The sequence below is a fragment of the Pyrus communis genome, chromosome 7, assembly GCF_041283825.1.
Source record: "Pyrus communis isolate YQ-2024b chromosome 7, ASM4128382v1, whole genome shotgun sequence".
NCBI lineage: Eukaryota > Viridiplantae > Streptophyta > Magnoliopsida > Rosales > Rosaceae > Pyrus > Pyrus communis.
In genome coordinates, this window is record NC_142571.1 from 20222552 (window position 1) to 20366730 (window position 144179).

Consider the following 144179-nt stretch of genomic DNA (forward strand, 5'->3'; position numbering starts at 1 on the left):
ACTTTCAGTTCCCCCTTTGATGAAGATTAGTGTTTTCTAATCTTTAGAGCCTCCACAAACCATGAGTGACACTTAGCAGTATGTCATGGCTACCCAAGTTAAGTAGGATTGGTTGGAGAACCTATCTAGTGACAACTACAATGTAATACGATCATTCTCTAATTAAATACTCTTAATCACATTGTTTAACCGATAGTTTTTTTTCGTGTCTATTATCCAATGTAATACCTCTTTGTATGATTTTATTGAATATGATTTGGAACATTCTTCCTAAGTCATATTCATATGCTTTGACCAAACACTACCGAATCATATCTTAGAGTATTCTCTTTTTACCATAGAAGGTTAGAGATCATTTATTGTGCATTCACTATTCACATGCATACATAATTAGGTAGCTTAATCCCAACAATGTCGTAGACACTGACAATGTAATGTCTTTATCACAGTCGAGGATTAAGTACCTAACCACTAGACAATTATGATGCCTTAGGTTAAAAGACTACTTTGCATTATTGCAATTTATGAATTCTTACATGACATGTATGTTAGAACTCTCTCTTGATCATTGTTCAGCGTACTTGATACCTTTAAGTACCTATGTGTTTGTCTTAGAGTCTAACAATTAAGGCTAGTTTGGTATTGTTGTGCTTTTTATAAAATCTGCTTCTGTTGTAATGTGAGAGTTAACAATTGTAAAATAGAGCAGTTGAGTGTTTGGTAACTCCTTTTGTAAAAGTGCTTTTAACAAAAAAAAAGCAATGCTCGAGTGTTTAGTAACTTTTGTATAAAACTACTGTGATTATATTAAATGACTAAAAAATGTATGATGTTAGATAAAATATAAATATCTCTTTTTTTATTTATAATATATTTAATTATAATATCTCTCTAGAAATCTCTTGTTCCATCATCTTTATTTAATTATAGTATCTCTTTGAACTCTCTTCTCCTTGTGTTTTTCCATCTTCTTCGTTTCTTTATTTTCTCCGTCTTCTTCATCTAGCCAAGGTTAGTCAAATTCACAGTTTCTCCAATCCGATCAAGATGAAGATGTTGACGACGACGACATGGATGGGTTTAGGTGGTTTGGGCGTTGCGTGTTTAGGGGAGGTGGGTGGGATCTGGGTTAGCAAGTGAAGGTTAGTTTCCTCGGAGATGACAAGGTTGAAGGATGTGAAGAACAAGAAGACCATGAAGATGAGAAACAAGAGGAACAGGAAAGCGAAATAGATCGGTGTTTTCACTAGATGCAGAGGAGAAGTCTGAAATCCAAGGCTTCGACGGAGTCTTTGATCTAGGTGCAGGATCATTGGCTGGCGGAGTTTCTGATGAAGAGAAGAAATCTGAAATCCAATTGCTCAGACTGGGGAATGGCGGTGGAAAGCAGAGCTGGGAGGAAAGAAGGAGAGAGATGGTAAGATTGACATTTTAGAAAAATTTACTTAATGATACTGTTCATCCGCCTTTTGGGATTAATAGTTGGCTTTACAAACTGGGTTTTGCAGCTTTGAATTTTTGGATTTTTTTTATTTTTTTATTTTTTATTTTTTTCACCTAGAATTATGAAAAAAAAACTTTGAAATTGAATGTTTACCGCACACAAAAAAAGCTCCGCAGCAATTTTTGATATCCGTTTTGTATATAATTAAGTAGTACCAAACTAGTACTCAATAACTTGAGATTAGTCGAACTCTTGCTTGTGTTCACATAACACATACTTTAGTAGATGGTCAATGCCTAATTGATAGTTCTATGGCAAGGAATATTTTAGAAATGAACAAAAGAGAAATGTATCGTTAATCTAACTTGCTTAGATCACTTCTCTCTTATGTTGAATACATTCCTTGGATTCTGTTATTCCTTAAACATATGATACAATAAATAGTGATTAGCAGTAAGCTTTACCTTTCCATTAAACAAGTAAGAGTTTAACGTTATAACTAGTCCAAAAGCTATTACATCAAATAAGTGACTTTAGGGCATACTTCCAACAATTGATCTGTTAAAAGAGTCAAGGTTTACAACTGAAATTTTATTCCAATTCTATTGTCAGCGCGCATGGACGGTTTTGTTTTAGTTGATCATATGCAATGCGCTTTTCGGTTGGAAATACATCCCACACAGGCACAAAGCAGTATCTCAAGTAATGGGTATTGCCTATTCACTCCCAAAGGTGTATTTTTTGAACTGAGTGACATGAATCAAATAATTGAAAACTGAGTGAATATTTATGAGTAGAAAATGGGGGTAGGAACCCAAAAAATGAAAAAAAAAAAAAAAGAAAAAGAAAAAAGAACAATTCAAAGTATTTACATACCCCATGAACTACTTCGGAATATATGTGAAGAAACAAACTATCAGACCGAATTAGATAAATAAGAGGGACAATGTTCAAACTTTTTGAACTCTCATGTTTGCACAAGAAAAACATATCTCCGGACCAAAATGTGATCAAATCAAAACTTCAGTAATTATGGTACATATATTTCTCTCTCTGGTCTTCAACTCGTTCTCAAAGTTTGATTCATAAATGTCTCATGCCTCGACCCATATTCTTATTTTGGAGTCGGAATCTTGATATAGAGGATTGTATGCATAGAGAAATGGTGAAAATTTCTTACTAGTTCGTCCAAGACTTCTACCGAAGAAAATAGGCAACGTCAATATCATTATGTAAATCATGTATTAAGTAGATGATAATGCTTAATTTGTCTATTGAATTCTTTCTTAATTTTTTTTTATCAATGAAAAATGTGTATTTTTTTACCAAGTTCGGTAATTCTAAAGTAATGAGCACAATTTAAACCAAACCAAATCAAAACGAGGCAATATACCTCACATCAATCCTTGCTGATCTTCATTCATTTGGTCGGAGAGATTTTTCTCATGATGTGGTTTCTATGCAAGGATTTCGACCATAGGAAACCAAGGTTGCAGGATAATGGGCGACATCAATATGAGAAGCTAAGAAAATGGTGCGAGGATTGCGATGGTGTGATCCCTCATATGTATAGGGTTGCATATGAGGAACCAAAAGTTTAGGAGATAGAAGAATAAAGGATTGCAATGGTGTGGCCCTCCTAGATAAAAAAAAAAAAAAAAAAAAAAAAAAAAAAGAGGGTGAAGCAATAAAGGACAAAAGAATAAAGAAGTGAGATAGGGATTGTGAAAGACAAAAGATTAAAGGTATATAAAACGTGAAGGAAGAAACAGGAAAGAAGTTGGTTGGTTTTTTATGGTTTGTGTGAGTGACTGTGATGCAGACAAGAAAAGTGGGAAACAAAGGGGATCAAAAGGACGGAGGTCCGACCGCGAAGAAAGACCTAAAAATGGAAAGGGTGGACGAGAGGAACTTGTATCTGTATGGGACATGAAGAGAAGAAGAAAATCCTAGGACCGAAGAGAGAAACTTAAATAAATGATATCATATAGAATTATTACTTCCTTTTGTTGATGTGTGGAACATATTACATAATATATATGGATATATTAATCCCTATTTAGGTAATAATCCTACACTAATTATAATAAGAGATTATATTCATATATTAGATGCTACAATCATGGAGAGTCGGAGTTGCTCGCGAGTTTTGTTGCATTTGATCGGGAAGAGATATTTGGGCAGCAAACCATTCAAGGTCAGTGTCAATTTCCATGTTTTTGTAGAGAAGTAGAGTTATCTACAAATATCTAACTTGATAATTTTTATGTACTTTTTCAGATCTATTGCCGATACTAAGTACCAGCCAAAAATTTGTATCCATTTTTTATCTGACTATATCCTATGCACTTAAATTAGTTTACGCCAACACCTCAAATCAAAATATAATAAAACTATAAGCTATGATAGGAAACATCATTTTACTTCGAAGAAAAATATCATCGAAGCAAAATATCAAGCCCCTATGCACTTAAATTGGTTTACTCCAACACCTCAAATCAAAATATAATAAAACTATAAGCTATGATAGGAAACATCACACTTCGAAGCAAAATATCAGGCCATTTCATTATATAGCCACATTTCATACCTTTTTTTGTTTTAGGAAAGATTGAGAGCTGAGTGTTGTGACTTCTTTCTCATGTAATTCACATGAGTGATATTTTTATGTGAAAATAAGAACTGGTAATTCTAACTAATTACACTAACACCACATGAGGTTGTTATGTTTGAGAAATTATCATAACATTCATTGAAGTTTTACGGGTATATTCAATTAAGATTTTGAGGGATTTGAATTCTTTTAATGAATTTAGGGGTATTCAATTAGGATTTTAAGTAATTCTCTGAAATTCAAAATGTTTCAATTAGTATTTTAAGATACTTTATTAAAATTCTTAAAAATTCAGGTATATTCAATTAGGAAATTAAACAAGTTTATACCATTCCTGGTGTATTCAATTAGAAATTGATTTTAAAGAATTTGAAAAAGCTAAGGAATTAGAGGGAATTAGAGAGATTTCGTAGTTTATTTTAAGTATCCACAAATCTCACCTCCACTCTAGAGATTTCGAGAGAATTGAACCAAGCCTAGTTCCCACATATTGCGTCTTAGCTTAGACCTCCCATTTATAAGTGACAATAATTACACCAATTTAATTGCTTTATATTATGGTTTAGAATTTAGAGTTTAGGTAGAAACGCCCAATATTGCCTTTCTAATGTTGACGTTTTCTCATGCGTAATGTGAATCAGGCCATAACACTAGTTAGATGTGATAAAAAAGTAGACCATATGGCCAAAATAATACCAATGTGAAAATAAGATCTCACTTAGGTCATATGACAAAATAATATATAATTATAATATGAGAGTTTTCACCCCTATTATTGAAACTTTTTATCATAAAGCTCAACACCTAATAATATGTGGTTAAGTTGAGACAATATTGGTGATATTGGTGGTCAAAATATGTTGGTTTATAAAGTTTATTAAAAAAAATGTTAATTAAAAAGGGTACTGCCAAACTGATGAAAAACCGCTCAAAACTGTTGTGGCCTATATTTAGTAGAGAGGTGCGGCAAAGGGAAGAGTAAGAAATTGGATAATAGACTTGAGGAATTGTATGTTAATTCCCTAGTCCTTGTGCCTTTATAGTAATAAGGAGGAGAAAAACTTGCTCTCCAAGTAATACGAAGTATATTAGGAAAGATCTTCTAGATCCCAAAGGATTCCTACTTTGTCTCTACTTAGGATTTACACAATCACATGTTGATAAGAACATATGTCACAACACTCCCCCTTGAGTGTGCAAATACTCAAGTAGACGGTGCATCAGATCTTCAGGCAAATGTAGAAGCAGTTGATGAAGTCGTCTAGTCTAGTCGGCACAAGTAGCGAATGCGAGTCTCAAAACGAATGGAAGAATGCATGGGTGGTAAAACTCACAAAACCTCGCTATGGAAAAACCCAAGGTGGGAGAAAAGCTCATAGTCAAAGGAGAAAAGTGAGAAGTTGCATTAACACAAGTAGAAGAGCTCACAAATGTATGACCAGCCCAGGATGGGTGCCTCGTTAAAACCTAGTTAGGTAGCAAAAACCTAGTGGAAAAAATGCTCCCAATCGTAGGGAAAAATAGTATATTAAGATCAAGTGAGTATACTTCTGGATACTCCCCTTAAGTTTGACAAAAATTCCAAATGAAACTACAAGCATCGCAAGTGAGAAAGTTATGCATACCAATTCCTTGGACAAGCTTCTAAAAAAGGTAGATTTCAGCAATGATGTTGTAAAGGTCGGCAAGGTTGTCTGGGATTGGACTGCTTCACTTCAATCTTCTGATGCTCATGCTGATGTAGGCGCAATATGCTTGGGGTTGACTTGTTAGATGTATCATGATCTGGTCGATACATACGGCGTTGTGTTCATGGATCGTTGTTGGGATTCAACGATGGATGAAAATCCCAGGGATTTTGAATATGCTCAACAAGAGTTCTCGACCATATCTCTCACGTGATGAGACATAGTGAGTCTTGGAACGATTCAAAGGTTTCGCAACAAAAGGTTTATCTGGTTAACCTTCAAGATATTGCTGTGTTCCTTAATGGTAAAGACATAACCATTCGGGAACGTACCTTGTGCGGTCAGATAGATGGTCTGATTCAGCGTATCCCACAAGGTAGGCATCATTCCGAAGATCAATGGGGTGTGATCTATTCTGAGATACATAGGGATAGATAAGCTCAAATCCGTAGTCACGGAAAAACGTCTTTAACACCAAATTGGGTGGTGGCGTGTTAGGCGCAGTGCTGCTTTATGCCAAAAGATTATCAGCACATAAGATGTCCGATCTAATGTATTTGAGCTAAGTACAACAAACGCCAATGGTACTTAGATATGGCTGCCTCACGTTCCAATATGGAACCTTATGCTTCATACCCTCCGTAAAGGTCTCATTTGCATTTAGCATACAGACGATTAGGGTATACTTGGACGTAACACCTTCTGCGTCTAGTTCGAGTGGTGGACCAGAATACCATTAGAGCTAGCTCGAAACTACAGGTTGAGGTAATGTCGAGTTTTCTCAAGATCATTCATCTTAAAGTCTGATTTAGGTATGAGTTAGTTTTCTTAATTCTAGCAATTTTGGATTTTGTACACGCAAGGGCATATATCCCTAACTAATCAAATATTCACTTAGACGGGTATACCACATCCGTCCGGATAGTTCTGCATCCGCAAAGTGAAAGCCTTTTAAGAATCGAGAGGATGCTCTTGTGGTCTAGAACTATTTGAATCAGTACATGTAAGTTCTTTGGAAACTCCATGTAGGTTCGTATCACGATCCCAGAGATACTACAATCGCGTTTATAATGCTACAATCAATCACATGGCGTATGAAAGAAACCTTGCGCCACAAGGCGTCATTTACACTATTTCATCCATCTCATTCGTCATCAATTGATTCTTCTAGTTGACCAATCAGTTCTACGTTGACACTAATCAACGGAACGCGGTTCGTTATCGTCGTTTTTCATTTACGTCGGTAGTTACCATATAAATGAAACATCATATATGATAATCTCATTCCAATTCCATATCTCATCCAAACTAGTATACAGGACCAAGAACTTCAGGTCTTGGGAGTAATCCGGATTTAATCTCATGAGATGAAAAGGTTTGAGATAGCGATCGAGGGGCGGATTTGTTCATGCCATATTCCTCCATTTTTTGGGAGGTGAATCCTCGAACCGAGTGATCTACCATGCTTCTGGCGTAGGATAGATTGATTAGCTAGCCACCATTGTACGAGGGTCGGCCACAATTGTGGCGTTCCTATTTTCGGGGTGAAAGTTCGTTGTACATTTGGTACATTCTTCTTTGCAGGCACATTTGCAGCTGGTATATGTGATCTCGTCACTTTTGCTAGATTAGAAGAAGTGTTTGGTTATACTCTGACGATTTAGATTGGGGTTGATATGAGACATAATGGGGACGTTCACGATAATTCGCGTCGTTCTTTAGGAACGTTGACGTTCTTATCTCCTCCTAACGACGGGAAGTCTGTCTCATAAAAGTGACAATCCGCAAAACGAGCGGTAAAGAGATCATCTGTCAAAGGTTCTTAGTAACGAATATTAGAAGGAGAATCGACATAGATTTCCATCCTTCCCTGAGGACCCCTTTGTTCTTTTGTATGTAAGGGCGGTGCACAATGGCATGTATAACACACAACCAAAGACGCGCAAATGTGATATGTCGGGTTCGTATCTGGTAACCAACTAACACGCGCTTTATAAGGTTGGGTCATAATGGGCCTCGGGCAGACCAACATGGTTGCTTGCAATATTGCATGGCCCCAAGCAGAGATCGGAAAGACTAATCGATCGCGCAATCATTTGAAGGCGTTTAATGAATGCTTCTGTTGGGTCGTTCTAGGTATGAACATGGGACTGGATGTTCAACTTCAAAACCCAACCAACATGCAATATCCATCGAAAGTTAAAGTTTTCGATGTAAATTCTCCAACTTATCCAATCAAATAAATTTGACCAGATAATTAGGGTGGTGAGCCCTGAACTTGTTAATCTGAGCTACCATTGTGGAGAATGCAACTTATGGACAACAGCCACATGTGTGACAAACGTGTAGAAACATCAACCAATACAATAAAGTATCTAAATGGTCCGCATGGTGGTTGAATCAGTCGACAAATGTCCCATTTGAATCCTTTGTAGAAAGATGGATGGTCCTAAAAGATGATACATGTCCAGGTATGATTTCTTCACTTCTGGTGAAAGGATGCCCAAAACGGTGCATCACGAATCATCCTAGATATCCCAAACGTACATCCATAGTGAAAATTCCTTTAGAATCGCGGGGCTTTTGGCCGACCACTTAGTGGGCCTGAATAGGTGTAATACACTCATTAAGCGTTCCATCTTCTCTAGAATATGCATTTGGCTATATTCGTAGGAAGTGCAATATGGTAATATGCTAAGGAATTTTACTCCATTTTACTCCATTGGTTTCAATATGGTAATAGTGCTCTCTAATATCCTTAAAACTCAAAAAGGGCATTCTTCCAGAATGAATGAGTATAAGGCTTCCCTTTATGGTAAAATTAGTACCATTTGACAATATAGGACATTGCCATGCCCCATAAACAGGTTGGATAAGCCTGAAAGGTTGTCTGGGGATGATTAGGTATGAAGCTAGCATAGAGCCAGACAAGCTAACTTCCCCGCAAAACATACCTAATCATGAGTTAATTGTAGTCACATGTGGTAATTTCATTAATTAAGTCTTATTCGAGAATAATAGTGACATCCAAACACCAATCTTAAATCTGAGAATAAAATAAATTATTCACAAAGGAAACCAAAAAACAAGGGGGTTCGCCCAATAGGCATTCCATGTCAAATTTCGCTCTTCCAAATATATTAGGTGGAGCTAAATTAGTCTCACAGATTGACTATGAGAATGGTACTCCTCAACAACATTGGTAAAAGCAAGGAAAATTGCATAACCAATAATCTATTCCGTCAAAATGGAGTTAGATTCTGCAGGGTTGAGGTTCGGGAATACTATATCTTATTTTTGAAGTTTTAGATGCCAAAGATCATGCTTCAGGCATGATATCACCTTTTGGCAGGTTTGATCCTACCATATGTTGTAAAACAAACTCGAAATAGGATTGTGAGAGAGAGAGAGAGAGAGAGAGAGAGAGAGAGAGACCTAGAGTTGGGTTCGGTAGGCTCCAGCTGAAACTAGAAGGGCCTGTTCAATAGTCTCTGCTGAAGCAGAGCAATACCATTCGGTACACCTCTACTGAAGCAGAGCATGCCCTTCAGTGCATCTCTGTCGAAGCAGAGCATGCATTTTTGGTGTATCCCTGCCGAATCAGGGCACCACCATTCGATAGACTCCAACTGAAACTGCTAGGGTACCATTTTCTCACAAGTGTGGTAGTAATCAGATTCGAGAATTTGGTGACTTCCACTCTCTATACTGCTGCTTCAGGAGCAATTTAGATATAGAATGATGAGAAAAGATTTTCTTCCAGTCAAAATTGATCGGATATAAACTTCAAAATTATACCTATTCATGGACGTAAAGGTTTCGATCATGTTTTGTTTCGGGCAAGAATTCATCTTTGCATGATTTGAAACAATCTACAATGAGTCAAAGAACCATGAAGTCCTTGGCAGTGAGATACTTCCATTTGATATGCTTCAGGCATAAATCTTCGAATAAAGATCATGGCGGAGGCTTATTCGGCTCTTATACACCATAACTGGCTACAATGATTTCGCTACTAGTCGTAGTCAAGTGGGGTGTCACGTCTTGTAACCACGTAAAGTAGTTTCTTGTTCGAAACTTCCAAATTAGTGAAATCGAACATGTTACGGTTTGACAATACGTTGAATGGCGGAAACAAGAATGTGATTGGTGTTTTAGGAAATAAAATTTCCATAAACATCAAAGTTAGAACATTCAGGTTCTAAGACATGGTTTAGTTTAAACGGATTTAAGCATAGAGAACTTCAGGTCTCAGTATGAGTGTTGTGTGTGAAGAAACTTCAGGTTTATATGGCACGTTTCCTAAACTTCGGATTTGGAAGTATGAACTTCAAGTTCATAATACTTGCAAACAAACGCAATATATACAAGGAAAAAAATATAGCAATTGAAAAATGCATGTAGGCAACAATATATAGTGATTTAATTAATTAGTGGTCTTCATGTCAATGGGAAGAATTGGGCGAAAAAATATAAACCCAATAAAGCTTTAGACAAGTAAAATTGGTCGCTCAAAAATGGACTAAAGAAGGGTAGCGATCGTGTGCTTCGCAGTGCACTGAAGCACCGTAGCCTCACGGGCTGATGTCAGGCAGGCCACGCCTAGAAAATGGGCCGCTGCACGTGAGCCCAAAGGAACAGAAAAAATTTGTTTGTTTTTCAGGCTGAGAAGAAAACAAGGCCCAACTGGCCTGAGCACCGAGAGGAAGCCTAAGGACTCGGGTCGGGTTACAAACACCCCAACAAAACCTGGGTGTGCTTGCCGTCGATGAAACCAGGCTGCAGCGCCGGCAAGTTCCGAGCAGAGTCGGACGGGTTTCCATGGGGAAGGGTTCCAAGCATCTGAGGAGTGAGAAATCTCGAACTCCATGGAGATTTCGAAGGAAAAGTCGAAGGGCTTCGTCGGGAACGACGATGTGGACGACTTCCAGTCGTCGGAATGAGCCACGGGACGACTGCAGGTCACCTAGACGACGGCCATGTCGATTTTTCAGATTAGGGTTTGGAACAGCCAACGGCTTAGCGCGATGGCTAATCGATGCGATGGCTCGGAGGTTTGTGGTCAACGGAGGGCTGCAGGCCCTTTTAGCTCACGGCTTGCGGCTCGTCCTAGGGGAGCTCAGCGGCTTGGTGCCGCGGCTCGGTGGATTTCCACCAAAACCCTAGCATATATTTTTTTCAATTCTAGTAAATTCACATAATTCAATGGGATTATGATTATAATGCATACACAATTTATGTAAAATCTAAAATTCAAAAAACGTAAAGTTGAGTCATGCATTATAGTGAATGTTCATGCTAACAGGACTGTAAAAATATCGAGTTAAAAACCGTTGTTTTGGAAGAACCTGATTGCGTGATGATATTGATAAACTGGTTTGATGCAGAAAACTATTTCTTCAATTTCGGCTTTCTATTTCCAAAGCTTGTATCACGTTCAACATAAGAAAAATAAATAAATTGAATCAATAGAAGTATATGAATTCAATAAAATCAAAATTTAATCAATTAAAAATATTTGAAACGTAATATTCCCTTGATTAAAGACGAATAAATTCTCTTTAGCACAGCGTGAAGAGCGTGCTGATAACGTGTTGTGACCCATATTTAGTAGAGAGGTGCGGCAAAGGGAAGAGTAAGAAATTGGATAATAGACTTGAGGAATTGTGCGTTAATTCCCTAGTACTTGTGCCTTTATTTATAGGAATAAGGAGGATAGAAACTTGCTCTCCAAGTAATACAAAGTATATTAGGAAAGATCTTCTAGATCCCAAAAGATTCCTACTTTATCTCTACATAGGTTTTACACAATCCCATATTGATAAGAACATATGTCACAACAAAAACATCTAATTTGCAAAATAAAAGAATTAAAAACGATTTACAATGTGGAGGCAGCGGTAGGAATTCGTTCGTGACATCCAAAATGTTAGGTTTGGACAAGAGGAACACAAATCCATCTATGCAATCAACTATTAAAGCATTCACCTTACAGAGCAGGATCATCACCTTTCATGCCGCAAAGTTTGAGATGCTATATTGCTATGCACTCTAATCATATAAATCTCATCCTGTTTCACACCATACATGAATAATTTAAATATGGATGTTAGTAAATTCGCACATATTACACATATACGTAATGTTGAAAAACACTTCCGACTTTCCCTTAGCTTTTTCTATGCACTTCTCAATTTTACGTACATATTATTTATGCTTTCTGTCATTCATATATGTCAAAAAATACATGTAGCTATTTCATACCAATTTTTTTCTCATTCTGTATTTTACCTCACTATGATATCTTGCATAACAAAAGACGAAGAAAAGAAAAGGAAGAAAAAAGAGAGAGAAACCTCTTTAGAAACTTGAATATTTCTTGCTGCCTATTGAATTGGATTCATTTGGAAGTTTGGAGTAATATCATCCTTCTCTGTTCTTCTCATCCTTGCCAATACTTCTAATACAATTACTGAGACAAGAATTACGCCTACAAGAAATCCGTAACCAACCTTCCAGTCATTTCCTTCACCTCCAATTTTGATCGCCAGAACTATGTTCACAGCTGCAAAGAAGACTGCAGACCTTCCAAGCCAGTGGTGGTACCAATTCCAGTACTTTCTAATATTATTGGCTTCCTTGTTGGGTCTTAGAAAAAATGCCAATATCTGAAAACTACCTCTAGTAAAAAACTCAGAGATATGAAATTACAATTCCTTTGCGGAACACAAACGTGATAGATTCTCTAATACATAAGGGTCTCACATGTAATGATAGGACCCACCGCTTTAGGAGAATGTGTCAACAAGTGTGCCAATTTTATGCGTCTAAATAGAATTATTGTAATAAATTCAGATGTGAGGGACAAACCTGAAGGATGCTAAGTACGAGAACAAAAATTCATATGCCTCTATGCGTTGGAAAGTTGGCTCCTATTTTAGTATAGAGTTGCTGGCCAAGTACCACAGCTGCAAGCCCAATTACAAAGCCAACAAATTGAATAATTGAATGGAGATAGTACCACAAAGGTTCCTTGTGCTTCAAGTATCTAGGAACAATTGCCCCAATAGGAATTATTAGACCCCATCCAAATATAGCCAATATTCCATGGTTCTTCTTCATTTGTCCAAGATCACTAGGTGCCTCTCCCACAGATGCTGAGCCTGAAGAGAAATCGAACAAGACGGTTGTTTTATCATTGTGTATGGTTAGGTGGTTGTGCTTGGGGGGACGGTGATAGTATTTTTACCACCTGCATAAAAGGGTTAAAAACACCTAAAATACTTGCAAGAGAAATAAAGTTATTGTAGTATAATTGGCTCAAGCAAGGTCGTTCTCCACAAGGATTAATTTAAAGAGATCAAAGCAAAATCAATTCTCAACTAATTAATTAAAACAAAGTTTTTCTTTTGAAAGAGGTGATTTAATGACCTAAACTAAGAAAAACGAATTTAATTAAAAAGATTACTTAAAAACCACAACTTTAAAGAAAGATAAGGGGAACAATTTTTAGGATTCAAAGAGAGAAAGTACTAGGGTTCCGCCGTCACCCTAACAATCCTATGTAGCTTTTCTAAATTACTTATGAACCATACATGTATGTTTTGAAAGTTAGGTTTTCCTAGAGTATATCCTACTTGGAACCTCCAACATAGAACGTATATCTAACATGCAACCCGTCCGTGGTGTTCAGATCGAATGTGACCATGCAAGACTCATTAAGTTTTATGAAAACCTTTTTTAAAAAACCATATAACCCTTAAAACGTGTCGTCCATCCTAAGAGGTTACACATATTAACCACAAGAAGCTTTAGTCAATTTTAGGGACAATCCTCCGCCAAAATTGCATCAAATAACTTTTCCAAATATCCTGATGGTCGCGAATCACTAAGACAAATAGATAGTTTAAAGCACAGTGATTAACATTCCAAAACCTGCATGCATGAATTCATAAGCAAAGTAAAAAGAGACTACATATTCTTGCTAAGGATCATGGCCTCGCCCTAGCAAAAAGAATTAGTTACGCATATTCATACTGAAAATCATAGTCTTTATTGAAAAATAGAAAAAGAATGAAAACACCTTGTAGAATAAAATCTGAAAATCTCTAAACTTTGCCCAAAATCTTCTCTCCAAAAGTTGCATAAAAGAAAAACCCCACTAATGAGAACGGCCAAGCCTTTTAATATCTCCCAAAACCTACACACAAACCCTAACCCTAAAGTATTTTATTCCCACTAAGAAACTAAATAATAATAAAATAAAATAGAAAATAAATTCCTAATTAACCTAGGAAAAACTGCACAGAAACTGTTCAGCCACGTTTTAGCCTCAAAACTCCTCCAAATCCGGCCCAAGATAGCTTGTTTTAAAGATAAGAACATTCTGAACACATCTCCAGAAGGCCACAAACTCATCCGAGGTCATCTTGGGCTCCAAAAACGCAATTCAAGCCCAACACGTCACTATTCCAGCACTGCGCATGGCTTCTTTATTTTATTACCAGAAAATCATCGCTTGGTAGAAAAAACTGATATTTTGATACGATCAAGCTAAGTGACTCACGAAAGTCCTCCAATTGGAATTACTCCAAAATTCGTCCATTTGGCCATGTTTTGCTCCAGAGGAAGTCGAAAATCCTATATTGGAAATATAATTCAAAGTATCAAAATTCTTCCAAATTATTAACCAAAATATACTAAGAATAGGGTTAAATATATAATATAAAATATACTCATCAGACGGCTTCCAATAGCCAAGATGATTGGCTGACGAGCAAGATGAGTTTTGAATTTCATCTGAAAAGCCAAGTAAATTCTAGGTCCATGAAGCACAACAGAAGCAGGAATGCCAGTGAGTGGCAATTCACCTTTGTCTGGTATGACTTGTGACACCTTGGAGCCTTGCAAATAGTATTGCTTAATTCTTACTTGGCCTTTTTTGTTAATCCATCCCACTATTGCACTTGAACCAACCATCATTCCATTTCTGGAAAATCCCATTCCCACCCATCCTGTGGTGTATACAGCAGATAATATAATGTTCACGACATGATCTTCTGTCTGAGAGTACTGCAACAACCAAGAAAATGAAAGAAATAGCTAGTTTGATTTAATTATATGTTGAATATATATAGTTTTGAACCGTATAATGACTTCCGCACACGTCTTTTCGTCCTTACACACCTTTGTTTATTATGACATTTGGATTGAATAAATTAAATAAGAATTGAAGGACAAAAATAAACATGAGTGTCCAGAAAGAGGGAGTGTGCATAAATTATTTCTCAACAGAACCAACTTAACAATGAAATAAAAATTGAGGACAAACTTATTCTCAGAACAAAAGTGTTCCAAATAGGCCTGCAGACTAGATCAGATGATGAATTACTATATGGTGGTAGCATAAAATTGCTCAGATCATTGTCACAAAGCTCCGATTCAACATTGCCCCTGCTGATGCTATTAACCCCCGGAACATAACTGTCATCATCAGCCATAAAAAAAAACTTGGCCTCCAAGACGAGGGTCAGAATACATAGCCTGAAAGCAAACCTCAGAGCAAAAATCAGCCAAGACCCAGGGCTCGCCATTGGAAAGACCAAAACTTAGGAATGAGATTCAAGGCTTGAACAGGCAGTGACAAGACCATGGAAAATGTAAGTTGTGAAAGAGAAAGCACATTCAGGAGGTTGGGAGGTTTTAGTCTCTTGGGTTTGAAGGAAAATGGAATGTGGAATGTGGTTGGTGGTGGTGGGAATGCTGGTTGGTGTTGGCATATGTCGAGTGTTACAGTGGTTTAATTATTATCATATTAATGACTAAAAGTTAACCAAATCAATATTTTCGAGACATAATATCTTTACTAATAATCTTCCAATTCTTGCAAACTAAAACAACCACCACCCACACCACCCCCCCAAAAAAATTTAAGCCACTGGGTTAGTTCAGTAGCGAGGCTGGGGAGAGTGATAGATACAAGTAAACTAAGTTCAAGACTATCGACACCCTCTAATATAACAAAACAAAAAAAAGTACTATTTTGTTTTGGCTAGAAGTTATAGTAAGAGGTGAGGGACGGCGGAATACTGGATTAAAAGTATAATTAAAAAATAAAAATAGTACAATTTTATTGCTTGGATATGTATTAGACAAAAATATAAGTGATGATTGGATATGAATGATGAAGCACTTTGAAGTCGACTTCTTGTGTATTACAAGATAACATAAATATTCCATAATGAAGGGCTTATAATTGCATTCAAAAGCATCTCATGCCCTAAACCGAATCTAACAGCAACAATTTACACCATAAGTGAAAACGGGTAAAGAAGTTGACTTGATGTACAATAATTATTGATGAGGTTTTCAGCAATACATAGAATTAGAGACTTCATACAAAAAGTACTGTCAACAAATTAATCACTAGACATCTGGGCTTTTCTTTGCTACATAATGACAAAAAATAGTGGCATTTTTCGTAGTCAGACAGCATCCTTGTAACAAGGTTGTATATCTTCTATTATTTGTCTCAAAACATGAAATAGAACCGGGATGGCTAAGATTCTTCCATAAATTTCATGCAGCATTCAAAGTACTGAGGCAACAATTGGAGGGGAGGGGAGGGGAGGCATCCACAATCACCACTCACCGCTGGACATGGGATGCTGTCCTTTATGGATGCTTTCTCTTGATATAACCAGATCAAGATGGCTGAGGAAGACAGAGCGTTTATCACCATAAAGATATCCTCATCATTTCTCTCCCCTTTGCAAGTTTGATAGCGAAAGAAAACATGAAAAGTGATTTAGCCAGGCACCCTAAAGATATGCTCCTCACCACTCTGCTCATCAACCTTAACAACCCATTTACTCTTACCACTCTCCTCTTACTTCCTCCACGCCAATTTCCCTTGCCAACCTCAGTGTTCTTCCCGATCATGGTGACCTCCATTCCTTTCCCTATGGAATTCTTCGTAGACCTCACAGGAACCCTCTTTCCCTTCACTCCCAAATGCCCTTCCAACTCTTTTCTTTCACCAACCAAGTTATTAGCCACAACCACTGATTTTCTAGCGTTAACATCTAGCAACTTCAGCAGCCTTGTGTACTCATCATTCTTGCAATCAACCAGAGAGAAATCAATGTTCTCATAATTCGACAACAGCTCAGAAGGGTTACCGGTCTTGAACTCGACTGAGTCTTTAAGGCCTGAGTCTCTGATTACTTTCTTTGATTCATCAAGGACTGGCTGGGAAAGAATGCAAACCAGCTTTCCTCCTGTCTGTTTTGCAGCAGCTCCTAAGGCTATTGTAGATGGCGAAACAGTTGAGGTCACCTCCACTATGAGTTTGGCATTCATGCCGGCAGCCAAGGCTGAGACAAATTCATTGCTGCCTGGCTCTTGTGTTTTCCATGAGCCACATTGTCTCCCACAGTCATTGCACAGCAGAAATGAGTATGAATTTGGAGTTAGCACATTGGAAACATTGGCTTACATTCTTCATTAAACCTTTGAACAACACAAGGAAAAAGGTTCAAAATCGAAAAGAGGGCTGTATATATGAAAATGTCGTTTCATTTGACTTCGCCACTTGTTGTCAAACTATCAATGTAGGCAATTGATGAAGTAACCTTTCAACCGTCTGAGAATTTAACATTTAAAATAGATTGTTTTACCAAAAGAAGTCAAACTGTCAGTCTAGACAATTAATGAAGTAGCCTTTTAGTAGAGAATTTAACATGTAAAATATATCCCTATACTAAAAGAAAAAAATGTCAAACGTCTGACATGATTTTAAGTCCCATTTATGTAGTGATATTTAAAGGCAACAAAACCCTAAGAAACACAAATGTTTTTTTCATAGTTACACCTATTTCCAAAAACAATTATGAACTAATTAGAAACCCAAAGGACCAACGACCTTACTTGAACAGGATCTATTCTATAGGTTGTACCTTTTGTTAGTGAAACTCGATTTGATGGATCTTATACAAAGAGGAAGAACTGAAAAGAAAATGGAAAAAACAGAGATGGAGGAAGCTGAAACGAAATTCTTCTTTCTTTTGTGTTTTCTCTCTTGCACAGAATGTTGCAGAGGAATATTTTGTACTACAGAAAAAAGTGAGCACTAACACTCCTTTACATTAACTGATGGCCTTAGCTTTAGGACCACACAAAACTCTACTTTTAATCTTAGTCACTCATCTAACTAATTACATGGATCACACACCACATGGCACTCATGGCCTTACAACTTGTAACTTTACACTTGACAAATATGCTCAAGTGAATACACACATTAAACTCATCTTATTTCTAATAGTCAATCAGCTAGAGACTTATAATTCAACACTCCCCTTTAAGTCTTGAGCTGATTTAACTCCAAGCATGCTCCTGAGATAATTGAACCGATCTTTAGCCAAAGGTTTTGTGAAAATATCTGCCATCTGTTCTTCTGTGGGACAATAGATCAAATCAATGATTCCTTCTTGCAGTGCATCTTTAATGAAGTGATACCTTCTGTCTATATGTTTGGTCTTCTGATGAAAGACAGAATTCTTGGTGATTGCAATTGCTGAGGTGCTGTCACAGTGCAATGGAGTTGCTTCAGTTTGAAGTTCCCCAAAATCCTCTAGAACAAATCTAAGCCAGATTGCTTGTGCAGTAGCATTTGATGCACTTATGTACTCTGCTTCTGCAGTGGATAATGCCACGCAACTTTGCTTAACTGAAGCCCAAGAAAAAACTCCACTTCCAAATGAAAATGCATATCCAGATGTGCTTTTGCTATCATCTGGTGATCCACTCCAGTCACTGTCGCAATAGCCAATCAACATTGCCTCCTTGCCTTTTGTATACTCCAAACCATAATCTAGAGTCCCTTTGATGTACCTGAGCACACGTTTGGCAGTTCCAAAATGCTTGCTGGTAGGACAGTGCATAAATCTGGCAAGCAAACTGGATGCATACATGATGTCAGGCCTAGTAGCTGTGAGATATAGAAGACTTCCCACAATGCTTCTGTACAGCTCTTCACTTACTGCACCACTTCCATCATCTTTAGTTAATTTCTCAGTTGCCACAAGTGGTGTGATCACAGATTTGCACTCATTCAGACCAAACTTGCTTAGTAAAGAACTTGCATATTTTTTCTGATGAATGAAAATGCTAGAATTGGTCTGAATTACCCCCATTCCAAGAAAATGATGGAGAAGACCCAAGTCTGTCATTTCATATTTTCTCTTCATGTCTTCTTTGAATTCATCAAGCATCAGTCTATCACTTCCAGTATAAACTATGTCATCCACGTAAATAGAGACAATCAGAATGTCTTGCCCCCTTGCTTTGATGTACAGTGTTGGTTCACTCAAACTTTTCTCAAAACCACACTGTGAGAAGTATGTATCGATTTCTCCATACCAAGCCCTTGGAGCCTGCTTTAATCCGTACAAGGCTTTATGCAATTGATAGACTTTATCTTCCTTTCCCTTGACTACATATCCTTCAGGCTGATCCACATAAACCTCTTCTTCCAATACACCATTCAGAAAAGCTGATTTTACATCAAGTTGATATAATTTCCAGTTCTTATGTGCTGCCAAGGCTACAAGGGTCCTGATAATATCCAATCTTGCCACTGGAGCATACGTTTCATTGTAGTCTAGACCTGGCTTTTGAGCATAACCCTTTGCCACTAATCTAGCTTTGTTTTTTAAAACTGATCCATCAAGATTCAACTTGGTCTTATAGACCCATTTAACTCCAATAACAGGCTGTTCAGTTGGTCTATCCACAAGCTTCCAGGTACCATTCTTCTCAATCATAGCTAATTCATCTTCCATTGCTTTTAACCATGATTCATCCTGAGCTGCATCTGCATATCTTTCTGGTTCCAGAATGCATGAGTTGCATTGAGCAAGGACATCATTCAAATTTCTCCATTTTAGAGGTGAGTGATCATAAGTTTCTGGAATCTGTGCAGACTCAGGAGTGCAACTTTCTTGTTCTTGTGCATGATAAGAAGAACTAGGACTGAGTGAACTTCCTTCAATCACACTCATCTCATATGGACTCCCACAAACTACATTCTCAGGTTGATCCTGAATGTAAGTTGCAGCAGCTGAACTTTGTGAACTTTCTTTCCAATTCCAGGTCATAAATTCATCAAAAACCACATCTCTTGACAAGATTAACTTGTTGGTACATGGATCAAATATTCTGTACCCCTTCTCACATGTAGCATAACCCACAAATACACCTTTAACACTCTTAGCATCTAGCTTCTGTCTTGTCTCAGTAGGTATATGAACATAGCACAAGGAACCAAAAATCTTGAGATGTGCAAGACCTGGTTTTCTGCCACTATAGGCTTCAAAGGGGGTTGTATTTCCTAGTGCCTTTGTAGGACACCTATTTAGAATATATACAGCTGTGTGTACAGCTTCAGCCCAAAGAACATATGGCATACCTCTATCATGAAGCATAGTATTTGCCATTTCAACCACAGTTCGATTTTTTCTCTCCACTACTCCATTCTGTTGAGGAGTATAAGCCATGGTGAGTTGCCTTTGAATGCCCTCAGTTTCACAGAATTTAGTGAACTCAGAAGATAGAAATTCTCCACCCCTGTCACTCCTTAGACTTTTAATTTTGAAACCACTCTGCAGCTCCACCATTGACTTGAATTTTTTGAAGTAATTGAATGCATCAGATTTGTATCTGAGAAAATACACCCAGATCATCCTTGTACAGTCATCAATGAATAGCATGAAAAATTTGTTTCTAGCCAATGATGCATTCTGCATAGGACCACAGAGATCAACATGTATAAGTTCCAGAGGACATCTTGCTCTCCAGGCTTGATCTTTTGGAAACCATTCTCTGTGCTGTTTTCCAAATTGACATCCTTGACATACATCTTTGGTTGCTTCTAGATATGGAAGACCATGCACCATATTCTTTTCACTGAGTTGTAGAAGCCCTCTGAAATTCAAGTGGCCTAGTCTTCTGTGCCAAAACTGAGTAGAATGCTCCAAACTAGCCTTCAAAACCAACTGATTATTTTTCACCAGAGAAAGAGGATAACATCGATTTTCCTTCTTCTTAACCTTGATGATAAGGTTTTCAAGTGAAGGTCCATCATATATGCTGCACAAACCTCCTCCAAACACTAGATAGTATCCATGCTCATCCATTTGCCCGACACTCAATAAGTTCTCTTTTAAACCTGGCAGATGCATGACTTCCCTGATATACCTTTTACCTCTGTTAGTGTCAATCTGCAATGAACCCATTCCAGCCACATTCACTAGCACACCAGTAGGCATTTGCACCTTTCCAGCAACATTTGTATTTATGTCAACAAGGAGATCAGCATTCCCTGTCATGTGGTTACTACAACCACTGTCAACATACCAATTTCCATTGATATTTGATTCTGAAATTGCACTATTAGCATAAAACAGGTTTCCTGACACTTCCACCTGATTTGCAGAGTTTGCCTTTTGCACAATCTTCCCTACAGTGCATTCTCTAGCCCAATGACCAAACTTATCACAATTATAACACTTAGGCTTCCCCTTATATCGACATTCACCAAAATGATACTTAGAACACACTCTACACTGTGGTTTGACAGTCTCTTGACTCATTGACTGTGACTGATATGAATTTGGTGCAGGACTAGTGAAAGGTTTCTGTTGGAATCGAGGTTTCGAATCCCATTTCTTTCCCTTAGCATTCCAATTCTTCTGGAATTTTGATGAGCCAGATTGAACTCCACTTCTATTTTGCCCCTTTGGACTTACTGAGAATGATGCAAAAGCCTTCTCAGTGGTATCAACATTATGCAAGTCAAAACGTTGTTCTTGACTCTTCAAAATCGCAACAACTTCTTGCAACTCAACAGACTCTAGACACTTTGTGTTTTCTATAACTAAACAGATGGAATCATAAGGTTTACTTAGACTAATAAGAACCTTCTGCACAAGTCTCTCATTAGAAAGGGATTCACCAAATGTTCTCATCTGATTAATTAAATCATTCAATCTTGTAAGATAACTAGACAGAGATTCATCATCTCGCATTCTAGCATACTCAAATTCTCTTCTAAGATTCTGAAGTTTCACGGATCTAACCTGATCACCACCATGATATTCTCCATACAGTAGATCCCATGCCACCTTAGCTGAGTCGGCGTTGGCAATCCTAGGAAAAATCTGATCAGAAACCGCATTCTGTATAATACCTAGAGCCTTTGCATCTTGGATATATGCTGCGACCATTTTCTCATCGTCTTCTTCTCCCTCTGAGCTTCCTTCAGCCTTCTTCTTCTTTGACTCTGAGATCGTAACCCCTTTTTCAACCAATCTCCATAACCCATGAGATTTGAAAATCGTCATCATCTTAATCCTCCAGAACTCGTAGTTCTCACCGGAGAAGATCGGAGTTCTCACCTCAGAACTTCCAGACCCAGCCATCTCTTAGCTTAGACAAGACGAACACAAATCGAAATCGGAATCTATGGAGTTTCGGCAACTTCGCTTGAGCCGGAACGAGCTTAAATGTAGCTCAAAATGCTTCACAGTTTACGCCCAGATCTCAAATGATCGAACTAGGCTCTGAGGCCATGTTAGTGAAACTCGATTTGATGGATCTTATACGAAGAGGAAGAACTGAACAGAAAATGGAAAAAACAGAGATGGAGGAAGCTGAAACGAAATTCTTCTTTCTTTTGTGTTTTCTCTCTTGCACAGAATGTTGCAGAGGAATATTTTGTACTACAGAAAAAAGTGAGCACTAACACTCCTTTACATTAACTGATGGCCTTAGCTTTAGGACCACACAAAACTCTACTTTTAATCTTAGTCACTCATCTAACTAATTACATGGATCACACACCACATGGCACTCATGGCCTTACAACTTGTAACTTTACACTTGACAAATATGCTCAAGTGAATACACACATTAAACTCATCTTATTTCTAATACTCAATCAGCTAGAGACTTATAATTCAACACCTTTGTATCTTTGATTTCTAAGAAGCCTAAGGGACCAGTTGAATCAACCATTGGTTCTAATGCTCTTAAACAAATTGGAAGAAAACACAAAACAGAGAAATTGACAAAGAAAGAAACATCAACGGAAGATAGAAAGAGGGAACAAGAAAAGTACATACCAGTTTTAGGGTATCAAAATAAGCGTTTGTAGCAGATGCTGCAGACCATTCCATCATCCTCATAGCCCCTATGATCTGATTCTTTTAACTTGTTTCAATTCCAACTTCAATCCAACCACAGAAGAAAAAAAAAATATGCAGAAAAAAACAATTAGAATCGAAGAATTAGGACGTGTTTCTTGTTCAGGTTCAGGACAAGAATTAAATCGTTTATCGTCGCCTGGATTTGTTTCTGTTCTACAGTTGATATGTATTTGTCTTTTCTTGTGTTTGTTCGGTTTTTTAGTTTTGTTGGTGACGATATATATATACAAAGAGGATAAGCTCAGAAGCAACGAAGCATGATTAGAGCTGGTTATTGACGCGATGGTCATACGGACGTAGTCAAAACGTGTTAATGCCGGAAAACCCTAGAGCAAAATATGCGGGAAAATTAGCTGCTATAACTCGCTTCATTTGTCTATAATTGGGAAACTCATAGTTTGACCAGATGCTTCTTTTTTGGGTAAACACTTGAGTCTCATTTTCGTTTTTGTACTAATCAACAAATGTCGTTTATAAGATTTGGATTGAGGACACAAAGCACATTTTTATGGTTTATTTTGGGAAAATAATTATATAATATCATTGAAATGATACAATAACTATATAACTTGTAAATGTTATAAATCAAATTATAAAAGCAATAAAAGGGTTCAGGTGTATGAGAATTGTATGTTCACCTCTTGTACCTTTATTTATACTAATTCTAACAGATTTTCTTGCCTTACAAGTAATACAAAGTCTATGAGGATTTGATCTCAAAATCCTATTGGGATTCTATTTTAAGTTTACACAATCACATTCCTAATTAATAATATTATTTACAACACTTCCCTTAAATGTGTACAACTTAAAAAATAGTTGCATCAAGTCTTCATGATTAAGAGTTGGCAGTTGTTGTCATCAATTCTTGACAGGTCTGTCAACAACCAGACGTGCAATCTAGGCCTTCAACTACTTAATATTTAAATTAAATGGGCTATAAATTTTGGATAGGCCTATCGCAATATTTTTCAAGCTACTATTTAGGTTCTCCAAAGTGGCAATGGTACGAAGTATATATGCTAATCCATTTCCTATTCTCTGTCATGAGTTGGCTATTCAACAACACTACTCTCGCGCTCATACTCCTCAACAAAATGGACTTGCCCAACGTAATCATCGCCATATAGCCACCTTAATACAGGCCTTACTCCACATTTCGGGGCTCCTTTATGCATTATGGGATGAAGTTGCCCCCACAACCGTCCATCTCATTATTCTTTTTTCTTGCCTCACTCTTAATTGGAATTCTCCTTATTTTGTTCATTTTGGTTTTCCTCCCACCTATTCTCACCTTCGTGTCTTTGAGTGTTTGTGTTTTCCTCATCTTGAATCTTATGTCTCTCACAAATTAGAGAGTCAATTTAAGCCATGTGTCTTTATAGGTTATAGTCCTCATCATAAAAGCATTGTTCTAAAAATCCCCACCTAGAGCCGCCTAGGCGGCTAGGCAGCTGGCCACCGCCCTGATTAATGCCTAGGCGTTTGAGAATTAAGAAAGAGCACCTAGACTTGCTGAGGCACCTGCCTAGACCGCCTAGGTACCCACCTAGGTCGCGACTCACTTAGACAGAAAATAGATAACTTTCATTTTGCATTTTATTTTTTACAATAAATTGTAAGAGACTTGTTGCATACGTATATGAACACACATTATATCCTTGTTCCCTATGTTTTCAATATGTTCTAATACTTCATAATATATATGTCATTCTATTTTGTAATTTATGATGAAATTATATATATATTTTAAGTATAAGCAGATACTTATTTACACGAAATATAATAGATTTACTTAAATTCGCCTAGTCCTAGGCACCCGCCTAGGCCCCATCTAGCTGCCTAGGAGTTAGGCCCCAGCCTGTCATTCGATTAGCGCCTAACATCTTTTAAAATCTTGCATAAAAAGTATAGGTGTCTTGATCCCCAAACAGGTCGTGTTGACGTGTCACATCATGTAATTTGTAATCAAATTTATTTTTCCTATAATGAGTTGCAAGTACAACACACTCTAGAGTAATTGAGCTTCCTATCCAAGATACCATGAAGAAAGTTGAATTTTCACCATAAAACCAAATGGCTATATGAGGAGTGGCTAATTACTTATAGGTTATATATAGTCCTCATCATAAAAGTTATAGGTGTCTTGATCCTTAAACAGGTCGTGATGATGTGTCGCGCCATATATTTTTAATGAAATTTATTTTTCATGTAAGTACTTGTAGGTATAACGCTCACCGAAGTACATTGAGTTGTTGAGATGAATCCCACATTGGTGAGAGAAGAGACCTTGCATGTGCTTATAAGTAGTTAGGTTACTCTATATTTCCAATTGGTTTTATGGTGGAACCTTAGCTTCCTTATGGTATCAGAGCATGTTGTCCTACATGTGAAGCCCAAGTGACCTTGCATGTGTTTATAAATAGTTGGGCTACTCCCCATATTGCTAATTGGTTTTATGGTGGAACCTCAACTTCCTTAATTATGAGCTTCCTATCCAACCTCTCGCTACCTCAAATTGTTGTTCTGATACCATGAAGAAAGTTGAATTTTCACAATAAAACCAAATAGCTATATGAGGAGTAGTTAGTTACTTATAATGACATATAAGGTCACTTATTTTCTTGATGTGAGATTCACTCTCAACATACAATATTAAGCCAAGAGATCTATTTAATTGCATGTCACATTAGGTTTTATCTCTTAGGTTTGATGGTATTGCTAATAGATAGAAGGGCAAAGAATTGAATAACTTGTGCACCAAAGAACTACTAATTAAACGAAAGGATGGTTACCTTCACACTCTCATTTACTCTTTTTATGTCCTCATTTTGTGTTCATCCCTTCTCCTTTGATTTATTAGTGCACATAGGGCTAGAAAAATTAGAAATGAGTGCATGGGAGAAAAAGTGGAGCGCCAAAATCACAACATAAAGAAGGAAATCAAACAGCCAGAATTACAAACTAAGTGAATATGTAAAGTGGATCAAATTTGAAATATTTTACAGATTATATACGGTTCTTACACTTGATTTATATATATACTCACTTATCACTGATGAGTTTTTAAGAAACGCATAGAAATTATGAGATTTTCATACATAAAGAGTACAGTGATCAATCCACTAGTTCTCTAACTCTCTCTGGCTATGATGACATACCAACCTCTTCCATAGCCAGGCAGGGTTGAAGTTCATTCAACATTAAGATGCGAAACCAGCATTGCCTGCAGGAACCTGCAGATTGAGGAGGCAACAAATACGAGGTTGCAGACTCGAGATCACTTCAGAGATTTGTTTGGAGAGTTCACATATAGAAGACATCCGGATCCTTTCTTATTCCCTTTGCAAGTTGAGACCAAAAGATAACATGAAAACTGATTTAGCCTGGAACCCTAAAGATATGTTCCTCACCACTCTTCTCATCAACCTTGACAACCCATTTGCTCTTACCACTCGTCTTCTTTCTTCCTCTACCCCAATTTTCATTTCCTCTCTGATCACTATTCTTACCAATCATTGTGACCTCCATTCCTTTTCCTATCGGATGCTTCGTAGACCTTACTGGAACCCTCTTCTCTTTCACTCCTAAATTCCCTTCCAATCCTTTTCTTTCACCAACCAAGTTATTAGCCACAACCACTGATTTTCTAGGGTTAACATCAAGCAACTTCAACAGCCTTGTGTACTCATCGTTCTTGCAATCAACCAGAGAAAAATCAATGTTCTCGTAATTTGACAAGAGCTCAAAAGGGTCACCGGTCTTGAACTCTACCAAGTCTTTAAGGCCTGAGTCTCTGATTAATTTCTTTGATTCATCAAGGACTGGCTCCGGAATAATGCAAACCAATTTTCCACCTGTGTGTTTTGCAGCAGCTGCTAGGGCTATCGTTGACGGGGAAACACTTGAGGTGACCTCCACTATAAGTTTGGCTTTCATGCCAGCAGCCAAGGCCGATACAAATTCATTGCTGCCTGGCTCTTGTGTTTTCCATGAGCCACATTGTCTTCTGCGGTCATTACACTGCAGAAATGAATATAAATTTGGGGTTAGCACATTTAAACAACACAAGAACCAAGATACACAGCTGAAAAACTAGGGTTTATATGAAATTGTTCTTTTATTTGACTGCTACGACATGTTTTCAAACTGTCAATCTGTACAATTGAAAAGGTAAACTTTAATTTGGTGTAATTTGTAATATTCTGACAATATAACGTGTTAACTATCTGGCAAGATTTTTCAAGTCCCGTTTCGGTAACGACCTCTAAGGGAAACAAACCCATGTGAATTCTTGAATCAATCATAAGTTCTTCTCCACAAGAGAGAAATTAAACGTGAAAATAAAAAATTCAAGGAAGAAAAGTACCAGTTTTAGGGTGTCAAAATAAGCGTTTGTAGCAGATGCTGCGGACCATTCCATCATCCTCATAGTCCCAATGATCTGATTCGTATAAATTGTTCCAATTCCTAAGTTTGCACTAACCACAAATGATAGAAGATGCAATAAAACTTGAGCAATAACAATCAAGGACAAGGGATTAGAACGTGTTTTTCTCTCGCGACGTTCAGGACTAGAATTAAAACGCTTAGTGCAGTCCTGGTTTAATGTTTGTGATCTACTGTTCATATATAAACTCTCTTTTCTTCTTGTTTGTTTGGTTTGATATGGCTTTTTTTTTTTTTTTTTTTGTTGGTATTGTTGGTACTTGGTAGCATATATAAGAGGGAGAAGCTCAGAAGATCGAGTCCGTTCTGTATGATTGGAGCTGATTAATGACGCGGTGATCGATCGTATCTAGTCAAACCGTGTTATAGTTTCTAGACCGTAGAGCAAAATACGCGGGCGGTATTGACTCAGCTCTCATTTGTCTAAAAATGGGAAACTCTGGTAGTTCTGCTAGAAGCTTATTTCTGGTTGTTAGTACAGGCTTAAAAGCTTCCACTATACCAGTTAGATTTTGCAACATTCTAGTTTAGGGCCTCTAACATTTGCACTTCATTGAGGAAATATTCGTGATCCAAAATACGGTCATGTGATGTTATATTTCCAATTAAATTTTAACATAGGATAATGTTCAAAATCTGACATATCAACATTGTTGTTTACCCATATGAAATATACACATAATTTGTGTTGTCAGTACTTTTAAAAGTTTCTCCACAAAAACGCAATAGACTGGTACACAATATGTTCGAATCATATCGTAGGATTGAAGTGTAATTGATTCTTTTTAAATATGTCCTTCCTTTCTTTTCATATGAAGTTGAATTTTTTATATTTTTTTTCTTATAAAAAAATGAAATAAGTTTTATAGAAAAACATGCCCTCATGTATAATGTAAGTCATCATTAAGACTAGTAACCTGACCTTAGTCGATAAAGAGGTTAAGTAATTTTGATAAGGTTTAACACTTTAAAAGCACGGTAAATTACATTTTACATCTTTAAGTTTGTGTTCAACTACAACTTCATACAAAATCTTTAAAAAATATTTCAATCTTGCCACTTAGTATTACAGTCTAGTGGTATTCTTCTTCATTTGTAAGTGAGAGGTCTTAGATTCAATTCTCGCTAAATGCGAATTTGAACTACATTATTGTCAGCCTATTGTGAGACTAAGCTCACTTTCTTTTTTTAATATAGATAATATCGTTTGTTCAAAAAATAAAAAAACATATTCCAATCTTATACATTTACTTATTATTTCATTTTAATCCCATACATCTGTTAGCCAAGCCTGCCTACCTCCCCTTAGTAATAAATAATACGTTTGTAAAAAAAAAAAAAAAAAAAAAAAAAAAAAAAAAAAAAAAACAAAAAAAGAAAAAAGAAGACCAAACCATCTGCTTCGAATATTTAAGTTTTCAAAAACGAAGACACGATACGGTAGGGATACAACAATTATAAATATATCTAAAACATTATAGAATAAGCATTCAATTATTATACTACTCATGATCAAATTTATTTCAATAAACTTCAGATATTTAAAAAGATAATCCACCAAACAACCAAACTTGTTTCCAAGCTTGAAAAACTAGAAAGAACATCCAAATGAAATTTTTTAAAAAAAAAAAAGAAAAAAAAAAGAAAGAGTATCATTTAACTTCCATGATGTTTCCCACATTAATCTAAGTGATCTCCAATGACGGTTCATCAAGTGAAAGGTTATCAATTTCAAGCATCCCAACACTTTCTTCACCCAAGTTATCAAAGCCATCTCCTCCAACATCCCACAATTGAGTAATACCATTGTTGTAGGTTGAGCTATTGTTATTGGGCAAAAAAACTTACGTACGTAGGTGTAGAACGCTTCAACTTGTATTCACACTCTCGAACTATCTTTTTCATTTATGCAAGAGTTTCATCAGTAACCTTGTTCCAAGACACGATCCCATTCCCAAACATTTTTAATAAACGAAACTTGACCCTAGAGTGGACCCTAAAATTTTTGTGACAATAGTTGCATTCAAACACAATACTTCGTATTGGTTTGGTACTGTTGGGATTAAAGAAAAAGTCAGGCAATTCCTATCAAAATATTATTAAGAGCATCTCCACCCTAAATGAAACATAGCCCACTCTCGTACCCTTTTAGTACAAATAATATCGTTTGTTAAAAATAAAAAATAAAAAAACTTGTTAATTCAATGCTCATGAAACTTCCCGACTCCTGAGTGTATCTTTAATTATCTTTTATCGCGAAGTTAATATGACCGCAGACAAATTTGCAAATTTAGGACATAATTAAAATTATTCTTGTATCTAATTTAATAATTTTTCGCATGTTAAACTTTGATATGTAATGTTTTTTTTCTGTTCTCACAACAACAAAAACAAAAACAAAAAAAAAAAAAAAAAAAACAAAAAAAAAAAGGGAAAGGTGGAAGAAAATTTTAATTGCAGAAAAATGTCTAAACTAAATCCCTGAACAGAAAATGATAACAAAACTTTAACAAGCTCTTTCTTAACAAGAAAGTTAACCCAAAAGAATAGAATGGGCGTCATTAAGATGATGACAAAATTCCCTAACACACGAAGCCAAGGTAATTAATGAAAAAAGAACTAGTAACTAATCATGAATCAAACCAATTACTGCCAGCCTAATTACTATATTCTAACTCCTAACAAAGCAATTATTCACCTCCATCTCTCTCTCTCTCTCTCTCTCTCTCTCTCTCTCTCTCTCTCTCTCTCTACTTGGACCAAGCAACAGCTTCAATCTCAGACTGGGCACTTCTGTACAACTCTAGCCTCTTTGCAAGCAATGTACGCCTCTGCATGACTGCCGGATCCTCGTCCAGCAACTTAGCCAACTGCCTTGCCTGCAACGAAAAGAAAATAGTTTCGAAAATCTTATTGGTATAACTCTAATTCGACTAGGCTTAGTTTCTTCGTTCTTTTCAAATGTTTTCGTAAATTTCACTCTTCTAGGGAACAATCCTCACCTCCTTTGCACCCAACTCTGCAAAGAAATGATCGAGCAAGATGCGTTTGGCCTCCCGTACTTGACAGTAGACGATGGACTTTGGGATAGCAATCCTTAAACTCGAGCAAACCATGTTGACATAGTTTAACACATTGTGTCCTGTTTGTTTCAAACACAAAAGAACCATGATCATCAACGCAACCACATAAACTGATAAACCTAATGATGATGGTAAAATGAAATGGTTATCAAACAGGCCATTAATATGTATCGTTTTAAGATTTTACCTCCCAGTTCTTAAGTGATTCAAATCTTGGATATGATTATAGAGGTATTTAGAGCTAGAGAGCAACTCACCAACCCGCCGGAGGTATGAATCATTGTATCTGTCGAAGAGTGAGTGTGTCGGATTTCCACCCTTGTCAATATCTTGAGGAAGCTTGCGGAAAAAGTCAACTGTTAGGTAGCCACATTCCATATCTACTAGCTGTAGAGTTGCTCTATTGCTTTCTTCTTTCATCCTTTCCAGGGACTCAAATGCTGCATTCGCAACTTCTACCCTTAAAGTGGGATACTGCTTTAGTTCCTACATGCCAAAGAAGAACCATCCATTAAGAGAAAAGATTAATCATGTTTAGGGACAAATAATGAATGATAAGCAATGTTGACAAGCTGTCCTAAATTCCTAATTTATGGACAGAATTCAGGAATACGAGGTAATGAACTTACCGTAGTCTCGTTGATAGATTTCTGAGCCAGATCCTTCAATATGCCATGAACCTGATATCGTGACAAAAGAAAATCAAGCAAAATGATTTGAAGCACTTACACATTATACATGTTTGCAATGAAAAAAAATTATGCTAGCACCAGCAGCAGCACTGGCAATAACAGTTGGAGAATTAAAACAAACAAAAGATTGTGCGGAATGAAAATACAAAAATCAACATCTCATTATTAACACATTCGTGTGCGCATCCCATGCTGCAAAGAAAGCATTTGTCCCTCAGGTATGAAAATCTTTTGGCTACATGGAAACTAAGACACTAGCTTACTCGTGCAATATCAGTCTAATAATATGAAGAAAAAAAATTCCCATGGTTTAATTGCCTATGGAGATTACATGCAAAGATATGTATGCATACCGCATCAACAGCCGCCTCTGCAGGACCTCTGATGCAGAGCAATGAAGATTCGATAAGGCGACGGTAACCTTGTTCAGGAGCAATTAGATGAGGTTGGTATCCATCTGCTTCAGTAATTAGCTTTCGGATGTTTTCCATTGAAAGATGCTTGTCAAACTGCAACCGCTTCAAAGCAGCTGGAAATTGATTGTCAAACACTCCATAAACTTTCTCACCACCAGAGCGCCTGGAGAAAATGGAAATTATCATAAATCCCAAGGTTGAATAAGGAAACCAGAATGAAATGAAAACAAACTTTCCAATTAACTTCAAATCGGACAATGATAGCACAATACATACACGCCATCTAGATGTTCTTTAAATATCTGATCAAAAGTACGAGAGATCTCCATGATCACATATAATTTTCCCTGCATGTGAAAAAAAAAACGATGAAACTGAAATTAGCAATGCTTATTGTACTACATACAATACAACAATACAGACTGCCCAAGAAAATTTTTGCTAGGTCTACATTACTTGTCATGGTGAAATGTACAGGATAAGCCAAATGGAACCATTTATATGTATATTCTTACCCCAGTATCAGCAGCAATAGGCTTACCGAGTCGGCTTAGTTCTGCCTCTAGTTCACCAATAGTTTTGCTGACAAGAGACTGAAGGCCTGGAATTCGAGACTTTATGACAACTTCTAGATGCTGAAAGTTTGATGACATATAGTGATAGGTACGAAGCTCATCAGTACAACAAAACAAAACTGACCATTGCAAATATATCATTAAAAGGAAGCAGACAGGATTTCTTAAGTATGTTCTCTAACTTTATAATCTATAAGAGCATAATTGTGCGGGAAAGCTCAACAACTGAACATATAAAATGCATTTAGGATAATAAACCTGCATACCTTAGAAAGCACCCTACCCAAATGCTCAGAGCCCATCCTGTTTGCAAGATGCCTGTACTCTGGGCTACTAGAAAAATATTCACGCTCTCTACGCCTAGCAGCAATCATATCAACACTCTTGTTTATATCAGCTTGGGAGCGATTGACAACACCAATCCAGGGGAACTGTAGCTTATATGATCTTCCTTCCAAAATCTGAAAAGTAAAAGTACAGTAAACCCTTGAAACTGGAAACTCTCAATGCAGGCAGCCATAATGATACTGTAATGAGACTTTTGAGTACAAAACATATCATGAAAACATGCTTGCAGCATTGATGATCTCAGAGCACCGCCCTTACAATTTACTCAGAACATTAGGTTTCACAGAACTAGAACAAGGGATCCGAAAAGAAGACAATAAAATGTCACCGAGCAGGTAAACTGCTTGATTCCACATCTTAAAAGCGTTTGCTTTCTTATTTTTCTTTTCCTTTTTCCTCTTTTGTCTATGAATGCAGAAGTGACTTACATCAACTGCATTTGTACCCTGGTCCATAAGATCAATCTTCGTCAGAACTCCAAATGTCCTCTCCCCTGAGAAATGGGAAACCAAATTTAAAATCAAAGTGTGTAAATAGAAAATACTCCTAATTAGTGAAATCTGCCACTTTTGAAATGACATATGTTTTGATCAACCAAAGACGAGAGCATTTCTCAAAACCAGAGGAAACAGAACTTAAAAGTTGAACATAGGAAATCTTGATATCCTTTCACCTCACTGCTGCAAATTAAAACCATCTTGTCTTTTTTGTTCCTTTTCACATCTTCCACCCTTCCTGTTTACAACTTGTCAAATTTGTTCACCTGCTCAATCGTATTACTCTTTTTTTATTTTATTTTATTTATTTAAATCGTTGGAATTAAGTAGGCTTATTAATCATCCCCACCATGGCTAGAAGGTGAAAAATTCATGGCAAGTCCATAAGGAAACATTTTATAATCTTACCCTTAGGGTCGACTTCACGAGAGATCTTAATTGCATCAGAAGTAGCGAGATCTTGGTTGGCAGGGGAAATTGCCAAAATAATACAGTTGGGCTGGCAAGAAAAGGCATATTATTCCAGTAAATTAAGCATATTTCATCTCGTGAAACATAAACTCACCCAATACCTCATAGAAACACAAAAACGCAAGTCTCATAATCTAATAGCTCATAAATGTTCTCAACAACACAGTAAGAAGATTACCTTCTCGATGAAGGACCTAACCATATTGTCAATGTCCTTCACGGTGCTCTCTGGTTGACCATCTACAAGACCACAAAATTGACACAATGTCAACTTAACTAAGGTGCCAACTTCCAAGGGAATTTATCCAACGCTACTTGAAAATGCTTAAAGGAATTTAACTCACCAACAGCGACTTTCGTGAGCCCAGGAAGATCGATCAATGTCAAGTTCACAACTGCCAAGATAAACAAATCATAAAGATAAATAGAACAGATTTGATAAAATACTAGTGAAGATTACCGTGAAAAATTTAGTGAAAGAGAACTAAAGCGATTAAAAAAACTTTGTGAGCTCCAAAGTAAGTAACCTCCCTTTCTTTCCTTTTTTTCTTAACCTTTATCTCTAAATTTATTATGAGCAATCAAACCAGTTAGCTGCATTCTAATTTTTGTGAATGTCAAATCCAACGATTCAAGGTTTTCGACAATTCTGTCTCACCGTTAGGGGAGAAGATACTAAGATGGATAGGAACGGTAGAAATTGCCTTCGAGTGGCCGGTCTCTCTGTCGGTTTCATCAGATATCTCCTGCCTCACAGCAGCTACAACATACACAACGAAACAAGATCAGCATTTGCAACGCAAGTCAAGAAACCAAAACAATTTGCAGAAACAACGAAGAAGAAGAGAGGGAAATTACCAAAATCAGTGAACCGCTTCCTCGGGAGGTGCATAAACTCAGCGTATTCTCTTCCTTCGTCGATCTTATGCAGCTGCAAAACCAGAGGACGCCTCGTAACAATTCCTGCACACAACGTGTACGAATCAAAAGCCAAACCGGAAAACCAACGCGTCCGCGTAAAAAGGAGAAAACGACGGCGTTTCATGCATTACCTGAACCGCGAGGAAGAAAGTCCTTGCCGACGACGCTCTCCAACACCGAAGACTTGCCGGAGCTCTGTCGAAGCAGGAAAGAAAACAAGAGACCAGAAACGAGAAATTCAATGAGATTGAATTCAAGAAAGCGTGAAATTTGAGAGGGAGAGTGAGAAATGAGAGACCTGGCCGCCGACGACGGCGATGGCGGGCAAGGAGTCCCAGAGAGTGGGCATGGCGCCCTCCTCGCCGTGGTCGCCGAGGGCCGTGCACGCCCGCTGTATTTTGTTCACCAGCGATATCAGATTCTCCATCGTACGGACGATTTGGATCGCTGAATCGAGTCGTTTTCGAGGATCAGTAGGAGGTGGGAGCGTCGAGAGAGAGAAATAACCGGATTTTGGAGGTTGGAGAAGGAAACGACGGGAAATGGAATTTTGGGTCGTTGGTGCGAAAATTTCCAAAGATTTGAAAATTGGGCCAGTTTTGGATTAAAAGCCCAAAAAGATGCTTGACCGATTCTACCGGAGCTGAAGCTTAATATGGACTTTAAACGAATTCAATTTTTGGCCCAACTCCTAACCCATCCAAAACTGCCTTGGAATATTTTGGTTTTCCCATATTCGTGTATTCAAATTTCACAGTCTGGTGATATTTTTTTTACTTGTAAATGATAAGTTTTAAAATTTCAATACTAATTTATTTTGCATCTCATACCTTGGTGTAAAATTTAGCGTATTTTTTATTGTATCAATGTCACAATTATAAGCATTTATGTTTAATTGTCATCTAAATCTTTGCAAGAAAAATCAACAAAGTTTAAGATCGTTTAGTTGTTTACATATATTAAATAAATGAATGGTTCATCCTCAAAATTTAGTAGCTGCAAAAACTATCAAATATGTACAAAAGACTATATGATATCCAGTTTGATTTAAGTTTTGTTTGCTAAAGCAATCATTTAATAATAATAATAATAATAATAAACTATCTTTATTAGGCCATCTCCAATGGAGTACCATATCGCCCAAAATGGCTTCACCCAAAACCATCTCCAATGAAGGGCCAAAAACAATCTCCAAAAAATTTACATTCCAATTCCTAAGGGTTAAAACCAACTCATGCACTGCCACTTAGTACAACAGTCTAGTGGTATTCATCTTCACTTGTAAGTGAGAGGTATTGGATTCGATTCTTGTTAAAAGCAAATCTAAACTACATTATTGTTAGCCCATTGTGAGGCTTAGCCCAGTCCCAACAAAAAGTAACTCATGCACTACAAGAGATTGAAAATTATAATCCTACACTATGACAAAATAGTCAAACCATTGGAGCTGTTCCTACAATTGAGTGCACAGATGAACGCATATATTGCCCATTCTGCTTTTACTTCACACACACTCCTTGTTAATTTGTGTCCTTTGATCTTTTTCAATTCATTCAATCCAATAGCCAAAAATTGAGAGAATGTGTAGAAAATAAAAAAGAAATGAGTAGATAGCACAACCTTTTTGCAATTTCAAATTATGGTTCCAATACCATTCAAGTATCAGTGACAGTGGACAAGAATGAAGTGCGGGAACATTCATGTATCAATTTCCAAAAAAAGTCCAAAAACTAGAAGATCTCTAGCATATTCCTTCCTCATTTGGATGTTGAACGACAATACCATAAAATCTACCCAACCGACTTCTTCTCCGCCACAAATTCCCATCCTATATAAATTCACCAGTCCTTCACGACTCTGCTTCCACTTTCTTTCACCTTTTCACATCCTCTCGCTCTCTCTGAAATGCTGATTGCAACCCAAATCCTCTCATGGGCACATCTGTAATGAAACACAAACCCATTTTCTTTAATCTCAGCCTCTTTCCCACCACCATCGCCGCAGCAACCTCCTCATCCTCCTTCATACTCTCTCCATCCAGAAAACTCAAAACTTCAATGCCTTCAATCTCCTGCTCTTACAGACCGCCTTCCAACCCAAGCTTTCCAACCCAAGATACCTAAAACCCAAATGGGATTCTCATAATTTCCCATCTAGGTTTTGGTCCCAATCCTCCAAAGCATCAAAGTCTTGGCCTCCTCACGGACCTAGAAGTGGGTTTCTTGCCTACAGGCTTACAGGGGGCCAAAGAGTTTCTTGGAAGCAAAAAGCAATAATTTTTTACACAGCAGCGGGATTGGGGTGGCACTGCTAAGCATGACGACCAATGCCAAGGTAAAAATTAGTCCTTTCGTGGCACAATTGGCTGCCAATCCGACCTTCATTTCGGGGTTTTCGCGTAGTTTTTGGTACAATATATGAGGGTTTTGCTGAATTTCTTTGTGGAGAGGAAGTGGGTGTAAGAGTTTTTCATATGTGAGTAAATCAAACTATTTATTTTTGTATGTCGCACAACAAGTAAATAAGGGATTATGATATACTGAGACTTAATACATGGTTTAATCAAGTGAATTAATATAATTAATTCTTAGAATTAGAGTTAGTTACAAACTCTTAAAAACTAATGGTAATTGTCTCTACGATAGGAAGAGCAGTTGTCATATAAGTGGCTTGATCCTATTCTCAAATCAACATCGCTCTCTTATGATTGCTAGTCTTATTGAGAGCAAGGAACACTAAAGGATTTCAAAGAAGGGAAGATCGAACACTTGTCAAAATTGTGATGTCTTCCATTGCAAGTAAGTCCCATAATAGCTTCTCCAGTTAGGGTTTACTGCTATATACACGAAGTTGTGAAAACGTAGATTAATTGCTTGATTGTTATGATCTCTGAATAATGATTAATAAAGGTTTACATGTGGTATCACAACCACCAATTCAAGTATTAATCTCATTTGAAATTTATTGGTTTTTACCTACATATCTCCACTACAATATGCTTAATTATGTATGAATTCAGTTTCTGCACTATGCATTCCACTGCCTTCAATTTTTTACTATGGTTCTGTACTGGGGGTTCATGATTCATAAATAATACAATATGCTTCCTTCTGTATGAGATTCCACACTAGTTTCCTTGGTTAAAATGCTCTTGCCTATATAACATGCATGACATAATTGTAGAATCGGTAAGGCCAAAACCAAGCTATATTGACCTAAATACTAGATATACGAAGAATTTGATCATTTCCTTCAACAATATAATATTGGGACCCTAAATATTCAAAACCATCAAAAGTATCATGGGCCTAAATCGGAGCACAGACGAACAATTTGGAAAATTAGCACTGGGTCCTTTTACAAAAAAAATTGTAATTTTGTGAAATCATTTGATGTTTAAAAGAATCATCAAAGTGTTTTATTTGTTCTTTTGCTCATATGATTTCAATAATGACGATCAGTTTGTTGTTTATTTACATTAAACAAGTAGAATATTTCCAAAGAATAACTCTACTGGGTCACTTATAAACCATTGTATTGTGAGTTATAAAAACATGTAGTGCATGTAAATCTTCTTGCCTAAAGGTGTGGTATTCACGTAGTGTTACATAATTTTGGGTGCCTGGCTATACAAGATTTGAAACCTAATGTTGCTATATAGACAATTTCTTGCCTAAAGGTGTAACTGGTTCTATAGACTTTGGGTGACACCATATCATTAACTAATGAATCAATAATGTAGATTTCAATATGCTGAATCTTATCAACATAGAGAAACTGAATGGAAACAATTTCAAAGCTTGGAAGCAAAAGATTGAAATGCATTTAGGGGTGTTGGAGTTTGACATAGCTTTCAAGTTGCCTTAACTAACTGCAATCACTGAAGAAAGCACACCACTGGAAAAGGGATAGTTTTGCTAAGTGGGAAAGGGCTAATCAAATGTCCATTCTCATAGTGCAAAATGCCATAGAAAATCACATTAGAGGAGGAATTTCAGCTTGTGATTTGGTTAAGGATTAAATGGCAAAGATCGAGTAGAAATTCAAGAGGTCTGACAAGGCTAAAACTGGAGTGTATCTTTTAGAAATCATCAATGCCAAGTATGATGGAGTTGGAAGCGTTAGGGAGCACCTGCTCAAGCTTGTTAAATCTTTCCAACAAGCTTGATGTCATGGACATAAGAATAACAGATCAATTATTAGTTCACATGGCATTGTTCTCACTGTTGAATGATTATGAGCATATCAAAGTGAGTTACAACACTCAAAAGGAAACCTAAGATATAAATGAATTGATTGCCATTTGCTGCCAAGAGAAGGAAATGATGAAGAAGGCTAAGCATGATACTATCCATCTTGTGCATGCTGGGAAAGGGAAAGGAAAGATGCCTACAAGCTACCACAGTTCCAACTAAAAAGGCTCCAAGCCATTTGCACAAAAGCTAGGTTCTTCTTTTTCTCCAAAAAAAATTGTTAAACCTTTCAATGTTTCTATCAAAAATGAAGGAAACTCCAATTCTGGTCTCAAAACAAATAAGTTTCACTTTAAGAAATGTCATCATTGTCAATCCACTAAGCACTTAAGAGAGCATTGTGTAGCTTTTAAGGCGTGGCTCATCAGGAAAGGTAACAAAATCATTAATGTTTTTGTCACCGTCAAGTCTAATATGGTTTTTGTTCCTCACAATTCTTGGTGTTTTAACACTGGATGTTCTGTCCATATTACAAATTATTTGCAAGGATTTCAAAGCCTGAAGGAAACAAGTAAGGAAGTCTACAATGTTTATGTTGGAAATGGGAATAAAGTGGTGGTTGAATCAAGTAAGGAAGTCTACAATGTTCATGTTATGTTGAGATTGTCGATTGGCTATGTTTTAGTTTTAAACAATGTTCTTTATGTACCTTCCATGAGAAGGAATTTATTTTCAGTAACTCAGTTTGTAAAAGATGGTTTTTTTTTATGTTGGTAATGACAATCAAATTCAATTTTTCTTTAAAAATCAATTTGACAATCTCCCTAGATATGCATTTCTCAATGGTGATCTTTGGCAAATTCAGTGCACTTATTTTCATGAATGTCTTAATATTGAACATCATGCATCGAAAAGATTGCTCACTAATGAAACTTCTTCTATGCTTTGGCACATAAGACTTGGGCACATTTCGAAAGAGAGAATGATAAGATTAATGAAAGAATGTGTTTTGCCAAAACTTGAACTTAATGAACTTGAGAATTGCATAAACTATTATAAAGAAAAAATGACCAATTCAACCAAGAAGTCGAAAGCTAATAGAAGTAATGATCTCTTAGAGATCATCCACACTGATGTGTGTGGACAATTTCCAACAAGAACATATGTGAAAATTCTTACTTTGTTCTTTTCATTGATGATTTTTCAAGATATACATATCTATATTTAATTTCAGAAAAATCCCAAGTTCTTAACTATTTTAAAATTTTCAAACTTGAAGTTGAAAAACAATTGAATAAAAACATAAAGATTGTGAGATCAGATCGTGGAGGGGAATTTTTTGGCGATGTAATACCCCGTAATTAAAAAGAAAAAAAAAAAGGTTATGTGTGTGTGTGTGTGTGGGGGGGGGGGGGGTAATTATTTTTACGTAAGGATCTTATTAGATTTATTTTATGCAAGAACCTACTTTCAATATGTAAAATACTTTCAATGTAAAATCCTTTTTGCTACAATTTATTTCAAAAACTAGCTAGTAGTATTTCATGTTCATATGTAATTAAAGATATTTTTAGTTGAATTGGAGAAGGGGATTATGATGAGTTTGGCTTGATATTTTTACCAAATAAGAGTGAGTTGGCAAGTTTGTAATCATTAGTAATCTAAGAGTTAAATGTTTGGTGATGATTCATCCCCTCCAAAATTGGAGAGGTGGGATTCATATTCCTTAGACTTTGAACGTGGCTTTTGAGTATTTGTCCACTTGCATGGGAATGATTGCTTCTAATTACAAGATGTCCAAGTGTTGCAAAACAAAGTGAAACATGTCCTTAAAGCTTAATGGAAGATTCCATTTCTTCATCCATAAAAGCAGAGGGAGGAGAGAAACAGGGGAAGAACAACACCACACCAGCAACAATAACATTTTGAAAGAAGAAGAAGAGCCATTCACCCCTTTAAGATTACTTTTTATCTATCATTTACATATTGTTAAATCCTTAAGCCATCTTTCATTGTATTTGTAAGTCTCTCATATATAGTGAAATACAATGAAAGCAAACCCCAGTGGATGTAGTCGATTTGGTGAACCACTTAAATCTTGTGTTGTTTATGCATTTACATTTTGAGATCATTGTTATGAGAGCACTCCCACCAAATAATAAAAAATATCAATTTCCTTCCCTTGAGAATGTTGTAAAATAAGAAAGACAAATCCCATAAAATGTATTAGAGCTTACCCAACAGAATTGCTCTATGGAACTCAAATGGGTTTATGCATCAATATCACCTAGAGAGAGATGGAGTAAAATGGTAAAGTAATATTCCTCAATTAGATTGTTGTGTGTTATCCATATTATATATTAGATAATATAATACGATTTTTGGCTACTAACCGTTTGATTAGTGTTGCAAATGTTATAGGGCATGTGATTATTGATATCCTTGTTTGGTTACTAGTTAGTTTAATCTATGTTCATATTTATATATGGTGAGTAAGTAATTACTACTCCTTATGTGAACATGACACATACATATGCATTGCAAAGCAAGAAAGAGAGTTCAATTGTGTTGAGTTAAAGAAGTGTTTGAGTTGTGAGGATATACAAAGGCTGGAGTTTGCCTTGAATAAAATAAGGAACCTTGTATATGTCAAGCGTAGCCTTATTAACAATAACATTTGTCAATTGTAGCATATGAAAATAAGGGTCTTTCCCACAAAAGATTGTTTTATCTAACTACTTAAAATGTCACAAAACTGGGCTGTTGTCCCTACTGACCAGCCACCGAAAAATAATTATTAGACCAACTTACACTTGTCTAAAGTCAACAAAATTTTATGTGCAAATACTAGAGACACAGAGCTACACTCACACAAATTTTTGGGATTTTTGGAGTTGATTTTCTATTTAAATTAAATCGAACAAAAACAGGACAGAAACAAATTTTAAATAGTTCACAAATTGAGAAAAACGAGTTAGGGAATTGCTATCCATCACCAAATAATCATGCAAACATGTTTTGTTTCATTCAAATTTCTTTTATTTCCGGATGAAGATGCTCAAGTTAGCTCAATGTTAGAACTCAACTTATTACTCTTTCTTATGTAGTATGTTAAGAGAATGGCGTTCTCAACTTAACTTAGTCCCTAGCATGCAATCTAGAATGGCATGTTCACAGATTTAATAAGTAGAAATCATTAAGAACGGAAAGAGTTTGAGTCATCACAAGGCATCGTAAGTACTGACGTTGTCTTACTTATCCTAGAAATTGGTTCACATGTTAATCGCAATTAACAAGTACTACTCTAAAACATATGTAGGTCCTCATTCGACAAGGGCAGGCACACACATATTCATAGCATTAGAATCCTAGATATGCTTACTAAGTATGCATCCATAGAAAACACAAAAAAGAATTCATCAATGAGACAAGTAGTGAACCAATTTTTATCCATTCATAGAAGTAATTCAAATGAAATGTCATAAGAAACTTGCAATCATATTCAGGGCTTCAAAACAGCCCCTAACTACTAAAAATTAAGTTACACATAATTCTTAAATTAAACACAAAGAAAGACATGAGTTTGAGAAGATAAAACTGAAAGAAGAGAATGTCAAGATTTCCTCCTTCCTTTCCTTCCTTCCCCACCGCTGTTGCCTTGTCTTTTTTCCTTCCTTTCCGCTGCAACCTGTAGCCTTCTTTTTTTTCTTTCTTTTCTTTTCTTTTTTTTTTTCACTTTACCGCTGCAACCTGCAGCCTTTTTGTTCTTGCTTGCTGCCCTAGTTTCTTCTCCAAAACTCACCCCACTAACAGTCATTTAGTGATGACAATAAGTGAGAGGAAATGCTAAAACAATTGTAACTCTTTAGGTAGCCTTTATGCCCATTACTCCCACTTAATCCTCATCTTTAATTCCATTTCCTCTAATATTTGAATAGATGTCAGCTAGCTTGTTCTTGGCTGCATCAGTTTTGGCTGCTAGATTTATTGGGTTTATTGCTTTCATTGTAGTTACAAACTGCTCAGTCTCTTGTGAACCTTTCAGTATTAAAACGGCCATAACTTCTTTTAGAAAAATGATATTAACAATCCGTGAAATGCTCCAGAAATTAAACATTTGTAGTTTACCAAGCATATAAGGCTCATTCTCTAATTCATTTTGAGCTGTCCGCAACTTGCTTCCAAAATCAGCTGATCTGCACAGGCAGTTTTGACAAATTTGATACTTAAATTCCCACTTGTGCTATTTTTCTTTTCTTTGCTTAACAAATCCCACAAAACACAAAAACAAAGTAAATAGCTCAAAAATATAAGGAACTAACTAAAAAAAGACAAGTGAATTTGATGTAAAAAAAATATATATATATATATATATATGTGTGTGTGTGTGTGTGTGTGTGTGTGTGTGTGTGTGTGTGTGTGTGTGTATATATATCAGCTTATCAATATGTCAGACGTCGGGGGAAGGGCTTGAATATACAATTGGGCGTTGGGGGAAGTACTTGTATAATAAAGTGGAAACTGAGAGTTTAATTACAAAAATTGGGATTAAGGGATGAACGGGAGTTAACTCATATTCTAAGGTATTCGAAGCCAAGTGGTATAAGCATGGTATAGGACGTGCAGGCTTGGGTGACTTAGGTAGGTGTTGACGGGATTAGAAAGGAGTGAGTACATTCATCCATTTCATTTGCATATATTTCATGCATTTGAAAGAATTGTTACAATTTAATTATTATCTTGTTAGTACTTTTTGTTGTGAATTAATTTGTGCACTACAATTATTTCGTTGCGTATTCAATAAATTTTAATTATTTTATTTTATTTTTCACCATATCTTGGTTGTAAAATTTATTTCTATAGCTAAGATATGGCTCACACCCTAGCTCGTGAATAATCTTTATCCGCGGGTCGGGGCATGACAGGCAGATATACTGAAAGTGGACAGCATAAAGGTCTCTTTGCACTGTTTTTACAACAATAAGGGATAGTAGCACAATACACCACACCTGGAACCCCATCTCAAAACGAAATTGTAGAAATGAGGAATCGGACCTTGAAAGACATGGTTTGAAATATGTTGTCACATTCTCAGTTGCTTGAAATTTTTTGGGGGCAAGCTATCAAAACAGCTAACTACATATTGAATAGAGTACCAACTAAGGCACTGAAAGCCACTCCATTTGAGGCTTGGACAGGGAGGAAACCGAGTTTCAATCATTTTTACACTTGGGGATGCACTTGTGAGTGTTATACAATCATAATGACAAGCAGCTAAACTTGAAGACTACAAGTTTCTTTGTTGGATACTCTGAAAAGTCGAAAGGCTTTAAGTTCTATTGCCTTCATTCACATACAAGGTTGGCTGAAAGCAACAATGCAAAATTTATAGAAGATTTTGGTTTGCCTCATTCACAATCGAGGCAATCATATATATTTAAGGAGAATGAAGAGTCACTAACTCAGCCATTACTTAATTTAGTCACTATTCCAGTGTCAATGTATAATGATGCAATTCGAATTTCATCTTGTGATCTCCTTAATGAATCTGAAACAGTGGCTTCTACATCTCAAAATAATGGTGAGTTCGAACCTTTGACAGTTTCACATCCACCATTAATAATGACAGAAGCACCAGCCACTTCTTCCCATGACCCTCCACCTATGTTGAAGAAATCCACAAGAAACAAGAAATTTGCCATCCCTAGTGATTATTTAAGTTATCTGCAAGAAGTTAAATATGACATAGGTGACATGACGATCCAGTGACTTATAGACAAGCAATTGAGAGTTCACAAAGTGCTTTTTGGAAAGCTGCAATGGTAGGCGAATTGGATTCAATGACAAAGAATTGATGAGCACAAATTATACTACTTATTTTGCCCGAAAAATTACATTTTTCCTATGATATGTTGGATTTAAATGAAATAATTTACAGGTCTTTGTACCATGATGGCTAGGGAAAAGAGATGATTGAATTGCAATAAAACTAGCTTGCTTTCTTTTATCTTTTGTTTAAAAAAGTAACCATTGTATAATTGGCTCAACAAAAGACTTGTTAGGCTCCATTTTAATCTTGGGAATTATTTGTCATCTTATTAAGCTCCAGTATTAAAAAGCTAAACTTGTTCTCACTTAAACCTTATCCAGGTTTGCCCTTTTGTCCAACAAGGAGCAGCTTTACTATCCTTTTGAAAGCAAAGGAGGTTGAATTGTCAACATATTAGTGCAACAAATTTGTGCACGTGACTACCAGGCTGGTTTTTCTTGAACTCGAACCGACAAAAGAAAGAAGAATTTGCATTGTTTTATCTCATTTTCTTAGACTCGCAACCGACACACTATTACAGTAGAGGAAGAGAGAATGAAATGAGTAGATCACAACCGACACACTAAATTTTTGTTTCAATCTCTTGTTTGTGGGTTATCGGTGGACGAATGGTATAGGCATATTCTGTTTTCATATTTTGGCTGCCCGTTTCGTTCAATTGCAATGGGCAGTTTAGCTACTTCAAGATTTGTTAGAAGTGAAACTTAAATTTGGCTGCCCGTTCCGTTCATCAAAACAACCTATATATTTTGACTCCATTGTTGAAACTGCTCTAATGGTTTGTTTTCGACTTCTCCATGAAACTGCACCACCAAATAATATGAATACATACCCACTAGTTGACATTCTGTCATCTACGCAACCACCCAAATCAGCATCACTGTAACATATCACTTCCAAATTATCAACTCCATGAAAACCCAGAACATAGGCTTTTGTCTTCAACTACCTCAATACCTTTTTTCTGCATTCCAATGAGCTATACCAATATTTGATTGAAATCTCCCCAACACACTTAGTGCAAAAGCCAAATCAGGCCTAGTGCAAACTTGTGTATACATCACACTACCAACTACATAGGCAGAAGACTTGTTTTTCATAGCTTGAAAGTCATGATTAGTCACGGGACTTTGTGAAAGAGAAAACTTGTCACCTTTGAACATCACCACCACTGCAATTCTCCATATTAAACCTTTCAAGAACTCGATCAATGTAATTCTTTTGAGACAACCTCAACATTCTCTTCATCCTATCCTTCATAATCTTAATGCCTAAAACATAGTAGACCTTACCCAAATCTTTTATATCAAAACTATTGGACAACATTTTCTTAGCCTCATTTAACAACTACTTATTTGAACTTGCCAATAGTATATCATGAACATAAAGAACCATAAATATGAAATGGGACTTATGTTGCTTCATGTAAATACAATTATCAATCTTGTGTTCCACAAAACCAAATGATTGCACAACTTGATCAAACCTTTTATAACATTGCCTAGAAGCCTGTTTTATTCCATAAATAGACTTGTTGAGTTTACATACCTGATTCTCCTTCCCCATTTCAACAAATCCTGATGGCTGCTTCATGTAGATGTCCTCATCAAGACTGCCATTGAGAAATGCAGTTTTAACATCCATTTGGTGCAACTCTAAGTCAAAATGAGCCGTGAGGGACATGATAACTTGAAATGAATCCTTGGTAGACACAGGGGAAAAAAGTTTCAGTATAATCACACATTCCCTTTGTGTAAAACCTTTAGTCATAAGTTGGGCCTTAAACCTTTCTACTCTTCCTTGTGCATCACGTTTTGTTTTAAACACCCATTTGCAGCCAATTGGTTTAAGGTCAGGAAAACCTTCAACCAAATACCAAACACCATTCTTGTTGTTAAAATTAGATTAATCGAATCAACCCAATTAAGTCCAAATTTTAATACTCGCAAGTGTACGAATCGTAGTATAATATAGTAGGCAAGCACAAGATCATTCCAACTAAGATTATGACATGAAAATAGTGAGAAGTGTTGAAAGACCAATCAAGATTTTCTGTGACAATACTTCGACAGTGTTCTTTGCCAAAAATAATAGAAGATCCTCAACACTCATGGACATTAAGTATTTGAAGCTACAAGATGAAATTAGACCAAAAAAAAAAAAAAAAGTCGATTTGAATCATACTGTATCACATGATTGCGGATCCACTGACAAAAGCATTACATGTAATAGCATTTCAAACGTATTTTCCAAATATGGGTTTACATGCAATCATGGATAACACTACTACAAAATTGGCGTAATGTGTTGGAGAGTGGTGGTGGTTTTATACTATTACTGTCGAATAAAATATTTCCGACAACATCTTTAAAAAGTGTCAGATAACAACGTACTATTGTCGCTTATATCCTACATTAGTGCACTATTTATAGACAAGAATAATGAAGTGGGCCCTTAACTCCACCAGATTTATTTTTTATTTAACCAATTCTGGCGGATATAACCGACATGAGTAAGTAATGTGTCAAATTATATTATATTATTTTTAAATTTTTAATACTAACTCTGGCGGTTATATCCGACACAAATAGTTTTAAATTTTTTATACTAACGCTAACTGTTAAATCTAACACAATTATTATTTTATTTTTTAAAGTTTTGGCAAATTTTGGGAGCGAATTTTGGGCAAGATATTTCCCACCATTCTTTACGATGAAAAGTGTGTTGTCGGTTTTATCTGATGACAATAGGAAAGTGTTTCCGACAAATTTTAACATTTTTTTTTTTCAGTTTTAACCAACAGTACTACCAATTCTACATAATAAAACCCCACTCCATCTTCCTTGCACCGCTGCCTTCTCCCTTCCCTAGTTTCTTCTCCTTCCCACTGCATTCATTCTCCTCTCCTCCTTCTTTCCTTCTCCTTCTCTTCTCCCCTTCTCCTCTCTCCTTTTCCCTTTCTTCTTTTCTCCCCTTCTCTTTCATTTTCCTTTCATTTCCCCCTTCTTCTTTCCGGCATCTCTTTCTTCTTTTCTCCCCTTTCTTCTTTTCATTTCATCTTCTTACCATGCTTTTTTATCCACTTCATCCAGTTCCTCCATCACTCTCTTCATGACAGTCACCGATCTCATCTCCCCGTCTTCTCTCTCTAGTATGACAACACATGATTTATGCCAAACACCATAAATGTCTCTATTGTGTGTAAGTGATTTTGCTTATATGAGGTAATTAGTAATTTAGTGAGGGATTTTGTTTCAACTTTTTCAAGTTAACTAAAAATTTGTCGTTCCCTAATTTTATTATGGTTTTGTAGTTTTTGTTCAATTCGATCTATTTTTATGACTAATTTGCTAATTATCAAATTTCTCATACATTGTTCTATTTAAACCACATTTATTTTATCTAATTTGTTAATATTTAATGAAGTTTTTGGCATCAATTGCTGTTGAAATTTTGTTAATTCATGTTTTCTCATGTGATGGACTGTTGTTCTGTAGTGAAGAGCACCAAAAGAAGAAGAGGAAAAGAGAAGGGGGAAAGGGGGAAAGGGGGAAAGGAGAAAGGTAGTACGGACAAAAGAAGGGGAAGAAAAGAAGATAGGAAAAAGGAAAAGTCTTCAGTATGTTTTCTTTATTTTGTTGTATAAAGACTTTGTATAATGAGATATATTGCTGAAGAATATTACCAACGGAAGCATTAATGTCATATATGAATGGGTGTCGGATAAAGGAGTATTTTTGTTTATTTTTTATTTTTATTCAAAACATAAATTTGGTTTATATACTTTTATATTTTTATATTATTTTATTATGTCGATTATATGTGACAACATTGTCTTTATATCCGACGGGATTTCTAAACAACTAATGTTGTTGGTTCTTTTATCCGCCACTACATGAATTTCTGTCGGATTTTTTTCTAATATCCAAAATAAATAGGCTTTTCTTGTCGTTTTTTAGAATAACACTACTGGGTACTTTTGTAGTAGTGTAACTTTTGAATGTGGGAGTAAGGTAATTTCCACCATCTTATGTATATATTTTGATCAGAAATTGTGCTTATTAAGTTTGCAAGTTGATTTGCATGACAATGTAATTCATTTGTAAGAGCTCAAGTCTAATCAGGTTCATATTTATGTTTTGCAATTTTGTGCAGAAAATATGGAATAAAGAATGACATCTGCAATATCATGAGGTCAAACAATTTGGGAGTATATGATTGGACTTTCATTTGAAGTTTATTACGTTCAATTCTTCTTGGGTTTGATTAGATTATAATTTTAGAATACTAATACTATATAACTTTATATTAAGTTGTCTAAAGTTCAACTAATAAACCTTTGCATTCAATTGGAAGGTCATTATGTTCATCATGATTCAGTGATCACCATTTACTTTTAGATATAATATTGGTTGATAGTTTGATTACACTCATGTAGGAGAATGTAAGAGTCTTTCATATGTGAGTTGATCAAACTATTTATTTTGGTATGTCACACAACAAGTAAATAAGGGATTATGATATATTGAGACTTAACACATGGTTTAATCAAGTGAATTAATATAATTAATTCTTAGAATTAGAGTTGGTTACAAACTCTTAAAAACTAATGGTAACTGTCTCTACAATAGGAAGAGCAGTTGTCTTATAAGTGGCTTGATCCCTCTTCTCAAATCAACGTTGTAACATCCCACATCGTCCAGGGGAGTGATCCTTAAATGTATATTCCTATCCCTACCTAACACGAGGCCTTTTGGGAGCTCACTGGCTTCGGGTTCCGTAGGAACTCCGAAGTTAAGCGAGAATGGGGCTAGAGCAATCCCATGATGGGTGACCCACTGGGAAGTTGCTCGTGAGTTCCCAAAAACAAAACCGTGAGGGAATGGTAAGCCCAAAGCGGACAATATCGTGCTACGGTGGTGGAGCGGACCCGGGAAGTGATCCGCCTCGGGCCGGGATGTGACAATTTGGTATCAGAGCCAATCCCTGGGCGGAAATGTGCCGACGAGGATGTCGGGCCCTTAAGGGGGGTGGATTGTGACATCCCACATCGCCCAGGGGAGTGATCCTTAAATGTATATTCACATCTCTACCTAGCACGAGGCCTTTTGGGAGCTCACTGGTTTCGGGTTCCGTAGGAACTTCGAAGTTAAGCGAGAAGGGGGCTAGAGCAATCCCATGATGGGTGACCCACTGGGAAGTTGCTCGTGAGTTCCCAAAACAAAACCGTGAGGGAATGGTAAGCCCAAAGCGGACAATATCGTGCTACGGTGGTGGAGCGGGCCCGGGAAGTGATCCGCCCCGCGTCGGGATGTGACAATTTGGTATCAGAGCCTAACCCTGGTCGCATGTGTGCCGACGAGGACGTCGGGCCCCTAAGGGGGGTGGATTGTAACATCCCACATCGTCTAGGGGAGTGATCCTTAAATGTATATTCCTATCCCTACCTAACACGAGGCCTTTTGGGAGCTCACTGGCTTCGGGTTCCGTTGGAACTCCGAAGTTAAGCGAGAATGGGGCTAGAGCAATCCCATGATGGGTGACCCACTGGGAAGTTGCTCGTGAGTTCCCAAAAACAAAATCGTGAGGGAATGGTAAGCCCAAAGCGGACAATATCATGCTACGGTGGTGGAGCGGACCCAGGAAGTGATCCGCCTCGGGCCGGGATGTGACAAACGTCGTTCTCTTATGATTGCTAGTCCTATTTAGAGTAAGGAACACTAAAGGATTTCAGAGAAGGGAAGATCAAACACTCGTCAAAATCGTGATATCTTCCACTACAAGTAAGTCCCATAATAGCTTCTCCAGTTAGGGTTTACTGCTATATACACGAAGTTGTGCAAACGTGGATTAATTGCTTGATTGTTATGATCTCTGGATGATGATTAATAAAGGTCTACAGTGGGATTTTAGAATATTGTATGCCCCCGAAGGTATGCCGTGGTCGCACTCGGCGTTGTGCACGGCGTTAACAACCTCTGTGGCGCTCTGTTGCAGCGTTGTAGACTCACTTTTTCCGGTTTGTTTGGGGTTCAGTCTCATTGTTATGTATGATGCTTTTGGGGTTTGACGGCATGCAGGAATGCAAGCAGAAGTAAGCAGTAAATTTCGCTTCTTTCTATTTTTGTTCAATTGTTTTTGAATTTTGCCATATGTCTATAGTTTTTAGGAATTGTTTGCTTTGTAAGCTGGATATTCTCAACAGGTTTTTGGCATAGTTGATTAAGTGTACTATTGGTAGGAAGGCTTATGGGACTTTTTAGAATCTCTTGGAGTTGGAGTATATCAGACTGTCAATTGTGTTTAGGAATATGAGATGTATGTGCGTTGGTCCCTTTGAATGGGGTAAGGACCTAACGATGTTCGGCTATGAAGTTAATGAAAATTGACTGCTAAATAGGAATGCACAGTTGAATGTGATAGTCGAGTTTGAAGGTGTAAAGTTAATTGATTAAGGCCTTGATGTGGTTGGTCGTTAGTTGGATAGGGAATATAACCTTGATTAAATCATTGGGGTTTAAATTAATGATGTTACATTCCTGAGGTAAAGATACTAAAACCAATAAGCTACGGGCCTTTCTGTAACACATTCACAAGTTTAGTTCTTTTTATGCATGTTCTTAACATTTGTGACATCTCCCATTGATCTTACAAACTATGAAGGCACCCTCACGCTTTTTGGGGATTCTTAAGTGAAGAAACGGAGAAAATTTTAACTTTTAGCGTATAATTATCGCAAAGAGTATTTTTGGAGGGTAATGAAGCGTTAGCTCTAGTACAATAACTAAGACAGTCTTCTTGGACATTTCATGGAACTAAGTTTAAGGAAGAAATTGAAGGCGATATGAATCTCTAGAATGTGTATGATTGAGAGGAAAATCTAAAAGTGGCATGCATGCTTCAATGGTTTTCCTTCTCATCCCAAGTCATAATGGCAATTCATCTTACATGTTAACTAGAGTCTTATAAATTCGGTAACTCCTTTGTAATCTCGTGCAGTCTCATTGTGTTTAGTCATCTTTGAACTCCTTAGTATGTTTTCACCCGAGAACATTAAGTGTGATTGTTGTGTGGGGGTGCCTCTGTTAGTCTTTGACATACCAGGGGGCTTTAAGATCTGATGACTCCTGATGCAGTGTAGTATATTAATTTTTTTTTTTTTTTAATTTATTTCGATTGCTTTGACACAGGTCCTTAATATAGTTGTTGAGTACTTGTTTGAAGGGCATCCCATCAGCCAGAAAAAGCTCAAGGAATTCCTTGGGCATACTCCCTCCCAGGTTATTGGTGGAGCTCTCCTGGGCATTTTGGCCGCTTGCTTTTGTTGTCAGGGAGCTTGGTTGCCACCTGAATTGACCCTGCAGGTAATTTCAGTCATATTTTTGTTGAAACACGTACCATTTTGGTGTAGGCATGGCCAGATAAATCGTTGTACATTAATTCTTCATTCAATTCCGGAGATACTATGGTTCAAAAAGTTGATGATAGCAATGTTATTTTGCCCCTCGCAAAACCGATTCTCGGCCTTCTAACTAACTGAACAAATTTGAGAAATGTATTCACGGGGCTGGAAATTTGTTGTAAGATGTATCAGAATTCCAAAGAATACCTAACGAAAGCTGACCGCACGATGTACGATGAACGACTATGATGTGAAGATCCTTAAGATTCTCACAAAGAGAATCTGAAGGCCTGAAACCTGGCTTGAAAGATGACTGTTGTACATAATTTCACCTTTTGAAAATTCAGTGAATCAATTTTATCACTCAGAACATTGACACCCAAACTTTAGTTACACAAATTTTAAGAGACATATTTGCGATTCCAAATTCCATTTGGGAGAATTGAAGTATGCTTCCTCTTGACAAAAACAAACCTTGAGTTTGGGAATGGTGAATTCATATGGTAATGGGTCACTAATGTCACAAGGAAAATTATTTTAAATGGAGCCTCTTTGAGGCGGGAAATTTGGAAGGAAAAAAAATAGTAATGAGGGAGGAAAGCTGAAATACATTTAAGAAAAATTATTATATATTTGAAAGGAAATTTGAGATTGGGCCTTTCTGAGGAGAATGCCTTGGGTGCATCAGTTGCACTTGGATTGGGGTGTGTGAGAGGGGGTGGCAACCAAGGTGGGGTAGGTCACGGGCTTTAAGATTAGGGAATGAGGTATTAGGGGGACTAGGATTCTCTCCTGATCTGCCAGATTAATCCATTCCGACCATCCAAACATCGTGCAGCCAGTAGTCGACAAGAAGCAGCTAGTACCCTCTCCCTTCCACTCGTGCTTCTCCATCCCCTCTCTTCCCATATCTCAAACTCAAACCCCATAAACTCAACCCCTCCAATAACTAAAGAAAAGCTACCCAAGAAAGGCAATAAGGAAGAGAAACCGGATCATACAGCGGATACAAGATTTATCGGCTAGCCATGAGAGCCAAGAAAAGCACCGTACCTCTAAAGCTTCAATTACGAAGAGAGAGAAAAAGAAGAGAAGAAGATGACATAAGGATGGGCTACTACTGCGTTTCTCGTGAAAAAAATCAAAAAGTGAAATAAATTGATTCATGGCCGCTAGGTCTAATGCCAACGGTCAAGATTCTTCATCCTGAGGATCCGAAGAGAATCTAATTCCGTATTGGGGTTTTATTGTGTCTGTTTCTATAGAGACACGTGGTCGATCTCTAAACAATCATTTTGTGAAATTCTCTTGTTTCTATTTATTTATATTAATCTAATATGTAATATAAATTTTTTTGAAATCCCTCCAAATCGAGGGACCCATGCCGTCACACTCTCTATCTATAGGAAAGGGCAACCTTGACTAAATGGCTCTTCCTTTCTATAAGTAGTTGATTGCTCTGGTGATTTAGATTTTCTTTTTTCTTTTTTTTTTTGAACTTACTGCATCTTGAGTCTAAACCATCACCCATCTTCTTATTAAAATTATGGTAGTAATATTGCTTATTAAAGAGCTCGTGAGTCATGGAAGAGTAAATTGGTGAGTTAAGATCATGATAAGTTAAACATAAGCTCCTTTTAATGTAAGAGAGCAGAATTGATATACTAAACCACCTCCTTTTATGAAGCAACTTAGAAGTAACTAAGAACATATATTCTACGTATGATTTAGATACCAAATAACTTGGGAGTTGGGTTGCTTTCTATTCTTTATATTTTGATGAGAAAACTGTGACCAACAAGAGTAAAGGCGTTGGCCACTAAAAAGAGTACGGTAGTTGCATGTGCTCATTTAGCTGACACGAGCTCGACTACCGTTTGTTTACAAACTGACTGTATCAAACAAGATACGTGTGTGTATTATTTTTCAACTAACGGCCCCAATGGGAAGTTATTTTGAACGGAACGAACAATGAGCCTCAAAGATTTCAAAAGTGCTTTACATGTGGCATTGTGGGCGGCAAACTCTCTTTCACATTGAACAAGTTAACTCAGTCAATTTTTACAGAAGAGAAGATGCTTATGGATGGCATTGTGTTAGCTTTGAGAGGATCAATGCTCAAGTTGCATTGTAAATTATTATGATGTGGCAGAAGTCACATCAGCAATTGGGAACATAGAGGATTGTTTTGAGAATAAAAGGCTAAATTGAAAGAAATGCATGTTCTATAAAAGATTGTAAACAGGTAAAAGATAAGGACACTCAACTCACAACATAAAAAGACTTTAAAACTCTGCAACCTACGTTTTTCAAATTTCTTTTATAATTCCAACACCTTTGCAATTGTATTTATGTTTAAAGCATGACAAGTACTGACAATGGGTCCACGTCGAAAAATCTTTGGAATAAAAACTTATACATGTCTTCATTTCATTAGCACGGTATGCCGCCTTGGCAGTGTACACGTGCTATGTTAGTCATTCTCGTTTATTTCTCTCATCACATAACTGGGTGTAAAAGAAATATACATCAACAGAAAGGTAATCCATCGATGTGAGAATACTTAGATGAGAAATTAAGAGGGTAATCATAAAGTCTTGAGATAACGTGATAAGAGAGATAGAGAAATGAAAATGACAATTTTTTTAATGTAATTTAGGAGTATTCTTCTTAGACTATTTCCTATCACGTGACTCTTGACTAAACATAAGCAAGATAGCGTGTAACTCATTTTACCCAATCCCAAATTCTTTCCAAAATTTCACTCATACCAATTAAGTCCTGATTGCAAAGTCCAAAATGATAATTATACTTGATCCACCCAACTAATGCTATGGAGACTAACTAAGTAAATTATGTGATGTGTTACTAATAAGAAATAAGTACATTAATTAATATTTAAGTAGTAATTCAATCATCAACGACTACGTCATACGATTTACAAATTTAGTTTAAATAATTAATCTCCCTAGTATTACTCTTCTCAAAAATTATTATCATAACTTTTTAGTCAAACGCAAAGTTGTTTTATATATATAATCAAATACGAATAAATACATTAACAACAACGGTGAGAGTACTGAAAAGCCAAATTGGTTCAAAATCATCCCACTAATACAAGGTATGTTCTCGAAAGACAAACGCAGCCACCGCATGTTCAGCTTTGTTGCAACTGCAAGGAGCAAAACCAAACGCCACGATTTGTAAATAGGAAGCAAGGACCCTAATGTCATGGATGATCTCTTGATTCTCTTCTACTGACATCACCTTACCAGTCACTAACATGATCTCTAAAGCTATTTATTATTCTAATTCTCTAAAAACTTTCGGGTAAAAAAATAAAAAAACTCAATTCTTTTCCCAAATAATTGCAAGTCATGGATTGGTGGCCTCTCCTCAGTCAGTGCTAGCCAGCGGGGGGATTAGGTCATCCAAATTTTTATTTTCTATTGTTTCTGGTACAATAGGGCAACTTTGTATTTCAAATTTCAAATAATGTGGCAATAGGACCCTACCAATCACTAAATGTTTGAATTTGCAATCTCACTTTCTTAAATTCAAGTTGAACAAAAATGAAAATTGAATTCGACGGTCTTGGTCTTCTACGTACCTATTTTTATTTTATATAATTTTTAAATTTTTTATTGTAAAATCAAATAAATTGAAAAAAATAAATGATCAAAATTAATAAAAATATATGAAAGACAAAAATGAGTGTGAATAGATTTTTTTTTTTTTACCCGGTCGTTTATGGTTATTTCCAAACAAACGCATAACTCATTCACGGACTAATCAGGCGTAATACACGTGGCATTCCCTAATTGGGCAAGCCACGCAACTGAAGGGGATTTGAACTTGGTGAGCACTGCAACCATCTGTCGTGTCGTACTGCTTCTGCGAACATTCCCAGGGCACTTTGATAAAGTAACTATTCGTCGTCAAAATCCAACACCTCAACCCTCCACTCCTCCCATCTCACAGGCTGCTGCACGCGTCTTCCTTCCCTTTCCTCTCTCCCATTTTCCCTCGGTTTTACAAACCCTAGCTGCTACACGACCTATCGCCAATCGAGCTGAATTCTTCTCGGTCACTCCCTGCTTTCCGGTTCTTCCTTCTTGGTAAGAATCGTGATCCATCTTTGTTGTTGATTTGCCCCTTTTTTTATTGGTATTTGGTTGGGTCCGATTTCTGGGGGTTTTGTTTTGCCGATTGGTTTGTGGGTTGTTGGATTTTTACTTGGGATTTGTAATTTTGGTTTGCAGGTGATGGATTTATAGGGGTTGGATCCGTGGGTACTTTTTCCCTTTCCGTTTGGAGGGGAGGAGGGTATTCAAGTTTGTTCCTTTTGCTGTATGGTTTGTGAGAATTGAATCTAGGGTTTGTTTAATCATCTGGGTATCAATCGGGTGGTCAATTTAGGGTTAGATATGGCTGCATTCTTGTAAATATGTGTATAGTTTTCCTAGGGTTTGAAAGTTCTGCATTGATTTGAAGAGCATTTTGACTTTGTTGGAAAATTTAGAATTAAGAGCATAATGTCGTCGGCCGGTATTGCTGTTCTTACTCCGGTTCACAGTGAGCCCCCGTTTCCCCAATCGTGTATGTCTTCGGATGAATCGATATTGCTAAGTCTCTCTGTGTTTGGGTCAACTACTCCTCTGTGTGTTTTGGGATCGGACTCTATTGAATCAGTGAAGCTTAGGATACAAACCTATAAAGGGTTTGTTGCTAAGAAGCAAAAGTTAGTTTGTGGAGGTAGAGAGCTGGCTAGGAGCAATTCCATACTCCGGGAATACGGGATTACTGATGGGAATATTCTACATTTGGTCCTTAGGCTTTCTGACCTTCAAGAGATCAATGTCCGAACGACTTGCGGGAAAGAGTTTACCTTCCGTGTGGAACGTGGTCAAGATGTTGGATATGTGAAGCAAAAGATTGCAAAGAAGAGTAAAGAGTTTGTTGATCTAGAAGAACAAGAAGTTGTATATGATGGAAAACTACTTGAAGATCAGAGACTTATTGATGACATATGTAAACATAATGATGCTGTCTTACATCTGTTGGTCCGGAAGTCTGCAAAAGTTAGGGCCAGACCAGTTGAGAAGAACTTTGAATTGTCAGTTGTGGCGTCACAGTTGGATGATGGGAAAAATTATGAAGTTGGTGGAGATAATGTGAAGCGACAATATGATGCTGGTCAGCATGACTTTAAGAGAGATTATGAAGTTGTGCCGAGAAAACCTCCTGACAAGGGATTTTTGTTGGAGCCTGTCATTGTTAACCCCAAGATTGAATTACCTTCGCAGATTTGGGATATGGTTGATGGCACGTCTGACGGACTAGATAGTGGGAGTCATCCAATCAGGTCCATGGAGGGTACAGGAGGAGCGTACTTTATGCTAGACTCGTCAGGTCAAAAGTATGTATCTGTTTTTAAGCCGATTGATGAGGAGCCTATGGCTCAAAACAATCCGAGGGGGCTGCCATTGTCATTGGATGGTGAAGGATTGAAAAAGGGAACAAGAGTTGGAGAAGGAGCATTTAGGGAAGTGGCAGCTTACCTCTTGGATCATCCAATGGGTGGATATCGCATGCCCTGTGGCAATGCAAAGGGCTTTGCTGGGGTCCCCCCTACATTTATTGTCAAGTGCTTCCACAAAGTGTTCAACCATCCTGGGGATGCAACTGTTAAGATCGGGTCCTTGCAGAAGTTCATGGAGAATAGTGGAAGTTGCGAAGACATGGGCCCTGCTGCTTTCCCAACTGAGGAAGTGCATAAGATTTCTGTTTTAGATATCAGATTGGCAAATGCGGACAGGCATGCTGGAAACATTTTGCTGGGCAAAGAGGGTGAAGATGGCCAGACTGTGCTGATTCCAATTGATCATGGCTACTGCTTACCTGAAACAGTAAGTACATTCACTGCAACTTTTATTAACTGGCAGTGATTTGTCTTTGTTGTCATTGTTGTTATTGTGTTTGGAGTTTCTTTTCTCGTTTTCATGAACTTTGTCGCATCTTATATTCATCAGCACATTGCCATGATATTATCTCGGAGATTTATTTTCATTTTGTTTTCTGATATTGTAATACTAATTTCTTGTGTATTGTCTTGTTCCCGCAGTTTGAAGACATTACATTTGACTGGTTGTATTGGCCACAAGCACGCAAGCCTTATGCTGACGAGGTCATTGATTACATCAAATCACTGGATGCAGAAGAAGATATTGCCATTTTGAAGTTCCATGGATGGGACATGCCCCGCAAATGTGCTCGCACACTTCGCATTTCAACGATGCTGTTGAAGAAAGGGGCAGAGAGACAGTTCACTCCCTTTGCTATAGGAAACATAATGTGCAGAAAAACCCTGAACAAGGAATCCATCATTGAGGAGATAGTGCAAGAAGCAGAGGATTCTGTGCTCCCGGATTCAAGTGAAGATGCTTTTCTTGAGACGGTGTCCCAAATTATGGACCGTCGCCTTGATGAGATTGCAAGATCACTTTCGTAATGGGACGCTGAATCATGTGGAGAACATAGGTATATAAAGTGTGTATATGACCATGTGACTAGCGTACATATGTTTGCCCATACACCTTCAATTTCGTATTATCGACCACACTTCCTTTCGTATTCGTGCTTTTCATTACAGACCAAAATCCAGTTTCGTTTGTGGTTCGTTTCGTGACAATCTCTAATCCGTTTGTAACAGCACTGAAGTTTGTGTTGAAGACAGAGATTTCACTTGTTAGGTTTGGGATGTTTTTTTGTTTCATATGAGATGACACAAGTATTTTATATTTTGATAAATGTTTAAGAATAAGATAGGAAAATGGCAACTTGTTGGCATTGGGTTTTTATTTTTTTAATAAATAAATTTTGTAGAAAAGGATAACACGAGACTTGCTCATCGTTAACAGTCGCATGCGAGGAGGTGGTTGATACAATAGAACTATTTCGGTTTTAATGAGTTAAATGAGCCCTATGATTTTGTTGGAAGTCTACATGTCGATGCGGAAAATCTACAATCCAATGCTATAGTGAAACGTATCACATATGCTCATCACTTTCATCTACTCCATTAAAACTTCGGTGCACTTAACACTGTAAGTTGAATTCTGAGAAACTCGAAAATAACCCTATAAGTTGAATTCTGAGTACTGGTTTGGTACTGAAGTGTTTTTAAAAAAAGCGAGTATCAAAAAAAGCTGGGAGCTTTTTTGCGTTTTGGTAAACTTTCAACTTCATCTTTTTTTCACAGTTTTGGATGAAAAGCCAAAAGCTAGTTTTGAAAAATCAACTATTTTTGCTTCCACAGCTTCTGCGCAAACCTAATTTGCAAGAGGCGCTGTGTCATTTAATGAAACTTTCAAATATCCAAAATGGCCTTAAACAATTAAATAAAGTACACATAATACCAACTAGAAGACGTCGCCGACTTCAATTGGGAGATCGTCCTCGTTGACTCTACCACAGCGCCGTTCACTCCTAGCTTCAACAATCACCGTTATTGACCTTGGATTCTATACCCTACGCCATCGTTTCTATCTCTGTCCTTTCACCCATCTCTTGTTCATCCTCTCTCACTCCCACGCCGACAAAATCACACCAAGAAACTCCACCATCTTTTCTGGCGATAACCAGACTTCAGATTCGGTTTTGGCATTACAGACTTGCCCAGATTTCTCATATTGCACTGCTTACAGGAGACTGATCTTCGTATTTCTGCAAATTAGGAGAGCCCAGATTGCCTAGACGGAGAAATGAGGAAGAAAAATGCAGTGAGACAGGTGAGAGAGATTGAGGAACAACCCATCAAAGACGGCATAGTCACGGCATTGGCGCCTTTGGAATCCATGGAGATGAAAATAAAAAAGAAGAAGATGGAGCAAAAAAAATAAAAACTGAGAAAATTGGGGTGGTGGGGGAGACTTCTAGAGAGATTTTTTTTATTTTTGGAAAAGTCTAGTCGATGCAGATGGAGAAAATACAGGAAGAAGACTTTAGAGAGAGTATTAATAAATAAAATTATTATTCTTTATTTTTTGTCAAATATAAATAAAATTATTCTTATTTTACCTTTAATATCATACTCATTTTTGTCATTTAACATAGTCACAACAGTTTTATATAAAAGTTTACCAAACACCCTTACACTTAAAGCATTTTTATAAAAAAAAAAAGTTTATCAAACACTCAACTACTTTATTCTACCGTTGTTTATTCTTACACCACAGCAAAATCAATTTTTTTAAAAAGCACAGCAATACCAAACTAGCCTTGAGAAACCCGAAAATAAGCCGCTGCTTTTTTCCGACTTGTTAACTTAAGCTGGAATTACAGTAAGATAAAAGGGCCAAACACAATGAGGTTGGATATTTATTCACAAATCAACACAGAATATAGGAATTAATGTTTTAAGGAACCAGCTCCGTTGCTGCAAGTGACCAGATCCGCGCCCGCATCAGTCGATGCTGTGGAAGGCCCTCCTGAGTCAAAGATAAGAGCTTTTGCACCTCTGCAATAGAGACACTCCGGGTCGGGATTGAGAGCTAGCTGAACTAAAACGTCCAGTCTTTGGGTGAGAAGAAGGGGCAACATGTACATTTTACTAGTGCAACTTCTGCTCCGGTATAAGAATGGGCGAAACGGTGAATTGGGTAAAAGGTAACCTGAAAGGTAATTGCTTGGCACCAAGTCATGGAGCTCCGGCTACTTGTACAGAGTTTGTCAGGCGTTTGTGCGTGCATCCAGAGGAAGAATGTGGACTTGTGGAGTTTGACATTACCATGAACTTCTTTCATGGTTGAGTACTGTTGTCCCTCGGAATATGTATATGATGAAACATCACCTTTCTTTCTTGCTGGGCTTCTTCAGCATTTTTTTTGATCTTTTTCTGCAATCAAAGATATAGAGATGTAAGAAAATGTTCATACTCACAAAATAAAATGCAATGATATAAAATAGCACGAATCAATGCTTTGGTGTTCCGTGCTTGTTAAGTATTGCATGGAAACAACTCCATCAGAATGAAGGACTTACTTCTTAGCGGGCTTGCCACTGAAACCAATTGCACTTTTCATTGTTTGTGTTGGTCTTTTTCTGCCATCAAGACAGCCAGGATACAAAAATGTGACCACTTCAAAACAGAATACAAGGAAATCGTGCAAATACACCCTTTATCAACGAGCTTATATCCATAGAGCGCTCCCGCATGATCCTATCATGGTAGATTTTGCTCCCAATCTCACTGATCTGTTCCTCTACTTCTTCCAAAGTTTGGTCCACATTGAGCGGAAGCTCTCCTTTCCTAATGACAATTACACCGAAGCCATTTGTTTTGGCTTCCTGAAAAACATCCTGGAGAGAACATAAGTGGACATTCAGATAAATAGGTCACCCACCTCAACAGATCAATAAAAATTAGACTGAACAATTGAAAGGGTACAATTGAACATATGAAAACTATAGAGCATTAGATCTCAAATCTCTTGACTTAAATGAAAAAACATTACAAGTACTGTTAACTGAGTGATATTGAAAACACAAATCGCCGTTCCACCTAAGTTGGCCTCTCTTGAGAGAAGATAATTTGCTAAGACTATGAAGTATTAATTGCAGGGAAATTTCCAATAGCTGCAACTGAAGAATGATGATCTACCTGAAACATTACATTCAGAACTGAAAACAAATTAATTCTTTACCTTAGGTTGCTGGGCAACAACAAAGGCATGGCCATTCCCAAGTGTTTCCATTTGAGGCTGGATGATATAACCAAGATTTTTGCCATCATTACTGCCCTCGAAAGCAATCACATGGTATGGCTTTGGTTCCAATTCAAGATCCGCGGCCATCTCCAATGAATAAAATCCAATCCTTTGTTCTTCATTATCAACTGTGTACAGCTCAATGCACTGGAAAATACAAGAGAATTAACTATTGGTTGAGTATCGGTAAAAATATCTATATAAAGCTTAGAATCAAGGCGGACAAATATATTGGGAATAAGGATTAGAGGTTTGAAACTCAGGACCTCCTGGAACTTAAATATAGTGTGTTAGACAACAACTTCCAGAAGATGAAACTATCAGGGAATGAACTAACAGCATAAATCAAGCTTAAAAAAATTGCAGAAAACTCGAAGTGCATATCTAGCTGACCAGCACATAAGGAAGATCTAACCACCACAAGTAATCTTCTTTCTTATCTTCTGCATATTCACGGTACTTGCTCACAACAGCTTGTGGCCCAAGCAATTCCATCTCTCTCTTAAGCTTACTGAGTTTCTTTCCATGAATTCCTTACTTTTTTCAGGCATTCTGTCCGTCAGATCAGCAGCTTCCTGTATTTCTTTTTCAGTGATCCATCGATCCCTTCCCCATGTCCCTCATAGTGGATTTAATTTCTGGGTCTGTCTCCGCGTTGTAGGATTCCAAAAACCCCTGAGACCATTTTTTTGTGTGTTGCCAATACTCCTTTCCTGATTTTTTTCCAGCTCTAACAGAACCACCACTCCCTTCTATAATTGTCTTTGAACTTCTAATATCCTTCTTATTTGGGTCGTTGTTTATGGGAGTGGCAGCAATATTCTCATGGGATTGGGATCCTGTTGAGTTTTGAAGAAAGTTCTGCTCGTCTTTATTCACCGAAATCCCATCATTCTCAGCAAAAATTGCCTTCCGCTGCTCTTGGAAATAATTCAAGAATTCGGGACTCTTTTCTAATGGGGGACCTTTCCCGCGGGGTATAATTTTCTCTGGTGGATCATAGATGCTGATACCGTCTACAAGGAAAGCAAAATATTAGTCCAAGCATAATATGTGTATTCAAGAAAAAATCACATATTTAATCTTCTCATTAGTTGGCAGGATTTAAACCTAAAAGCTACCATGACTACAGCCCTCCATTTTCATGTCCAAGAGAAAGATTATATTAACAAAAAATTGGCCTGACAAGCGGTCAATGAATCTAGTTATGTAAGGAACCGGTTTAGCTAACAAATACAGAGAGAAGAGTAAATTATCATCAGAAAACCTATGAGGCGGATCAAACTGGTTGCAGTAAAAACTTGAAACATCTCACCATGGTTAGAATGCTATACAATTAAATGACCCCTTTCTGAATTCTTAAAATTTCAAAATCAAAACCAAAGCATCTATATCTTCCTCAATGCTGAAAACTAGAGCAATAGGTATGAGTCAAAATATTACCTGCACCATAAGTGAGGTTTTCAATGTTCGAATGGAGTAACTCATGCAGTTTCGTCAGCTTTGTATTCTCTTTCTCAACTTTCTTCTCAAGACCCTTAAAAAATGCATCCTTATCTTCAGCATCCATCATATGAAACGGATCCCGTCCTGCCAACTCATTGTCTCGGACTTGAAGGACAATTTCCCTAAGACTATCATCTTTCATCCATTCAAGTTCACTGTCATCTTCTTCGTTAGATCCAAGCTGTGTCATGTCCGAACTCATAATTGACTCTTGATCTGCTTTTCCTCTTGAAACCATGTAATTATCTCTAAAACCAACTCCAATCTTCTTAGCTATAGGTTCAAATTCATTAAAGTTTTCTTCGATCCACTTCTCATATTTAACAGATGGTTCTATCATTGAATCACTGTTACTACTTTCATGATCTAAAGAAACCTGTTGCTTTTGATCATCGTCCATGAAGTGTCTTTTCTTGGTTTCATCAGGTTTATCACTCTTTATACCTTCAAACTTGTCATCCTTCAGATCATAATCTTCAAAAGCATTTTCGGTAGATGGAGGATCTGATGTTTCATTTGGAACCACAGAACCTAAATCATTGTTGACCACGAACGCTCCCTGGCTTCCATTGTTACCAAAGTCTTTAGCACTTTGTAGCCTTCCAAGAACATCACTTCTAGGGACAGGTTCAAAACGGGGCTCTCCATTTAGCTTTGTTTTGTCATCTTTTTTAGAAAGATACTCCCTAGCTTCTTTCACCGACCTTATGACCCTTGGTTTTACTTGCAGGGAACCCTTGCTGGACTTTCTGGACTCCCTAAAAGGAGCATTGTCTGGTAAGTGTAAATTCTGTTCAGAGTCTGTTACATCCTGGTTAGTGCTTTCCCGATCATCTGAAACTTCTATATTCGAAATACTAAAAGCTTGATTATTCCCATCCTCAACAACGTCTGACTTTTTACTAGAAGAAGTATCATCACTATCCTCACTTTGCCTGAAATCTCAATTTACAAGGTTGGGTAGAATATTTTCTTGCTCGTCTCCATGCCGTTTGACAGCGTCTGTTTCATCCGAAATTTCATTTACAGTTTCATCTGAAATTTCATCATTCAGAGTCTGAAAATTGTTTCTGTCCCCATCCCTGCTATGAATTTCTCGCGCTTGCCTGGCCATATTTCTTATACTTATTTCCTGAACTGTATCATCAAAATCTGTATACTCAGCAGTGGTCATGGAACTTGGAGAAACTTGTAGAGCCGGGTTACCATTTGACGATTTTCCTCTCCCAATAACTTTCATAAGTTCAAAGCTGCTTGAACAACTTCCACACTGCTCGGTTCTAACATCTCTTTCTCCTTTCTTGCTTTGATCTTTCTCCTCATCATTTCCTTCTCCAATTCCGAGTACCGCTCTTCGTTATTTCCAAAAGTGAATAACTTCTTCAATGCCCACAACGCAATGAAACCATACAACACCAATCTCCCAACTCGAGATAGCTTTGGTATCAACTCCGATCCAAGAGTAAAACCCTGAATCTCCTTCACAAGACCCTCACCCTCATTACCGAACTTGGCTATGGAACTATTCCTCTGAATCCCATTGTTCCCTCTTTCCATCTCTCTAGCTAAACTCTCCGCCTGCAAAATTTTCAAGTTCACCTCCGCCTAGCCCTCCAGTTCCCCTCGCTCAACTCGGCTTCTCCTCAAGATTTCATCCTCATTAACCGAAACCGCTTTCACACTACCATCAGAATCTTGCACAACAGTGAAAATATGACCCGAACCAATGCCCCAGTACTCAGTATCCCTCCTAGATTGCTCCATCCAACTCTCCAATTTACTCAACAAAACCGAATCACCAAGACGTTTCGAATTCGATTCTTCTGCATCACCCGTTTCAGCAACACTATCATCAACAACCCCATTACCAAATTTACTCTCTTTCACACTATCATCAGAAATCAAATTACTACACTGACTCTCAGAATCAACAACATTACTACTCAAAAACTGAAATTCAGAACTTGGGTTTAAAGGAATGGAATTCTGGTTCACTTTTTGGCCGTCAGTGAGCTTCTTCCTCAGCAAGTTTCTGCGGCTGGTGGGCCCACCGAACTGCTCGAAAGCTCGAAATTTTCTCCTGCTACAGGAGAGTAAATAGATGGAAAATGATGGGGTTCTGTAGAGATCGAAGGTGGGAATGTTGTATCGAAATTAGGTCTTCTTGTTTGGAGAATTGGCGGGAAATTTGGAAGGGAAAGGTGAAGAAAGAGAGGGAAACTCCATGGATGAAGATTGAGAGGTTACATAAAGCGATGGGATTCAGAACTTTGGCGGAGATTTTGGAGAGGTTTTTCGGCGTCTCGTCACACGTCGTTCGGGAAGGAGAACGACATGTAACATGTGTCGTTTAATTAGAGATTTCAAAAGCTTTATAGCAAGTTTTTTGTGAACAAATATGATGTTTACTATACCTTTTATACACTCTACACATTAATATGCCATATGTGGAGTAGTAGTAGTTAAGTACTTACATATAATATAACGGGAATAATATTGTATCAGTATTTTAAGTTTATCATTTACCATTATGCTTTTACATAATGATTAGTTTGAAATACCGCCACAATGACATCTCGTTGCATGTAAGTTTCTCTCGTGAAATTTATGCATATACCACTCACAATGCAAAAAGGTCAAATTTTCCTGCCCACATGGACAACTAACGATGACGAAATACATGTGACGGATTGCCAATAAAGTATAAACATTCTCCCTGGTTACTGGTGTAAATTTTGTGGTCTTATCTTACAGCTTAAACTCCACACCTAGGGCTAGCAACCATGGCCTCAACTCTGATATTCTCCCTCCTCATTTGATCACCATACCTCCGTCGTCCATGTCTTCTCCTGAGACACCAGTCCAAGGTTTCGAGGCACGTCTCACTCACCACGACTCTCCTCAATCTCCGCTCTACAACCCCAAGGCCACACCTGCTAGCCGCATCAAATCAGCTCCCCGCATTTCCATCAGCGTGCCGATCGATAGAGACCATGGAGAAGTGATTGATAGAGACGATGGAGGCTACATCATGAGGTACAAAGTTGGCACAACAAGAGTCGACACCTTTGGGATTTTTCGACACGGCCAGCGATTTAATTTGGTTTCAGTGTAAGCCTTGTGAAAAATGCTACGAAAAAGGCATACCACTACTTGATCCGGCAAACACAGACATTGCCAGGGAGACCATGATGCTTGAACATGATGGATTAAGTGGTAACATTAACTAATGTCGAAACAGTACCATCATCCACCACGAGTTGTGGGACTTAGCAGAGAGCCTTGTTCACTTGTCTGTCAGATTTCGTACCCCCACCTCTCGTATTGCATTTCATCCGAAAATAATGGTACCTACAACAACAGCAACGTGAAATTTGGTCTTTACTATCCTAAGCTTAGACTGCATTAGCATCGATGGCGCAATGCTAAATGTTTCGAGTTCAGTTTTTAATATGACCGCAGGTGGAGATGGAGGTGTTTTCGTGGACTCGGCAACAACTTATACCATATGCTTGCATTTGAAGCTTTTGGTGAGCTGGAGAAGGTAATCGTGAATGCCTTATCCGATTTCCATAGTTTGTTACGACGATAGCCGGTTTCAAGTGGATAAAACGCCGGATATTGTGTTTCATTTCACGGGACTTTCCGGTGACTGCGGATAACGCTTGGGCTATGAATTCTCAAGGACAATGCTGCCTGGTTCCAACAGCGGATGAAGTTTGGCCCTTCGTGGCAGATCTTTGCTACTTCCACAAATGGTTCCCAAATCTTGACACTTGTCAACTAGAGGGAGTACTCGGCAAACCTGGCCTGATACGGTACAGCGCAATCTACTCCGATGCCTTCGCTTCAACATCATCATCTGCCGATCAGGTGACGATCACAGATTGATCCGGTGGGAGAAAGAGAAGCTATTGACATTTGATCCAATCGAACGATGTTTGAGTCATGAGATCATGGATAATAACATGGGGATTAGATCCTTTGTTGCAACCATGCAACTACTGCCCATCAACGACCACGATGATGCCAACAACCGTGGCTGCAAGATCGAGTGGTCGTTTTGTTTGTGATCCAATTGAAGGATGGAGATTTGAAGACTTTTGTATCATGTGTATGCGTTGGCTCTTCTCTCCAATCAATGGAAAAGATGGAGCAGGCTCTTCTATTTACTACGTGAACGTTGACCCCTTTTTAACACATTATATTGGGGGTGGGAATTGGGCTATGACATCCAATTGGCGGTCATAATTTGGTGTCGCACTCGCTATTCAGGAAAACTAAATCTGAAATCTCTTCCTCATAAGCAAAGAGAAATGTGAGCCTAATCTCTTCCTTACAAGACAAATCTGAAATCTGAAATCTCTTCCTTACAAGACAAATCGAAATTTGGAAAGACATTAAGTTTGAATATCATTAAAGCTGTGACCTAATCTGAATTGTTTATGATCTATTTATATTTCAGGCCTAGTGTTTTCCAGCAAAAAGAAACAAATTCCAACCTCACACAGATGTACATATATTTTCAAGTTCTTTTTTCTCGTTTCTCTCAACCTCTCATGGAAAAAGAAGCACATAGAGTCATCAAAATGGCAAGGAAAACACTCTCGGAATAGAGGGAGTCCCCAGCCAACCCAGTCCGATCCACTACTGTACAGCGACACCATCTGATGATCATGAGACGATCAACCTATGTCAACTGCACTGAACAAAAGCTACTGCTGATGAAACATACGGTATTTGAGCTTCGAGATCGTTTGCCATCAAAGACTGCAATGGCAACCCCAAAGGATGCAACATTGAGTGCTGGAGAGACTTAAACATTATGTATCTTATCCCCACTTTTGCCCCCGACTCATAGCAAACATGATGGTTGAAAGTGAAACGATGACTCCTCACTGATCTACTTGTTTAGGTTTCATCTGACTCAACGTTGAGCTTTGTATATCAAATAAAGTCAAGTAATTCCAAGACAAGTAAAGGAGTAATTTTCCTGTTGAGTATTTGTAGATCATAGGATAAAAGCTTATGGTTTTTCTATCATTGACATTGATACATACCTACCAAGTATATAAACTGATACCCCAAGCTCTAGCTGTCTCACCAACTGCTTATCAGTCAGTTTGAACTGCAATCGTACATGGTACTTCACAAACTTTCGCCCCCTGAAACGTAGAAAAAATTATAAGCCTAAGGGACATAACGGATTGTTTCATCACTTAGGAACTAAAGTGAAAGCTGTCAAGGTTCTAATCATCATAAGTTTCCCTTCGTTTTACCTTAACAAGCTATACCCTAGGATACACCAGTCTGTCTCACCCCCTTCCTTATCTCTCCATTTAAACAACAACGGTGTGAGCCGTGCTTGGACTATAATGCCATTGAGCAAAGTTCAATTGGTTTTTGAGAAATTATGGACAGCTGTCATGATTGTTAATCTAATACTAATATCAAACTCTAACCAAGACTCCATCAAGACAACAGTTTCGTGTTTCAGCTTTAAGAGGATAACTGGAAGCTTAACAGACTAAGTACAAAGCCTCCAGCATTGAAACGTTATAATCCAATAAAAGAATCCTTAAAAGGTTAATTCACTAATAACATTAAGATAATGTTTAGCACACAAATGAGGGAAAGAGATATCCAACCAGGCTAGCTACAGAGAGGTATGCAGGTCCCACCTTCTGGGTTCTGCTGTTCCTCCCATATTCGTCCTGTGACCCGCAGCTTCAGCTCTTTCCTATCCCCGCCAGAGAAGAAAAGTGCCATGTTGCGCTGTATTATGAGGCCATCATGGCTGTCTCTAACCTTCTTGTGGCTATCCCTTATGCTTCTTGGGTTGCCCTCCCAAATCAGCTTTCGGCCATTTCCTCCAACCTCCAAGCTGTAGCTGTAGTTCCGAGCTTCTGCTTCATCGCCCATGAACCGGAGAAATGCCATGTAAACAGGAGCCATACCAAGCTGGAAGGCTTCAAAATGTAGACAGAAATACTGACCAAAACAGTGGAAGACCTATCAAGGATGAAAAATAAGACAATTAGTTTGCTACCATAACAAAAACCAAAGCATACATCTTCAATCTGCTATATAGTCACAGTTGATCCTTCTCAAGTATTGCTATCAAAGGTCCCATGATTCCTATCGTCCCATATTAACTGGGAAAGTTAAACCAATCAACTAAATCATGCACTTTTAATTGGGATAGTTAAACTAATCGATTAAGTATTTATATTCTAATTGCGAAAGTTAAACCAAACAAAGTCTTATTTTCAATGGCTTATGATGCAATTCCAGTATTAACTTCACCTATCGCCCCAATAGTGAAACTGATGGTTTCTTGATTTATGCAACCTCTGCCTACTAATATCTAGCGTGAGGAGAGCAAACTAAGCAATTTTCATTCAGCCACAAGTTTTATACAAAGAGGGAGAAACATGTATGTACTTACAGTTAACATCCACGTGGCATTTTCTACTTCACGAGGATTAGACTTTACATAACGATGATTAAAAGTGCATCCGGAATGCATGTCCACCTTGTGATCATCCCGGAGATGAGAAACAAGGAATGGAATATCCCCAACAGTGGAGCAGTCTGATCCAGCATATGGACAGTTGTATGGTCTGAAGTTACAGACAGCCTCGTGTTTGAGTTTACTATAATAGGGAAATATCTCTGGGCACCCAAGAGAGCAATACTTGCAGGGCAGTTCAAGAGATTCAGCAACCTTCTCCAGTGCTAGACACCTTATGTCACCAAGCTCCTGTCTACAAGTTGGGCACCGGTTATGCACCCTTGCTTTACAGGTGGAACAAAGGGTATGCCCATTGTGACACTGCAGAAACAAATAGTTTAGATTTATAAGCCATAAAGGTCAACTAATCCTAGATGAATTTTTCAAGCAGCTACATATTATTAAAAGAATCCCCATGCTTAGCCATCCCAAATAAATTTAAGGATAGCGATTCATTGAGTATCCCTTGATTCCAATAAGCTCCAGAGTAGGTGGGGTAGGTCTACTCATCCGAACTATGCCACATAAACATCAAAACATGTCAACACCCTAACACTTAAAATGAAAGCCCGTGCGATGCATTACACCCCCAGCATAAAGTTCTGTGACTATAGCCTCTACAGCCATGAGAGATGTAAGAGTATGTGTGTGAGGCAGAGTAAAGTGCTCTAACAAAACAACCAATAAACTTCTGTCCTAAACCCTATTAATGAATAAATAGCATGGATCGGTGCACCCAATTTCAAGCATGATAGCTTTACACACATAAAATTTCTGCCCTAAACCCTATTAATGAATAAATAGGATGAACTCGGTGTACCCAATTTCAAGCACGATAGCTTTACGCAGATAAAGCACCCAAAGCATCTCTATCAATTGGTGGTAGTGTTACCGCTCCCCACCTGTCAGCCTGCTTCACCTTACAAACTAACTGATAAATATGTCCACACAAGCATATTCACCAACCCCAGGAAGTATCACGTCGACAAAATATTTTGAACGAAATCTGATTCTGTTCTTTAGTATCCCCTGTTACTAGGAACTCCGGAAAAGCACTTATAAGTGAAGCAAGTTTCAAAATCTTACTAGCCAAACTAGAATTATTTTCGATTGTTGTTTGCCTAAAAATATAACAAGGATTATTTTTTCTTTATAACAAAATTCAGAAACTGAATATTATCTTTCACCTTCTAAATAATAGAATCCAATAAACCTACCAACCAAAACCCAGAAACACAATCACCCCTTAAAATTAAATCCCACAAAAATTCAAAATCTTCAAAAAACAAAACAGGCAAAACAAAGATCAAAAGAAAAAAGGAAACCAATTGAGGAAATTGCAAGAAAGGGCGAACCTGATGGATTGGAGGGTACATTGAATTGGTGCAAACAGGGCATTCAAGAAGCTCGTGGACGCTGGTGGTGCCGGGAATGTTATTGCCGGTGTTGCTGTGCGCCTTCGGAACTGAAAGAAACTGGTGAATCGGACGGCTATGGATCTCGTCATCGTCAATCAAATCCAAAGACGCAAGACTTTCAATGATGTCTGATTCCATTCTTCAATGGAGACAAAAAAAATAAAAAACCAGCAACAATTTGGAAACCCAAAATTAAAAAAATCAAAATTTGGGAAAAAAGATGAAATCTTTCGATTCTTTGACTGATGGGTATGATTCCCCAATACACAATTATACAAAATTGAATAAAAAACTGGAAGGGTAAAAAAAAAAGGAAAATCCTGGATTGCAATGGGCGTAATAAGAAACCCAAAAATTTTATTTTATTTTTTCCACAAAAAGGTGTGCTTCTTCTTCTTCGTTGGTTTTACAGATAGAGAGACAAGAGATGGGTCACAGTCCAGATGACATCAGCCGTCTGATTAAGATCAAACGGCTATCACGTGTCCGTTTTCAGTTAAGGGTTTTTGAGTAGCGGTTTGATATGACTGGTAGGTTAATAGAATTACCGAGGGGATTTAATAGTAGGGTAGGTTAATTTAGGGAACTTAATTTTTAACTTTTCTGATTTGGTAATTAGCTGTTGTCAATGTGGAATTATGGGTTTTGTTTTAAGTTTTAACTGAATTATTTTTTGTATGAGTGGTAAAAAACCATTAGCAAAATTGTTGTTTTTATGATTCGAATTGAACCTGTAATCTTTCGAAGAACACAAAAAAATAACTTTTATGTAACGTCAAAACTCAATCACCATCAAGCGAGAAGCCCCTGATTAGGGCCGGCCTTTTTAATAGAAGACCAGGGAGACAACGGGATCAATCTCCGGTTTATGTGGTGCACATTATTGTGCTCTATTTTATTTGAATTTTTTGGCCGACTGTGGGTCCTATTTTATCCTTACAAAAGTTGCACACTTGTTTGTGCTATTGGGCATAATTTTTTATATAAAACTTTTTATATATGGATGTTATGATGGCAGTTTTGGTAACACATTGTTTTGTGATTAATTTGGAAGCATGAGTTGATTATGGCTTGTAGATTGATACCTTGTTGAATAAGGAATGTGGACTTTTTCACAATTTTATAATAACTTGGAAATGATGTTTAAATGCAGCTCTATTGAATTTATCATGTCAGGTATAAATACAGATATAAGTGTACTATGAACATAGAAAATACAAGCAAATAATGTGAAAATAACACCCAAAATACTAACCAATCATGCCAGCCAATTAGCTACTACAACCCTCAAACAAGTGAAAAATAAAATCGAAAGGTTCATCGAACCAAAAGCAAGAATGGTCAATGTGAAAAGTATAACGAGCAAAGCAACGAGTAACATCATTGGCTTAATAACGAACATGAAGAGCATACCAAGTAAAGCAATGGACAACGCCATGTGGTTTAGCAACCAACTTCAGTGATCTCCGACAACAAAACTTTCAAATATCCAACATGAACAAAAGAATCACACCTCCAATGGTGCTCACAACACAAATATGTTGTAAACTTATATCCAACAATTCAAGGTTGAGTTGGATCCTACTTTAAACCATGGATACTCATTAGTTATAAAATCGATTGAAGCAATTATGTAATTTTCTTTTTGTTTAAGAGATCCAACGTATCTTGCACGGTGACACACACACACACAACTTGGTGACAATTTTGTTTGCCAATGATATGTTCGTATTATTGCATAAATTAAGAGTTAGTGCTGCAAAGGTGACTTGAACGTTTCTGAATTCATGGTCACATGCTTGTAAGCCGTTTTTATCTCATTCATGAAGTAATCAGATCAAACTTATCAATTGGAAATTATTTAACTAAAAGAATCTTCACTTTCTGTATTGCTTGACATGTTTGTTGTCAGACTGAGAATCTTAACTAAACATCATACATAATTTACCTAATTAACGGTTAATACATAGTCTGACAACATAACATTTCAAATTACTTAATCAAGCGAAAATCGAGACATGATTTTCATGGGAGAAGACAAATATATCAAAGTTTAAAAAATAAATAAATAACAAAGGCGTAAAAAGATGACTTGACCTCAACGTTACTACCATTTTGTTTTGTGCCGCCATAACAAGTAACTATCCAAAAAGTAGGTGAAGCCGAATATTCTGTACCTTCTGTTTGGTTATGATTCATTGATTCTTGTCGGCAGACAGCATAACCAAACTGGAACAAGCCACACTTTACACATGCTTGTATAGTTGTATTAGCTGTTATTGTTTTTGATATGCAGCAGCAACCACGGGAAGCTGCTACACCTTTTCATCGACAACAACTTGTATAACACGGCCGTCACGTGCCAGTAATACAAGGACACGTAAAGAGAAATTACGATATCTTTTTGTATTATTAGCATGTGACGCCACCGTGACAGTATGCCCGTGCAGCCGTGCTATACAAGTCATCCTGTCCATTTATAACAGACCACAACAGATATTACACATGAAATAAAATCAAACTTCTTATTTACTAACCTCCCTTTTATGCATACATTTTGAAAAAATTCAAATCCGAAAATTAACATATGTTACAAAACCGGCCGAAAGACAGCTTCCCTAATCATTCACTAATTACGGAAGTTCTTAATTGCTTAAGTCAAGAAAATGTACGTAACAATTTACAAAAAGCAGGTAAATCAATCAGTAACAATCCTCTTAATAAGCCAAGAAGCAGAGAAATAGGGCGACCATTTACCACTGATTCGGGAAGGCTTCTCGGTAATTTGCATCCTCGCCCAATGTAAGTTGTCTTACAGTTGCAGCACTTGCTCGTGTATTCAAAATCCTCCGAGCTAATCTATCTTTTGGTGTCTCTTTCTTCTGCAGCATGGAGGCAAGGGTTTTCTTTTTGTTTCTGAATGACGGGTTCCTACTAGTACTTGGCTCCCAATCTTCTCCAATAAATGCAGATTTAGAAGTTGAAGCGATTGCAGAATCTCGTAAAACCGCTTCATTGTGTTCTCTTATTTTGGCAAGCTTAGCACGCTTCAGTGCCTTTTTATCTATTTCTCTCTTCCTTGCCAACTCTTTATCTTTCTCACGAACATTCTGCACGGCTTGTTTCGTTAACTGCTCTACTAAATCGGTCCCTAAATCAGGAGCCTTCTCATCTTTTGGAGGGTTCTGATTCAGTGGCTTTCCCTCATCATCTCTGGGAATAACAGGTCCATGAAATGGGCAAATTCTCAAGTCTCTTCTTGGACAAACTTTTCCATTGCTTAATGGTGCTCGGCATGGCTGAATTTCAACCTGCTTTTCTTTGTACACAGTAGCCTGAAGATTTAATTCCGCAATCTTTTCTGCTGGAATAACTGCATCCTGATCCACCCTGCCCCAATGACTTTCAAGCTCCAACCCCCGATGGTTAGCCAATACATCCATCTTTGAACCCCAACTGGCCAAATGATTGCTCCAGTTCACCTCAGGAGCTTCAGCCAGAAGCTTACTTCTCAGAGGGTCTGAATTGCTTCCCCCACCTTCATGACTGCGCCCCTTATTGGCATCGCTCTCCTTATCATGGCATTTAGGAATGCTACCTTGCACCTCCTTGGATGTTGATGTCACAGCAAGACCTCCAGTTCTGTTATTGGGAAGACTAAAATTCCCACCCTCAGTTGTTTCGATCTTGCCTTCCTCCCAAAAATCTTCTTCCTCATGCTTGGCAATGTTTGAAAGATTGCATCCCGATTCTTCACACTTCTTCTTCACTGATTGAATATTATTCCGGATATCGATGAACTCCTTCAAATACGAATCCCTGGATCTGTTATCAGTCAGTTCAACTTTTACAAGAACAAGGATCCATTCTTGCACTGCAGTCAAATGCTTTACCAATATCTTGTAAAGCTCCCGCAGGGCATCAAAAACCACTTTGTTTTCACTATTCTCATGAAGCTTTTCTCCTTCTTCCAATGCTTGTAAGCGCAACTGCCGGAACTCATAAGAATGAAACTCTTCCATATCTTCCTCATCTAATGGACAAAACGGAACACCTTCCTCTTTAGGGCGTACAATTTCTAAACACTCCCCAATCTCATCAACAGTAGATTGAATTTCTTCCTTAATTGACGCAAAATTCTTTTCCAAAATCTCAAACTTTTTCAACAAGATCTTTTTCGTCTTCCTCTCCCTTTCCCTTCTCTCCTGTTGAAGCCGAGTCGCAGTTTCCTGTAGATTTGGGAACTGATACTTAAGGGTGTTCTTAAGGTAATCAAACCCTAACCTAATCTGCTTATAGTGAACCCCAAACGAAGAATTCCACTTCTCCAAAAACTCTATCGCCTTCTTACGCAAAGCAGTCGCAACATTTGCCGGAGGTGGGAGTGACGAATGTATTCTAAATCCGACACTTAAAGTCAATAACTGATCCAAATTTTCCACAACAAGGGTTCGAAATAGCTTTGATCTCATAAAAAGCTCATCAATGATAAGAAGTGTGAGGTAGCGCACCTGCAAAATTTATATATTTCATCAAAAACTTCTCTCCCATAATTCAACTGATAGTACCAATCTGAAACCCTAAACTTTTAACACCCACCCAAACAAACAGAGATTAAACAACAATTTCTAACCAAATTGAACAGCTTACTATCCAATGTTTTACCATTATATCCTATAATTTCAGAAAAATGAAAAGGATACGTAATTTAACTAGATGTTGATTGGTAAATCGAATTTTCCCTTTCAAAATTTCTCGGCAACCAAACACAAGCTAGAAAATAAACCCTAGAAAAATACACTACAAACTACAAACAGCAACGGAGAAATTAAATATAAGGATTCGAATTTTTACAGAAGAAAGAGAGTTTCTATGCACGAAAGGACCTGAGAGTGTTCGCGCTTCATAAGATCCATGAGAATACGAGCGGCGAGTCGGAGCTCCGAATCGGAGTATCGGACAACCGACTTGATGGCCTTGAGGAGGCGTGGGTCGACATCCGGTTCGGTCGAGATCGTCGCCGTCTCTATCAAAACCCTAACCTTCCCTCCTTCCTCTTCTTCCATTGTTTCTCAATTCAACCACGCAGAGATTGGAAGCTTCTTTGAATTTTCAAAATTCGAGGATAATATATAGTTTGTGGATTTGGGTATTTTACGCGCTGAGCAAGAAAGGGTAAAATGTCACAATCCGAAGTTAAGAGGGGCACGATATATATATGAGACTTTGCAATTTAGAGACCCTCCAAATTTTTTTAAATTATTTTGTTGGATAGCATGTTTTAGAAATTTGCAAATCCGAAAGCCCGCTTATCCCAGCTCAAACCCAACTTGTATTTGGGCCATTTTAATGAAGATATTTTCTTCGACCCAAAAGAATCTAAGGCCCATCTTAAATCAAAAGAATGTGATTTTAATTTAAGGATTTTTTTAGTAAAAAAGGCTTCAGGAGTTTGAATCTTAATCAAAAGAATTCAAACGATTTTATTTTATGGTTAGGCAAAATTCAATATCAAACCAGCCCAACTACAATAGCTGACTGAGTTTTCAATTTTTCCCCTGACAATTTTTGGCCTAGTTCGTTTTCTTTTCCATTAGTTCTGTGACGTCGCACAACTAACTTGTATATAAAGTGTGATCCTTTTCAAATAGCTCAGAGCTTAGTAGATTTGAACTCTCGAACTGCACCAAACACTTCATTGTCCAAGCCAAGTCAATCAAGCTTAATTTTTTAAGCTAATCCAATCTGAACTAGTTCGCTGTAATAAACGAGGCCTACAGGACTTGGGGACCATTAGTTAATCCGGTGAAATTGAATTCCCCATGAAGATGCGGAGTCGCAATGGCGAGACGCTAAGACCCTTCTTACTCAAATGTGTATGATAGGTGTGAGGTAGTGACACACAATAACCAATCCGAAAAGACCACTCTTTTGTATAAGGATGCCTAACTTATGCATCGATAATTCGCGCAGGGAGAGGCGGTGATTGTTTTAGATATTAATGTTGCAGGATATTAGTATTTAAAAGAATGAATTAGTTGGTGTTTTAGAATTTAATGCAGCAGCCTGCAGGAGATTAGTACTTGGTTGGTTCATCAAAGATCGGATCAAGTTCACATGTGTTGGGGACAGAATACTAGGTTGATGCATGTATGTTGTTCTTCCACGTTTCTCTAATTAACAATACAAAAATAAAATTAAAAAATTAAAAAGAACTATAAAATTAAATTAAATTAAGGCTTAATTGAGTTTTATTAGAGATCGTCTCATCGTCATGCGACTAATCCATATTTAGTCCAACATAATATAAAACCCGCTCCTTAATCTCTCAAACATTGTCCGTGGACCCTGATTATGGTGTTGAAACAAAAGAAAAGCCATGTGCTCATAAATGCATACATCAAATTTTATGTTTTGCCTTAATGTTTCTCTCCCCTCCGAATCTCGCTCATCTTTCTTCATCTTTAATTTAAATGGTTACGATTAAGTCATTTCAATATCTTATTTTGAATTTTTTATTTTTAAAAAAAAAAAGACAGAATGGAAAGTGTGAGAGGAGGGAGGGATGATTATGGTAATAGGAGGGGAGTGTGGAATACATGAAACTCACATACCCATTCTAACCCGCTTAAGTCGCGATTCTCACTTAGAAAGTAATTATATAATTTTCATTTTGCATTTTATTTTATTTTATAAAAAAATTTAAGAGACTTGTGAAATACGTAGATGAGCACATATTGTATATTTGTTCTCCATATTTTCATTATATTATAATACTTTATAATCTATATGTCATTCTATTTTTGCAGTTTATGTCTCTTAATGAAATCATGTACTTTTTAAGTATAAAAAAACATTTATTTATATGATATATAATAAGTTTACTATATAATAAGTTTACTAAATCTGCATAATCTACCTAGACCCCATTTAAACCCATCTAACCATTTAGGTGTTGTACTCCAACCCACCATCTGACTAACACCTAACGTCTTTTAGAACCTTGATTGGTATTAATAAAAAAAATCAGAATATTGTGTAATTTACTAACTATTAAGATTCGTGTGAGAGTTCATATTCTACGAAACAACACTAAATCGTACGCCGTACACCTAAAGTTGGTGAAATATTAATAGCAAATTTATTTAAGTATGAGTGTAATTTTGATGGCTACTTAAGATGGGTGTTTGTACGTGTATCTACCTACCTACGGACTACAACGACTGTCACCAACTTAGGCCATGGTCCAGTTTGCAACTATACAAGGAGGAATGAGGATCCTATTTGTGAGGATTTCAGAAAATTTTCAATTACATTCGTTCATCATATATCGTACAATCAAAAATTATTGTAAATCTTTTTATTTAAAATTAAATATAAATAATATTTGATGAAAATTAACCGTATAATATATGATAAATAAATATAATTAAAAGATCTTCACAGAGACGAACCAGAAAAAATCATCATTCAACAAGGAGGGGAGGACAGTGGGCACCACCGAAAAACAAACCCTTTAACAGCATTAAAATATCAAGCCTAGGGTCATCATCTAATTGTAGTGAAGTGGTGACACAACCCATGTTCCAATGTTGTCTGCACATAAATAATTACCATGCTTTGTATTCATCCTCCCACCACTTTTAACTTTTAATTTTCTTTTACACCTACAATAAACCCAACATATCTTCGAGGAGAGAATTTTGCTTTTCTCTTTACTATCCATCCTAGCTTACGTGTAATATTTTGGGACAAATGCGCTTATCTGACATAATTATTTAATTAAATTGTAAAACTTGGAATTTGTTGTGAAATATAATGTGAATGCAACACGTATAAATGTAGAAGAGAGCAAACTAAAATAGACTTAGGTGAAAATTAAAAGCCTTAGGTGAAAAAGTATTATAAAGGTGAACATTTTTCTTCATGCATGTAAAATGTTGTCGAATCAAAACGTTTATATATAGAGACTTAGACCAAATGCAAGATCAAAAATTAGAAAGTGATAATACAATCTCTCTCCTTTCTCTTTATCTGTATTCATTATCTGATACAATTACTGTGGAGCCAAAAATAATCAAGAGGCGACACATGGATTTTTGAGCAAAAATGACAAAATTACCCTTGAGGAACATCGAAATTCCTAAGTGCGAGCAATGGGCAAACATCCCACAATCAAGTCAAAAGTTCCCAAAATAGGTAACAATTCAAAACATGTTTCATCCATTTTCTCTACAAGGTAACCCCCAAAACATTCATTTTAAATTATGTTAATTGGCTAATTAATGAATTTATTACCTAATTAATCTATTAATGGCCAATTAAACTACTAATTACACCCAAAAAATACACAAGAGGCCAGTCACCTTCTCTCCAAAGGGACCGGCCATGTCCCCTATATTTACCATCTCATTTTCTCTAAAAAACCTAATCTCAATTCTCTTACTAAACTTTCTAAATTCTCTAAATATTTTTCTCTCAAAATTTTAACTTTGGTATTGGAGGTTCTTCGGCCAAAGACCCTCTATTCATCATGGGCGCGTGAGATTTTTGACCTTGACCCGATATGTTATTTGTTTTGTATGTGTAATTTTGTCCAAAAATAAGAAATAAGAAATTTGCTTTCACAATTACGAAAACAAACGTTCTCTTTGGTGCTTTCCTACTACAACAAATTGTCTTGTTCAATTATTCAAAACATTAAATATTATCGACTAATCTTATCATAGCGCGTAAAATAATAAAATATGACGTGACCTTTTATTCTACCACAAGGGACAATTTTGCGAAGTTTCCATGTGAAAGCCAGTAAGCACGAAAGAAATGGAGGAAGAAATAAACAATGGGAGGAAGTCGGCACACAACACAAGGAAGGAGACAAGCCAAAGGTGTCGTACGTGATCGTATTGTGCTTGCCAAACCCACATCGTAAAATTTGTAAAATGACACCGTCTTTTCTTCTGCTCACACTCCAATCACTACGTGCATCCATGTGCTCCTCTTGACTTGTGTAACTCAGATGACACCTATTTTGTCATTCTCTCATATCCAAACACCCCCACATCCCAGAAAATCTTCCCTACTCCAAAAACCTCCTCATGATTTTTCATGTAATCAAAACACAAGTTGATAAATTTTACGTTACGTGTTATAAGTAAAAAATATATATATATATATATATATATATATTAGCGTTCTCTCACGTGTATTATAAAACATAATCCAGCAGCTTCTAAAAAGATTAAAAATCTAAACAATTCTTACAACAAACTCTCAAGTTCATAATCAATTCACATCGTACTAGCGTTCTTCAGCAATTGAGAGAGGGGTTTTGAACTCAAACTTGTTCTAATTTTGGTTGACTAATGAAAAGTATCACTATACTAAGAACTAAGTTGTCAGTCGTCGTTCAATCTTTTTTTCAATTGTTGGAGGGGATTACAAACTCAAAACCTTCTCTTAATTTTTGCTTCAATTGTTGACCCATAAAAAAAGAAGTGTGTCAAATAATATTGAATTTTGAATTTACCCGTTTATATTAGAGTAATAATTTATGAGTAGATAATACATAAACAAAAAAACCAGCACGTGAGCATTGTAACTTGTAACCTGTAATAAGCAAGCAACACAAAACATCTCAAATCCCACCCTTTCATCATATCAAATCATCATCCTAATTCCAGCAAGGAAGGTTTGCTTTTCCCCGCTTTGATTTATATTAAATTAAAAATATAAAAATAAAACTCACGGAAATTGGGCATTTCCGTGCCGCTATCAAAATTAACTAAGCGCACCCACGTGGAGAAAACCCGACCCGGGAACCCGCCAGGTCATACACCACCCGAAAACCTTGCTGCTGGATGTTACCAATTATGGACAAGCCGCCCATCGTACCCGCGAAAGCAAAGCAGAAGCTGCCGCTGCTGTCCACTGGGATCAGGTAGTTGGTTGCCGGAAGTGGAACGTCGGCGTTTCGGAAATGCAGCACGACCGTGGGGACTTTGACTTCGGTCTTTCCGGACAAGTCGAAACACGTGTCGAACAGAGAGAACTCGGGCCCACGCTTAAGCCCCGAAGTACCGGCCCGGAAAGCATCTCGGAGAGCATTGTAAGCCGATCGGGTCAATCGGGTCACGGAAGTGCCCGAATCGAGGATGACCCCTCCGTTTCCTGCCGGGTCGAGATTGAAAAGCGATGCCGTGATACCCGGGACACGTGTCCCACCGACACTGATACCGATGAGCTCGACGTAGTAAAACGTGTCGAGTTTTGGGTTCGCGACGAGGGGGGTGAACCGGGCGGTCCGGGAAACGGCCGAGTCACCGAAAAGGACTGAGGACGGTTTGGAAGAAGAGGACCGGTCCACTAGGCAGTAGGAGAATTTCCGGTTGAATTGGGAGCCGGTCTGGGCGGGAAATGATAACTTTCCCCGGCCGAGTCCCAAAAGCCCCGCCGCACCGACGAAGAGGCCCTCGTTGTCGTGACCGCATCCAATCGCCACGCGTCCCACTTTGGTGCCGCGAAACGTCAGCGTTTCGGTTGAGAACTCGCCGACAGTGAAGGAACCGTCCCCGTAGGAGACTTGGTAGAGGCAGGTCTTCTTGGAATTACAGCCCGGCGAGTCGAGTTTCCGGCAGAGGGGGGACCCACAGGGGATTGTGGCGAAGGATCCGGATTTACGTGGGTCAAAAATGGGGTCGGCCTGGGTGTAGCACCGCTTGCAGGGGGCGCATTGGAGCCAAACGACGTCGCTTCCGGTGTCGAGGACCATGTAGACGTACCTGGGAGGCGTGCCGACGCCAAGGCGCGTGAAGTACTCGCCGCTGCCCTGAGAGAGTCCGGAGACGACGGAACTGCTGAAGCCCGTGACAGGCACGTGACCGCCGCCTCTGGTTGTTCTGTTTGAGGACGACGCGGCGGCGGCGGCGAGGGAGGTAAGGGTTTTGACACGGAAGGCGTCGCGCTGGAGGCGGAGGTGGAAGAGTTGGGTGGGGGTTTTGTTAAGCGCCATGGCGTCGATGTGGTGTAATTGTACGGATAGAGTGTTTGGAGTTGTGGCGGTGGAGGAGGGGGAGTTGGGGTGGAGTTGGGCGGAATCGGATTCGGAGACGGTGTCGGACCATGAGAGGGTGGTGGGTGGGGAGGGGAGGGGGTTGAGGAGGAGGGTCTGGTGGTCGAGGGCGGATGAGAGGGAGAGGAAAATGGCGGAGAGGGAAAGGAAGAGAAGGGGAAGTATTGCTTTCCCTTCCATTTTGGAGACGGGAGCGTGAGAGAGAGGAAATGGGAGTTTATAGGAAAGTGGGGGTGGAGAGAGGAGGCATATAAATAATTGGAGTGAGAGAGTGAGGGTGTGAATGGTGAAAAAGGCGGTTGTGAGAATGGAGGAGGGAGTGAAGTTAAATCAGTTTTTTTGGTGGGGAGGGTAGAGATGCGAGATTGTCAGATCTATGATGTTATCTAGGAGGGAAATAATGGATAAAGATCCTTTTCAAATTCCTATCGTAGAGATTTGAAGGATTAATTTTTCAGTTTCTTGTATATCGTACGGTTTAAAATTTATACAATGAACGATGAACAATTAATCCTAAAAATTCGAACAAAGGGAATCCGCCTAGATTCTAATCCGGTAATAACATAATCATATAATGTATTATACTAAAATTTCTGCAGAATTTATATATTATTAAATTTATTTATAAAATCAGAGTTGGTAATTTCATGTATATGTTATGAGCATGTTATTTATGGACAGATGCCCTCATCACAAAATTTATTTTCCAAGACAAAAAAAAAATTTGAAATAGACAAAAGTGATCCTAGCGTTTAAGTGGTTCATTTGTTTGGATTGGTAAAAGTTAGGTTTGTATTAAAAGTGAAGTTATAGAGACTATTTATTCGAATTATATCATGTAGATGGCGTCATATGACAATTGATAATTGAAATTTTTGTATAAATCATTAAAGAAGGTATTCAACCATTATTTTTTTTTTTAAATCATTAAAAGAAGGTATTCAGCCATTAACTATCATATTATGTGGTCTACAAAATACAGTCTAAGAAAATGATCTTCCTACCATTTTTCTTGTATTATGATTGTTAATGAATGCTTATATCAACAATAATTAATTGGGGTAATTAGATTGAGTTCAGCTTGCCGGAATAATAGAGAAAATTTCCCTAATATGGTATAGTTGCATAAGATATTGTGTGATAAAAAGCGAAATCCTTCCATTAATCTTGCTTTTAATCACATGGAACCTTTGTCCTATATTTTCTCTCACCTAATCTTATATATAGGCAGTTGATAATAGGATTAAAAACCTTGGGACCATATTTTTCACCTTTTCGGAACAGTGATTCACATGGCAGTGGGTTTTTGTCTCCCCTCCTGTTTGGATGTCATTCTCATCTCTTCTTATTTTGTGCGGTCACGGTTAAGCCACGTCAATATTTTATATTGATTTTTTAATAAAGATAATAAGACAAAAAATAATATGAATATATAATATTGACGTGACTTAACACGAACCGTACAAATAGAAAGGAATGGAAAGAACACTCAAACAAGAGCTCATACAACCTGTCTCCTTTCATTTCAGTGCGGGTCCTCATCTCAACCCTGGGCCTATTCATTCCCACTACCATTCCGAAATGAGTAAGGCCACCTGGATCATACAACCACAATCCGCTTCGACTCGGGGTGGTTACCCAAAAGGGTCTTAAACAGGTCAGGCTGAAGTACTAATGAGAGTATGTGATCCTAAACAAGTTCTTTAGAGCACTAGCACTAAATATTTGTTTTTTCAGTAACTTCGACGGTAATTGATAAGTTAACGGGATATATTTAATATAATATTTTTTGGTGTATATTTTTCACAGATGATATAGTGATGATAGATAAAACGTATGAGGGAGTAAATGTAAAGCTTAACCTCTGGGGGAATGTATTGGAATCCAAAGGTTTTCATCTAAGTAGGTCAAAGACAGAGTATATAGAGTACAAGTTTAATGAGAATTGGGGGTTCAAAACAGATAGGGGTAAGGATTGGGGATCAGAAAGTATAAAGAGTGAACGCTTTTGTTATCTTGAATCTATCTTACCAAATAACTGAAAATTGGATGAAGATCTCAACCATAGAATATTAGTCGGATGAATGAAGTGGAAGAGTGCATTAAGTGTATTGTGCGGCTTACTTATGCCAATAATGCTCAAGGAAATTTTTTGTAGGACTACAATTAGGCCATCAATGCTTTGTGGCAAGGAATGTTAGGTGATCAAGCATCAAATGTTCTAAAAATGAGTGTAGCGGAGATTAGAATATTTCGTTGATGTGAGGGCACACGAGAAATGATATGATTAAGGACGAGGATATCCAAGGTAAAGGTTGCAATTGAATATAAGATGAGAGAAAATAGGTTAAGGTGGTTTGAACATATGAAATAGAGACCTACAAATGCTCAAGTTAAAAAATGTGATTTTAAAACAGAGGCTCGGGGCAAAAGGGTAGATGAAGGCGTAGGAAGACAGGCATAAACTTTAAGAAAAGACATAGATTACTTAGAGCTAACGAAAGACTTGGTGCAAAACCGAGCGTAATAGCGCTCTAAAATTCTCAACTAGCCCCACTTAGTGGGATAGGATTTTATTGTTTTTATTGTTGTAACTCCGATGGTAGGAGATAGGCATTATTCATTAATGGAAGAAAAAACATGAGTTAGACGTAATACTTCGTCCCAATTACATATGTTATTTAAAACAGCGTCATGAATAATATTAAATGGCTCTTCAAGCCATTTCAAACGCAGTTTGTTAGTTAAGGAGAATCTTGTCGTTTGATGTGTGCCTCTGTTATCTTTTTATTTATTTGTTTGTTAACTTGGATACTTCATACCAGGGCCGAAGCCAAGAGGGAACAAACGAAAACCAAGAGCAGGCTAACAAGAAACAACATAAAAACGAGAAGTGGGGGAGAGGATAGAGACACAGCGTGCAAGGCTAGAGTCGTCCCCTTACAAACTCCAAAACCAAGAACACTAGCTGCGGGGCGGGGGGCTGGGGGTCGAGTCTTTCGACCCAATCAGAATCTCCCATCTCATAATGCGTCGCAACAAAATCTACCACTTCATTGGCTGATCTTGAAATCCAAGACTAGACGCAAGCTTGGAAAGATTTATTCATGAGTTATATAGTGCTAGACTTGGAGAAGTTTTTTCTTGTGACGAGAACACAGGTAGTACACCACGTTTTTATAGAAGTGGTGGAAATTTTTGTTTTTTTAAGTTATTAATATTTTAACACACATATTCTACTATTTGTATAATAACATGTGATATACTACTTCGTGTACCGATCATACTAAAAAAATCACTTCTTAACTTGAACGTGATAATGAAAATCATGGGTGCATGTGGATTACCGAGGACCAAAATCCAACAATCACGGCAAGATTTAATGTTGGTTGGTTGGTCGGTCATATATAAATATGACTCGGGAATCCTGATGCATCATTCAATTGAATCATCTTCATATCTAACTATTCCATTCCCTGCAAATTGTTCATTATTTGTTTGACTTCAAATTAAAATGTTGGAACACCCATTGTCCCACATCGGCCAAGAGGGAAGAGATAAAGCACTTTAAATAGAATTACTTCACTCTAACTAACATCAAGGTTTTTTGTGATAAAACCTCACATTTGAGGATTGTGCAAGTGGTTAAGTGAGGACATTATCAGTGTTGTTGGAGTGGGCCGTCGGCCCATTGATCTGAAAAATTCTACATAAAAAGAAAAGTTGAAAAACAATGTTGGTGTTTTTGGTGAAAATGTTTCCAAGAAGCGATTTTAGAGAAAATGTACATCCAAACGAGCCCTATATTTTTATAATTAGCAATTAACTCAAAACAAATATATCTGATGTCGCATTCGTATGAGTCTTATTTGAAACATCCTTAACCAAGTAGAGACTAAATATTACTTGATCAACTCGGTCGTAAGCAAAGATTAACTAAAACTAGGTCGTAAGCAAAGATTAGCTAAAACTAAGAACCACGGGTCATAAAGCTCACTTCAAATTTCATTTCTATCAATGCATTTCCAATTTTTGAAGTTTTGAATTTTTTTTTAATATATTGACCCTCATCAAAACTATAATTTTTTTTTATCAAAAACTTTTATGCAAAACTTATGTAGCCTTCACATGTAAGAAGCCATTATTATTTGCAAACAAGTTTAACATATGTGCAATTTATTTTTCTTAATAAATTATATATATATATAAAACAGTTATTAGTACTTAAAAAATCTTATTCTACACTTTTTACGAGTGTATTTTACTTTCTAATTATATAAAACTTAGAGTGAAAAATGAGATTTTCAAAATGTTAATAACAATTTCTTATATATATATATATATATACACACACACACACACATGTACATAATTCAAACTGTAATTTATAAATAAATAGAATCCTCTCTTTAGATTTGCAAAAGTGTCCATTTTATGAGCATCAAGTATTGTAGTAAGGATTATATCATACTACTATTCATATTAACGGTGTGAGCTCATACCAACCTCAAATTCTAGAAGTTGTTTGACTGAAGTGAATTTTTATGTTTTTTTTTTCCATATGAAAACAATGTAACTACTGAGGTGTTCCATCTGTTCTCTTGATTCCGGACAAAAAGGCCTGGATAAAAGAAACACACTCTGAAAAAGAAGAAATAAGGCTTATCAGATTGGACAAAATTTGCTTGAGATGTCAACTTCTTTTCAGATGAAGCCTGCTTACATAAAACCGTGTGGGGGCAAAGCAGGCACTAAAGAGTGTCAGTTCTTGTAATTTACTCGAATTTTCACTTTCGTCTCTGTAGTTTTTGTTGCTGATCATTTTCGTGGCTTTGCAGTTTCGTTTTGTTTTCACTTTAGTTCAATCCGTCGATTAGGTTGATTCTTCCATTCAATTTGATACAAATCTTCTCTTTTGAAAGACCCAGTTGGGAGGAACTTTGGCTCGTTTCACGGATTGGACTTACATGTTAACTGAACGAAACTACAAGGACTAAAGTGCACCAGAAAAACCTAAAAGAATGAAAGTGTAAATCCGATTAAACTAGAAGGATTATTAATGCAATTCAGCCAAATGAAAATACCTCATTAAAACCACCATTCAAAAAACTTATGCACATACATCAAACTCTGATTCGTGAATGACTCCTTACAATAATGAGCCAAAAGCATTGCAGCTAGCCATTTATTTTTTCCATTTTGTTTGGTCACAACTCACAACTAGCTTTCTCTTGAGAAAGGAAAGATACCCAATTCATACTCCACGTTAACCAAAACTGGAGTGCTTTCATTACAATGTGGCATCTTGCGCAAAAGCATTAAGTTGCAGACAGTGACATCCTGCACTATAATCTTCTGCACACACACATCACTGCAGCATTACTCCTCCCTGGACCAGTCCCCACTCTTCCCACCAGTTTTACTCTCGAGTCGAATATCCGTGATCTGTACAGATTTCGAAGCAGCCTTGCACATATCATACACTGTTAGCCCAGCAACACTCACTGCTGTCATTGCTTCCATTTCAACCCCTGTTTTCCCTGTTGAACTGGCTTCCGCTTCAATGTCCACGCTGAAATCCTGCGGATTTAGCGACAGATTAACGCTAACATGGGTCAGTGGTATGTTGTGGCATAGTGGGATGAGATTACTTGTGTGCTTTGCTCCACTTATTCCAGCAATTTTTGCCACGCTAAGGACGTCACCCTTGGCCATCTGGTTAGCTACAACCAAATCAAACACCTGCTTTCCAAGAATTACCTTGCCGCTAGAAATGGCAGTTCTCTTACTGCTTTGTTTGGGAGAAACATCCACCATTTGCGCTTCCCCTGTACTGCCAATGTGAGTTAGGACAAGTTCGTTTTCGCCCTCTTCTTGAGGTGCTAATTGGGGTTCTTGAGCCATAGAATCGTTATTTGGAAAACTTGGGGGTCCACTTGCTGGATGTTCACCAAATACCGATTCCATTTCCTGAAACCAGGATATTGTTAATACATGGAGTTATGTTGCAAGTTGCCTTATTGAAGTTCTTCAAAAGAGAGTTTTCGACATAAGGTATCGAGTAGAACAACTACGAAATACTTCTCGAGATCAATAAGAAAGCTCAAATTGAAGTTCTGCATATAAGATAAATTTTATGGCAGTGGATTCTATTTTCCAATCCCCATTGTCTGCCACCGTGGGCGTAATTGGTTGAATCTAATAGCAAAGCGAAAAAGGAAGGCAGTTCATTTTCGTAACTCAGCATTCGTAAATAAGAAGCATACACAATACATTACCTTATTAAGCTCAGCAATAGTTCTTGCAAGATCATTGTTACCACTGTTACTCCTAAAAAACCTTCTCGAGCGGAAAGATGATACCGCGAGCCTCTGAAGAAACATATCCGGTACAACTCGACTTCAAATTTCAGCTGCAAGTACCGGAACAATATCAAACTCTATTTGGCCTTTCAACAATGTAGAAAGACAAAAACATACTCACATTAGTTGCCTAACGTTTTGGAAGACATTAAACTTCATTTGAATGCAACATTTTTGCTACAAATATGAATGATTGAGTGAGAGAGATGCATAAATTATAAAACCCAGTTCTCGGTCAGGCAATTCATCAAACACGTTATGGTCATCAGGTTAAAAACCAGGGAAATCGGGAATTCACACGGAAAAAACAACTTAAGATCTGTGTTCATTGGAAGTGAAAAGAAAGTGCGAGGAAATTATATTTAGCCACGCTTAACGCGTCGTGTCTACAGCTCTGCGCATTAACATGGAGCCATGTAGTAAAAGCACGCACGTACCTGAGAGGAAGAGAAAGCAGCGATTGGCCAAGAACACGGTCTTTGCTGGGTTTGCTGCGCATTTTTCTTGAGGGCTTTGCCAAATGGATCACGAAAAGGCCCAAGAGAAGCCAATTATTAATCCTTTCAGGCCCAAATTTTTTTTCCTTTCTTTTTTTAATGTTATTGGCACTCCAAAATGTTTTTTTTTTTTTTTTTTAAATATCGAAAGTTTGGAGTGATAATAATAATAATCTTTTTATATTAGCATCAAACAAAATATTGAATACACCCCACATTAAAATTTAATATTAAATAACTTATTTACCCTACTATGCAATGACAAATTTGACCTTATTAGGTTTAAAAATATATATATATATATATATGTATATATCTATCTATATACACCCCAAATCACTTTTAACATATTATTTATTTTCTTCAACTATCAAAACTCTTCCGACCCTCCATTGTTGAACAAAATCCTAATCAATGAAACGACAAATATGTTGATTGAAAAAAATTATTTTTGACGAATGAAACACAAAATCGATATTTCGGAAGCTTCACATGAGATAAGACTTCATATTTTTTTATTGTTTTAGTGATTTTGACGACATCGATAATTATTTAATCTTGTTTTTGATGTGTTATTCTAGCTTCTATGTTTGTATTCATCTTTTAGGGATCACAGAGATTGCATGAAAAATTAGCACCAAATATTAAAAACATACGACATGGTGTCACATCCTAGTCCAACCATAGCAAGATATTGTCCGGTTTGGGCCACGCCTTCACGGTTTTGTTCTTGGGCTTCCACCCAAAACGCGTCATGCTAGGAAGAGATAGGCATGTACATATAAGGCCAGAGACCAACCCTCATCCCACTGATGTGGGATCTTACAATCCACCCCTTTTAGGGACCTGACGCCCTCATCGGCATACTCCAATGAACGGTGAGTCTGGCTCTGATACCAAATTGTCACATCCCAGTCCCGCCGTAGCAAGATATTGTCCACTTTGGGCCACGTCCTCACGGTTTTGTTCTTGGGCTTCCACCCAAAATGAGTCATGCTAGGAAGAGATGAGCATGTACATATAAGGCCAGAGACCAACCCTCACTCAACCGATGTGGGATCTTACACATGGATTTTAATGGTGGAATTAAAAACAACCCACATATGCTTTAAATCTCAAGCAGCATCTTTTGTCAAAATTCCAATTGGCATTTTTTGTCCAAATTAAAAGCTTTATAAGATTTGAGAAATGTGGGGTGTATAGAAAATATGGGGTGCATGCAGAAAATGTAAGGTGCATATAAAGAGTGTGGGGTGTGAGAGTATTATGGAGAAGTATGTGAGGTGTATTAAGATAATTTTTAATTGAAAAAGCAAATGTAGGGTGTATTAAGTATGTAAGGTTTATTCAACAATTTGTGAGGCTTTAATATAATAAGCCTAATAATACTCTTTTTTTTTTTTTTTTTACAATAATAAAATATTTACAAATATACTTTTACAATAAAATGTTCATCCACTCACAACAAACCATAATACCCACAATTTCGTGTGAAGACCACTAAAAATACATGTTTTTTCCTATGTGAAACTTGAACCACTAAAAATAGAGTAGTGCTATCTACCCAACTCTTATCACCTTTCATATATATATTAATTAATTTAGGTATTTTGATTATTTTCAAATTTTTTTATTCCACAATCGAAAATTGAGAGTATGTAAAAGATAAAAAGAAGCGTATGGATAGAACCACCCACGGATGAACGCGGAATGAGAGTAGGCTGAGTGTTGTGTTATTCCAAAACAAATTCTTACAATTGTGAGAAAACTTTAATTCAACGAAGAATTAAGAATTCTAATCAATTGTTGAAAAATAGAGGAGGCCTGTATGGGAATTTTTTTAAACTACATTACTTAGGCATAAAAAATCAACTACTTCATGGATTGTAGGAAAAAAAAACAATTTTGAGAGATAATTTCCAAGAAATCTGGCATACGTGACGCTTTTTTTCTTTTATCATGAAGTTTTGTCTCACGTAATTTTATTTGAAAATGTTTTTTTTTATCGAGGCCCACCCCACGTCATTGGTATCAAATGCCTACCTTGCATGCTCTTTTTGGCTGATGTTGCATATAGTTAGGATTGTTGATGTTTTTGCATCTTTATTGTAATTTATGCTCCGTGAGAGTAATCAGATATTGTGTGTTTCTTAAATATACAGCAAAAGTTGTTGATATTCATGTTTGGGTACGGATAGTATGCGGCTATTATTTGTACTATCTTTTGCTGACTAATAAAGCAGTCTATTAAATACTGTATGAATATTTCAAATGCAGTTATTTGTAATAATAATAAAAAAATTCTCCAATACAACCAAAATTTTCTTAAAAAAATTGATTTATTGGCACCTCACATATTGTTGAATGCTCCTCACGTAAAAATTCAATGCTAATGACTTGCATGCTCGGATATGAAATGAACACGCCCCAACTCAGATATCCAAATGACACCTGGATGACACGTGCTGGTCGACATCCAAGGGTGACGAAAGCCATGAGTGTGAATCAATGAAGATATGAAGGAACAAGCAATTCAAAAACCAAGCAAGAAACAACATTCACAACGAATACGCAACATTAAGAAGTAATAAAAACAATACATTCAATTTAAACATGAACGAAACAAGGTATTTGACAATCATGAATATGTCCAGAGCATACTACTAAACGAATGTGCCAGAGCAAAGTAAAACAACAAGTAACAAGGATCGTAAAAGGGGTCCATACTCAAGTGGAGAGACGCAAGGTCACTGATAGGGAAATGCCTTGAAGCTCGGGTCGTACTCTTTGTCGCTACGTCCTGAGGGAGTGCAAAACAGAAAAGGTGAGTGGACCATAATTTATAATAATACTAATAATACGAAAAAACGATATTTTTCTGAACATACTAATCCTTTGTTTTAAAAATATATATAGTTGTTGACCCTAAAAATTACAAAGCCTATGTGGCGCGCAGGCCGAGTAACTAATGAGCTAACTACGTCCTTTGGTTGATGCGGGGCGTGCCAACTCGTCGACCGAACCTGGCCGAGGAATACAATTTGTTGATGTTGCGTTGAGCGCGTTGCTAACTTCTTAATCTTGTGATTGCGGCCCAGGGAGGAACAAGTCTCGGCCTTTGGATTCTCGAGCCTAAAGACAAGGCTGCTAATTCTGCAAAATTCACGAATTGTCGGCACCGGATTCGGTTACAGTGATTATATTCGTGAGAGTATAAGCACGTCAAATCGACACCAGACTATATGGGAACAAGTACTCAAAGGTGATGTATATCTTGATGGTAAATGTGGTTCGGCCATCGGAATGCCGAACTCTGAAACTCACTTGCAAGTATCCAATCATAAAATCACTCGGCGTTCAATGTGCCGAATGTCGTAACTCGTAACACCTTACTTCGCTGAGAAGGCTAATAAGATGACCTCTGCCAATAAGGATTCAGAAACCCTTCTCGACCGAGACTTGGATAGGTAACCAGTCGACCTCGACGCAGTGCTATTTATCTAAATTAAAGGTGCTCCTTGGTCGATTGATTATACGGCGACAATGCTGTTTATCCAAACTGAAGATGTTCACCGGTTGCCTCTACAGTGTTGTTTGTCCAAACTGAAGGTGTGTTGGCGGAAAAAGAAAATGAAAAATCTCAAGTTGTTTAAGAGGTTTGCGTAGGGCAATTGTGTATTAAATTGGAAGTCCTTCATTGTTGCATAATGCTATGTATTTATAGCAACAAATCCTTCTTGAGATCGAGTCAAAACCATACCTGGATTAGGACTTCTTGTTCTGTTCCAACTCTACTTCGACCAATCCTACTCCTATTAGGACTTTGAACTTACCCCTTTTTTAGGCCATATTCATTGCTGGTCGAGAATCCAAATTGCATTAGGACCTCTTGTTGTATCAGGACTTCTTTGGCCCCCCTGCTCATCCGAAGTATTCCTTCTTGCGATAGGACCCGACCACCCTTGCTGAACGGCGCGGGACCACCAGGCAGCCCATAGTATATTTGGAAAAGCTTGAGGCCAAACATAAACCCACACTCAGCCCAATAATACTATTTTGGGCCCAAACAATAGTACTACATATAGTAAGTTTTTTGAAAATTCTAACATGCCATGAAATCATTCGTAAAACATGTATGAGTAAACAATGCTCGGAGATGTAGTAAAACCGCCCAAAGGAAAATCCGTAAATCTCATCCATGTTGTACTCTCTAGGGGGTATCATAGTCGCCCGAAGGCAGTACCTGTCCATCACCTGAAGGTGAAGCTGAATAACCTATCCATCACCCAAAGGTGAAGCTGAATAAAATAACATACATACACACCGACACTAGCTGTGGCTGGTGAAGCTGTCTAAAACTACTTTCTCACTACTCCTCCACTATGTCCTATGGCCATAGACGTCATACCTGTGGTGTGTGTATGTGCTATATGATAACCCACTAGATAAACACCAAAAACATTTCTCAAAATCTCATATCAAATATGGAGCTCAAATTCTCAAAACCTCATTTCATAAATCACAATAATGCATATTCATAAAACCCAAGTATTTGATATACGAAAATCCCATATTTGGTAACCTTTAGAAAAACGTAAATTTGATAATTCATAGATAATGCATAACGTGTAAAATCATGAAATCATGCTTTTCATGAATGCAATCCTAACATTATATAAAAACATGCAAGTTTAGAAGGGTTCCACTCACAAGTATTCCACTACCGGAGAGCTGCTCGAATTAGGGAGGACTGGATCACTTCTAACCGATGCAACTAAACACAATTAGAGGTCATTTAATAAAACTCTATTGAAACGTCAAAATTTGAGAAAACAAACAACGGATTTGGAATCAGAACGTCCAAATTAACCTTGGAAGGGTCCCAGCCGAAACCTCAAAAAATCAACCCAAAAGTCAACGTTGGTCAGTCAATGGTCAACATTGATCGACAGTTAATGGGTCGGGTCAATGGTCAACGGGTCGTAGTCAATGGTCGGATCTGGGTCTGGGCTTGGGTTAATGGGTTAATGAATTTGGGTTTGGTTATTGGGCCGGGCCTGAGTTACATGGCCCAAGGGATTGGGCCGGGTTTGGGTTATACTTGGTTAGGGCAAATGGGTTGTTGGATTGGGGCCAACAACTGTTTAGGCTAGTTTAGATCGCGGGTCGGGTTTAACCCGGTTAGATTCGTGGGTCGTCGGACCTAACAAAGAAGAAAGCCGCAACTTCCCAAGCTCCAATCATCCTTGAAACTCAACCAAACCTAGTCAATTCCATATATCAAATTGAAGCCCGGGAGACAAGGAATCGAACTATACCTTTGGTTTCAACGACCGTGGCTGGAGTTGGACGAAAAATGGCCTGGAAGGCACGGGTTTGCCTAAAAATTGGGGAAATCTCCACGAGCTGGTTTTGTGATATTTTGACGTCCCAAAACACACCAACACGATCAAAAATGAACCATGAGAATCAAAGGAGAAAGTTTAGAATGTTTTCAAAGCTTACCTAAGTCAACATCGGCGAGAGATCGTCGAAGATGATGAACAGTGACCACCGTGCAGAAAGGAGGAGGAAGAAGGAGTCTTAGCCGGTCTGGGGTTATGATGGGGTAGTCCAGGTGGTGGTGGGGTCATCGGAGTGTGAACCATTGTGGTGGTGAAGTTTGTGTCGTCGTTCTTGCTTGTCTGTGTGTGTTCGAAGAAAGAGAGTGACAGAGAAAGGTGAGAGAAATAGAGCTCAATAGGAGAGAGAGCTGGGGAAGGAGGGTGTTTCCCGAGGAAAGACAAGGAGGAAGAGGGAATTAGGAAAGAGGAAAAATTCTAGAGAGAGAGAGAGAGAGACCACAAGCAAAGGAACACCCCAAAACATGGGGAGAAATCTGCCACGTGTCGCCATCCTAATGGTCCATGATGGAGAAATATCTCCAATTGTAAAATTACCAAAATACCCTTATTGTTCATAATCCTGTAAAATCTTCGTTTTAGCTCCAAATTCACTTGCGCTTGCGCCCCCGCATTCATAACGACGAGTACTATGAGGCTATGCCAAGGAAACGAATCTTACGTGACACGACAAGACGGTCAACAAAAGTCAATGCTTTTGCCTCGAAAGGCATTTTCATAAATTCACACTTTAAAATTATAAAAACCATAATAATTGGAGACGGGTCGTTATAATTTGGTCTCCATAAGGTTTTGAAAACCAATTTTTCCTTTTTTCTAAGTACACCCCAAAGTTACACCTTAGTACTACGGTCTAGTGGTGTTCTTTTTCACATTTAAGTGAGAGGTCTTAGGTTTAATTCTAGCTAAAGTCAAATTTGAACCACATTATTGCTAGCCCATTGTGAGGCTAAGCTCACCCCCTCTCCCATAGTGTTAATAATAATAATTAAAAATAAATAAATAAAAAAAAATTACACCCCAAAGTTAGATAACCTATATCTTTTTTTTTTTTTTTTGGACAAAGATAATCCATATCCTAATATTCTTTTTCTTCAAGCTCTCAAATCCATTCACACCTTCCATTGTAGTACAAAACGCTAATCGCTAAAACCAAAAAACAATGTGTTAAGATATTTTTAACTGAAAAGTAAGCATGGGGTATTTTCACTGAAAAAGTAAACGTGGGGTGTATTAAAAAGTTTGAGGCGAAAAATACCGATCCTAGTGTATGTTTTTATTCTTCATGGTAATGGAAAAAGAATCCAGAATTTCTAAGGTTACAATACGATTACAAACCAAACATGATTTGAGGATGAACACAGTACAGGTTCAAGCCAACCGATAAGCGACGGACGGAGAAAATCCACACTATGCTGCTTTTCCAATTTGGTACAAAGAAGGCACAAGAGGCGGCAATTGAAAACAAAACAGTCCAACCGATCTGCTGATGCCTCCGTCGTGGCCTAAAAACCGACCAATTTGCCGATGCCTGCCATCTTGGCCTGCATGCATCTGTTATAACCCATACAAGAAAAAGTTAACGAGTAACCTCCAGTCTATAATGGCAAGTTGACACCAATCACAGTGGTACACATGAATAAATTTGCAATGATAAAAGCCCATGAATTATATGTTACAGTTTTCAAGAGATCCTTGGGGCAGTACCTGCGGAAAGGAAAATTCTCGGAATCACACTTGTGCCAAGTTTGCCTTAGCGAAGTCCAACAATTCTTGTTCTCTTTGCATATCCTCAGCAACATGCGTTCGCTTTAATTTCAGCTTCTTGATCATATCCTCAGTTTCTTCATACTTCGCAGTCATACTAGATTCTCCAGATTTTGCAAGAAATTTGATCTCTGTATCTTTGCTGAGAGTAGATAACAATTTTATAAGAAAAATCAGTATTACCGTTAGGCAAAAGTTTTGTGAGTTTTATTTTAATTCCAAACTAACCTGCTTCCCAGGATGAACACACCACTCTTTTTAATAATCCCGCCATCTAAAGACAGTGCTCCATGATTTATGCATGGGAGAGCGAGAAGCATCTCTGCTCTGGTTCTGTATATTTGGAGGCGAGAAAAGAGACTATAGAATAGTGTCTCTCTGAGACCATGCCCACTGCTGGTGACATTAACTAAGTTATTGCCATCCAAATTGATCGTGTTCACTGCATAATCAAGAAAGCCGCACGGACACTCCCCATTTGGTAGCTGTGGTTTGGGAAGAGCAAGCTTCCTTTGTGGATCATCAGCTACAAATCCCCCAACATATGGACTAAAAACAAACAACGGTTAAGAATGTGATAAGTAATAGCAACTTGAAAGAAAACATTGAACGGGTTTCTTGCCTCAAATCATCTAGACATATGACCAGAAACCGTCCTTTTATGCTCTTCCCAATAGAAGCTCCTAGACCATGTATGCCAGCGCTGGTGAGTACTGTCCCATCCCCATCATACTTCTCTAGAACCATAACAGCTTCACTTGTCCTGCATACAATTGCTAGCATAGTTTCCAGTCCCAAGTACTCCGAGAGAAGCCTAGTTCAAAGTTACAGGGAAGCACGTCAGACAAGGTTGTAGATAGTGGCCTTCATGGGTCAAAGGTTAAATCATAAAAGCAGGCCATTAGTTTTCTAAAGGCCCCCATATGCACCTGACGTACTAGTTTGGCCTATTATTTGTCTGGTTAAACAAGACCAATGATGTTTCTTTTTTAAATCAGAAATTATATCAGTTACAGTAAGTTTGAGCAGTAGCAGAACCTAAAGCAGGAATGAACTCAACAATGCAACCTACTAATCCGTTATCATGAATCCTTTAATTTGGACGATCAATAAAGCCAGTCAAGAAATATAATGTGAAGAAATTTTGACTTCATCCAGCGAAATCTGTTTTATACCAGGAGAAAGAAATGGATAATAAGAAAATCTGACCTGCTAAGGTTGTCATCCTCGACTCTGCCAAGTGTGGCAACAATGCCAACAATACCCAGCACATCCTTTGTCAGAGCCAAATTCAAAGCCTGACTCGCATGCTGTGATTTTAACAGTTTCAGCCTGCACAATAAGCCAGCCGCGGATTTTTCATGCCGCAATATTTGGTCTTCCTCCTCAGCAGTAGGACCATTTTCATTTGTTGTTACAGTACCATTGGCTGACTGATGCTTTGCAAGACTCACTGGAAAGACAGTCGAGGTTTGGTAGTGTCATATCTAGAACATACTAGACAGAAAAGAATAGATGAATTTTGTAGAACACGGTTCTGTCCTGCTAATTTAATACTAGGCAGAGCTGGAACTTACTCAATGTGACAGAACTTTCTTTTCGACAAAATCAAAATGAATAACCCTAGTTTATTACAGAAAGTACCTGAAAGCATCATACTTCAAACTGCGATTTGGATGGATAATTAGAAGGGGAGGGAGGGGGTTTACCTTGCAATTCCAGTAAAGATTCACCTAAGCGGTTTATCTCATTCTGAAGGAACTTAATATTATCCTCGTGCCGCTTGATTTCTAGATTATTCTGAAGAATTTGTTAAAATAAACTAATGAGAAATTGGTTGTTATCTATTCAGCATATGGCAGAAGTGTGCAGAAATCATTTGTGCATATCCAACAACGACTCAAACCCGAGTATCAGTAACACACACACACACATATATATAAATATATAAAAGTACAAAACTTTACATATCACAATTCACATTGCATTGCCACATTCTCACACCATGCTACCTCACGGACATGGCTACGGTACATGCATATATGCAACCAAAATAAAGAATTATCATATCTGACCATTATATGATGAATGTATAGATTCACCTTCCATTTACTTACCGATATTCCACTTTTTTTTTTAAATTTAAACCAAAACCCATATGATCAAGCATATCTATCTGCTATTACTTTCCAAATTTTATCATATCTGACCGTTAGATGGTGAATATATAGATTCACCTTCCATTGCTCACCCATATTCCATTTTTTTTAAATTTAAACCAAAACCCATATGATCAAGCATATATTTCTGCTATTACATTCCAAATTTAATCTAGGTTTTACACTCCAAGTAAATAAATCACCTTAAAATTGTCCAAAAAATACCAATTTGAAACTCTAAGCACTTTTATGTTTCCAACTTGCAAATACCCAGAAAATTTTTTATACCACGAGACTAAATTACAGCAAAAAATTACACTGAAACATTCTGGGTACTTGATAATCCAAAAAGAAGAGCTTTTACTTCAGTTCATGGTAAAAATTGAGAACTCTGCAGCAAGAAAGATTCAAGAGCGAAAGCAGTGGAGAAATAGGAAATAAGAGAAACAAAATAGGCAGATATATAACCTGGTGGTTCGGTTTTGACATGCCGAAGGCGAAGAAATTGACTCTCAGCGGCTCTCTGATTTTTGCTCTGTTGAGGTTTCGGGCAGTTCAGAGCGGAATGGCAGTTTTGTGGGTTTTCTGGAACTTGCTTGGCATTTTTCTTAGAGCAAGTTCACCGGTTTTAGGGGTAAGGCAAGGCCAAGGACAAGTAATGAAATTGTCCTCTAAAAATAATTATTTTGTGCAAGTTCACATTTTTGGAAAAATGAAGGGTAAAGACAACGATGATTACTATTTACAAATATATATTTTTTATTTTATGTTTTTTGGGTTTTTTCTACATGTCATTATCACTTAAGATTTTTAACCACTTTCGATGTTCCATGTGTCATTATCCATTGATAACATTTGCTAAGATTTTGTTAAGATTCTCGAACATTTATGTAGTGTTACATGTCCTTATTCAATCTACTGATTCCTCATATTTCTACATAAAAGCCCTTTAAACCACCACAGAAAGTCCACTTGGACCCTGAATCGAGCTGTGCTGGCCGACACCTGGAAGGTGACGAAGCCATAAAATGTGATAGTGTATAAAAAGTGAATAAATTTGAATCTAAAAGTGTCTAAGTACCAGAGTGCGCTACGAGTGGGAGCGAACCCATCTCACACGCGATGTCAGAGCATAAGTAAGGTACAGTAGTATGGGTAAGAATCATACCCTCAAAAATATCCATCAATACTAAGATTCGCCACAGATTCTTGTCGATACAAACTCAGTAGCTAAAACCTGGAAGGCACCAAACAGAAGGTGTGAGTAAGCAATAAAACCAAGCTTCCCAAAGTTATTACCTCTCTAAAAGTAATGCCCCTAAATGTAAAACCCGTATCGTTTTCCATAAGACAGTACAACATATATACATATATCCAAACCATACTCAGAAATGACCAAAACCACGGTTTGCCATCAACTCCACCATACATTAATAAGTAGGCCAAATGAACTAAATCAATACAAAGTGATATATCAGTCAGAGTCATCTAAAATGACATGTACAACTTATCCATATCTCATCAATCATGGCTAGCATATAAGTCGGAGTCACCTATAGTGACCTGTACGACTTATCCATATCTTATCAATCATAGCTAGCATATAAGTCGGAGTCACCTATAATGACCTGTACGACTTATCCATACCTCATCAATCCTGGCTAGCCAATAGCTCAATAAGTATACCTGCACACGAGTCGGAACCACCTAAAGTGGTATGTACGACAGGACTGGGTGTAAATAAATACGCTCAAGTGCTACGATCACGTGAAGACTGGGCGAATAATCGCGGGTCACCTACGAGTCGGAACCACCTAAAATGGTCTGTACGACAGGACTGTGCACCTACCTTGAATCCAAGGTGAGCGTAAGGTGCGACAGGTGAATATCACGTGAAGGACTGTGCCTTGGCCACGGGCGGGAGCACTAACACCGGGGTGCAGGTTTATGAGCTCTCAATGCATCTCAATGCATCTCAATATAACATATGGAACTCATGGCAACCAGTACGACAGTAACGAAGTTGCCTAACTCATAATTGTAGTCATGCTATAACTCAATCGATTCAACTAATACCATAAACTTACCTGAACTTACCTGGGTGTCCTGAGTTCACCTTTGCACTTGAAAGCATTCCCAATAATTATATGCAAGTAATATACATATGGATATACCATGATGCAATCTAATACTCAACCATGTCGTAGCATTTTCAATTATAAACAATAAAGTGAGAAGTGTACACTCAATAACGCCCTACACCCAAACTACTTATTTTCAGGGATAATTATCCATGACAACCCAATTAACACTAATTTAACAAACTAATTCATAAAACTAAAACTTGCATTTACCAATTTCCTTCGCATTACTCAATTTCTCAAGCAAGGCTTTTGTCTCAAATATTTTATGGCTGCATCTAACGTCTCGTTAGACTGCCTACGTACCCTAGATAGGGATCAAGTCATTCGTAGTTCATATAGGTACTTCAAGCATTCACAATAATTATACGAAGGTAATATACCTAATCAATTTAAAAGTGTCGATAGAACTCTCAAGAATATGTACGATAAAAAGGAAAATATCCACTCACCTGAAGTCCACGCTATGATTCTCTAGCGCACACATCGAGGCGTCCTGAATGATTGGTCCCTGCCACGAAGTCCAAAAGTGGACGGAAGATGGTCAATTTTGCCCACAAAGCCGACGGGTGCCTAAAACTTCCCGACATCAATTCGTCGTCTACGGTGGTCCAATGGGGTCAAGGTTGGTTGGGTTTTGCTCCTGGGATGATGGGCTACAAAGCCCAAGTGGTGGCATCGGCCATCGCTTTGCCGATTTGCCGAAAATCAAAAAGGGTGGCCGGAGCACCATTGATTTTCGTCAACTTTCGTGACCTCAAACCGCCCCATACCATGGTTAATCAAGGTGGTTCTTGGGTGGGTTTTGTAGAGGGGAATGAGAGCTTCAAGATGGTGGTGGTGGCATCCAAAAACTCCACCGGAGTTGGCCGGAATCGGCCTTGGAAGATGGACCCGCAGTGGGTGCGGGTGGACGGAAACCACCTCCTCTCTGTTTTTTTTTTTTTTTTTTTTTTTTTTTTTTTTTTTTTTTTCTTTCTTTCTTTCTTTCCTCCCTCCATTTCTGATTTTGGGCTTCCCCACAAAGTGGGGATTTAATTTAAATAAACACTAAACCTTGAATAACCAATTTCGAACGTCCGTAACTATACCGTTATAATCCGGACTCGCAAACGGCTTTCGCCTATACGTTCGTACCAAAGAGTACTACGAGGATATGCTTAAAGAATAAGTCCCACATCTCTCAAGTCGATGGTCAACGGAAGTCAAAGTCCTTACCTCTAGGGCAATTTCGTAAATTCACGCTTTTAAAATAAAATAAAAACGTAAAATTTGGAACGGGTTGTCATACACAATGTCAAATATTATTTAACACAATTCTGAAGTTTTTATGATTTTTTTAAGAGAACAATTTAGGGTTTAGTGCTTTCCAAAAAAAATTTAGAGTTTAATGTTCATAAAAAGCTATAAATAATTATAGTGATTTACCATCAGTTGTCCTTTTTTTATAAAAGAAAAAGACAAAAAAAAAAAGAAAAAGTACTTGTAAACAAAGATTTGTAGATAATGTTGATAGAGACAGATGATCCATAAAATCAAAGGAAAACTAATGAAAAATGCTTGAAAAGTTTGAGTTTTAATGATGAGGACAAAATAAAGTGTAAAGTGAATAGTATCAGGATTGACTTTTTAGTGTAAAAATGTGATTTTTCGTTAAAGTGAATAGTAATGGGAGATTTTCATTAAAGTTGCCTAAAATCAATGCATCCACTGCTGTACGATGATATAAAAAATGAAAATGCTCACACCAATGCATTCAATGGCCGTTAGACTTTATTAACGTAAGAATAAATATGGTTTAGGATGGTTTGCTTCGAATAAGTATGGCTTGTTGACTTTCGAGTTTTGATGGAGTTTCAAATTTTTTATTTTTTTAGATAGAAGGATGGGGTTTCAACTTTTAAATGTAAGAGAAAAATTAAAATTTGTGCAATAGATGAGATTCTAAAATTATAGAAAACTCAATTCCACCACAATTGCTGCTTTTATCTCGTCTCAAAATGTCTCTGAGCTGGCCCGGCTAGATTGTAGAATTGGGCTTTGTTCTGGCTTTTTTCAAATGAGTGCTCTATGGGCCTTGCATATTAGGCCATTAGCCAGCCCATAGTCCTGTCCTAAGGGTCGAGCCTGATTCGGCCCGATGTAAAGAAAATTTATTTATGTATTTTTTTTTGTCAGACGATAAATTTGTTAGATTAGATGTTAGATTAGGGAGCTGACAGAGTTCGAACCCCCACCATGTTGCAAGGACAACACTTCTCTCCACCACTGTGGTAGAGGGCCACGTGCATGAAAATTTATTAATTTGGTGTAAACTCATTTATCTGTACGGTTTAATTAGTTTTTTTTTTTTTTAACAATTTAAGACTATTAATTGAATGGTAATGTATAAAATTGAATTAGAGCTCTTAGGTTCCATTCTTAACATCAATAAAATATATATTTTTTTTAGTTCAATAAAGAAATACTGTGGTCCAAAATAGGGTTGGGCCGGCAGCCCGTTTATAGGCTCGAGCCGGTCCGGTATGGCCCAATTTACAGGCCTAACAGATGGAAATGGAGTTTTCGACTTCTTCAGAAAGGCCGTCAACTGTGGATTTGTTGGGTGAGAAGAGAAAATAATAATAGGTAAATTTACTTTCATTTTGAAGAATAGTTTCAGATGAGTGACTAGGTAAGGAGAAAAGATTTTTAGATATCACTTGGTGAGAATGGATATTGTTTGAGTACAAAGAGAAGCTCCCATTCTCTTAGAAGGTTATGAATTGATGTTCCAATCTCAAAGTTGGGCCCAAATCATTTTACAGGCTCATAGTTTCGTCATGGGTTGGTTAGTTTAAGAACGTTCTCTTCATGTTTTCAAACTTTTCTCGCTTTCTACTCGACTAACTCTTTGAAAGTTGAAAATTTGGCGTAGTCTAATCTTAATAAGGTCTTAACTCTTACCAAGGAGAGTAACTTCTATATATGGTACATGTACATTTTTTTCGTGATGTTTGTTATGATGAAATTTTGATTCAACAATAATACAGTGTCATATGCAAAATTTCTTTAGATGACATTAAAATATCGCACGAGATGCTACTGTGTCCTTCTGTTTACGAGAGAACTCAAACTACATATTTTATTGGGGTCAAATTTTTTCCTTGTTTGGTTTGAAAAGAAAATTGTTTTTTTTTTTTCCTTTCCGTTTTATATTCCAAGTGTAATTAGCATCAAGATAATGATTTTTATTCTTCAGACGAAACAATTCAAACACGCTAACTGGGCAGATATTTGTATTTATATAGAATTTTATTGACTAAAAGCTTGAAACTTGCTTGTCAAGTAACAACTTAGTTGCCAAAAGTCTGCATAAAATCTGTCAAAATCTTCATTATCTTCGGCACTTTCTTTTCTCCTTCAACCAATGGACTTGTGGACTAGTGGTAGGCATGCAATCAAGCTACATGTTCTCTTGATAATATAACATTATAATCGTGTGTATATATCTATTATATACAATATGTATGTGTACATATATATATATATATATATATATATATATATATATATATATATAATACGCTTTCTTCTTCACTGGTCATGGTCATCCAGTACAATACTACGACTATCCAGGACACATATCATGGAATTGAGAAGCCTCCATTTCTTTTTATCAAGTGGAACCACATAATTAGGAGGAAAACTTGCCAATTACGGGTTTTTAAAATTCCTAATCACTCTTTTGATGATAGTGATAGAGAGCGATAAAGAGAAGAGTTACATAAACTTACTTCGTTTAAATATTTCACCAATTTAATTTTTAAATTATGAATTTACGAGTTTAACAGACATATAGGTTGCATGAATCGTTTCATGAAAGTTTTCACAAGTTCTCTTCTCTCTCCCGGCCCTCATCACGTCCGTACATTAGCCATGCATGCACCGCGATCTTCACATGACATGCACTGCCTTTTAGATGCTCTAATAAACCTACAAACACACCAAAAACAACATACTTTTGCTATTTTGGAAGTTTCAATACTTTGACTTTGAGGAAGCCAGATAGCTAGCAAGTTCCGAAACTGGGGCAAAAGCAAACACTGCAAAGGCCGAACAGATGTAGGCACAAAAACAAATGCCTAAACCACACATGGGCAGTTGCAATTGTTGTCAATCCTCCACTTTTGACCACATGTTTTTAGCATTTTTGCAATTTGCAACCATACCAAATAGAAAATTAGGCGCATAAAGTACAAAAGTGGGCGGGGTGTGTCTATGTTTTAGAGTTCAAATTTATCCAAATTCCTAATCCTAACCAAGGAAGATGGCATTTGATGTTATTATTGCACATAAGTGTTAGATTGTTTAAGTGTTTCTCTTTATTATTGTTTGTTCTCCACGTGATTGATCATAACGTTTTGAAAATTCTATTGTGCTCAAATGTATGTCATGCACCAAAACAACCATAGTCGAATGTTATCCCATATACCAGTAGCATACTAAAATTCTCCCCCATGTCATTGTTTTTGTTTTTTTTCTCTCAGTTTTGCTTTAACTTTTCATAGTCCTTGGCCTTTTTTCGAGCACACATGGAGAACATGGTTTCTGACATAATCTGCTTCCCTGGTCAAGCCAATTGTCGAATGCACATACCATATGGACCACATTCTTCTATTGAGTTTTTATGGTAATTATATATATATATGTGTGTGTGTGTGTGTGTGTGTGTGTGTGTGTGTGTGTGTGTGTGTTGATTTCTTGGAACCATGGCCTCAATTTTTCCTACTTTTTCTCTCAAATTATGTTATAGTAGGGTTTTGAGATGCCTCAATTTCTTTATAGAAAGAAGAACTATAAAAAGCGATGGCCTAGAATTTGAGAACATGATCTATTCATTTGCTCCTTTTCATGTGCATCTATGAAAATCTCACTCGGCTTGTTGAGATCGAAAATTCTATTATGTTCCGATGTATTTTTGGTTGTTAAGTCTTAGAAATTGGATATCAGATCAAAAATTTAACGTCAGAACATATCAATGTTTAATATACTCAGAAGCGTACTAAAAAATCCCTACCAAGAGAAGTAAGAAAACAGATGAGAAACTAAATCTAAGAATGTTCCTGCATTTGGTTTCTGCAGTAACAATCAATAGTTTCAATTTGCAAATTACAATTCAAATCCACCATCACAGCAACCAAACTAAAGTGGTTGAGCGCAAGGGTTCATCCTGCACAGGAAATTCTGTGTTCAAATTCAAGGCAACCTTCTCCCAACATGGACGTATGTTAAAAAATAAATAAAATAAAAAAAAAGTTGAAAAAAAATACAAAAAACTTTCGAGTAGCTGCCCCTTGTGAAAAGCATGTCGAGGTACAGCAGTTACAATTGCTGGAACAAACGAGGAAAATGCTGACTAGGGCAGTGAAGGCACACCAATCCCATGTTATCTCAATTATGCAAGAAGTATGAAACATATGTATACCAAAAGTCCACCTCTGTTGCTGTCCCTGGACCGAAAGACTTCACACGTATTGTCACATCCCACCAATTGACATTTCTAATTTGACACGACTATTTTCTCCATATGGAAGAATTCGTAAAAGAAATTACCTGGCAGGTAGGTACAAGGGAACATGTTTCTTATTTTTTCTACTGAATTATCCCCAAAAATCAACGCAAAATCTAAGGTGCAACCGGATTTTTATCTCCCTTTCTGTATCTCTCACATCAGGTTATTTGTCAAATCATCAGGATGCAAGAGATACGAAGAGGGGATAGATAATGGGTTACAATCCCTGCAGAGATAACAAGAGGACCCAAAATTTGGAAGCAGAGCAAGAAGAGAATAAACTAGTTCTTGGTTTCACATGCATTTAACCAATAACTTCACTCAGAAAAGATTAGGAGGTAAACAAAAAACAAAGGCAAAGAAAGACCGAGGAAGCCTTCAAAACTTTCTGTCCACAGGAAGAACAAATTTACCTTGCCTTTGGGAACAAAATTTCCCACCATATCAATTCGCAATCCAGAAAGGAAAAATAAAAAAGAGATCCAAAAGCCTGAACAATGTAATCGAATTTGAATGCAGAATCTGGGTACGACTTTCGTCTAATCCTTCACAAAACAGAAGAAGAATATGGTACATTTATACAACACCAATGTCATCCAGTAAAAATAACAGTAGCGATGATAGATCAGATGCAAATGAAGGGAAAATAATGAAACTAACATTTAAGAAACAATACAAATCTATCAGCTTCTTCATAACCAACACCTTGAGGATCGATTTAACTTACAAATGAAATCAACCTTGCAAGAATACTTACACCAAAATATGTATGCTATAAAATAATCACAGAAATTTTGCTCCCTACTTGGTCATTAGGTAGTTATTTGTCTAACTCTAGCTAGCAATGCTATTCCTTTTCGGATTCCCTGCTGTATATCAACACAAAAGATTGATCAACACAAAAGAGAAGTATTAAGAGAGAGAAAATGAAGCATGCATGATAACGTGTTGTAAGCAATTTATTGAAAGGAAAGAAGGAGGTGCAGCAATAGAGAGAGAAAATGAGAGAATACAGCTTAGAGAATTTGTAGATGTATTATCCTTATATTAGTGCCTTTATTTATAAACCATGAATAGAGAGAAACTTACTCACTAAGTAGTACAAAAACGTAATAGGAAAGCATCACTTTACATATGAATCCTAAACCAAATTTACCAAGAATTTATACAATCACACAATGTCAAATATTATTTAACATAGTTCTGAAGTTTTTATGATTTTTTTAAGAGAACAATTTAGGGTTTAGTGCTTTCCAAAAAAAATTTAGAGTTTAATGTTCATAAAAAGCTATAAATAATTACAGTGATTTACCATCAGTTGTCCCTTTTTTATAAAAGAAAAAGACAAAAAAAATAAAGAAAAAGTACTTGTAAACAAAGATTTGTAGATAATGTTGATAGAGATAGATGATCCATAAAATCAAAGGAAAACTAATGAAAAATGCTTGAAAAGTTTAAGTTTTAATGATGAGGACAAAATAAAGTGTAAAGTGAATAGTACCAGGATTGACTTTTTAGTGTAAAAATGTGGTTTTTCGTTAAAGTGAATAGTAATGAGAGATTTTCATTAAAGTTGCCTAAAATCAATGCATCCACTGCTGTACGATGATATAAAAAATGAAAATGCTCACACCAATGCATTCAATGGTCGTTAGACTTTATTAACGTAAGAATAAATATGGTTTAGGATGGTTTGCTTCGAATAAGTATGGTTTGTTGACTTTCGAGTTTTGATGGAGTTTCAAATTTTTTATTTTTTTAGATAGAAGGATGGGGTTTCAACTTTTAAATGTAAGAGAAAAATTAAAATTTGGCAATAGATGAGATTCTAAAATTATAGAAAACTCAATTCCACCACAATTGCTGCTTTTATCTCGTCTCAAAATGTCTCTGAGCTGGCCCGGCTAGATTGTAGAATTGGGCTTTGTTCTGGCTTTTTTCAAATGAGTGCTGTTTGGGCCTTGCATATTAGGCCATTAGCCAGCCCATAGTCCTGTCCTAAGGGTCGAGCCTGATTCGGCCCGATGTAAAGAAAATTTATTTATGTATTTTTTTTTTTGTTAAACGATAAATTTGTTAGATTAGATGTTAGATTAGGGAGCTGACAGAGTTCGAACCCCCACCATGTTGCAAGGACAACACTTCTCTCCACCACTGTGGTAGAGGGCCACTTGCATGAAAATTTATTAATTTGGTGTAAACTCATTTATCTGTACGGTTTAATTAGTTTTTTTTTAACAATTTAAGACTATTAATTGAATGGTAATGTATAAAATTGAATGGTAATGTATAAAATTGAATTAGAGCTCTTAGGTTCCATTCTTAACATCAATAAAATATATATATTTTTTAGTTCAATAAAGAAATACTGTGGTCCAAAATAGGGTTGGGCCGGCAGCCCGTTTATAGGCTCGAGCCGGTCCGGTCTGGCCCAATTTACAGGCCTAACAGATGGAAATGGAGTGTTCGACTTCTTCAGAAGGGCCGTCAACTGTGGATTTGTTGGGTGAGAAGAGAAAATAATAATAGGTAAATTTACTTTCATTTTGAAGAATAGTTTTAGATGAGTGACTAGGTAAGGAGAAAAGATTTTTAGATATCACTTGGTGTGAATGGATATTGTTTGAGTACAAAGAGAAGCTCCCATTCTCTTAGAAGGTTATGAATTGATGTTCCAATCTCAAAGTTGGGCCCAAATCATTTTACAGGCTCATAGTTTCTTCATGGGTTGGTTAGTTTAAGAACGTTTTCTTCATGTTTTCAAATTTTTCTCGCTTTCTACTCGACTAACTCTTTGAAAGTTGAAAATTTGGCGTAGTCTAATCTTAGTAAGGTCTTAACTCTTACCAAGGAGAGTAACTTCTATATATGGTACATGTACATTTTTTTCGTGATGTTTGTTATGATGAAATTTTGATTCAACAATAATACAGTGTCATGTGCAAAATTTCTTTAGATGACATTAAAATATCGCACGAGATGCTAGTGTGTCCTTCTCTTTACGAGAGAACTCAAACTACATATTTTATTGGGGTCAATTTTTTTCCTTGTTTGGTTTGAAAAGAAAATTGTTCTTTTTTTTCTTTCCGTTTTGTATTCCAAGTGTAATTAGCATCAAGATAATGATTTTTATTCTTCAGACGAAACAATTCAAACACGCTAACTGGGCAGATATTTGTATTTATATAGATTTTTATTGACTAAAAGCTTGAAACTTGCTTGTCAAGTAACAACTTAGTTGCCAAAAGTCTGCATAAAATCTGTCAAAATCTTCATTATCTTCGGCACTTTCTTTTCTCCTTCAACCAATGGACTTGTGGACTAGTGGTAGGCATGCAATCAAGCTACATGTTCTCTTGATAATATAACATTATAATCGTGTGTATATATCTATTATATACAATATGTATGTGTACATATATATATATATATATATATATATATATATATATAATACGCTTTCTTCTTCACTGGTCATGGTCATCCAGTACAATACTACGACTATCCAGGACACATATCATGGAATTGAGAAGCCTCCATTTCTTTTTATCAAGTGGAACCATATAATTAGGAGGAAAACTTGCCAATTAGGGGTTTTTAAAATTCCTAATCACTCTTTTGATGATAGTGATAGAGAGCGATAAAGAGAAGAGTTACATAAACTTACTTCGTTTAAATATTTCACCAATTTAACTTTTAAATTACGAATTTATGAGTTTAACAGACATATAGGTTGCATGAATCGTTTCATGAAAGTTTTCACAAGTTCTCTTCTCTCTCCCGGCCCTCATCACGTCCGTACATTAGCCATGCATGCACCGCGATCTTCACATGACATGCACTGCCTTTTAGATGCTCTAATAAACCTACAAACACACCAAAAACAACATACTTTTGCTATTTTGGAAGTTTCAATACTTTGACTTTGAGGAAGCCAGATAGCTAGCAAGTTCCGAAACTGGGGCAAAAGCAAACACTGCAAAGGCCGAACAGATGTAGGCACAAAAACAAATGCCTAAACCACACATGGGCAGTTGCAATTGCTGTCAATCCTCCACTTTTGACCACATGTTTTTAGCATTTTTGCAATTTGCAACCATACCAAATAGAAAATTAGGCACATAAAGCACAAAAGTGGGCGGGGTGTGTCTATGTTTTAGAGTTCAAATTTATCCAAATTCCTAATCCTAACCAAGGAGGATGGCATTGATGTTATTATTGCACATAAGTGTTAGATTGTTTGAGTGTTTCTCTTTATTATTGTTTGTTCTCCACGTGATTGATCATAACGTTTTGAAAATTCTATTGTGCTCTAATGTATGTCATGCACCAAAACAACCATAGTTGAATGTTATCCCATATACCAGTAGCATACTAAAATTCTCCCCCATGTCATTGTTTTTGTTTTTTTTCTCTCAGTTTTGCTTTAACTTTTCATAGTCCTTGGCCTTTTTTCGAGCACACATGGAGAACATGGTTTCTGACATAATCTGCTTCCCTGGTCAAGCCAATTGTCGAATGCACATACCATATGGACCACATTCTTCTATTGAGTTTTTATGGTAATTATATATATATATATATATATATGTGTGTGTGTGTGTGTGTGTGTGTTTGTGTGTGTGTGTGTTGATTTCTTGGAACCATGGCCTCAATTTTTTCTACTTTTTCTCTCAAATTATGTTATGGTAGGGTTTTGAGATGCCTCAATTTCTTTATAGAAAGAAGAACTATAAAAAGCGATGGCCTAGAATTTGAGAACATGATCTATTCATTTGCTCCTTTTCATGTGCATCTATGAAAATCTCACTCGGGCTGTTGAGAACGAAAATTCTATTATGTTCCGATGTATTTTTGGTTGTTAAGTCTTAGAAATTGAATATCAAATCAAAAATTTTGACAACAGAACATATCAATGTTTAATATACCCAGAAGCGTACTCAAAAATCACTACCAAGAGAAGTAAGAAAAAAGATGAGAAACTAAATCTAAAAATGTTCCTGCATTTGGTTTCTGCAGTAACAATCAATAGTTTCAATTTGCAAATTACAAATCAAATCCACCATCACAGCAACCAAACTAAAGTGGTTGAGCGCAAGGGTTCATCCTGCACAGGAAATTCTGTGTTCAAATTCAAGGCAACCTTCTCCCAACACGGACGTATGTTAAAAAATAAATAAAATTAAAAAAAGTTGAAAAAAAATACAAAAAACTTTCGAGCAGCTGCCCCTTGTGAAAAGCATGTCGAGGTACCAGTGACAGCAGTTACAATTGTTGAAACAAACGAGGAAAATGCTGACTAGGGCAGTGAAGGCACACCAATCCCATGTTATCTCAATTATGCAAGAAGTATGAAACATATGTATACCAAAAGTCCACCTCTGTTGCTGTCCCTGGACCGAAAGACTTCACACGTATTGTCACATCCCACCAATTGACATTTCTAATTTGACATGACTATTTTCTCCATATGGAAGAATTCGTAAAAGAAATTACCTGGCAGGTAGGTACAAGGAAACATGTTTCTTATTTTTTCTACTGAATTATCCCCAAAAATCAACGCAAAATCTAAGGTGCAACCGGATTTTTATCTCCCTTTCTGTATCTCTCACATCAGGTTATTTGTCAAATCATCAGGATGCAAGAGATACGAAGAGGGGATAGATAATGGGTTACAATCCCTGCAGAGATAACAAGAGGACCCAAAATTTGGAAGCAGAGCAAGAAGAGAATAAACTAGTTCTTGGTTTCACATGCATTCAACCAATAACTTCACTCAGAAGAGATTAGAAGGAGGTAAACTAAAAACAAAGGCGAAGAAAGACCGAGGAAGCCTTCAAAACTTTCTGTCCACAGGAAGAACAAATTTACCTTGCCTTTGGGAACAAAATTTCCCACCATATCAATTCGCAATCCAGAAAGGAAAAATAAAAAAGAGATCCAAAAGCCTGAACAATGTAATCGAATTTGAATGCAGAATCTGGGTACGACTTTCGTCTAATCCTTCACAAAACAGAAGAAGAATATGGTACATTTATACAACACCAATGTCATCCAGTAAAAATAACAGTAGCGATGATAGATCAGATGCAAATGAAGGGAAAATAATGAAACTAACATTTAAGAAACAATACAAATCTATCAGCTTCTTCATAACCAACACCTTGAGGATCGATTGAACTTACAAATGAAATCAACCTTGCAAGAATACTTACACCAAAATATGTATGCTATAAAATAATCACAGAAATTTTGCTCCCTACTTGGTCATTAGGTAGTTATTTGTCTAACTCTAGCTAGCAATGCTATTCCTTTTCGGATTCCCTGCTGTATATCAAAAACATCTGAAGAAACTTTTAAATGGGTTCTTCAGTATTATACCTTGGATTATGTTAATTGCAGTTCTCGCACTACCCGACTGATGACAATGACTGTAATGAGTTGGATTCCCGGGAAAATGCTGCAAGCAACTTCTCCTTTGTCAACTGCTCCGATCCTTGAGACTTCACTACAAAAGTATGGGAGACAGTATCGTTTGCTGCGGCAAGTTTTGACTCAACAACTGTGATTTGTGCCTCTTTGAATGCTTCGATGACTCTTGATGCAGGGTGTGAATCCAAAGGGCAGCTCACCCTTACGATAACCTCATCGTTAACAGCTTGAACATCGACATCAGGTGCCTGGTTCTGAATTTCAATACCTGAGCTAGCCCCCAAAGCTGACACATCTCTTGAAGTGCCACCGAGGTTCTCCCTCTCTGTTTCCATGACTTTAAGCTTCGCCTGGAGCTCGTTGATGTAAGCAATGGCATCTCCCAACAAGGATGCTTTGTCCATCTTGGATATATTGGGAACAACAGCTCTTAAAGCATAAAACCGCTGGTTTAGCTTCTCACGCCGCTGCCTCTCTGCCTCCACATGATTGAGTGGTTCTTCTCTTCCATTTGCAGGCTTCCTACCCCTTTTCCGCGGCCTCCTTTCATCAGCTGTGCCTGGCTGGTCTTCTTTGCATGGAGCTTCAGCATCTGAATTTTCAGAATCCACAACAATGGGTCGGGAAACGACAGAAGGCCTTGAGGTGGTCCCTGAAAAGTCAATTTGCATTGGCACCTGCTTCTGTGGGTGATAATGGTTATGACGAAAATCATCCCTGACAAGCTCCTGTAAATTATTCACCGGACTTTGAGAAACATACATCTCAATTGGGCTCCCCTGTTTCACATCATGAATATTCGCCCAACTTGAACCATGATTACCATTTCGGGGACTTGAAAATGCAATCCTATTTCGATTTGAGTACACATCGCACGGCCTCTCCTCCAACTTTCTAACAGCAAGTTTTTCTCTATAACGAGGCCGGACTGAGTTCCCTGAGTTCAAATCTTGCCCGAAAATCTTGGGAACTACTTCCCCTCTCTCCACAGGGCTCAAATTAGTTAGTTGGACATTTTCATCTATCCTCCTTCCAATCACCGGCACACCTGCCACTGGCTTGGCCCTTAAGAACGAGGACTCTGTAGAAAACAGTGACCTTATGGACTGCAACAACTCTAATCGCTCCCCTATGCATCTCACTGAACCCAATTCAACTACACCAACATCTGTTGGGACTAAAACAATGGTCTGAATTCCAGCAGATTCGGCAAGAAACGATCGAACACAATACTCCGACCCTGATTTCAATAAGTCCAAGAGCCAGACATGCTTCCCAGATGCCAAGCACTTGCCAGGACCCCCTTCTCCTCTTGGAAATGAAAAATACATCGACGCAAGCAAGAACATCTCCATATCAGTGACCCGGTCTAATCCAAGAGCACCATTATACTCATCTGAGCTCCCAAACAAATTGTGTAACTTTTGCAGCACTATCTTCCTCATCCTTTGCTGGGTCCCATCCTCAAGCCTAAGACCGAGAATCCTCGTGGTTTCGGACTCTTCATCTTCCTTAGGCTCTCTACAAGAACCATCACCCCAACACAAAACCCAATCCCCAGACTTGGACCTAGAAATCTGCCAGAAAATGGCATAATTCCAGCTAAAATTCGATGCACTCGGACGCTCCACAAGATCCGAGAGCTTGTTGTGCAAATTCTCATCACTCCCTATCCCCATACACGAATTCTCAATCGAAGAAACCGAGCTCGAAATCAAGTAATCGACAGCTCGAGTTCCTAAAACTGCAGCAACCATGGCCTTATCTTCATCATTCCAAACCCCTCCTCCTAAAGCCATCTCAATCTTCATCTCCAAAATCCAGAAAAATCAACAACCCTACAAAAGGCAAGCTAAATTTTCGAAACCCAGATCAAATCTCAGCCTCAAATACCCCCAAAACCACGAAAAATACAAACCTTTTTTTTGCTAAAACCAAAACTTTATACATTCAACCAAATCAAACAACCCAGCAGAGCTACAATTTCAGATCTAAAACATCCATAATTCCAAGTAAAAAGCAAAACCCAAAAAAAATATAACAAATCAACCCAGAAAACACACAGGTTAGGAGAAAACTGCACACACCAGCTTCGGCAAGCGAAATGGGATCATGAGAAGATGATTGGGTAAGGCAGCCAAGGAAAACGAATGTTGGGCACAGCAACCAGTCCCGGGAAAGTGAGAGAGTTCAGCTGCCGGAAAAAAAAAATTTCCCGGAAACCAAACAGGCAGCTATTTCAGAAGCAACAACGAAAGCCCAGAAAAAAGGTCTGGCCTTTGGTCTGTTTAAAGCAAAGGTGTGGAGCTTAGAGAGAGAGAGTTGAGAAACTGGGTTGGTTTTGTAACGTATGTTGTGTGTTCTTTCTCCTAAATCCAAACAGCACGAGTAAACCGTGGTTAAAAGCTTAAGCTTTGATTTGCGGTTAATTTTGAACCGTGGTTAAAGCATTTTGTTGCGGGTGTTGATTGACAAGTAGTCGGCAAAGATTCTCGTGTGTGTGTTTGCCAAATGAGAAGCACATGTAAAAGACACATCGAATTCGAACTAAACAAATTTATTTCTGTTATTATATTATTATATTAACATTCTAAAAATTTTATTTTGCATTTTAAATTTTATATAATTAAAAAAAATACAATGTAGTGTGAAATAAAAAATTTCAGGATGTTAATAATAATTCTTTTGTTATTTATTTATTTGAACAAACGATATTATTTACTTTAAGAATAGTGGGTGGGTTTCGCTTCATGATAGAGTTGAACTAGTAATAATGTGATTCAAATTCGTTTTTTGCTAAAATCAAACTTAAGACCTTTCACTTATAAATAAAAAAAATATCATTTAATGTAGTACTAAGCGGTTGTAAAGTGCGATTTATTAGGATAAGTATAGTTAGCAAGAGCTTTTAATTTCGGAAATTTTAACGAAACTCTTCCAGTACTGTTCACTTTTAACGAAAATGACATTTTTACTCTAAAAAGTCACTTCTGGTATTATTCATTTACAATAACTTTTTATCATTTTGATTATAACTCAAAAATTTTAAATTCTTTTCATTAATCTTCTTTTTAATTTCTTGGTCAAAAGGAAAAACACGATAGAAATGATGATTTGTGCGAGTGCAAAAGTGGGTTTTATGTCAGACCCAAAAGAAGAAAAAAAAGAGCGACTTTTGTGATTCTCATGTCCAATATTGGCACGCAATAACGTGTGGTTGTGGTTCACGGACAACCTGCGACTCACATCCTTTTTTTTTATTATTATTTTCATTTTTATTATTTTAGGGGTGTTTTTCAATGAAACACATTTTGGTCGTGTTTTCATTTTTTCTTTTTTGGATAGTGAGATAGATGTGGTATTACAGACAAACTATGTTTATTTGGGATAAACTTACTTTTTATTTTATTTTTTTATAACTGAGTTTTTTTTATTGCTGAACGACAGTACAAGGAGTTTTTGAGAGCAAGGGGAGCTTCATTAAAAAAATAAAAAATTAATGAAAAAGATTTGAAAATTTTGAATTTTAACGAAAATGATAAAATAAAGGGTAAAGTAAATAGTACCATGATTGACTTTTTAGTATAAAAATGTGATTTTTCGTTAAAGTAAACATTATGGGGAGTTTTTCGTTAAAATTCCTTTATAAAAGACCCCCAGTATAAAAGAAAAAAAAACGGTGAACCAGCTTACTCACTAGTTACAATCAATTATCATTTAATTAGCCTCATCCATCCATATATTTGTTGTTTTATTATTATTATTATTATTATTATTATTATGAGACAGATTTAGATGCGTAAGAAAGACGTTTGAACTTACTATTTATTTTATATTTGTTGTTTTACTATTGATATTCATATCTCGTGACCTACTTTCATGATATTATTTGCACATATGATTACCTACAACGTATATATACGAAACAGATTTAGGCATGAAAGAAATGTGTCTGAACTTACTACTTATTTTATAATTGTTGTTTTACTATTGATATTCTTACCTCATGACCTACTGTCATCATATCATATGCACTTGTAATTACCTACAAAGTATGTATCCGAGACAGCTTTAGTCGCAAAAGGAAGACGTTTGAACTTAACACTTATTTTATATTAATTTTTTTTGTTATTGATACTCTTATCTTGTGGTCTACTGTCATGAAATTTTCTACACATGTGGTCACCAATAAGCTATATATATATGAGGTAGATCCATGCATAAAACAAAGATGTTTGCTTACTTGTTATACCATCTTGTTGGTTTGCTATTGATATTCATGGTTCATAATCCACTGTATTATGACTCCTCAAACATGTAATCAACGACAAACTATATTTATCAAATAGATTTGAGATCGAAACGAAGACGTTTGAGCTTGCAACTAGTTCTGTACTCGTTTAATTATAATTGACAAACTATATGGTAAAGATAAACCTGAATGGAAACCAATTCATTTTCCATATTTGGTTGTTTTACCATTGTCAATTTTTCAATTTGGGATTCACTTTTTGGCTAAATTGTCACATCTCAGTTCCGGTCCCCACCACATTTCGGGCTTGACTCCACCGTAACACAATATTATCCGTTTTTGAGCTCCGACCACACCGTCATTGTTTTGTTTCTGGGAATATGTTCTATTGATAAGAATTCTAAGACATGATTTAATAATTGTTTTAGGCGGCAATCGTTCGTGACGCCTTAATGTATGTGCTAAGGAGTTGTAGCACGGACTCCAGGTGAGTGGGCTTTTCGGTTTTCTATATATACGTATATATGTTTCCCATTTTTCCCAGAAATGGTTTTAAGTGGAATTTCGTTTAAAATGTCATGTCATGGTTGCTTTACATTTTAGCCTATGCATTAGTATAGCTTTGCATAATGTTGCATGATGTTGCAGAGCCCAGGTAAACTTCAGGTAAGTACATTATGATGTTAGTGGTTGTGATGTATATGGTTATGCCTGGATGCATTTGGTACTCATTATCCTGCAACCCGGTGTTAGTGCTCCGCTCGAGGTCAGGGCCAGCCTTCATGTGATCGTTCACCTTTCGCACCGTACGCTCACCTTGGATCCAAGGCAGGTGACAGCCTGTCGTACAAACCACATTAGGTGGTTCCAACTCGTAGGTGACTTGCAATACTTCGCACAACCTTCACGTGATCGTAGAACTTTAGCATATTTATTTACACACAACCTGTCCTACAAACCACATTAGGTGGTTCCAACTCGTGTGCAGGTTTAGAGTTGTACAGGTCACGTTAAGTGACTCCGGATGGCATATCAATTTACATTAATTTATTTCACCTAGCATACTTATTTCATTGCTGAGATACTTGACATGGCATATACTTGGTTTTCACTACTCTCGAGTATGATTTCTATATACGTATGTATTATTATTTTCTGGGAAATTATACGGGTTTTACGGCGAGGGGTTATAATGTTTTCAAAAAGTTTTTATTAAAAACTTTATTTTCAGGCCCACTCACCCTTGTTTTTGCGCCCCTCAAGGTTTTAGCTGTTGAAAGTTCGTATCGACGAGGATTTGTGGCGAATCTCAGTATAGGTGTCTACCTCTGAGAGTATGATCCTTACCCACACTATTACACTTTACTTATGCTCTAACGTTGCGTGTGAAACGGGCTCGTTCCCGCTTGCAGTGCACTCTGGCCTTTAGGCACTTTTAGGGTTAAATTTATTCGCATTTTCCACATCACTATACTTTATGGCTTCGTCACCTTCCAGGTGTCGGCCAACACAGCTCGATTCGGAGTCCTAGTGGACATTCCGGGTTGGGATGTGTCATAAATGGTTTCTTGAGCTTGACATAACTTCTTACTTTGGTCCCTAAGATTTGAAATCAATAAAAGTGGTCCTGAATTTGTCCACCATTCATTTTGGTCATTTTGAGAAATATTCTAATAAATAAATGACCAAAATGACACAAATAACCTCAATTTAATAAACAATGGACAAAAATGATTTGACAAAAATTGAGGGTTTTTTGTCCTTTTATCATTATTTAATAGAGATTTTTCACGAAATGAACAAAATAATTGATGGTGAACAAACTCAGGGACTATTTCTATTGATTTCAAATCTCAGGAACCAAAGTAAGAAGTTGTATCAATCTTAAGGATCATTTTGACTAAAAAGCCTTTGAGATTTACTAACTTTTAGGGCCCGTTTAGTGGGTTGAATGAAATTGGGCATTGGAAATAATAAACTGGACTCAAGTCCATTTTAATTAATGACAACTTATCCCAACATGCCACCAAACATGTTAGGCACTTACCAACATGCTAATAGGTTTAATATCATAGATTAGACATTAGTTTTCAAGAATGATTGGAGATTCGAAAGAAATTGTTGGAGGTTGGGAAAGGTGATTGTGGTTCCTTTAATTTTTGTTTTAAAAGATTTATGCAGATATGGAAAAAATAGTACTGCTGATTTTATTCAAAGCTTCAATTGCATTAGGATTCTTTGTCTAAGTAACATCATGCTTTCTCTTTCCATAGAATAAATAAATAAGTTCATCATGTTGAAAGTCCTTAGCTAAACAAAGACGTGTCTGCAGTATCAAAACAAATAAATTAGTTAAACACACATCCAGCATGCTAACTCATATTTGGACATCACACAATTTAAGTTCCACTCACTTACTACATTACACACTAATATTATTGAGGTAACCTATTATTAGAGTCACTCGTTAAAATTTGTAGACATACAAGTGACACTATTGAATTTCACTTATTATTGTGGACAAGTCCCGATTTTACTGAACGAAGAGAGAGGTGCGGCAAAGAGAAAGGGAAGAGTATAGGGCTTAGGGAAATAGTAGGATGATATGTCCTCTGTGTCAATGTCTTTACTTATAGTAAACCAAAAAGAGAGAGAGAAACCAAATAATACAAAACCTAATAGTATAGAATCACTAGATTACATAAACCAATGATTACACAATCACACAATGTTAAATATTAATTACGACACTCCTCCTTGAGTATGAGTTAATGCAAAGTCAATATTAAACGTCTATAGGACATACACAAGGGGTATGACCATCCAGGATAGGTGTCTCGTTAAAACCTCATTAGGTAGCAAAAACCCAAGGGAAAAATGCTCTTAATTGTGGGGGAAAAAAAAGTACATTAAGATCAAGTAAGTATATTTTAGAATACTTTCCTTAAGTTTGAAAAAATTTCCAAATGAGAACTAACAATGTTGCAAATCAGACAATTTATGCATACCAATTTCTCAAACAATCTTTTGAAAGTAGGCTTTGACAATGAGTTAGAGAAGATGTTAGCTAGGTTGTCTTAGGATTGAATTTATTTGACTTCAATCTTCTAATGTTCTTGCTATAGATGGTAGAACAAGAACTTCGACGTAATATAATTGGTGTTGTCTTCTTTGACATATTTTTTCTTGATCTGATCGATACATATAATACTTCAATATTTTGAATCTCATTGAGCATACAAATCAATCCTCGTGTACTACTTCGAGATGTAATAGAGAGACGAGAAAATCAAACGAGAAGTTATTAACATTACCCGATTTTGAAATTAATTGAATATGATACCTGTAGCGTGGGTAAAATACTTTACAAGAAAAAGTGTGATGCGTGTTGACTATCTTGTCTCCTCTAATGAGATTAAATTATCTTCATTCATGTCCTTAACAGTTCTTGGTGGGGTCCAAAAAGAAAGTAAAACGAGGTTGAACTGTCTGGGTCCCCCAAGACATGGACAACCGAAGATAATTACCGAAAGAAAGCACAATCCAAGTTATCCAACGGTGTAGAAGCGTGTTTCGTCAGTAGGCATCGCAGATTCATGATGGTTTTGATAAGTTCGAGGTTAGAAGCTTAATTAAGATTAGGAGATACAATAATCACGATGGTGGGCCTTAATTGAGTAGAATCAAAGGCAGATGAAAGTTGAAAGCGATTCTAGGCCAAATGCCTTAGTGGTGGGTTCATAGTCACTGTTTTTCTTTTTCACCACAACTATATATATATATATATATATATATATATATATTTTATTATTATTATTATTATTATTATTATTATTATTATTTTATCATTTTATTAGAATGTAGGAGTAGAGTTCGAAACTATTACAATCATTTAAGAGACAAAAGTTTCGAATAAAGGACGTATGAGTAGAAACCAACACATTATCTATTAAGATATTGGATCAGAACTATATATTTACACTATAACCAATTATAATAATTTGATATTAAACACGTACTTATAAAAGTTGAGTCTACGTTTCTTACTTAGAAGTTGTACTTCAAACTAATTCCACATTCTTTACAGTTATAAAACAAATGCATTTTAATCTAGTGTAGATGACTTTATTAGGGTTCAATGACGTACCAAACAATAGAATGAAGTCTCGTTTAACGGAGAGGATTGACTTGTGTATGATTATTCACTACATTGATGACATTTTAAAGGAAGAAAGGGATGACAAATTCTTTATTTTGTCCAAGTTAAATTTACTGCTAAAGAAAAGATATCTGTATTAATATCCACAAAAATGGTAGGATTAAAATTGATAACTATTTTCATCAGTAACCTTCAACTTGGACAAAATAAAGAATTTGTCATTAATTTTAGGGTAAATTACATTTTACCCCCTCAAGTTTTAGGTCGATTGCAACCTAACATCTTTAAAACATTTCAATTTCATACCTCACCTACTATTTTATTTCAATATAGTACCTCCGTTACATTTTTCATCCATTGGTTTGTTAAGTGCTGACGTGGCTGCCACATTTGTGTTGATGTGACTACCAAATTTGTGTCATGTGGCAAAAAAATAATTTTTTATGCATTTAAAAATAATTAATTAAAGAAAAGTTCAAAAAAAATTGAGACGCCAGTGGATGATGGAGCGGATGGACAAGGGGTTTTCACTTGTGGCGCTGGGCAAGGGGGTTGGCGGCGTGGATCCTGGCGTCGCAGGGCAAGCAAAGAATGACCAAGTCGACTCAGCAGGGAGATGAAGGTTGGGGAGGGAGAAAGGGGGTGGGGGTGATGAGGTAGGAGACATGTGGGTTTTGGGTGGGGTGGGGGGTTGCGGGGGAGATGGGGTGTTTAGGTTGCAGGGAAGGGCTCGAGGAAGAAGATGGGTTTTTTATTTTTTATATATATATATTTTTTAAATTTAAATAAATAGGGTAAATTATTATAATATTTTAAATGAATGAAAAAAAATTGCCACGTGGTACAAATTTGGTAATCACGTTAGTACTTAACGAACTAATGGATGGAAAATGCAACTGATGTATTATATTGAAATAAAATAATAGGTGAGGTATGAAATTGAAATGTTTTAAAGATGTTGTATGAGGTTGCAATCGACCCCAAACCTGAGGGGGGTAAAATGTAACTTACCCTTAATTTTAATATAGTGAATGGTCATATTCAAGTCAATTGTCTCTATCAAACAAGGCCTCAGAGAACATGAGCACACTATCATGTGATTTTTTGCTACCTAGCCATGGTGGATAAGGTTTGCCTTGTTGGTTTAGGGTCAAACTCAACCATACAATCAATCACTTAGTTACAATATTACTCTACTAGACTCGGTACAATACCATGTTATTAGACAAAACTAAAAACAATCAACTAGCTTATTAGGGTTAACTAAGTTTCAAATTCAAAAGGCCATGGATAAAATGGGTGTGATTTTAATGTCATGTAAGATTAGGCTACCATATGAAGTATTTAATACAATTACCATGTGAAATACCGCTTTCGGATTTCACTATTCATAATTGTAATTTCAATCTCGGGATTTTATTTAATTTTTGTTGAATTCAAAAATCCCAATTTAACTTATTTAACCTTGATTTGGCCTTTTTTTTGAAAGTTTTCGTTAGTTTAGTGGGCCAACTCTTGTACTTTTTTGATCGGATTTGATCTCACGAGCGTTCAGACTTAAAATGTTCATGAATTGGAGTTGAAACGAAGAACTTATGAGCCTCGAAAGTAATAGGCAATTTTGGTCTTTGTCACTTACTATAAACAGTAAGTTTCCTATTTTGGAAACTTGAAAACTACCAGAATTACAAACCTTCCAAATCAGGAAAGCTAACTCAGAAACCCAAACCCACCCACCGACCTGCCACCTCCACGAATTTCAGACGCAAATTCTAGCCATCTCCTATGGAATTGGTCGACGCCACCCCCATCATCTTGAAACTATCACTTTTCTACAAACCCACCCAAGAATTACCTCGATTAACAAACACACGTGACGGTACGAGGCCGTGAAGTTCCAGGGCTCTAACGACCATTTTTAATTTTTCGACGAATTCGGTAAACGGCGACCAACGCCACCACTTGGCCCTTGTAACTCATCATATTTATGATATTAGATACTAAATTGGAACAAAAAAAATAAACTTGATGTATTTTCGAAGGACTAAAACACTTGCTATATTTAGCCCTCATAAGAGCAGTTCCACCGGGAGGTGGTTAGGCCGGCACTAAGCCAAAAAACAAGGCTGGCACTCAGCCAATCCACTTCAACCCGTTCCATTTCCTGGCACCCAGCCCAAGTTCATCTCCAGGCCAGCCCAAAATTGACAGACCTTGGGACCGGTCCATCTGACGTCAGCGTGGCGTCGGAGGGCATATGATGTCAGCCCTTTTTTTTTTTTTTTTGTGCCAGAGAGGGAGTTGTTGTGGAGGTGAGGAGCGGAGCTGGTCAAGGCGGGGGAGGGTGTCGGGAGGGAAGGAGCCACGAAGGGAGAAGGACGGGAGGACAAAGCGACAACATTGGAGGTGTGGAGATGCAAGAGGACGAAGTGACGACATTGAAGGACATGAGGTGTAGAGGAGCTTGTTGTTGAGGTCGACTTTGGATTTGAAGGACAGGAGGGCAATGGCGTCGGAGGATGGGAGGAGGAGGTTTGGAGGCGATGGTGGGAATGGATTATCTGTGCTGGGTGGATGGCGTGCAGGAATGGAAGGGAAAGGAAGTGTGGAAGATGAGAAAATAAAAATATTTTAATAATATTATTATTATTTTATTTTTTTTTATAAAGTTAGAAATTAAAAATAAAATTATTATTTTTTATTATTTTATAATAAAAAATAATAATATTTTAATAAATTGACTAGGCTATTTTTTTTAGGCATGGAGATTCTTTGGTCTATTACTGTTCACTGGAGTCTATTATTGTTTACGTGAGTGGATAAATACGCTGAGCGTTGACTCAAAGTCTTTAAGAATGAAACTGCTCAGTTGGCATGACCTTTGTCCACTATTTGGCACGAGAGAAAAACCACAAAAAGAAATACACGTTACAATCAGTGCTGCAACCGAAGGGCGTGGAGTACACGCAGCCACATCATTCTCAAATTCACACCTTTCACGCACTCCCGCAAGCGTGAGTAATTATCTACCACGAGAATCTCAATTCACCCATTAAACACGCACCGCGAGCCCGCTCGTCCTTTTCACGCGTTTTGCCTGCAACAGCCACCCATCAGACTCCCTCCACGTGTCAACATAAAAGTGGACCAAGACACGTGGCTTGATCTGATCGATCATTGGTCTTATCGGACAACAGATAAAGCTTGGTGATAAAGCATGTGCTTGACAACAGCGATGAAGCTCGTGAAGGGCACGTGACATTATCTTGAACCGAGGAGTGGATTGACGTGTTTGGCGTGTGGCTTGATTGACAATGAAACCATTTGGCAGCTCTTTGATTGACATTGTACCGCGCTACTCCTGCGTTAAACTCCTAAGACGGATAGATTTTTAAGTATGATTAGAACACGGATGATAATCACGTTATATTATACTAATAGTGGAATATATATGTTAAAAAATTAATAATTTAAATTTTCACTATTTATATAAAAGCATGTAGTATACCATTCGTATTTCTGTTAGAATAAAAATTTTCTTCATCCGACGAGAAAGTCAAGACTCCTTTGATGGGTTTAATGACTTCAGTCAAATTGGTATTTTTCTTGTTGTAATATTGTTCAAAAAATTTTCTTCTTGCATTATCGTTCAAAAGTTTTGTAGAACTCTACGACCACCGTTTGTGTAAAAGAAAAAAATAGTGTGAACGATATGGGTTCTTTTGAACATTATTGGATTGCGATTTTATAATTGATGAACTTGTGTTATGTAAATCATTGTCTTATATAAGTAATTTGTTAAAATTATGAACTCAATATCAAAATCAGACCTTCTTGAGAGTACCAACCTTACATTGGAGAAAGAATGGATCTTGCATACATTTATAAGTGGGTTACTCCTCACATTGCCAATTAATTTTATAGTAAAACTTCAACTTTCTTCAAATACATCAGAATTTTGTGTCTCGAAGAAGAAATGAATAAAGAGATTTTCGCGAGTGATACTTCACTTAGGCAATAGTAATGTTTTCTCCAATGCCTTAAATGTTATAGCCATAAAGAGATTTTGCATGTTCTTGTTAATAGTAATGTTTTTTTTTTTTTTTTCCAATCCTAGTGGTATTCTATTCTTTTTTATTAATAGTAATTGTGGCATAATGATTTTTTAGGGTTAGAATAAGGCATATCAGCACACGAGTACATAAAAAATTCGAATAGACTCAACATCTTTCGCTGTAGAGCTGTACACACGGAGCAATGATGTAACCATCAACCTGTTTTGGAGCAATGGGTGATGTGTGATAACTTCATTTAGCATGACCATGCTTTTTGAGCAAGACACAAAAACCTGATCCATTAAAGAATAAGTAGATTTCCTATATTCTTGGAATCCTTGCAATCTACGAATTCGCGTGCACTGCAAGTAATCATACTTTTAAGAAGATGCAATATTTATGTAAACACGGATGTCTACAATTTACTTCAAGATATCTTCTAAGATTCTCTTGGTTTAATACGTATTTCATATCCAAAAATGTCTCTATCTCAACTGGTGCAAGTGCATCCTTCTAAGGTTCATCTTTGGTAACGCGATTATCGCACACTTATTCTCTTCCATCTACTTATATTTGCTTACTAACTTGATTGTCGAAGAACCTTTGGCTGGCACCCCCAGTCATTGGTTGCTTACGGTTGTATGCTGTTTACAAATTATCGAGTTTGTGCATCTCCACCATTCACAACGATTCCTGAATTTGGTTACAACATTAATTTTTTTTTTTATGAACATTCGATATTATACACTAAGAGATTGGAAAGTGGGTTAAACTACTAGTTAATTATATTAACATCCTCTGAAGTATATTGTGTTTTCAGAAAACCCTCTCAGGCCTGAAAAATAACACTAACAATCCCGAAGTTTTAATTCACTTTCACATGACCCCTTAAGAACAAATTTACTCATTGTATTTAATTACGTAAATAATTTTAAAGAACCTTTACAAAAATGTGAAAAAAAAAAAAATTAAACTAAAAGTTTACCTAGAATATTAGATTAAAAAAAGGCCGAATTGTAGAAAATTCAAATTCATATGTTTGTGTGGTTTTAGGTTTTGAATTGAAAATCCCCAACTCATCATCTTCATCTTTTGGGTTTGGATTAAAACTGAAACATTATGATTGCTTTTGGTGTGATTAGGTTGGCTAAGATGATGAACAACAACGCCTAACCTGACACCGAAATCGGGTCATTTGCACATGAGCCCTTGTGCGCTTGAGAATCAAAAGAGCAACAAATGCGCCAAAACAGCAAAGGAATAAACACGCGAAAAATCCCCAGTAGCAATCGAGATCCTTCCATGCTTTATTTTTTTTGTTGAAAACGCGGCTTTTTTTTTTTTTTGGTCAAGTCGAAGATATGGCTATAAAGAAGCAAGAAAAAGTAATGGAAAGGGACCGACGAACCACCCTTTTTTCATGTAATTTAACCGAGGGTATTTATGTCTATTTGGATCTCCGGTCGGTGTACGACGTCAAAGGATACGCGGTTCACGTGCTCGTAAAGACCCATTGTGACGCGGATGTTTTCGGACTTTAAGTCCAATAAATGGGCCCTACTCGTTAGAAGTCAGAGGCTCCGAGCCCAAAACTAAACAAGCACCGGACTGCAGGCGATCACAGCAACCACGGTCCCCCCACCCCCACCGGCTTTGGCTTGATTGGCTGAGCGTTGAGTGAGTGAATTTGTAAGGTTTGTCTTCGTCGGAAAGTCCAAAGTAAACAGTAAACACGCTTAGCCACCGCCACTCCACATGGTGGTCGTGGTGGACCATATATGCATTCAAGTTTAAGGTTACGGAATGTGTACAGAAGAAGATGGCTGCTCCCATCAGTTGCTGCAACAGCCGCTCCCTCCCTGCTCCTACCGCTTAAGGGTGGGTAAAAAGTCGCCTGAGCTGCTCAAACCAAACGAAATTAATCAATTCGAGCAGTTTGATTCAGTTTTTACGCTAAAGAGTAACATAATTTTGGACCAAATCGAACTGATAGCATTTAGAAATGCCTAAATTTGGTATCAATTATCACAATTTACGAATTGAATATGTTTAATTTCTCATATCGATATCAATCATGTGACACTAAAAATTAAAACTCATAAGCACTTTTAACTTCACGTTATCTTTCTCTCAAAGCTTTCTCACCAATTGCTTATGACGAAAAATAATATAACCAAATTTGTCACTAGATGAATTTATTTGATTCAATACTTCTATTATAGTTTGTGGCTTAAACCGACCAATCCGAATCGAAATTTTGAAATTCTTGTTTACAGTTTGGTATGCTTACAACAATTATCAAACCTCTTCGATACTACAGATCTAGAAGGATGCTAACTAATATTAATCAAGATGATTAATTTATGTTTCATTAGAATATTATCGAAGATGGTATCCAAGTTTACGTTACTCAAGTACTATATTAGCGTATAAAATTGAAATTTAGAAAGAGGATTTGTTGTATGAACTACGTACTAAACCTAGTAGCTTGTGCATGGAAAATGGTCAAACACCTTGCTTGGTCAATGGTCAATGGTCAATGGTCATGCACACCTAATAAAAGGCTGTGAAAGGGGGGAGGTGCAATTGCAATTGGCTGCCCAAAATAATTGAAAAATCTGCATGTTGTACCGTGCGAATCCCCACGTTCTGCTTCTCTATCTTTCTCTGCCTAAATATATTCAGATTTATTTATACAAAAACAATGGGACCATTTGGTCCTTAAATTTTATTCTAATCGGGCAATTTCATCCGGTCTTTTGAACTCTTCAGTTTTATAAATCCTTTCTATACAAAGGAACAAAATTTTATTCCATCACTAATTTACAAATCAAAAGCCCACATACAAATATAAACAAAACAAGAGGGGCCTCCCAAGCTAACCTAAAAGAGCCCAACCCAGGGCCCAAAGCTAGATACAAAACAAAAGAAAGTTTGAGATTCCTGCTACCACCACCGCAATAGTGCTTCCCAACATTCCGATTTGATTTTCCCATCAGATGCTAATAATCCAACCAAGCAGCACCTAGAGATGAAATGAAGTAATATCCCATCATCCAGCCACGGATGCCACACCGATCTCAGCTAGATATTGAAAGAAGCTTGTGAAACTACCACGAACAACACTGCCAGCAAAAGCAGACAAAAAGAAAGAGGTGGTGTTGGTTACAATCAAGGACAAAACACATGATTCAACCAAGTGGCTTAGACATATGACAATACCTGCTTGTCTTAGTTAATCAGTTTTATCCTCCAGTCCAAAATTTACTTTTGGAGTCTTTCATTACAGGTATGAAGAAATGATCGAGGCTAGGTGATGGTAAAATAAAATAGTTTGCGAGAACTACAACAGTAATGTTAGTGGTGACATCAATGAGAAAATAGTCGTTGTAAAAATTAAAAGATAAAAATGAATAAAGAATGTGCAGATAGCATCATTTTTTTACTCTTATTTCGTTTTTTTTAAATCGTTTTCTTTCGGACAACCAAAGTGGTTACAACTTTCCACCCTTTTTCGTTTCTTTTTTTAGTGAAAAATAAGTTACAATTTAAATAGGGAGGTCCAGTGTTCGAGGCGGTAAACTGATGAGTCTGCTTGATTGTTGTCAGGAAAAGGCTAAAATGCCTCTGTGAGTCTTCTCAGCCCCCGAAAGAGGTGGATAACCGTGACTTGCCACCAATTGTCCATATTTTAAAGAAGAACAAATAAGGAATTGTTATTAAATCCTCATTATGCACTCCAAATTTCTATATTTCAAAAGAAAAATATACTTTTGAGGAGTGCAAAATGAAATTTTTGGAGTGTAAAATGACAATTTTGAAGTGCCAATAACATTTTTCTTTAAAAAATAATATGAAAAAAGTATTCCATGCCAAGGCTGAAGGGTGTTAGAAATATCTTATCTCTACTAAAAAAATGGTTAACATTTTTCTGATATCAACACATGTTCAAGAAAGCAACTTGTATGAAACGAGTTTTATGGTCAAGCAATGTTCCGAATATGATATTATGTTGAGAAAAACTTACACATTGCATGAAGTTATTGAACTAAGATGTTTTGATGATTATAAATATGTTTCATGTTAAGGCATTATCCAGATTTAGATATTAAGTCATTCTTCATATCTTGACGTTGGAGTAGGACTCCCTCCCCTCTTTTTTTCTTTCCCCTTCACTTCTCTCCTATTTGAACGGTTACAGTTAAGCCATATCAACATCTTATATTAATTTTTTATAGAAAAAGAAAGACAAAATAGATAATATAAGAAGAGGGGATGGAAGATGATGGAAATAGGAGGTGAGAGAATATAATCTCTGAGCATTAGCCACCTCTCTAGTCCATTATTGGCTATGACCATTTCAAACCATGATTTAACTACAAATGTACGATGGTCACACAGTCACGCGTCCTTTCAATTAAATAGGAAAGTGAAAAAACTAGTCCGCAAATGAGAAAATAGCAGATATTATTATAACATGTGTACCCTTTGAATTGCCGGTACCTGAAAAAATCTCTGGTTACACCAAATAGCTCCCTATTCATTAACGGGAAAATAAGGAAATAACATTACTAAAAGGAAGTGTTATTAACACTCTAAAAATTTTATTCTATACGTGTATTTTTCTTTTCAAATATAGAAAATTTAGAGTATAGAATGAGATTTTTGGAATACCAATAACAATTCTCTACCAAATAATTTGGTAATTACAAATTCTTTTGGTTTTGACATTACCAAATAATTTACGTGCAGAATGATTCCAAAAAGAATAATTGTAGCTTTTAGGTCAACACACAGATTTACTTCAGCTTAGAAAACCTAATTCCTTGAAAATTTTATATGGAGATTTTAATAAAAAAAATTCCATTTTCTAACAATCTCATGAATTCATCGAATCCCTTCACTAATTTTTTTAAATAAGAAACCGTATAAATTATCATTCAGTTCTTAGATGACGCTTTACCGCAATTTTGCGCACCATCATTCGTACATGGCCAAGTGCACCGATTTTAATGCCAACAACTACCTATTTACCTCAATCTTTCCAAGACACCCTTAAAACCCATACATCCATTATCCCAAACAAATTTTAAAAAGAAAGAAAAAGAAAATCAACAGTTTTATGACTCGCCAAACATCAGGAGCAACTTCATCTCTGCAGCTCCATCATATGAACAAACTCCTCAAAGCACACGAACCCATCCCCGTTTTTATCTACCTCGGCTATCATGCGCCGGCACTCCTCTAACGTGCACAGTTCGTCCCCAATGGCCTTGAAAACCCTCAAAAGTTCCTCCGCCGATATTTTGCCGTCGTTATCCGTGTCAAATACTTCGAACGCATCGCGCAGCTCCGAGTCCGCAGGTGGACCGGAAACCGGTCCGACCTGGTTCAATAAAGCCTCAAGGGTTATCGAACCGCTGCCGTCTCGGTCCACCTCGCTCAGCATCAACGTCACCTCCTCTTGACTCGGCGGGTTGTTCCCGAGCTGGCACAGAAGTGCCTCGAGTTCTTTCCTGGACACCACTCCGTCGTTGTCCCGGTCTATAAGCTTAAACGCCTTGGCCATGTCCAGCTGCAGATCAGCCGAAAACTCGGACCAGTAACCCGATCTTTCGGCCAAAACGCTGGTGGGCGTGGTGACACCACCGGCCCCGGGCTTGTGAATTGAGTCTGAGGAAGAAGAAAAAGATGAGGAAAAATCCGTTCCGGACCCGAACGATGGCGGATCGGAGCTGGACACGGCGTACCGGTCCTTCTTAGATCGGAAGAGGCGTTTCGGACTGAGATTTTTGGAGCTAATATTGATGAACTTCATGATTGAAGATGAAAACCCAAATGGGCGAAGAAGTTGTAGAGAGAGAGAGAGAGAGAGAGAGAGAGAGAGAGAAGATAATGGTGAAAAAGGAGGAGAGAAAATGGAAAAGATGGGAAGCAGAGAGGAAGAGATGGGGGGATATATGGTGTTAGTGAAGGCACTGCCATGGCAACTTCCAGGAAGCTTCATGGGTGAACCATTTCAATCGTCTGATTTATATATGTGATAATTACGAAATGGGTAATGTTTGATATCCCACTAATTATGCCGAGTTACTAGCAACAAGAAAAAACAAAAAAATTAATATATTCTTTTTACAACGGGGATTTAGTCCATTCACAACAAACAAATGTTGGCGACAATTTTATTTCTATGTGAGTCAAATTTGATACATCTGATACTGCTGATCCTAAAAATTACTAAACTTACGTGGAACGCAGGCCGAGTAATTAATAAGTTAACTACGTCATTCAATTGTGTGCGGGGCGTGCCAACTCATCGGTTGAGCTTGGCCGAGGAGTAAAATATGTTAATGTGGCGTTGGGCGCGCTTCTGACTTCTTGATCTTGTGACTGCAGCCGAGGAAGGAATACGTCTCGGCCTTCAGGTTCTAGAGCCTGAAGACCAGACTGCTAGTTCTACGAAGTTCAATATCAAATTCGGCTTTCAATGTGCCGAATGTAGTAACCTGTAATACCTCACTTTGCCGAGAAAGCTAAAAAGATGACATCTGCCAATAAGGATTTGAAAATCCTTCTCGACCGAGACTTGGATAGATAACCAGTCGGCCTCGACGCAGTGCTGTTTATCCAAACTGAAGGTGCTCAGCGATCGGCTGATTCTATGACAACAACTGAAGGTGCTCCGCGGTCGGCTGATTCTACGACAATGGTATTATTTATCCAAACTGAAGATGTTTGCCGATTGCCTTCACAGTGCTATTTATCCAAACTGAAGATGTGTTGGCGGAAAAAATCTCAAGGTTGTTGAGAGGTTTCGCGTAGAACGAGAGTTTGCGCAAGACAGTTTTGTGTGTTGAATTAGAGAGACTTAGAATGACGCACCCTCTTCTTATTTATAGCAGCCAATCTCGTCACGGCCAAACTAGAACTATACTTAGATTAGGATTCTTTATCCTAATCCAACCAAGTCTCGGCCAATCCTTCCTCCATTAGGACTTTGAACCAAACTCTTTATCCGGCCACATTCATTTCTCACATCTCAGCATCCTCATCCCATTGAGACTCCTTGTTATGCTAGAATTCGACTTTCCATCAGTCCGCCTCATACTAGGACTTGGCCAATCTTAACTGAACGACCCATTAGAATTTGCGATAATTCTAGAACCATACTTCCGGGCCGAGAACAACTCCTAACTCGGCCCGCACCAATATTTTGGGCACAAACAGATACGTATAACAATAAAGTATAAATTGAATATCACTATACTTATTAAGTGAGAAGTTGTATAAATCTTAAAACGTTATTGCGCTCGGTTTGCATCAAATCTTCTGTTAACTCTAAGTACTTCATATCTTTTTTTAAGTCTCTTTCAAAGTCTTTCTAAATATTCCCCCACTCTTTTTGACCTGAGCCTAAAAAGGCGTAGTTGCAGTTCTGTGATTTATTTCTTGAAAAAGGCTTATAGAGTCACATGTGATGCCCATAATTAATTGAGAAAATTGTAGCAATTGTCTCTCAACTTTAATCCAATTAGAACAATGATCTCTCAATTTAAAATCTATGACCAGTGGTGTATTAAATCATCAAAACGTGCATCTATGGTCATATTCGTCAACTCCGTTAAAAATTCTGTCAAAATGAGTCACCTGTCATACATGTGAGGCTGAATTAAGTGGCAAATATGAAAAATTAAATGAGAAAAGAGTAGAAATGGTCCCTCAACTTTAATTCAATTGTAGCAATTATTATTCCAACATGACTTCTTTTGACAAAGTTGACGAAAAAAACTATAGCCGCACATTTTGAGGAATTCAGAGATCAATAGTCATGAATTTTTAGTTGAGAAACTATTACTTCAATCAAGTTAAAATTGAAAGACAATTTCTACAATTTTCTTTAATTAATTTGACGAAAATTCTCACCAATGTCGAGGACAAATTTCAATCGAGGACCTGTTAAGTTGTTTTTTATCCTTGCGTGGACGCATATCCTCTCCGGATCTGAGCCTAGGAATCAATAGATCCAGACCATTAAAATTTGATTCAACGGTTACAAACAAGGGGCCCTCCTAAAAGTTACAATAATTGTAGTCGTTTGATCAAATTTCAATAGCTCAAATCTATTGATCCCTACACTCAGATCCGGAGAGGATCTGTGTCATCCTTGCGTGATGTTTACATTTTATAATCTTTATATATGGGCCCCCTTCTCCTTAGTGTTGACTTTAGGGCTTGTTTGTTTATAGGTGAATTATGCGACTTTGGTGCTTGTTTGTTTGTTTGTTAGGAAGTTATGTGACTTTGGAGCATGAATCCTGACAATTTCGTGGTTCATTGAACTAATAAGAATCCGAATAAAAAACAAAACCATTTTGTGTGCCACAACATTGGCAGAACGTCGGACATGTAATACTCGCCCACCATTGAAAGAGCGGAGCTACAGTTTGATGTACTTTGTCATTGGACTGAGAACGAAAGCATCAGGTTTGATAGAGAGATTCCCGAGTGTGTTTGTTTAGCCGTGAAATTTTGGTTAACCTCCTTTTCCTCCTTTTTTGGTTCAATTGCTTAAGTTGCTTGGGCTGACCCTTTACATATGTTGCGGTTTTAGAGATTCATGGTTAGGCTTAAGAATGATTTGTTGAATTATCGGGATTCTCTAACAGATTAGGAGATTTTTAGATTCTACGATAGTTTGTTAAGCACTGTTCTAAGACTGGTTGGTTAACTTAAGAATGTATTTTGTTTGGTTTGACCTCTTCTGCCACAGTGATTTTTATCATGGATTCTTAGGAGTCGTCTCCACATCCATTTTTTTCCGATAACATCTACACATCTATTTTTACTTACTAAAGACTATTCTTGATTTTTGGTCATTAGATCAAATGAATTGAAGAGAATTAAATAATTAAATTGATTTTTTTTGAGTAATTACTCAATTTTCGGTCTGGTATTTTATGAGTAAGTATTCATTAATTAAATTGGTTTTTTTTTTTCATCTTAAATTTTTTACCACAAGAATAATCTTACTCATGGTTCAAAGTTTTATGAGTAATTATTCATTAATCCAACAACCAATTTCCTCGATAGTAGTTTGGAAGTTGTAAATATTTTATTTTATTAAAATGATCAAAATAAGGGGTTTTAGGTTCGATTTAATAATACAGTCTAGTGATATTCCTTTTCATTTGTAAGTAAGAGATTTTAGGTTCAATTTTCATTAAAGGTGAATTAAACCAATTATTGTTAATTTATTGTGAGACTTAATCCACTCTCTTACTTCCTTAACGTAGATAAAATCGTTTATTAAAAAAGAATTAAAAAAAAAAAATCTCCCCACGAATAGACTCTCGCGTGACCACCCAAATAATTATAAAGCTTACATAAGGTGCATTGTTGAATTTAATGATTAAACGAGTGCTAGAAACTTCCGAATTTAAAATGGTAGGATCTAAACCACTAAAAGACAAAGCATGATATAAATTGATCTCTGCATATTAGAGTGACGAAAAGTCAATTATTACGGTTGATAGTGATGGTTGATATGATTGCTTTTATTTTCCTTTTTTTATTTTTTTATAATTATTTTATTTTTTGGGTAAACTTTTGTTTTCCAGTTTACAGGTGAACAGGAAGTGTGGGATATCATACCTGATATATTTGGTTTTTCTTTTTAATTAATTAATAGAGAAATTGGGACCTCGGAGGAGGCAACATGGACGACATGCCAAGCACATCATACCGTTTAAATGAGATTTCAATTATGCTTCTCTTTAACTTTAAGTAAGATTTGAAGCTTATTGAAATACAAAAAAAAAAAACGAATGCTTAAGGAGAATTTCTTATAAGTGGAATTATTTATAAACCTTTTACCATTTCATATTTTTTATTTATAATATTTTATAATATTAATTCAAAAATTAATGTTAAATTATGAAACGACAGCAAATTTCTCTTTAAAAGTCTCTTCAACATTACTTATGTTTTGCTCTTCCTCTTGTTTTTTTCTTTTCTTGACTTTCCTTTTGTTCGAAAGGTGAAAGATGAGGATGAAAGATGAGGTGTACGCATCACCGTGAGTGGTCTTGCTTCTTTTGGGTACACGTGTGACGTGTTGAACATTCCAATCTTCGGTTCCTTGTCGAGTTCAAATTTTAAATCATTTTTTCAGTTTGGTAAATTCAGGATTGGATAATCGTGACTCGTGAGGGTTCAAGTTCAATTTTGTTTTTTGTTTTCACCTCCTTTTGACTCCTTTTGACACTTTATGGTGTCTCTTGTGTCTCTTGGTTTGTGTATTTTTTAGTAATGGAAAGCTTTATTTGAACTCATATAATTTTTTTACACTTAATTTTTAATTTTTTTACATTCATATTATTAAAGGAAAACTAATAGAAATGACTTAAAACTTTGAGTTTTAATTAAAAGAACAAAAATGTGTTGTAAGTGAATAATACCAGAAGTGACTTTTTAGAGTAAAAATATCATTTTCGTTAAAAGTGAACAACACCGGAAGTGTTTCGTTAAAACTCTATATTATTAAAGTATATATAGTTTGATTCAATTTGACGATGGAGGTAAGTGTATTGTCATTTTTTTTTTTTGGTGTATATAGTTTGATTCAATTTTGTAATCTCCTTTCTTAAATAAATATTGTTACCTTACCATGTTAAAAAAATTGGTTTTGAATGTTTGATCCCATTTTATGTTATGTTGTTTGAATTTATGATTTTACGCTTTGTTTTTGTTACATCCCACATTGCCCAGTGGAGTGGATCCTGTAAGTCTTATATGTATATTCCCATCTTTACCTAGCATAATGCCTTTTGGGAACTCATTGGCTTCGGGTTACATCGGAACTTCGAAGTTAAGCGAGTTCGGGCGAGAACATTCCCAAGATGGGTGACCCATTGGGAAGTTCTCGTGTGAGTTCCCAAAAACAAAACCGTGAGGGTGTGGTAGGGGCCCAAAGCGGACAATATTGTGCTACGGTGGAGTTGGGCCCGGATTGTGGTGGGGGTCTGGGTCGGGATGTGACAGCTTTTGTTTTTCATTTACAAATTATGATGAATTCAAATAGAAAATTTGTTGTGGAATCTGAATTGTGAGTCTTTTAGCGCTTCTTGCATTTAGGAACACATTCCCTTATACAATATTTGTTTTGCTTACTTTAATCCGATCCAACTTTTTTTTTAAATACAAATTTACAACCTAAAGTACCCTCGCAAACTCAATTCAATATGTAATTTTATCTTTACACTTATTTAGAAAATAAAATCCCAAATTAAACATTTGTTGGGTAGATCAATAAAGTTTGAATAATAACTGTAATTCCTTGAGAGAACCAAATATTGAGCCCTTATCTAGTTTATGGAGAATTTTACGGTTCGTGATTCTAATTTTTCTGGGAGATGTTATTGCTATTTTAGTGCAGACATCCCAAAATGAAACATTTATTGTGCAAATCAGTGATGTTCGAATAATAAACTGTAATTCCTCGAGACGAAATATTATGCCTTATAGACTTGGAAAGATCTAGATGTATAGTTTATTTATAATTTTACGGATTGTGATACCAATTTTTGTAGGAGACGTTATTGCTATTTTAGTGCAGACAGTGCATAATGATGATTTCCTGCAAATTTGGTGATGGTAGAGTCTGATTATTGGGTGTGAGTTTATTGATAAATTTTAATTTTATTGTTAATTTCATCTTGTACTTGATGGTAATTATGCAATACGTAAAGAAAAAAAACAATTCATATTTAAAATTTAAGTTGGGTGTAGAAAGAAGTTAACTGGGATCTTCTGCATCCATTTGTTTATATGGCCTCTCTATAGTTTGTCTAATTTCTGGGTCTATTAAATTTGAATTCGTATCAATGGAGGTGAAACTTGCATGCCTTATTTAGAGTCAAATATGACTTTATAACTTTGTAACTTTTTTATTTTTCAGTTATACAGTAAAATGACTAAATTATGAATTTGTAAATAAATAGTATCCAAGTACGAGATGCACCAAATCAATAAAAGAATATGGTTGAGTTTCCACAATATCGCGAGAGGTGAAAACAATGGAAAGCGTAATAGTAGGCTTAGACTGATGACACATAATTTAATTTGCAAATTTAGTTTAAAAAATTGATCTCACTAGCATTACTTCATTAAGAATAGTAGGCGACTGGTGGCTAAATAACTTAGATGGGTAGCACGCGGAAACAACACGAGAAAAGAAACCATGGCACACAACACACAATTGGATATTCAATTCTAATTTCTCTGTGATAACCTTTGGGAGAGACGACGGGCATGTCGTCCTAATTTCCCTAAACTGAGTGGGCAACGTTGGAGAGATTTTTCAATGTGACCGAAACATGGGGTGGTACACCACGTGTCATTATATAAATAGTGGGATATGTGTCAAAAAGTTAATAACTTAAAAAAATGTTGTAGGCATAATTTACTGAACAATTATGGAGACCAGAGCGAGAGGGAAGGTGCGGCATAGAGAGAAACAGAGAGATGTGTAATTGTGTGATATGTTCTATTCCACCCCATTGTGCCTTTATTTATAGTAGTAGGATAGGTAAAATCCTTACCCTTTTAGGATTACAACTCTTGATAGGTAATCAACTCCTAATAGGAATATAAGAGATATTCCTAGATCTACTAGGATTTACATATTCACATTCCTAATTCAATAAGACTGCAACACTCCCCCTTGAGTGTGTAAATACTCAAGTAAATGGCGCATTAGGTCTTCAGTGATGAAGCAAGTACAGTTGATGAAGTCGTCGACACAATGAGCAAATGCGAGTCTCAGATCAACGAAAAAATGCATAAAAAGTAAAACTCACAAAACCTCGCTATGGTAAAACCTAAGGTGGGAGAAAAACTCATAGACCAAGGAGAAAAGTGAGAAGTTGCATTAAGTTAAAACTATACGTCTTTTGGATGCAAGTAGAAGAGCTCACAAGGGTATGATCAGCCTAGGTTGGGTGCCTCGTTAAAACCTAGTTAGGTAGCAAAAACCTAGTGGGAAAAATGCTCATATTCGTAGGGAAAAATAGTACATTAAGATCAAGTGAGTATACTTCTGGATACTCCCCCTGAATTTGACATAACTTCCAAATGAGAACTACAAGCATTGCATATGATAGTTAGGCATACCAATTCCTCGGACAAGCTTTTAGAAGGTTGGCTTCAGTAGTGACGTCGTGTAGAGGTCGGCAAGGTTGTCTCGGATCGGCTTGCATGACTTCAATCTCCAGATGTTTTGCTGATGTAGATGTAGACGCAATATGTCTTGGCGTTGACTTCGTTGATGTATCATGGCTTGGTCGGGTTGATACATGCGGCATAATCTTCAAGGATCGTCGTTGGGACTCAATGATGGATGAAAAACAGCAAGTACTTCGAAATGCTCAACAAGAACTCCTAACCACGTCTCACTTGTGACGTAGTGAAGTAAGGTGAGTCTTGGAACGATTCAAAGATTTCACAACTAAGCTCATATCATAGACCTCCAAGATATTGCGATATTCCTGATGGTAAAGACATAACCATTTGGGGATTTTTCCTTTTGCAAGTTTGATAAGTAACAAGCATCATCATAACAAACAAAGAAAACATCATTATGAGGATCGGGGGGTTGGGTTGGATCTGCTCGACATGCGTTGGGATTTGATTTGCCCAAATTTGTAGTACCTTCAGGGTACGTCTTTAATACCAATTCAGTGGTTGCGTGTAGGCACGGTGCTGCATCTTTATTAATAGATCAACATCGAAGGAGATGTCCTGTCTAATACAATGAGTTAAGTACAATGAAGTGCAAAGTTGAACTTTAGATATGAAATTTCGGATTCTATAACCTCTTCAAGGGTCTCATTTGCATATAATGTATGGACGATCATAGGTATACTCAAAGGTAACATATTCGGGGTGTAGTTCGACTGGTAGACCAAGGTACCGTCAGAATAATGCTTGAACTTCAAGTCAAGGCATAAACGAGTTTTCCTAAGATCCTTCATCTCAAATTCCATCTTTAGGTGCGAGACAGTTTTCTCAAGTTATTCCAAAGTCTTAGTGAGATGTATGTCAACGACATAAATTATAACTCTAGCAATTTGGAATAAGACTTTATATTTTAACACGCAAAGGCATAATTCATATCCCTGACTGATCAAATAATCACTTAGACGGGTATACCATATCCGTCGGATTGTAAGTGAATGCCTCAAACAAGTTAAGAGGGTGTTCCGTGGTTTTGGAACTATTTGAACCAGTCCATGTAATTCTTCGGGAACTTACATGTTAATCTTCGTATCTATACCTTTATGGAGAAAACACTAACCACATTTCATAATGCTGCTATCAATCATAGGACGTTTGAGAGAAACTTTGCACCGTAAAGCTTGCATCATATTGCACTATTTCATTCATCTCATAATGCTTCCTTTCCCACTTGTAACACAACATGGTTACCTTGGGCAGTGTAGGAATGACAGCTCCAAACACACTTTGGTAAGGAATTTGACCTGGATTGTTATTTTGGTTGTCCAATCAGTTCTACATTATCACTTAATCAACGGAACATTGTTTGATATCGTCGCTTTTCATTTATGTTGGTAGCTACCATATAAGTGAAAACATCATCAATGGTAATCTCATTTCAATTCCATTTAGCTCATCCAAACTAGTATACTGGACCCAGAACTTTAAGTTTCGGGAGTAATCTGGATTAATCTCATAAGATGGAAATGATTTGAGATAGCGATTGAGTTTAGATTCATTGTTGTGTCATGTCTTCCTCTTCTAGGGAAGTGAATCCTATGAATTGAGTGATCTGACATGCTCCAGGCCAAGAAAGATTGATTGGCTATCCCTCGGTGTATCGGAACGTCCAACAGGGGCGGCACAACCTCTAGGGATGTTGACTCGACATCCGTTAAGTACGTCTATCCTTATAGGCATGTTTGCAGCTGGTATATGATCTCATTGCTTTAGCTAGATCAGAGGAATGCGTCTGGAGCAACATTTTGAAAGCTAGAATTCATTACATTTGCTTATCACACTTGTGCGGTATGAGGATCGAGATAAGACATAGTGGGTAATGTCCACGTAACTTCGCGCCGTTCTACAGGAACGTTGACGTTCTTATCTCCTTCTAACGGCGGGAATACTGTCTCATTAAAGTGACAACTAGCAAATGAGTGGTAAAGAGATTGTGTGCAAGGGCTCGAAGAGAGCAAGTGTGAAGAAGAATCATAATCGACAAAGATTCACATCCTTCTTTGAGGACCCATGTTGGTACGTTGTGGCGGTACAACTTGGCACATAGAATGCACACTCAAATGTGTAAATACGAAAATCGTCAGGTTCATACCTAGTAACCAACTGTAACGTCAAATAGGTTGGGTGGCAATGAGCTTCAAGGCGGACCAACATAACTGTGTACAAGATTGCATAACCCTAGGTAGAAACCAAAAAACTTGGTACATTCACCAAGATCTGGGCGATCATTTAAATTGCGCTTTATGATTGCTAGGTGAGGCTATTTGGGGTGAACATGAGAATTTAATGTTCAATTATAAACCCAAACTACATGCAGTACTTTATCGAAAGCCGTCGATATAAACTCTCTGGCATTATCTAGTATCCCAAACTTTATGGGATAAGTAGGGTGGTGAACCCTTAATTGGCCTAGAGGTTTAGCAGCAATGTGTGTGGACAAACATATGACCAGTTTGTAGATTTATCAACCAAAACCATAAGTATTTATACGATCCACATTTTGGTTGGATTAGTCCACATATATTCCCTTGAATCTATTATGAAAAGGGGGTGATTTCGTATCTTTGCGAGGAATGATATAGAAAATCAATTTCCCTAATGAGCAGGTTTGGCAAAGTGTGTTTGTAGGCACAAGATCCTTACTTCGGGTAAGGGGATGCGTCGTAGCATTATTGTTCGACCTAAGTGTCCCACATGGTCATGCCAAAGCAAGTAAACTGCTAAATCACCCAGCTCCAGGCCGGCCATTTATGGTGTGTGTCCCAGTTGGGAGACAACCTATTAGCCCCAAATCAAAGTTTCAAGCTCATTTTTGAAGGTGGTGTAAAGATATTTCACTCTATATTCTTCAGTGGTTTCATTCATGATCATTGTCATCTCAAATATCCTTTAAAACTCAACGACATAGAGAATTTAAGGTCCTTTAAATGGTGATTCAGTACCATTCATACAACGAGGAGCGTGCTAATACTCTTAATCAGGTTGGATAGACCTGAAGTCGTTGTTAGAGATGTGATTTAGGCGTAAAGTTAGTGTGCGTAGTATTGCATTCATCCAGACAACTAACTTCCCCACATTCTTACCTAATTAGGTGTTTAATTGAATTTGGTCACATGTATACAAGCAACATGATTCAATTAACTCATATTCGAGGACAATATCAATAAGATTATCTATAAATAAAACATACACCAAACTTGAATCCAAGAACATGGAAAAATGTTCAAAAAGTAAATGGTTTACTAAGGGGATTCGGCCAACAAGACCATCCATGTCAAAATTTTGCTCTTCCAACGATGTTTGGTGGAGCAAAATTAGTCTCATAGATTGGCTACGAGAATGGTACTCTTCAATGACATTGGTAGGGGCACGAAAATGTGCATAACCAATGATCTATTCTTTCGAGCTGAAAGTAGATTCTGCAGGGTTAAGGTTCGGGAATATTTTCCCTTATTCTTGAAGTTTTAGGTCTTAAGTGCCAAGGATCACGCTTCAGGCGTGGTGCCACACCTTGGTAGGCCTTGATTTTACCATATGTTGTAAAAACAAGCTCGAAATTGGATTGTGAAAGGGACAGACCCGAATTGGGTTTGGGAGGCTCCAGCCGAAGCTAGAGGGGTTTGTTTGGTATGTCTTTGCCGAAGCAGAGAAGTACCATTTGGTGCACATCTGCTGAATCATAGCATGCCCTTCGGTGCATCCCTACCGAAGCAGGGAATCACCATTCGGTAGACTCTGACCGCACTGGGTTGTGCCATTCGGTAAACTCCAGCCAAAATGGGTCTCTTTCTTTCACGTTTATGGTAGTAATCAGATCCGAGAATTTTGGTAAACTTCCGCTTTCTACATTGCTGCTTCGGGGGCGAGTTAGAAATATAGAAGGACCAGAAAAGTATAGTCAAAATTTGATTAGATTTATAAACTTTAGAATTGTACTCATTTATGGACGTAATCATGATGTGCTTCAGGCAATGTCTTGTACCCACATAAAGTGGTTTCTATTAGAAACGTCCAAATAAGGGAAATAGAACTTGTGATGGTTTGACAATCCATTGAATTTGGTGGGAACAAGATTGTGATTGGTGCTATGGGAATGAATTATCCATAAGCATCAAAGTTAGAACATTCGAGTTCTAACATGTGGTTTTCATGAAAAACGTCGGGTTTTCATGGGTGCATTGTTTTATGAAAACTTCGGGTTTCAAATGCACTAAATTTGAAACTACAGGTTTAATTTAGTTTATGAACGTTTAGTTCATAAAAGAGAGGTTCCTGCAAGGACACATAATGCAATATGCTGATTTAAGTGTAGTGGATTTGAGTTGCTTTGGGAACTCAAGTGTGAGCGCTTTGTGACTATGAAAGTGAGTCAACGGTTCAAAGTATAAAAATAAATTATTGAATCGTTAATGTCCAAAAGTGATATTCAGGTCAATAATTTTTGATTCATTTTTAGATTAATGGATTGCAGGTCACTTTTAATTAATTCAATAGATTAGGACTAAACAGGGTTGATCGTAGAAGAAAAATATTGCTAAAATAATAACGTTGGGTCGAAAATACCATAGCCTAAAAACTAGGCTGGGTGCCGTGAGCAAAGGGCACAAGTATGGCTGCAATAGCAGCCTATGAAGTGTTTTCAGGCCACGGGCCTAATGATAGGAGCCCAGCAGCAAGCTGCTGGCAAGATTGGGTTGAGACCATAGCACAGGGGCAGGCTTAAAGGCTTACGGGTGCAAGAGAAACCTCAACCACATCGGGGTTTCTGGTTTGGGTCAAAGAGAGGGCACGGGTCAGGCCCAACGAAGTGCTGGCCTACAGGTTTGTGTGCGCGAGGACTAAGTCCAGCCTCGTGGGTTGGCTGACTGAGGCACGAGCCGTGGGAAGGGACTTTGCCAATTGGGTTGGTGGACTGACTGTGCAGGGCAACAACAAGCCCTAGTAAACACAAAGGCTTGCTGGTAGTCGAGCCAAAACAGTTTGGTGGGCGCGAGGCTTCAGGCCTTGTCGAGATTGACCCAAGATGAGGTCTGGTTGTTGTGATAATTAGCCAGGCTTCAGGCAAACGACTTTGCTGATAGTGGTGGTGCCGTGGTGTCCAATTTCACACCCCTCTGCCCCAGCCTCTGCCTTTTTTTTTTCTCGAAATTGTTAGGGTTTTACAAACCCTATATTTGCTTCTAATTTATGAATATACTTTGCCTCACATATTCCACATAGCAAATATAATTGCGTGATGCATGAAACAAATATATATATTGACAAATATATAAACATATACAATATATACATATACATATATACATACATATATATATATATATATATCTGAAGGTAAATATAAATGAAGGGGGTTCATGCATCATAGGGAATGTTTTCATGCTTCATGGTCGTTTCAAAAATCTTACTTTATTTTAAGCGTACCTAATTGACAGAAAACTACAAAAGCCTTTGAATTTGTAGAAGATCATTCTCAGAAAGCCGGAATTGCATCTCTAGTGCGTTATATTATGTTTAACACAGAAAAATTAAATTGAATCAATAACATGTAGATCAATTCAATAACATAATAAATTAATCATAAAAAGAATGATTAAAATGTAATACTCTCCTGATTGAAGAATAAACTCTCTTTAGCGCAGAGTAAAAAACGTGCTAATAACATGTTGTAGGCATAATTTACTGAACAATTATGGAGGCCATAGAAAAAGGGAAGGTGCGGCATAGAGAGAGAAAGAGAGAGATGTGTAATTGTGATGTGTGTTCTATTCCACCCCAATATGCCTTTATTTATAGTAGTAGAATAGGTAAAATCCTTACCCTTTTAGGATTACAACTCTTAATAGGTAATCAACTCCTAATAGGAATATAAGAGATATTCCTTGATATACTAGGATTTACACAATCACATTCCTAATCTAATAGGACTGCAACAAAAAT

At 37.2% G+C, this 144179-nt stretch overlaps 9 protein-coding genes and 5 pseudogenes across 19 annotated transcripts; 2 read left to right on the forward strand and 12 right to left on the reverse strand.

Annotated features, from left to right (window-relative positions):
- Nucleotides 1-11469: 11469 nt before the first annotated feature.
- LOC137733485 (cytochrome b561 and DOMON domain-containing protein At3g61750-like) lies at nt 11470-15366 on the reverse strand (annotated as a pseudogene). Its single transcript, XR_015964216.1, has 6 exons — nt 15083-15366; nt 14482-14819; nt 13722-13726; nt 12617-12967; nt 12103-12414; nt 11470-11817 (listed from the first exon to the last, which is right to left on the reverse strand). The product of XR_015964216.1 is annotated as a cytochrome b561 and DOMON domain-containing protein At3g61750-like (transcript).
- A 1094-nt stretch (nt 15367-16460) lies between these two features.
- On the reverse strand, nt 16461-22998 carry LOC137734350 (uncharacterized; annotated as a pseudogene).
- A 2988-nt stretch (nt 22999-25986) lies between these two features.
- On the reverse strand, nt 25987-27792 carry LOC137734351 (uncharacterized). Its single transcript, XM_068473631.2, has 2 exons — nt 27383-27792; nt 25987-27036 (listed from the first exon to the last, which is right to left on the reverse strand). Exons 1-2 carry the CDS (start codon nt 27641-27643, stop codon nt 26395-26397), a joined length of 903 nt encoding a protein of 300 aa, XP_068329732.2. The 5' UTR covers nt 27644-27792; the 3' UTR covers nt 25987-26394.
- Nucleotides 27793-29946: 2154 nt separating this feature from the next.
- LOC137735259 (phragmoplastin DRP1B-like) lies at nt 29947-34967 on the reverse strand. Its single transcript, XM_068474669.2, has 16 exons — nt 34764-34967; nt 34597-34660; nt 34403-34507; nt 34203-34304; nt 33889-33939; nt 33723-33784; nt 33482-33572; nt 33005-33069; nt 32495-32689; nt 32169-32288; nt 31930-32000; nt 31591-31816; nt 31175-31225; nt 30803-31031; nt 30465-30604; nt 29947-30341 (listed from the first exon to the last, which is right to left on the reverse strand). Exons 1-16 carry the CDS (start codon nt 34890-34892, stop codon nt 30213-30215), a joined length of 1830 nt encoding a protein of 609 aa, XP_068330770.2. The 5' UTR covers nt 34893-34967; the 3' UTR covers nt 29947-30212.
- Nucleotides 34968-36274: 1307 nt separating this feature from the next.
- On the forward strand, nt 36275-52139 carry LOC137734352 (uncharacterized; annotated as a pseudogene).
- Nucleotides 52140-55741: 3602 nt separating this feature from the next.
- LOC137733636 (phosphatidylinositol 4-kinase gamma 4) lies at nt 55742-58739 on the forward strand. The gene is made up of 3 exons (XM_068472772.2): nt 55742-56008; nt 56153-57799; nt 58015-58739. The coding sequence occupies exons 2-3, from the start codon at nt 56426-56428 to the stop codon at nt 58399-58401; spliced, it is 1761 nt and encodes a 586-aa protein (XP_068328873.2). The 5' UTR covers nt 55742-56008; nt 56153-56425; the 3' UTR covers nt 58402-58739.
- Nucleotides 58740-60170: 1431 nt separating this feature from the next.
- Nucleotides 60171-65419, reverse strand: LOC137734353 (uncharacterized; annotated as a pseudogene). Its single transcript, XR_015964009.1, has 6 exons — nt 63101-65419; nt 62051-62673; nt 61595-61804; nt 61063-61250; nt 60933-61022; nt 60171-60786 (listed from the first exon to the last, which is right to left on the reverse strand). The product of XR_015964009.1 is annotated as an uncharacterized LOC137734353 (transcript).
- Nucleotides 65420-68079: 2660 nt separating this feature from the next.
- On the reverse strand, nt 68080-71575 carry LOC137734065 (E3 ubiquitin-protein ligase SINAT3). 3 transcript variants are annotated; one of them, XM_068473328.2, is made up of 4 exons: nt 71033-71480; nt 69612-69998; nt 68845-69175; nt 68080-68328 (listed from the first exon to the last, which is right to left on the reverse strand). In XM_068473328.2, exons 1-4 carry the CDS (start codon nt 71231-71233, stop codon nt 68312-68314), a joined length of 936 nt encoding a protein of 311 aa, XP_068329429.2. In that variant the 5' UTR covers nt 71234-71480; the 3' UTR covers nt 68080-68311. The 3 variants fall into 3 exon arrangements, with proteins under 3 accessions (XP_068329429.2, XP_068329428.2, XP_068329427.2); XM_068473327.2 differs by having other exon boundaries at nt 68812-69175; nt 71033-71471; XM_068473326.2 differs by lacking the exon at nt 68080-68328 and having other exon boundaries at nt 68636-69175; nt 71033-71575.
- Nucleotides 71576-73601: 2026 nt separating this feature from the next.
- LOC137735008 (UV-stimulated scaffold protein A homolog) lies at nt 73602-76323 on the reverse strand. Of its 2 annotated transcripts, none has more exons than XM_068474360.2 (2): nt 75982-76323; nt 73602-75606 (listed from the first exon to the last, which is right to left on the reverse strand). In XM_068474360.2, exons 1-2 carry the CDS (start codon nt 76159-76161, stop codon nt 73849-73851), a joined length of 1938 nt encoding a protein of 645 aa, XP_068330461.2. In that variant the 5' UTR covers nt 76162-76323; the 3' UTR covers nt 73602-73848. The 2 variants fall into 2 exon arrangements, with proteins under 2 accessions (XP_068330461.2, XP_088552600.1); XM_088696474.1 differs by having other exon boundaries at nt 75950-76282.
- A 4284-nt stretch (nt 76324-80607) lies between these two features.
- LOC137733737 (aspartyl protease family protein 2) lies at nt 80608-82537 on the reverse strand. Its single transcript, XM_068472905.2, has one exon. It carries the CDS (start codon nt 82344-82346, stop codon nt 80880-80882), a length of 1467 nt encoding a protein of 488 aa, XP_068329006.2. The 5' UTR covers nt 82347-82537; the 3' UTR covers nt 80608-80879.
- Nucleotides 82538-87231: 4694 nt separating this feature from the next.
- Nucleotides 87232-89076, reverse strand: CNX3 (cofactor of nitrate reductase and xanthine dehydrogenase 3). 5 transcript variants are annotated; one of them, XM_088696478.1, is made up of 4 exons: nt 88966-89049; nt 88664-88705; nt 88445-88578; nt 87232-88136 (listed from the first exon to the last, which is right to left on the reverse strand). In XM_088696478.1, the coding sequence occupies exons 3-4, from the start codon at nt 88547-88549 to the stop codon at nt 87546-87548; spliced, it is 696 nt and encodes a 231-aa protein (XP_088552604.1). In that variant the 5' UTR covers nt 88550-88578; nt 88664-88705; nt 88966-89049; the 3' UTR covers nt 87232-87545. The 5 variants fall into 5 exon arrangements, with proteins under 5 accessions (XP_088552604.1, XP_088552603.1, XP_068331131.2 ...); XM_088696477.1 differs by having other exon boundaries at nt 88650-88705; nt 88966-89043; XM_068475030.2 differs by lacking the exon at nt 88664-88705 and having other exon boundaries at nt 88966-89076.
- A 6592-nt stretch (nt 89077-95668) lies between these two features.
- Nucleotides 95669-99342, reverse strand: LOC137735120 (protein DEFECTIVE IN MERISTEM SILENCING 3). Its single transcript, XM_068474497.2, has 7 exons — nt 98822-99342; nt 97904-97994; nt 97404-97647; nt 96817-97008; nt 96423-96743; nt 96135-96336; nt 95669-95981 (listed from the first exon to the last, which is right to left on the reverse strand). The coding sequence occupies exons 1-6, from the start codon at nt 98840-98842 to the stop codon at nt 96159-96161; spliced, it is 1047 nt and encodes a 348-aa protein (XP_068330598.2). The 5' UTR covers nt 98843-99342; the 3' UTR covers nt 95669-95981; nt 96135-96158.
- Nucleotides 99343-112142: 12800 nt separating this feature from the next.
- Nucleotides 112143-114963, reverse strand: LOC137734626 (transcription factor MTB1). Its single transcript, XM_088696481.1, has 2 exons — nt 114568-114963; nt 112143-114332 (listed from the first exon to the last, which is right to left on the reverse strand). The coding sequence occupies exon 2, from the start codon at nt 114289-114291 to the stop codon at nt 112459-112461; it is 1833 nt and encodes a 610-aa protein (XP_088552607.1). The 5' UTR covers nt 114292-114332; nt 114568-114963; the 3' UTR covers nt 112143-112458.
- Nucleotides 114964-129832: 14869 nt separating this feature from the next.
- Nucleotides 129833-130947, reverse strand: LOC137734696 (putative calcium-binding protein CML36 pseudogene; annotated as a pseudogene). Its single transcript, XR_015964010.1, has one exon. The product of XR_015964010.1 is annotated as a putative calcium-binding protein CML36 pseudogene (transcript).
- Between the last annotated feature and the right edge of the window lie 13232 nt (nt 130948-144179).

Excerpts from the sequence above, each read along its gene's own strand:
- LOC137734351 (XM_068473631.2), bottom strand. The coding sequence starts at position 27,643 with ATGAACAGTAGATCACAAACATTAAACCAGGACTGCACTAAGCGTTTT. Across the intron at positions 27,037-27,382 it reads ATTTTGACACCCTAAAACTG|TGTAATGACCGCAGAAGACA; the intron begins GTACTTTTCTTC and ends TCATTTCTGCAG.
- LOC137735259 (XM_068474669.2), bottom strand. The coding sequence starts at position 34,892 with ATGGAGAATCTGATATCGCTGGTGAACAAAATACAGCGGGCGTGCACG. Across the intron at positions 33,573-33,722 it reads TTAGGTCCTTCATCGAGAAG|CCCAACTGTATTATTTTGGC; the intron begins GTAATCTTCTTA and ends TTTTCTTGCCAG. Across the intron at positions 32,001-32,168 it reads CTATTGCTGCTGATACTGGG|GGAAAATTATATGTGATCAT; the intron begins GTAAGAATATAC and ends TTTCACATGCAG.
- LOC137733636 (XM_068472772.2), top strand. The coding sequence starts at position 56,426 with ATGTCGTCGGCCGGTATTGCTGTTCTTACTCCGGTTCACAGTGAGCCC. Across the intron at positions 57,800-58,014 it reads GCTACTGCTTACCTGAAACA|TTTGAAGACATTACATTTGA; the intron begins GTAAGTACATTC and ends TTGTTCCCGCAG.
- LOC137734065 (XM_068473327.2), bottom strand. The coding sequence starts at position 71,233 with ATGGAATCAGACATCATTGAAAGTCTTGCGTCTTTGGATTTGATTGAC. Across the intron at positions 69,999-71,032 it reads TGTACCCTCCAATCCATCAG|TGTCACAATGGGCATACCCT; the intron begins GTTCGCCCTTTC and ends TTGTTTCTGCAG. Across the intron at positions 69,176-69,611 it reads ATGCCACGTGGATGTTAACT|GTCTTCCACTGTTTTGGTCA; the intron begins GTAAGTACATAC and ends CATCCTTGATAG.
- LOC137735008 (XM_068474360.2), bottom strand. The coding sequence starts at position 76,161 with ATGGAAGAAGAGGAAGGAGGGAAGGTTAGGGTTTTGATAGAGACGGCG. Across the intron at positions 75,607-75,981 it reads TGAAGCGCGAACACTCTCAG|GTGCGCTACCTCACACTTCT; the intron begins GTCCTTTCGTGC and ends TAAATTTTGCAG.
- LOC137733737 (XM_068472905.2), bottom strand. The coding sequence starts at position 82,346 with ATGGAAGGGAAAGCAATACTTCCCCTTCTCTTCCTTTCCCTCTCCGCC.
- CNX3 (XM_068475030.2), bottom strand. The coding sequence starts at position 88,549 with ATGTTTCTTCAGAGGCTCGCGGTATCATCTTTCCGCTCGAGAAGGTTT. Across the intron at positions 88,137-88,444 it reads CTATTGCTGAGCTTAATAAG|GAAATGGAATCGGTATTTGG; the intron begins GTAATGTATTGT and ends TCCTGGTTTCAG.
- LOC137735120 (XM_068474497.2), bottom strand. The coding sequence starts at position 98,842 with ATGTCAAAACCGAACCACCAG. Across the intron at positions 96,744-96,816 it reads ATATGTCTAGATGATTTGAG|TCCATATGTTGGGGGATTTG; the intron begins GCAAGAAACCCG and ends GTTTGTTTTTAG. Across the intron at positions 96,337-96,422 it reads GTGTTCATCCTGGGAAGCAG|CAAAGATACAGAGATCAAAT; the intron begins GTTAGTTTGGAA and ends ATCTACTCTCAG.
- LOC137734626 (XM_088696481.1), bottom strand. The coding sequence starts at position 114,291 with ATGAAGATTGAGATGGCTTTAGGAGGAGGGGTTTGGAATGATGAAGAT.